The sequence below is a fragment of the Homo sapiens genome, chromosome X, assembly GCF_000001405.40.
Source record: "Homo sapiens chromosome X, GRCh38.p14 Primary Assembly".
Classification (NCBI taxonomy): Eukaryota; Metazoa; Chordata; class Mammalia; order Primates; family Hominidae; genus Homo; species Homo sapiens.
The window spans coordinates 27,971,727-28,115,905 of NC_000023.11; the positions used below are offsets into that span (position 1 = coordinate 27,971,727).

Consider the following 144,179-nt stretch of genomic DNA (forward strand, 5'->3'; position numbering starts at 1 on the left):
GCTGAGAAGTTTGATTTTGTAGCTTTAACTTTAATTTGAAAAAGCAAAAACTGTCATAAATGAAGAGGATTGAGAAGCAAGACTTGTCAAAAAGAATTATACATGGATACAAAAGTTAGAGAGAATCCTAACTTAAAACTGGATATGGCTACCAACATACCTCCTTTCATATTTTTTCCAAGTAGTATCTGTTGAGCCAAAGATAAAACAAAGCAAAACAAGCAAAAAAAAAACTTCACTATACCTCAGGTTAAATTAACTAAAACTAATTGAAGAACCTAGAAAGAATCTCACTAGTTGCAAAAGGTAACAGAACATAATTGAGAAATATAATTTTCAGCCTGAGCCTAAATCCTTTAATAGAGAGCATCAATACTAAGAAAAATTAAGTGATTCTTTAAAAATAATGAGCTATCATGCAAGGTTAATATATAGTATATTACTAAGTAAAAATAACATTTAAAAATCATTTAGTAATATGTATAGAATGATCTCATTTTTGTGAACACCTTGATGAAGGGAAGCAACTATGTATTTATGAATACTTTTGAATATATCCATAGAGGCACAAAAAAGATGCAAAAGGACACTGAACAAACTGATTAACATTGGTAATCTGTGGAGAGAGAAGTTATCACATTTATTCGTAAACTTTGTATTACTTCAGTTGTTAAAACAAGCATGCATTATTTTTAATATCTAAAATATGTAAATTGGAAAAGCATAAGGCCAATATAACCGTGGGCAATTCAGAAAATAGTGAGAATATTACTGATTAAAATATAAGAAATGTGATCAAAGCACTATTCATTGAAAGAAGGTTCATAGGTTTGAATATGTTCCTTATAAAAAATATTTAATTAGATAGCAATTGTAGAAAGAAAAAACAAGAAAATCATCAAAAAATCAGAAAATTTGAAACAAATTCATAAATTATGGATAGTCAATTATAATACAATAAATAGAATACTAGTTTTAAAAGTATTTCATACATGAAATTTTGGCAAATTAAGTGCAGAATACTTGTTTTTTGAAAGTGTTTTATGCGTGAAATTTCAGCAAATTAAATAATGATAGAAAACATTGATAAATATAATTTGAAGCATAAAAGAGAAAAACTTCAGTGCTGTTTAGAAATATAGAGACATAATACGTCCATTCCATCAATTTGAAAAAAATTAATATATATGGAAAATAAAAATTATCTAGAATGACATAAGTATACAAAATCTGAACCAATTAACTAACATGGAAAAAAGTGAAAAATGTATCAAGATTCTCAAAAAAGTTCTAAGTAAAGATGTTGTGTTGTTTTTCTGATATAATCAGTTCCGTGCTAAATAAACTATTTAATCTTATATAAAATAATGGAAAGCCAAGCAATATGCTTTTGAATGGAGCACAATTAGGCTATCAGTAATTGACAAAGGTAATAGACAGAGAGGAGCGCATGTGCACACACACATACACATACCTCCATGCAACCATGTTTCATAATAGTCCAATCTCAAGTATATTTAAATGAGAATACCTGATTTCATGAAAAAAAGCCTCAGTCATTCATTAAGTGACTTATCTGCTGAGAAAAAAAAATAGAGCTATTTCAGGAATGAAAAGACTGCTTACTATTAGAAATTTTGTTAATATAATATGAATATAAGGACACCTCTATATCATGAAAAGTAGTGAGTTGAACTAACAGTAATTAACATTTTAAAGTGGGAGCAAGCAATAAGTAAAAATGTCCAGGTATGATCCTGGGAACTCATTTCAGTTTGCTAAGCAATTAGTTGGCTGAGACCTAGAGCACCCCCTACTCCCAGGGAGAGGAGGTGTACTTTTACTCAGCTTCTCCAGGGATGGATGACTTCCTACTATTGAGAGCAGGGCTACACACTTATCATGAACTTCAGTGTTTCCAAAGGCAGGGCAGCTAGCTTTCCCAGAGAACCTTGATATCCTAGTACCACAACATTTTGTTCCCACAGTGATGAGTTTGTTCTCACAATTGACCTCTAACAAGGAAAAGTAGGAAACAGGAAGTGTCCCTCCATATGACTGACCATGGCATGGCTCCTTGTGGAAAGATGGAAAAATCAGAATATACAGGCCTTCTCTTGCTACTCTTGCCATGTAAATTTCTCCAATGAAACCTGTTCCTTAATCTCTTCCTTATGATACTGTGCATTTTACTCTGATCAACCACATGGTTCATGGCAAATATCTAGAATCTTGGTCATTAAAATCTAAAACAAGAAAGTAAAGAACATAGCATTCTTTTTCTAATGTAAAGAGAATAGAAACAAACCCCAAATGATGTATATGTTAGCTCCTGTCTTTTGAGAAGCAGATGCCAAGATGGGATTAAACATGCAAGAAATTTATTGGAGAAAATGCCTGTGAAGGAAAAACGGGGAGGAATCCTGAGGGAGCTGGAAGACTCATCACACTGTGGTGCAAGTCCAACCACTGTGCAGGAGAGAAAAGGAGATAAATTTGGGCAGGAAATGTATTAGACTGTGGCACAGTTATAAGAAGATTTCAACAGTCCTTGAGCCAAAATGGGCTGTCGGAAGAGCCCTGTGTTTTCCAGAATGGGTTTGTCTTAGCATCTCTGCCACACTGTCATTAGCTGGGAACAGCTCATGAGAAGCATGGCATTTGTGCCAATGTCACAATGGAAGGCAATAGCTGAGGACCTCTGTCAATTATTATCCCCGCAGTTAGACCTCTGAAAGCCTCATTCTCATGATTGCCATAGTGTAGGTTTTAAATAAGAGAAAACCACAAGAATCGGTAGATAACATAACAATATGCTTGGAAAAGCCAAGAAGATGAACACCAAAACATTTATTTTTTAAAAGATGGTTTAAAATTCATCTGTGGGGATGGTGATGTTCTGGAATTAAATTGCTTTGCAGGTAAGAACACTATGTGGTATGAGGTGTGGTATAGCAAGGACTGTATTTATTCACGATTGCATAATTCAGGAATAATAATAAACCAACGACCATATATAAGCCTCAATATCTCATGACACTATATCCAGTTTTTATATGCTGTGCTGATAACTAGAAAAACAGAATAAATGTATCTTAATAGATTATATTATCACAGTTTTATAATAGGAGAATATTAAAATTGACTGTCTTAAAAAGAAAAATGTAAAAAAAGTCTGCATATATGCAATGAAGTAGTATTTAGTTATTTAATAAATCAGTCATTTCAAAGAATTTGTGCTGAAATGGTAAGATTTTCGAAATAAGTGAAATTTATCAGTATATAGCTCTGTTTCTGGTGTGGTCCTGATTACACACACATACACACACACACACACACACACACACAGAAAAAGCAGATGCAAGGAAACAAACATAAACACTCATGCATAACTTCTGAAGGTTGAATTAGGAATAATTTGGTGTTTATCCTTTATGCTTTTTTCAAAATTTTTATTATGCATAAAATGCAGTCAGAAAATGATTTTGTAAAATAATTTTAAAATATACAAACCATCATAGTAGAAACGTGGTCATCATTGATGCTGTTTTTCAAATATTTCTGGTACCCTGCTTCCAAGCGCATGGTAGGAATGCTCTTCCTGGTGGCTTCATAGTTAAGGGGGGGCCATGTGACTAGACTGAAACAATGAGTTTAGAGGAGAAGCATGATGTGTCACTTCAAGGCTGAAGCATTTAATTGCTGATGTAAGATACTCCAAAGTTCTTTTTCCTCTCTGCATTGATGACCAGAAATGTCGAAAGTGGTGGATGCTTCATCAGCTTGAATATCTGAGAAGCAACCAGGAGCAAAGCCCCTCTGCAAACTTGTGATTGACATTTAGCATTAGTAAAAAATAAACCTTTGTTTTTAAAGCACTGAGATATGCCAGTTGTAGTCTTTATAACATAATCTAGTCCTTTGTGACTGCCACAAAATTGGTTACTAGAAAATGGGTACTGCCATAAGAAAAACCTCAAATATGAGGCATTAGCTTCAGGACTCAGTGTCAGATGGGAAGAAAACAGTTACAGCAAAGTCCCCGCATGCGTATGCGCACGCGCGTGCACACACACACACACACACACACACACATACACACACATCTCAAAAATAACTGTAGACAGTACTTCTGTGGTATTCTTGCCAAAATGAATAACCTCAATGTGATCATAAGAAAACATCAGGAAAACTCAAAATAGGATGTATTTTACCAAATGCCTGATCAGTACACTACAAAACTGTCAAGGTCATGAAAGACAAGAAAAGAGTAAAAAAAAAGTCACACATGAGAGGAGGCTAAGGAGATCCAACAATTAACGTATATTATTGGATACTGGAAAAGAATAAAAACATTAATGGGAACATTGAAGAATTTTGAATTAGCTCTATAATATAGTTAATATTGTTAATTTCCTGGTCTTGATAATTATACTATTGTTAAGAAGATGTTAATGATACAGGAAGCCGGGTGAAAGGAATATGAGAACTCTCTGTACTGTTTTTGTAACTTTTTTGTAAATTTAACTTATTTAAAACTAAAATAAAAGATATGGTGGAAGGAGAACTGTGTAGCTTTGTCAAAATGTCATGCAAAGGCGAGTAAAAAATTCTTCATGCAAAAAACTAAAAGAATTGTGTGTGTGTGTGTGTGTGTGTGTGTGTGTATCAAGTTCAATTTCTCCCTTGAGGGACCTATAATTGCTCCAGATGGCAAACGTTCAAGTCTAAGTAACCAGGGGATTTATTCAGTCCAAAGCATGTGGGGGAGGTTGCATCAGTCAGGGTTCAATCAGAGAAACAAACGCTCAGAGTGATTCACATATAAGAAGGGACTTATAATAGGGTCTAGGCCTTATTGAATTGTGGAAACTGGTTAATCAGTCTCAGCGAGGCTTTTGTCTTTGCATCAGATGCTGAAACCTGAAGTCAGCAGGGAAGTCAGGAAGAGGAGATGATGCAAAGCAGAGGAAGCAAGGATAAATGGAATCCATGAGGACTATCTGGAGCTCTCAAGGACTGACTGGGACCCATGTTGATCTTCCACTGCCTCCAAACCTCCAATTTCAATGACATCAATGCCCTGAAAAAAAAAAGTGGGCGTTCTTTTTTATGGAGCTGGTGAAGAAGGAGGAAGATATGAGGGAGAACTGGAGCAATTGTGGGCCCAACTGCTGCCTCACACCAAGGTAAGCCAGGATATAAGCAAAAATATTCATGAGCTGCAGCAGCACCTTTCTGAGCATAAAACAAATGTGGCTACTACTTTACCTTTGCCTCCCAATTCTTTTACCAAATGCCTCTGGTAGCACAAGCAATCTCAGAACCATTCAGGGAACTCTGAGTAAAGTTTTAGTTTAGCTAAGTGAGCAGAATATAAATCCCCACAGAGGCAGACCTTCTAAACAGCAGGTGGAAAAAGAACTGCGTAATTTATCTGCTTTCACTTTTGCTCTCATTGACACCGAGTGTCACTTGAAATACCAAATGATGTTTTTAATGTTTTGTTAATATTATTGCTGGTATGCGTCCCATGAAGTTATACGGGATGCCCCAAACTTGGAATTCTAGTTTATAACTCTCTTCTTATGGCCCATAAATTCTCTTTTGGGACTCTTAAGATCCTTTCCTGACAGCAGACCTTGGTAGGGGCTTCTTGAGGCTCCCAGACCCCCGGGCAGTTGTCCATAACTTTGGATCTCAGTGAGCAGGAACTTCAGTCGTTACGTTCCTTTCTAAATTCTAATCTCATTTTGCAAATTACTCTACATTTTCCCCAAAACTCTTGAAATAATACTCATTTCAAGAAGTATTATCAAAGAAAAGCCATTGTTAGGACACAAGATGTTTCATTACATCTTTCTTTCCCAAGAAAATTCTGCAAAGAATGATGTGGTATAGGCTGGATGTGTTGGCTCATGCCTGTAATCCCAGTACTTTGGGAGGCTGTGGCGGGCGGATCACCTGAGGTCAGGAGTTCGAAACCAACCTGGCCAACATGATGAAACCCCGTCTCTACCAAAAATACAAAAATTAGCCGGGTGTGGTGGCACATACCTGTGGTCCCAGCTACTCAGGAGGCTGAGACAGGAGAATCACTTGAAACCAGGAGGCAGAGGTTGCTGCGAGCCAAGATTGTGCCACTGCACTCTAGCCTGGGTGGCAGAGTGAGACCCTATCCCCTCCCCAAAAAAATGGTGTGGTATAGTTCATCGGTGTTGGGGAAAAGGTGATCTTCTGAATTCATTTACACAAATAACACATATAAAATAAAAATGAATATTTTTATTGAACAGTAATTTAACATCTAGTAACTTAAATTTATATTAAGTAAAGCTTAAGACAATTTTTAAAACAATTTAAACTCGAGGACAGCTGAGAGAACTTTAAGCAATCCATGGATGTCAAATAGGATTTTTCTACCAACTACATCACTTGTAAGTATAAACAATTTTTACTGCAACAATTTTTAAAACAAACTCATAAAACAGCTAAATTTTAAGCAATGCATGGATGTCAAATAGGATTTTTCTACCAACTACATCACTTGTAAGTATAAACAATTTTTATTGCAACAATTTTCAAAACAAACTCATAAAACAGCTAAATTTTAAGCAATGCATGGATGTTAAATAGGATTTTTCTACCAACTGTATCAAATGGTTATGTGTAAGTATAAACAATTTTTATTGCAACTTATTCTTAAAAGTTAATTAAAATAAATGTTTTCAAATATGAGAGATTTTTATATTCCTATCTGGTATCTTATAGGAGATGCTTGCGCCAGGAGGACTTCCTGGAATGTAATCCTGTGGGAGTTCCCAACCATAAAACTTCAAGAACATTTAATGCATAGAGTAAACAATGTCATGTGATTAAATTTAATTTAGTTCTTACCAGCTTCAGTGTGCTCAAATTAATCAATATTATTAACATATTGATTCAGAAAATGTGGATAATCCCAAGTTATTTGCTCTGAGGAGATGAATTATCTGGTTAGGAATTCATCTACACACTACTTCTTGTTTTCCTTTTCTAAGGCTCTGTGTGTATGTGTGTGTGCATAGCTGGCCAGGAGCTCTGTGCCATCGTGGCTGTACACAATGCAGGTGATGTTTGTTGGAAAATCACAATTAACCAGATGATGAAGAGTGAATTTCTTGAGTACTCCATTGTTTTCTTTCTCATCAATTCTCCTCTGGTCATAAATCCTTAAAAACCGATCATGTCCACCCACTGCGAATTGGTAAATATTGGCAGGATTCATAGAGATTGTATACAGTCCCACTTTCTTATTCTTCTCTCTTGTTACTACAACTTTTGAAGCTGTGTGTGTGTGTGGCCAAGTGTTAGGAATTAATCTACACACTACTTCTCTTTTCCTTTTCTGAGACTGTGTGTATGTGTGTGTCAGTATTCAAAGAACTATGGTTTGCCTTATTTTACCTCTAAAGAATAAACACGTTTATGAAATTTTCAACTCAACTGAAGAACTTTATCTTCAAAATAAATTGGTAAAAAATGAAAAAACTAAAAAGTAATAGCTTTCAGAATGTCTGAAATGAGTAGATACATCTAATAAGGCCATTAATTTTTTCAACAAAATTATGCAATTTTAGAGGTCAATTATAAGGGAACAAAGGAAAAGAGGCATAAATAAGTTGTGTATGCACTCATATAAGGGGTAACAAAAACAGAAGACAAAAAGCAAATCTGTTAATCAATTGACAATTCTAAATTAGTCAAACTGAATTTTAAAGTCCAGTGTACTTAGGTGGCATCTAGCTGGACTGGATATGAGGCCTTCAGGATGGTATGCACTGCACTCGATCTTGGCCCTCCTCCTCGGATGTATCTGAGGTGCTGGAAGACTCATCCAACTCTTCTTCATCTGGGAACTCAGCTCCATGATCTCTCCAGCCGGGTTGATGAGCTCTCTGTAACAGGTGACGCACGAAGAACCGAAGCATGCGGTTGTCAAACGAGTCCGTATAGTTCAAGTTGTCTTCATCTCGCTCCTGCTTGTTCTTCTTAATCACATCTTTTAACCCAGTAAGCTCAGTGGCAGTTTTAGCTGTGGGTGTCCAGATCCTGACATGCTGATCTAGGCCACTGGTCGCCAACACAGGTAGGTAAGGGTGGGGTTCAAGACAGTTTACTATATCTCCTCTGTCCCCCTCCATGAACTGGATGATCTGGGAGGATGATTTCTCCCAGAAGAAGACGTGCCCACAATCACTACCGCTCACGACAAACTCACTCCGGGGGCCATAGAAATTAACACATTTGATTGTGTCATTATTTCTGTGCCCCTTATATCTCTTAACATATTGAGCACCATCACTGAGAGAGGAGTTGAAGAGGTAAATATCTTCATCATTGTAGCTGGCCAGGAGCTCTGTGCCATCGTGGCTGTACACAACGCAGGTGATGTTTGTTGGGAAATCACAATAAACCAGATGATGAGGAGTGAATTTCTTGAGTACTCCATTGTTTTCTTTCTTATCAATTCTCCTCTGGTCATAAATCCTTACAAACTGATCATGTCCACCCACTGCAAATTGGTAAATATTGGCAGGATTCATAGAGATTGTATACAGTCCGACTTTCTTATCATTTTCTCTTGTTACCACAACTTTTGAAGCTGGCCGGTCTTGCCTGAGGTCAATGGTGAACACAACGGCATCTTCACCTGAAGTGAGGAACTTATAAGGAGAGTCTGGCTCCAGAGCCAACTCGTGGGCAGGTCCCCTGTGCTTGGCCACACGCTTAGTATTCTCGCAATATGATGCATTAATTAGTTCTGCTACCCGTACCTGTCCATCATGGCCACACATGGCCAGAGTGGAATCACCACAGTTAGGAAAGAACTTAGCCTGGATGACATTAATATCGTGACCACTCTCAAAGTTCAGTACTGGCTTCTGCCGCACCCAGTCCCACACTATCACCCTTAAGTCATCACCGCTACTGGCCAGTCGGGTGCCACGCTGGTTAAAGTGTATGGTACTGACAGAACCGGCATGGCTTCCAAGAAGATACTGCAGGCGGAAACGCTGCACAAAGGTTCTTGCCCCACAGGCCTCATATACAAAGCGGGCACTTGAACCCAGCTGCCGCTGGCGAAGAGCAGTAAGGACTTGCCAGCGAGATCGGGGCAGGGCAGATGTCTCTGAGGAAATCCACTCCTCCAACGCCTGATCCTCGTCTAACAAACACTGATCATGGTTGGTGCCACCGCATCGTGGACACATCCGAGGCTGTTCTTCCTCCTCCCCTTCCTCCTCCATCTCTTCTTCTTCCTCCTCCCTTTCTGTCTCCTCTCCCACTAACGGGTAACCAAATAAACCTTCACCCATGCTTTCAAGTTCGACGTCTTCACTTGAACTTTCTGAGTCTGTGTTTTGATTTTCTGTGCTGGCATCGTTCAGGAAACCACCATCCCTGGTATCACCACCATCTCCGGTCGATGGCTCTGTGGCTGCCATTTCAATGTCTGAGGAGGCCGCCGTCACCGCTGCTACTCCAGACTGCTCCTCTGGGCTGCTGAACAGGCTTTCAGTCACTAAGTCTGGTAAGCCACCTGTGCTGCCCTCTTGGTGGGACATCTCGAACGATGTTTGCTGTAGCTGATCTGGAACTGGAAAAGCCAACCCCTAAAAGCTCAGGGAAGAGAGCACGCCTGCCCCGAGGACGGACGGTCGGAGAAGGCAGTAGGTAAGCAGCAAAGAGACACCAATCCGATTGGCTGAAGGGGGCGACAAACTAATCCACCAATGCTGACGTCAGTATGGGAGCCAGTGAGGTTCAGAAGACTTCTTATCTGCTCGCCTCCTCTCAGTGTCGACTGCTCTAATTTTTCCAGGCCCAGAGCCACACCCCCACGGGCATCTTACACTGTGAGTAGCTGTGGTTTTTTTCAAGATCGAAAGTTGCCACACTTTGGAAAATGCTTTTATTTGAAAGGTCACGAAGTGAATGCAAAGAACTCTGATAGTCTTGCCACCAGACGGCAACATTTTGGCATGACAGTGAGGTCTCTACTATAGGTGTATCTTAAGTTAGACATAGGCTCTGAGATGAGGATGTATCTTTGATTAATTTAAGAAAATGATCTAAGGGAAGACAGCGGACGCCAAGGAAGAGTGAAATCTCAGGTGAACACCCCTCAGAGGATAGCTTCAGCACGATCCTCCTGGGGAACTCTGGAGAGTAAGTTACGTCTGAGTTATCCTTACACCAGGCAAGGGAGTGAACTTTCATACTCCTACACTGTTCAGTCCTTGATTAAAGGCCACCCTGGGAGGGATGAGCATATCAACTCCCAGATGTCCCAGATGCTTTAAAATCTCTTCACCTGTGGGCAAAAGCTCCTTCAGCAGCTTGAAGACTAAAGAGCTGTGCATTAGTACTGATGCTTGGAAGGGAAAGGGAAGTAGATAGTACAAAAAGGGATTTGAAAGGATCTTGCAGGAGCATGAACATTAACAGCCACAAGGTAGCTAATACAGCGACTATTAGAAAGGGCTTTGTTACTACTGTGTATGCTGATGAAAGTACAACTTAAATAAAACTTTAAGAAGTGTATAGAAGCCTAATTTGGAAGGTGAAACTAAAACTAAAGTCATGGTGAGCAAATGCTATTCACTTCCTATATCTTGTTAAATGATGGTTCAAATCCCACAGTCGCCATACCCCTCTTCATGCCAGTTGAATGAATAATCTGGGGCACAATGGTGAAGTGCAGAGACTGACAGTCTTAAATAATAAGACTCGAAAGTCTAAAAGAGTCCTTGACCCAAGGTCTACCGATGAATGATGTGTTAGCAGATGTGAAAACATTAATCTCCTTGTGCATCATCAGAGCTCTTGGGTGACCAGGACCAATGTTAATGATCAGTAACATTTTGAAAGGAATCTCCTTTTCTGAACAGTAGAACTCAACAGGGGATTAAAAATATTCAGCAAACTATGCTGTAAACAGATGTTCTGTCACCCAGGCTTTTTTTTTTTTTTTTTTGAGATGGAGTTTCCCTCTTGTTGCCCAGGCTGGAGTGCAGTGGCATGATCTCGGCTCACTGCCACCTCTGCCTCCTGGGTTCAAGCGATTCTCCTGCCTCAGCCTCCTGAGTAACTGGGACTACAGGCATGTGCCACCACACCCAGCTAATTTTGTATTTTTAGTAGAGACAGGGTTTCTCCATGTTGGTCAGGCTGGTCTCGAACTCCCAAACTCAGGTAATGATCACGCCCACCTTGGCCTCCCAAAGTGCTGGGATTACAGTGTGAGCCACCGCGCCCGGCCTGTTGTTCCTTTTTTAGAGCACATAGTAGTTTTAGCATGGTTCTTACAGGCCCTAAGATTTTCCAGATGGTAAATGAGCATTGGCTTCAAGTTAAAGTTACTAGCTATATTAACCCCCATCAAGAGAGCCAGGCTGGCCTTTGAAGCTGTGAAGCCAGGCATTAATTTCTCATCTCCAGTTATGGAAGTCCTGCATGGCATCTACCTCCAATAGAAGGCTGTTTGTTCTACAGTGAAAATCAGTTGTTTAGTGTAGCCACCTTCATCAATTAGATATGCTTTGTATGAGAGAACTGAGGTGATCCAAATATTCAGTGATCATTAAGTGGGACGATTTGTCAAGTACTACTGGTTCTTGTGCTATTTGACAAATATTTCTAGTTTTTCTCCCATCGATGTATATGGTAGGCCTGTACTTTCAGGTCTTTATATGGTTGGATGGGACCGTGTGACCAGATTTACCTGCTCCCTTGTGAGAGGAAGTGATGTTTATTATTACTGAGCCAGCTCGTTTAATTGCTAATGTGTGGCCATCCATACATCTCTTTCCCCAGTTTGCTCATGACCTGCAATGTTCCAGATGTCAGCTAATCTCCACGAATATCTACCATGAGCAGAGAACACTTCTCCTATTCCTCCCCAGTAACCCATAATGGATATGTAGCATAAGCAAAATATCAACTTCATCATCATCATCTTTGGAAAATTCGGGAATTTTTGTTATTGCAGAATAGCATAGTCTATCTGACTGAGACAAAACTATATTGTCGATTATTTATTTAAATTTTAGAACTTAGGTCAGAATATTAAGTTATGTTTTATATTTACAGGATGACAAAACATCCAAGTTATTAAAGATTGTAAGTTTCTGACTATCCATTTACAAGACAGTCATGTTTATTGCTCCTAAACAACAAAGTACTCAGCACAGGATAGGTAAGTAGTAAGTATTTTTCTGGTGAATTCGTGTATTAAAGTTGTATATTTATGAATGAATATATAGAAGAATGAAACAAAACCAAAAAAATTTCTATTGAACATTCCATGGAGGATGGATAATAGTGAATAGCCTAAGGGAGATATCCATTTTGAGTTTAATGTTAACGTAAACATCTAATATTGAACAATTTTACATCAGGGTGATGCAAACAACATTGCCTAAGACTCAGGCTGAAGAACATTCTCTGAAATTTTCATAAGAAACAGTAAATTTATGTTATCTTTGTAAAGTATCCGCTAAGGGGAGGCAGATTCAAAACCATGTTTAAAATGTTAAATTAAGGCTGGGCACAGTGGCTTATGCCTGTAATCTCAGCACTTTGGGAGGCTGAGGCAGGCAGATTACTTGAGGTCAGCAGTTCGAGACCAGTCTGGCCAACATGATGAAACACCATCTCTACTAAAAATTAGCCTAACGTGGTGGCAGGCGCCTGTATTCCCAGCTACTCAGGAGACTGAGGCAGGAGAATCGCTTGAACCCGGGAGGCAGAGGTTGCAGTGAGCCAAGATCATGCCACTGCACTCCATCCTGGGTGGCAGAGTAAGACTCCATTTCAAAATAATAATAATAAAATAAAATGTTAAGATGTAAAAACGAAAAGAAAATGTATGTTTATATGTTCATACTAGGCTTTCTTTTCTGTCATATATTGGGGTTAAATTTGAGACTCAACATAAAATTGCTTATAGGAAAGTATATTTACCCATAATGTATGAGAAATCTAAGTAAGATTAATTGCTAAATATCATACATCATTTCAACTGCATTACTTCCTCTCATAATAACTAGATTACTTTTCACTTTTGTGAGTTAGTGTACAATACTGGTAGAATTGAGAAAAGTAGGTCATTGACCACGTCCAGATGGGCAAAGATATTTAGCTTGTGGAGAAGTAGGCCAATCGCACCACAATGAAGACATCTGCCTGCTTAATTACTGCTGCATTAAACGATAACCTTCACATTTTCTTCTAGCTCTACTGTCACTGAAAAGTTTCAGTGTGACACAGTCTGTCAACCCAGAGGGTTAAAATTTTAACATGTATTTCTTGATAATTGTAATATTTGTACATTTTACATGTTTTGTGAGAATCTCATGTTAAAATTAAATCATCATAATATTATTGTCTCTTCACTAACCACTGCATTTCAATGTAAGATGTAAAGTATAATTGATTCCATTTAATTCAGCCAGCTGTTTTATTTTAAGAACAATTTGCTTTTCTCAGCTTATCTTTCCCATTTTTCCTTCCCATGTTTCTGAGAGGAAGAGTTATTTGGTCAGCAGGAAACATTCTTGAACATCAAATATTTAAAACTATGCAGCCACAAATTTTAAATAGTATCCATGTTAGGCCTCTGCTAAGAACAGAGATTTTGAATCAGGAGGTAATTTTTTTTGTGGTTTGCTAAAAGGTTCATTAACAACAATAAAATTGTGAGCAGTTCAGTAAGCTTTGACATTTGTGAGGTGTGCACTAAAAGTATTACCACATATGTTTGCCTTTTCTTTTTATAATCAAATTTTTTATGAAAAATTGTCTGAAGATATTATTTTCAAAATAGTAAGAAAGAAAAATGGCAAAGAACAATAAAAGGTCTTGTATGTCATTCTACTCTTTAATTAAAAAACTCAACAAACTAATAAATAAGACATGGTGGAACCTGCAGCATATTCCATAGCAAAACAATATTAATAGTACAGAGTTAAATTTTAAGTATTAATAAAATTTTCCCACTGACATTTATGGTATTGCCTTGACATTTTGTTTACTTCTTTTTAAAAAGCACATCTCTCAGGGAGCAGTGGCTCATGCCTGTAATTCAAGCATTTGGGGAGGCTGAGGCAGGTAGATAGCTTGAGCCCAGGAGTTCGAGACCAACCTGGGCAAGAGATCCCATTTCTACAAAAATACAAAAATTAGTTGGGTGCGGGGACTTGTGCCCAGCTCCTCAGTAAGTTGAGGCGGGAGGATCACTTGAGCTCAGGAGGTCAAGGCTGCAGTGGGCTGAGATTGCACCATTGCACTCCAACCTGGGCAAAAGAGTGAGATCCTGGCAAAAAAAAAAAAAAAATTAAAAACCATCACCTAATTCAGTACTTTCTATATAGTAGACGTGCAGTAAACATTTGTTGAATTGATTTGTTAATTTTTATTTAAAATTTTAGTAAACACATACCTGTATAAACTTTCCCTTTCGTCAACATTTGCCCTAACTCATTAAGTTACATCTTGGAATGTTCTATTAATAAAATATATTTCTGTGGTCAGGTGCAGTGGCTCACACCTGTAATCCCAGCACTTTGGGAGGCCAAGGCAGGTGGATCACGAGGTCAGGAGATCGAGACCATCCTGGCTAGCACGGTGAAACCCTGTCTCTACTAAAAATACAAAAAATTAGCCGGGCGTGGTGGCAGGCACCTGTAGTCCCAGCTACTTGGAAGGCTGAGACAGGAGAATAGTGTGAACCCGGGAGGCGGAGGTTGCAGTGAGCTGAGATGGCGCCACTGCACTCCAGCCTGGGCGACAGAGTGAGACTCCATCTCAAAAAAAATAAAAATAAAAGTAAAAATAAATACAGAAAGAAAATATATTTCTGTAGGAAAAAACATACCTTAAGGAACCATTTAGACTTTATCAGAGGTTAAATGCAAGTGCTTTCTAATTGTACAAGGAGAATCCTCAAAAAATATGTAATCTGTCTTCCCTTACCACTTAGCTCCACATACACATGATGTATCCAGTGTTCATAGTATTTTGTATGTCTAATTTAGCTTCTGACAGAAATTTCTGTTAATGCACAGATACAATTTTATGAAGTACATGTCAGTAGTTATTTGCCATGTGGGGTTTTGAGCTTTTAATTTTAGCTCTATTTGGGTAGCAGTAGCTTGAAATTTGAACCTGAGCCTTGAGTGTCCTTTCAATACAAAATAAGTGAGGAGCAAAAATCCCATTGATCTTCCCCATCTCACAGTGGAATCAGTATACTGCAGTGGCATGTTTTGATTGATCGACACAGATTTACTCCATCTTTTATGTGGGAGACACTACTAGGTGGTGAGGAAGGATAATAGAAAAGGGATGTTTGTTGCTCTTGAGAAACTTCTGATATCTAGTTGAGGAGCTGGGAAATATACGGAAATATATGGGACTTATATGGAATATTGTTCCCATATAAGTCAAAGAATTTTTATGACAACCATTGTGATCTTATCAACTTTAGAGTCTCAAGATGCTTTTATCCTCATTTTGTTACACAATGTATTTAATTACCTTACTATTTTTACCTACATCATGGTAGATCCTTCTTATTAGATTGCAAACTTCTTGAAGAAGCATATTGTGAGACAGTTGTTTTCATGATTTATGTGGTTGGTACTATTAGAAAGCTTTTCAAAATATAGTGAGTAATCAAGAGATATGGTGAGACATCCATGAAATTCTCTGTTGCATCATGAAACTGTCCTTCTAGTTCACCTCTTCTATCCTTTGTCTTTTTCTTGATTCCTGAAGGGGTGTGGTATCCTTAGGAAAAAATCACAAAGAGGCAGAGAAAGAAAAATAAAATAATGCGTTTCAGTTATGTTATGAATAGCTGACAATATTAGAAAAAGAAAGGTGGCTTTGTCCTCTCTGAAAAATTTAAAGGATCTAAAATCCCTCCAGTAACAAAGAGTAAGAATCTGTTTTCTTTCTAGAAATAGCCAGTGGTGTAACCTAGTACCTAGGGAGCCTTGTTACCCATCTGAAGGACCTAGATCCTGATGGTTAAGTAAAGACAAGGCTGAGAGGACCATAGAGAGCAAAAGGAGAGTGATGCCTAGTGCCAGTCTGTCCCACAAACCCTAGCCAACCAACGGATGAAATGAGTACTCAGACACAGTATGCAGTGTAAAAGCAGCTAGGGGACTGCCTGGCTCTAGTGGCCAAAGTTCAGCCCTGAGAAGCTGGAGCTGCTTGCTTTTATTCAGTGCAGGCACAATGCTGAAAGCCTGGAGCATACACAACCTGCAGGTAATTAACATTTATTGTTCCCCTTTCAGGGAATGTCACACAGGTGGATGTTCAAAGGTCAGTTCCTAGACAACTTCAAACAAACAAGCCTGATCAAGATAACTTCCCCTTTACTTCCTTGCACATACTCCTCGCCCTCTGCCTCAGGGTTAGAAAACAGCTGCCTTCAGCTATTCTCCCCTAAAGCTTTGGAGAGCCTTCTGACCTTTCAGAAGGCCTACTCCATTCCCTATAGTTTCCCCCACCACTCTGATTGATCTCCTACAGCCTAGAAGAGATATGAAATGAAATATAACAAAGAAAAACTGAAGTATAAACTTTCTTTTAGATTCCATTTTCATGACCCTCTGATGTTCTGCAATAGATCCTCAAATTTATTTTCTTCTGTCACACCTTTATGGACTTTGTAAGCACAAGCAAAGGATAACAAGGAGCACCATAGAATGTTAGACCTGGAAAAGACTTAGAATTGAAACTTAGGAGGAACCCTCTAATTAATATGTGAGATTAGTAACTGATACCAAGAAAAGTTAAATTCCCTACAGATTAGAAAGAATTTATGCTTATGAAAGACTAGCAAAAAGGGGCCAATAACCATACTTACCTAATGTTGATAATTTTTTCCATGGGGGTACCCTATTATTATAGCTTTATTTTCTTTTCCAAAACATGCATGGAAATAACAGGTGCTTCTTCATGTATTCATTTTCTCATGAAATTAAGTATAATGTTTAGTGAGCGGGGGGCCAGGACAAACAAAAGGTGAGACATCACTTCCTCCTTTTTCTACAAATGTTATTTCTTTGTGTCATTTGTTCATTAGTGATTAATGGTTAAAAATAGTTCTGTTTGATTCATTTTATAATTGACATTCTCTATAACTTTTTTGTTTTTATTGATGAAGATTTAATTTATGTTTTGGGAGATATTTTTAATCAAGGATCTACCACTTTGTACTCAATAAATTAATTTTATCACAGTAATTGGGCTGAAACTGCATGTATGTATATATTTGTTGAAGTGCTTCCTTGTTAGTATGTAATTACATATTATCTATATCCTTAAATAAGTTTTTTCACAGTAAAAACCATCTCCTTTTCCTTTTGAATAATTAAGTACTGTATCTCTGCAAAACAATGTGATATAAAGTGGTGAATATATTAAATGCACATTGTCATCCCTAGGAAGTACATGTATTAATATTTACTAAATATCCTCTATTCTCTATACTCATGACTAGCCTGAAAGGGTGTCTCCCTTACCTTTTGGTTTTTACAGTGATGACTTGCTTTGATGTCCATGCTAATAGGGAACAAGATCATGTCCCCTGCATTTATTTTAGTTACTACAATGAATCTTTTCCTCTATTCATTGTTAACTTTTCCTCTTAAATTTGCCATTACTCAAACCAAAATGAACAGAAAAAATATTCCCACCAACTTCTAAACATAATCAGACTAAGTTCTTGCTATTAAATTATTTTACACATTCCCTCATGCAAAGTCTAGATATAATCCAACTGTGGTAATTGCTATAAATGTTATTAAAGTGTAAACAGCTAGAATTAAATATAAGGTTAAGACAAAGCAGTATTATTTAACCCTCTATTTAATGAAAAATATTCTGTGTTCATCCCATGTTTGTTAAGTATGCTTATGATATTTCATTTCTAGCTGGTGGCAAGAGAAGAAAAGTAGTAAGTGAAGGGAGAGTATACCATGACAATCTACTGGGTTAAAATTTATTTTAGAAAAAATAATAAAATCCTTTGCAGGCAAATAATTGTCCTCAGATTCATTAATAGGAGCACAGTGTTTTATGGCATTGTCATAAATAGAAATTATTCCTATATTCATCACATTTTTAATGAGTGAAAAATTATACATATGTATGTATTAGGATATAAAAACTTCAGAAAAATAATCTCTAAAGTTTATTCAGAATTGCTATTTATCAGTAGAAGTTTTGATTTTCCATAAATTTACTTCTTCAGAAAAGAAATTGCCAAAAGATATATGTATGTTGTATATCTATTGTGTGTGTATATATATATACACATATATATATAGTATATCTCTGTAGATACACAAAAGGTATATCTATATTCTATAACAGTTTCTTTGTTTCAAAAAGTCCTTTTTCACTGCCCAAATCCATATGTGTAATTGTTAGTTATATTACTATTTTTGTATATCTTTATCTATTTTCTTACTATGTTTACCTGTATTTATCCTTGCACCTAGGATATTTAGCATAATTTTAAGTTATTTTATTGGGGAAAAAACATGATAAAAAGGTCCTAAACACACACAGTTGCGTATACAAACTTACAGCCCTCTTTCCTTACAGGAGCCATCATAAATTTCTTGTGAACCTTCTGGAAATATCCCTAGCATATATCCATATTTAAAAAAAAAAATTTACTTAAATGAGTAATATACACACTTTTTACATTTGTATTTGCAGTTTGTTTATGTTTTGTTAGAATATCGTTTATGTGCTTCAATATCAGTGTGTAAGGACAGGATCTATATTTGTTTTAATAGCTAATATTGCAATTGTAGCTATCATAATTTTTTTAAAATAAAATATGACTAAAACAACCCTTAGGTGCATTTCAGGATTTAGCTATTAATTAGTAATGCTGAAATGGCAAAGATTTTACATATTTTAGTGTGTTTTTATCATGTTTATAAATGTATGTGTAGGATAAGTAAAATACTGCCAAATTGCACTTCAAATGATTCTTTTCTTTCATTTTTTTCTCACCAAATACCTCAATGAATTACAAACTTTCAGATCTCTGTTACTATAATAAAAATCTGTACCGCAACTTTTTATTCTTTTATTCTTCTATTTAGAATTTGAACCTTCTAACATGTCTGCTCATACGTTGCACATTATTTTCTTTATAAAGTGTACATTATTACATCTGCCCATTTTTTATTGTTTTGTAGATTTTTATTATTAGTATAAAATAACTTATCATATGTCAATGAAATAACCCCTTCTCCATGTAGCTGGCTAATATTTTTGCATGTTTTATTTGTATTTTGATAACTGTGTATGTTCTACTTTGCCATAAAGAAAATGTAATTCCTCCACTATTTACTAGCTGACTTCTCTGTGCCAGATCCCTATCTGTAAAACCTCTGTCTGAGGTAGGGCTAGTATTTTGTCTTTGGAAGGATTTAAGCAGCTAATCCATTTAAATTTTTAGAATAACAACTAGCACATATTAAGCAATCTGCAACTATCGGCAGCAGCAGAAGCATCATTGACACAGCTATTTTGGTTGTTTAAACAGATTTGTCAATTATTTTAGAGCTTCTAGTTTTTTGGCTTCTTTCTTGCTCAGTGTAAAATTATTAAATAGATTTTTTTAATGACTTCTGTTTTCACTCCAGTTGTCCTCAAACATTGTTTTTGATTAATTACTTGATCTGAAATGCCACATTTAATACATGCTAAATTTTCATATTTTGGAAATCTCATTCTGAACTCACTGTTTTGTTTATTCTGCCTGTGCTTTATTTTACAAATGAAAATATAGTTTAATAACTGTAATTTGTTCAGTTTTCTTATTTCACATGAAATTTAAACGTATGACAAATAATTACATTGTTTATTTTATAGGGGTCATATTAAATTTCTACATTAACTTGTGGAGAAAAGATATATTTATATATTTAGTCTTCAAGGCTAACAGCAATCTTAGGCTTCTAATAGTCTTACTTCAATTGAACTTTCAAATCTTTTCATACAAATCTTATACATTTCTAAAATTTAATTTATTTTCTCTCCTTATTATAAGTGAGATTGTTTTATTTCATTACATTTTTTAACTGGGTGCTGTTCAAATCAAAGATCTTATACCTATTCAAGGATCGGCAACCTAAGGCTATCAGGTCATATCCAGTCCACTTTATATGCTTGCGACTAAAGCTTTATTGGAAAACCTCTATGCCCATTTGATTGTGTATTATCTATGGCTACTTTCAATGCTATAAAAACAAAATTAATGTTGAAATAAGGACTGTATGGCCCAGTAAGCCAAAAATTTTTACCATCTGGTCCTTTACAGAAAAAGCCTGCTGACCCCTGCCTTCATTAATTTTATAACCATTGTATAATTCTAGTTATTCTAATAATTTTAAGCTGATTTTCTTGGGTCTCCAGGCATGTGAATCTATTACCAAATAATAAAACTTTTGCTATTTCATGTTAGTTTATGTATCTCTTATTCTATTCTCTTGCTTAATTCCATTGGTTAGTACTACAATAACAATGCAAAATAATGGTCATGACAGTAAAAATACTTTTATAATCCTAAATTAGATAAAATTTCATCTAGCATTTCACAATTAATCATACACTTGGCTTTTAATATTTATATTAAAGTATTCCCATGTTGCTAGTGTATAAAAGTATCCTACCCTTCCGCAAATTAGAACTGGGTTTTGAATTTGATGAAATCCATTTGGACACCTACAGAGAGAATCATATATATTTTTTCTCTTGATGAAATATATTAATACATATCTTAATGATTTTACTTTGTTCTATTAGTACTAGCCAATGGAATTAGACAAGAGTAAGGAATAATAAGTATATAAATTATGCTGGTTTGATGAAAAGAATTTGGAACTGTCCCTATTCTTTATACACTCTACGGTTTAAATATCATTGCATTTATACTCCCTGAAGGTTTCCTAGCAATTTTATGTTAAACTACCAAGATTTGGTACCTTTTTGAGACACATTCTTTAAAAGTATTCTCAATTTCCTTGATGGAATTGTAATGTTTAGATTGTTTACTTCTGGAATAAACTTACTATAATTAATATATTCTAAAATACACAATTAAGTAACTTTGTGGTCCTTGCAATTATTTGAGGAAGATCTTATCTTTTTTTCTTAACTGTTATTCTTTCATTTTTATTTCAAGATGTATTTGTACTTTCTTTTTAAAAATTAAATTAGCTAGTTGATTATGTTATTATTTGCTCCATTCCCCCTCAAATAACCAGCTTTCAGTTTGTTTATTATATGTATTTCTTTTAGGGTCTACTAAACATTCATCTAGGTTGCTCCCATTTTCTGTTTCCTCCATTTTCTTTCCTTATATGTATTTTATTGCTCTCTTGCTAAATTTTAAATTGAGTATTTATTTATTTATTTTATTTTATTATTATTATTATTATTTTGAGATGGAGTTTCGCTCTTGTTGCCCAGGCTGGAGTGCAATGGCGCGATCTCGGCTCACTGCAACCTCTGCCTCCCAGGTTCAAGTGATTCTCCTGCCTCAGCCTCCCTAGTAGCTGGGATTACAGTCATGCGCCACCATGCCTGGCTAATTTTGTATTTTTAGTAGACACGGGGTTTCTCCATGTTGGTCAGGCTGGTCTCGAACTCCCGACTTCAGGTGATCCCCCCGCCTCGGCCTCCCAAAGTGCTGGAATTACAGGCGTGAGCCACTACGCCCAGCCAAATTCATTTATCTTCATTTTTGCTTGTAGTATCACTTCCTGCTGAAAGAGTACATAACCGTAAGTGTAGTTTAAACAATAAGGGCATTTATTATCTCACATAGCAAATCTGGAGGCAGGGTGATTCCACAGCTGATTCAGCAGTTCCTTCATGTTTTCAAGGATCATCTTCTATTCTCTATCTTTCTAGTCTGTCATTCTTGCCATATCAGAGTTATCACCACTCATGTTTTCTAGGTAGCTACAGCAGTTCTCAGCTCCACATGCAAATTTAACTCTATCCAACAAAGCATTTGCTATTTTAAGCCCAAATTGTGGAAAGAAATTTCTGCCAGCAAGTGATTAGGAAATAGGGAGATGTTGGTTAGGAAACTAACAATGTCTGCCACAGTTTTTAAGATTTAAAATGTTAAGTTATTAGAACATTGAACACTGCTTTAGCCATATTCTATTGGTACTGATATATAATGCTTGCTTATGAGTATTTGTTGGCTATATATGACTTCTAATTTTTGTTTTCTTACAGAATTAAAAGTGTTTAAAACTTATGTATATCGTGCGTAAGACATAGTGGTTTTTCTTATTATTAATAAATTGCTTTATTACATTAAAAGAGAATGCGGTATATTTTAATATTTAGAAAATTAATAATTTTCTTATTCTTATTAATGTATGTGACCAAACATACAGTCAATTTTGTAAAATTTTGTCATGTAGGCATTTCAGATGAAGATATGGTCACTGATATTAGGGTGCAGATTTTGGTATACATGTTAGAGGGCCATTCAAATTTGTATTTACTTGATTGGACAGGAATTAATAGAAGTAAGTTAAATACACTCAATGACGTTTCATTCTTTTGTTTATTTCCATTCTTAATATATTGATCCAAATTTGATCCTCTTTCAATGAATTTTCTTTCTTTTTGCACTCCGCAACTTAATATTTCTCTTTTATTCTCATTTTTCTTCTTTGAAGTCTTATATAGCATCTCAACCTTTGTTTCAGAGAAGCCCCTTTTTTTCTAATATCCTTGATTTAATGTAGATTTCTTTAAAATGCGTAGTTATTCAGTGTGTAACTGTTTTCTAAAATTGTTTTTGTCTTTTTTTTTTTTTTTTTTTTTTTTTTTAGAGAGAGACTTTTGCTCTTATTGCCCAGGCTGGAGTGCAATGGCATGATCTCAGCTCACTGCAACCTCTGCCTCCCAGGTTCAAGTGATTCTCTCGCCTCAGCCTCCCGAGTAGCTGGGATTACAGGCTTGTGTCACCACGCCCAGCTAATTTTGTATTTTTAGTAGAGACAGGGTTTCTCCATGTTGGTCAAGCTGGTCTCGAACTCCCAACCTCAGGTGATCTGCCCGCCTTGGTCTCCCAGAGTGTAGGGATTACAGGTGTGAGCTACTGTACCCGGCCTTGTCTTTTATTTTTAATGTTTTGAACTTTTTATTTATTTGCAGTACTTTTGCAGTACTTTTAAACAATAAGGGCATTTATGAACTATATTAGTTATAACTATATTATAATTATATAAAATTAATGTTGAAATAAGGACTGTATGGCCCAGTAAGCCAAAAATATTTACCATCTGGTCCTTTACAGAAAAAGCCTGCTGACCCCTGTCTTCAGTAATTTTATAACCATTGTATAATTCTAGTTATTCTAATAATTATATTATATATATTATATTATATATTAACTTTAATAATATAGTTATTAATAACTATATTATATATTATCTAATATAATTATATAATTATAACTATATTATAAAATATATAAATATATAATTATAACTATATTATAAAATATATAATTATATAATTATAACTATATTATAATTATAACTATACTAGTTATAATTCATCTTTGAATAAGTAAATGCCTTTGGGTCAACAGTCCAAGCAGATTTCAGTTATATGGAACAGAAATGCCTCCAATTAATTTAAGAAGAACAAATTTAAAGCAAATTAGAAGAGCTAAAGGAATGGTCTGACAGGCATTATTCCATGATAAGCAACACAGAACTGATCTTCCAGTGGAGTTACTAGCTCTTCTTTTACGTTGACTTCAAGTACATATCATTGTAGCTTTAATCCATTGGTCATTAAGTGGCTTCAGTTCCTGACCCTATAGCCATGCTATCCTATGCAGATGCACACCAGCACAAAATAGATGTCCCATATTCTGCCTCTTGACACCCTGAATGCTAGGAACTAACACTGAATGTTGCGGGGGAGTGTGAGGGAACATGACCTAGCTTGACAGCAGAAAAAATAGAAACAACACTTCCTCATTCCAAAATTCATATGAATGCATCTAATTGGCAGAACGTACATAAGTTTCACGTCCCTAGCTACAAGGGAGCTAGAAAATAGGGCTTTTAGCTTTCTAAACTCTGAAGCACAGAAGAACAAACTAAAATGATATTGAAATGAGTATTAAGTCCCAATCAAACATATCTACTACAACCAAGCTTTAATTAAATACAATGAGGGAGAAGTACCCAGGAGATGAGTTGAGAAAGTAAGCATCTTAGGTTTAGAGCAACAGAATTAAAATTCTTTGTCTCTGACACTCAATGCTGAGAGTATTTCCACTTACCAGTTGTGAGGAGGCCTGACTCTCAGTGAATCCAGCCCTTCAGTGAGTCTCTATATGGTGATTTTTCTCCCACCACTCTTCAGCTAACCAAGATCAGCAACTATAGAGCTAAATCCTCAGCCATGATGAAAATCTGCTTTCTCTCATGATGACATGTCTGTCTAATTTGATTATTACCTTTCCCTGACATTTCTTGGCATCATGTGAGTTCTGCCTCACGTCTATAACTTGTCTAAAGTCCATGTAGTTATGGTTCAGTGGATAGATCGCCAGTTTAGAAGATCACCAACTTCTGAACGGCTCTGCAAGTTAGATGCCTGATGACTGAAAAGGCAAATAACCTCTTTGAGGATTTTATCTGGTTTGGTCCAAATTTTACTCTAATTCATTGAGGACTTGATGATTTCTTTTGTTTATTTGTTTCATCATTTGATTTTTTACTTCTTTATTTTTCCATGATTTTTGTTGTCAATTGTTTTCAAGGAAAGAAGTGATACAATTTTATGTATCTATTTCCAATCTCATTAACTAATCAAGTAAGCATGTTATAGATAATTTGGCCCGTGGAGAAAATAAGAAAAGAAATAAAAGGTATCAATTGTTTTCAACTATCTGATGAAAAAATATGGGATCCTAGAAAGATAAAATCATAGATTATAACTCAAAAAAAGCCCTAAAAGCCAGTTAATTCCCAACTTCTTTATTTCATAAGATTGGGAAACTAATAGAAACACATTTGTTCATGCTATGCTTTTTCAATTCACATTGCAGGACAGGAGAAAACAAACTTAAAACATGTACAAACAGTACTCTCAAGTTAGAAGCCAAAGAATTTCTAGTATACGTGCTAAGTAGGACATTGGAAGCAGATTTAGTTAATTCTGTAGATTCAGAAGCAAAATAGTTCCAACAACTAGTTGTATTATGTTTCAGCAAAGCTGGTTCAATCCTGAACTATTCTGATGGCTAGAGTCTCATAAATGCAAGCTGCTCATTTATAAAGTGGTCCTGTGTAGAGCGACCACAGATGAAAAACAGCTACTGTGTCCTTCAGGCTTTTCAATTTCTTTAAACAAATCTGTCTGTGTCAGTGTGTTATTCATAGCAATTTCAATTTCTCTGAATATATTTTGGGCCAGAAATGGAAAAGGAATTAATAACAAAGGGACATGGGAAAAGACTGAGGCAGATATTGTGGGCATAGGACTTCTAAAAAGATAATCTTTCAACCATGTGTTTTCTTAATACCTGTAATAGTCACAAAAGAGTGATTAAAGAAACCATATCTGATCTTAAAAGCATAACATATCCATGTTTATTTTTGATTATGTGAGCAAGGGTATCCCACAAAGAAATTAGAAAGAAACATATAAAAGCAAGTTGATAAGATGGACAGTTAATAGGAATGCTCTAGATAGAGATTTTAGCTCAGTTCAGAAGATGTGCAAAAACTGATTTCCCTCAACACTAAAAGTAAGCGTTAAAAATCTCCCATGCTAGTCAATTACAGTGTTCATTCTCCAACAGTTTTCAGCCTGTGGGCAGTGAAGTTGGAATTAAAGAGCAATCACCTTATAAAAAGAGCTTAATGTAGTTTACAACCCTTATTTATATCATCTTCTTAAATGCTGGAATGCTTCATTCAATATAGTATAGCATAGACTATTTTTATAAGTCTTGCTTATAAAACTGCAATCACTGTGCAATTAAAATACCACTGCAATTAAAGTGTGTGTAATGGAACATTCAGAAATGCACACATGACTTTCCTTTATAACCACCAAGGGAAACATTTTATATTCAAGTCTTCCGACTTATAAGATTCATTCGGCTAACAAGGGAACTTCTTTATTCACACAATATCTTTACACACACACACACACACACACACACACACACACATCTACTGTGGGGTGTTATATGTTTACAAACATCCAAATGAAAATTTCAGAAGTTTATGTTTTCAAAGTTTGAATTGCTATGTGAAGATAAAATTCATTTGGTGGTATTTTTAGATTGTTCTTTTATTTCTTTATTTTTTTCAAATGAGAAGAGAAAGTGAGCAACATCACTGCACCAGATATTACACTAATTGCTTTATGTAAGTTATTTTAATTGAATCCCAAAAAAGGTTGGCAAGGTAGTTCTTTTCTTTCAGTTTCAAAGGGGAGGAGATTTAGGTTTGAAGAGGCAAAGTTACTTGCAGCTAATAAGTTTTGGGGCTGGAATGCAAACTTAGGTCTCTCTAGTAGCAAAACTCTTGTTCAAATATAAACTCCATTCGCTTAGCATTATTTCTACTGTAAATATATATAGTTAATGTATTTGGAAATTTTTTTAGTTATTAGACAGACTCTGTGTGAAAAATTCCCCATGCATTTTGAATGTGTTTTACCTAAATATAGACACAACCTTACAGATGATCCAGCTTCACATCCTTATTTTTAAAGGAAAGGTTATGGGAATCTGGGAATTTGAGGTGATTATCTCAAGTTCTCAACAAGTGAAAAAGGAGAGTCAAGTTCAGAATCCTAGAAAACCTAACAACCAGCTTGTTTTTTATTGATTTCAAGTTGCCAAGAACCTTTAGTTTAATGACTATGTAAGTATTGTAGATTCCAAATGTTGATTATGAATATTTCAGCATATTAGCTCAACAAATCTGGATTGAACAACCACTTACATACCACATTAAGCACCAAGGGCACAGATATTACTAGGCATTCCTGAGTTGATCTTCCAGATTACTAGGCATTCCTATGTTGATTTTCCAGATGATCTCATTTTTTCTCTGCATAATAAGATAAACTACTGCAGAGGATTGCTGTGAAGATTAAGTGAGAAAATTTATGTGAAATACTTAAAACAATCCATAACATATAGTTAATAGTTAAGTATTATTATCGCTAATATCATCAAACTAGCCCTCCTACTCTCCATCCATTGCATGCGTGCACTGCCTATCTCCCCTGTGGAGATACAGTTCTATTTCCTAAAGCTGCTTACAAAACAAAAAGAACTGTAATAGATAAGTTAAGTAAAGGGTACGCTGCATTTGATTTGAGAATAGAGCGAATTTAGATTGTTAAAAAAAACTTTTCTCTTTGATTTCTTCTAAGGACTGTGGTGCACAGCCCCTAAGGTGACCCTCATGATTCCCAGTCTCTGATATTTCATGCCCTTTATAATCCCCTCCCTTAGAGTGTGGATAGGACCTGTGACTTGCTCTAGCCATAAAATATGGCAAAGGTGAAGGGACTTTGTGGATGTAATTAAGATCCCAAATCAGTATATACTGAAATAATCATAAGGGAGAGTACCCAAGATGTGTCTGACCTAATCAGATGAATCCCTTTAAAATGAGTCTAGGATGGTCCTCCCTGAGGTGACTTGTAAAAGTATGTGGCCGTGTTGACAAAGCCTATGTGGCAGGAACTAGAACAGGTGTGTCCAATTTTTTGGCTTCCCTGGGCCACATTGGAAGAAGAATTGTCTTGGGCCACACACAAAATACACTAACACTAATGATAGCTGATGAGCTTTTAAAAAATTGCAAAAAAAAAAAAAAAAAAAAAAAAACTCATAATGTTTTCAGAAAGTTTACAAATTTGTGTTGGGCCCCATTCAAAGCCGTCCCGGGCTCACGCTACCTGTGGGCCGCGGGTTGGACAAACTTGCTCTAGAACCTAAAGGCAGCCTCTGGTTGACAGATAGCAAAACCTCAGGACCCTCAGTCATACGGGTGCAAGGAAATTAATTCTTCCAACAAACTGAAATGGTTTAGAAGCAGATTTTTTCCTGTCAGGCCTCCAGACAAGAATATAGCCCAGTCAACACCTTGATTGACGTCTTGTGAGAATCTGAGAAGAAACCTGTATTTCTGACCCATGAAAACTGTGAGATAATAAATATGTGTGGTATTAAGCTGCTAAATTGGTGATAATTTGTTACAGAGCGTAGAAACTAATATGGGGTTATGCTTTATTTCATTTGTCCTTCTCCAAAGCATTAATGGTGTTGCAGACTAGAAGCAAAGAATAAGACACTTCCATATGGACGGGAAGGAAAGAATAGCTTTTTAGTTTACATATTAGGGAATAAAACAATAGAGAAAACAATTCTTCAGTTTGGACAGTAATTTTCTTGTAATTAACTTTAAACCACCAAGCAAGTTACCTCTGACCAGAGATTTCTTCATGTTTAGCCCATTTCTTTCCCTGAAATGCCCACTCCTACCTGTTCCTGTGCTTCAACACAATGAAGGAAATTTTTTAAATGCTGCTGTCCTAATGATAACACAGAATTGTCCAAATGTCTTCATATAAATGGTCTAATTTGAGTTCCATAACAATTTTGTGAGGCAAGAACAAAACAAATGTGAGATTCTCAAATTCAGGTGGCATAGTTGTAAACTCAGTGGTCATCCATGGTTCTGAAAGCATCAGAGGCCCTCAGAAAGTGCTTAAATGAAACAGAATTATTTTGTCAGTTGCAAAATATTATGGTTCTAAGAGAATAAATGACTTGCCCCGCAAAGCCTGTACCCAAAAGTACAAGAATTAAAACTCAGGCCATCCACAACAGAGGCCATTTTTTTTTGTGATAGTATTTTACCTCTAAAAAGGAAACACATTTAGCTATTAACAGCCATTAACCTTTCTGCTTAAATTTGCATCTCCCCTTAGCAGAGAACCCTGAAGGAAGAGGTGCCAGGAGAGATGAAAGGAAATATCATGGGAATGGAGTGCTGTTCAGCCTGCGGAATGTCTGGAATATCTGAGAAGCAGCAGGACAACAGTCGATGCCTCTAGGTAGATGTGCCTTCTGACAAAGCGAAGATGGGTTGGTAAACAAAATGTTAACATTTTAAGGAAAATTACCTGTTTATTACTTTTTCTAGCATGGCCTTTGAAAATGCAAAGCAATAATTGTCCTTTTGAAAATGGATTTCCAAAAGCATTGAAAAATAATTTTGCTTACCAACACTTTATCTTATTCTGATGTAACCTCAAGCAATGCTTCATCATTTAAGTCCCTGTCTCAATGAGAGTACTGGATTGCTTTGGAAACTATATTATTCGATGCTGAAGAAAATAACAATCGAAGCTGAATATCAGTAGCATCATCATGCTGTCCTGAATATGAGGCTATGTGTGTTCTGTCACCCCAAGCCTCCTTGTTCTTATTCAGTATAAATATATGCTTTTTTAGGTTTTTCCATGCACAAAGGCAGTGGTCATTGAGGAGAAATCAAGATTTCTTAAGTCAGGAGTGTAATAGTCTTGATGCTTTTTAGCCAAAGACCATAAGGAAACACACCTGGAGTTATTACTTGCTGTAACAGGGAAAACTGCCCAACAAGGTGGCATGTCTACAAAAGGCTAGTAGGAGGAGCTTATCATAAGATTAGGGCCTGAGGTGCTTTTGGTAAATTTTCAAAGAAGCAGACATTTTACCTGGATTGGGTGCTGTCAGAAATCTGAGGCAATTTGGTGACAGGTACCTTAATAATTTTTATCCAAGAGGCGTGAAAGATGAACTGGGACTGTAATGGGTAAAAAAGCAGCAGCCATTCTTATAAGCTGGGAGAGGGATAAGTTTGGACAATTTTTAAAAACTTTTCTTTTAGGTTCAGGTGTACATGTGCATATACATTCAGGTGTACATATATAGGTAAGTTGCATATTGTAGGGGTTTGGTGTACAGATTATTTTGCCACCCAGATGATAAGCATAGTATCTGATAAGGTAGTTTTTCGATCCTCACCCTCCTCCCTCCCTCCACCCTCAAGTAAGTCCCCATGTCCGCTGTTAGCTTCTTTGTGTCCATATGTGCTCAATGTTTAGCTCCCACTTATAGTGAGAACATGCAGTATTTGGTTTTCTGTTCCTATGTTAGTCCACTTAGAATAATTGCTTCCAGCTCCATCCATGTTGCTGCAAAGGACATAATATTGTTCTTTTTCATGGCAATGCGGTATTCCAGAAAGAAAAAAGAAGTATTCCATAAGGAAAATATGTACCATATTTTCTTTATCCAGTCTACCGTTGATGCGCATTTAAGTTGATTCTATGTCTTTACTACTGTGAATAGCGCTGCAATGAACATACCCGTGCATATTTTTTTGTTTGTTTGCAGAGTTCTTGTTTCTATCTGAGCTCCGGCATGATTACAGAGTGGTCATGTTTTTGTCTCACTCCATTGTGGATACAAACTGAACTCAATTGATGTTAGTCTTCTGTGAGTTCATGTTCATCAAGAGAAGACCATAGCCAGCTACCATATGACACCTGTTAGGGATGCTTTTTTCTTTCTCAGCAGGCATCTAGGTTGTTAATAGAATGTAACCTCTTGCCCATTCTGAGATTTTGATTCAGGTAGGGCTGACTCTGTCTCCCTCCCTGTGGATGGCCACTTGGCTTAGGTCTGATTGATGAGATTTCTGTATCTCTCAGTTTACAGGTATTGGTTAAGGGAAGAGTACTTGACCCAAGGTGGGCCAATGACAGCCTACATCCACAGAACTTTTGATGAAGCTACCTGGAAAAAGGTGTACTGATTTGATTAATGAGGCCATTTAGGCCTAGAGGTTATAAAGGGTTAACATTTTGTTCTACCTCTTCACTAACAGTTGCAAGCTCCTAGCCTAAAGCAATAGGTCTTCCTGCTAAACACAAAACTAGACTTTCTTAAACTGTCCATTTTCTTCGCTAAATTTGAACAGGAGTATGTACTTTCTCAGAATTGCTTATCTGTAGAACATCTACCTCGGAAAATTAACAACTGTCCATTTGTTTTGCCCCATATATCACATAGTTTTTTATTCCCTTTCTCCTAAACACCTGAGTGCTTATAACACATAAACACTCAGCTAACTGCTAGAAGGCACAGCAATCTCATTTAAGACTGGCTCTCCTACCACCAGGCAATAAAAGCTTTCTTGTTGCTCCACTTTGGAAGTCTTTATTTGAGACTCCTTCAGGAAGGTGCTGGTGGTCATTTTTATCTCTGTATGGGAAGAGCTTTCTGCAGAAATAAAGAGGAAAGCCAAGCCAAAACATGGAGAAAGAAAATATCATGATAAGGGAATTTGATCTTGTGAATATTTCCTCTACTCAAAGCCAAAAGCACCTCTGAAACTCTTAGTTCCAAGCACTGATAAATTAACCTTTTTGATTAAAGTATTTTGCATTGGGTTTCTGTTACCTCCAACATGAACATACGTTTCCATTCTCCCCACACAAACACTTTCAGGTGCATCAAGTATCTCCAATAAAACCAGACTTAGATAAGAGAGACTTTATTTAGAAGGAAATACTATTGCAAAAGGGAGAACACTGTAATCTAGGAAATCTGTGTCTCAGAATCAAACCGAAGGTTTTTCTTCTATAGTATAAAGGAGGGGCAAGCAGTGATAAGCACAATCTTTTAAAGGGAAGCTGGACAAACAAGGGGAAATGATCAATGTGGCTTGCCTGGAAAAGTACCTTGCTATGGTCAGCTGATTCCCAGGATAAGCTGACAACGGGGGCACACTTCATTTTTTAGTGTTTGCTAAGGCTTTAGGGCAATCAGAGTTCAGGGTCCTGTAGGAAAGAGAGAAGCCTAACTAAAATTTGGTCAAGACAAAGTGGAGGGTAAGAAATGGGCAACTGTGGGCACTTACTTGGTCAAGTACAATATGACCATTTTGGGTTATGAGGATCCACCAGTGTCTCGGTGAAAAATATAATAGTAACTTTTTTTTCTTTTTAAAGGTTTATTACATTAGGCTGCCAAATAAGAGATTTAATGTTTAATCTCCAATTTCTTAAATTTAACAGATGTACCTGCTCCTATGAAATAACACCTTGTTTTAGGTGTTATCCTTTCATTTAAGATAGTATAAAATAACTTAAATCCTGACTCTATGAACAATGAGAAACAGAGTCATCAGCAAAAATCTATGAGGATTTCCAGGGAGGGAGAAGGAAAGGAGTTTATTGTCCCTGATGCAGTTTACACTGTAGCCTTCTCCTCCACAACTATTTGACTCCCATTGGTAATTTGAGCTCCAGAGATTCATTCCTGCCATTAAGGGGAAGATAAAATGCCTCTCAACTTTCTCCATGAAATTCTTTCTCTATTACCCCTGTTTCTGCAACCTTAACCCGTGTATATATGCTGAAGTCGGTGAGCAAGTAGCATTTTAAAACTTGTGTTTCACACTCTTCTTTACAAGCCCTACATAGATGGTTTTCTCATGCTTCAGAATAGGAGGTTATTTGTTCTTATTTTCTTGTAGCTTCAGACACAAATGAGACTAAAATAGCTCTGTTTAACATTCTGAATGGATTATTCATACAGAAGTCAAAATAGGTAAATATAAACTGGAAAAATTATAATTAAATTATCATATATGATATTTTTAAAATTCCAGTTATTGAATATGCACAGACTACTGTGATAACGGGAGAGTAATTGACAAGGTTACAAAGAAAAAAGATTAGTTGGCATTTCATTTTTCATGTGTCAGTCATTTATTAATTTTTTTTGTTTTTCCTGAGACGGAGTCTTGCTCTGTCGCCGCGGCTGGAGTGCAGTGGCATGATCTCGGCTCACTTCAACCTCTGCCCCCGAGGTTTAAGCAATTTTCCTGCTTCACCCTCCAGAGTAGCTGGAATTACAGGCGACCGCCACCACGCCCAGCTAATTTTTGTATTTTTAGTAGAGATGGAGTTTCCCCATGTTGACCAGGCTGGTCTTGAAATCCTGACCTTGTGATCTGCCTGCCTGGGCATCCCAAAGTGCTAGAATTACAGGTGTGAGCCACTGCACCTAGCCAATATGTCAATCATGGACTTTTAAACACACTTTTTATATTCTTAATTCTCAGATCCACAGCATTCATACTAAGGATGATTTTGTTGAACTGCACATCATAGAGAGTTACTATTGTTGATAACAATGTAGTTTTTTTTTCCAGATCTACACCCACTGTGAGAATGTTATTAGGGTGTGTTACTGTTCTCACCCACCAATCCAAAGCTATCTTAATAGGTAAATTAATTTTTGAGAAGATATTTTGTATTTCACTCATAAATGCTAATCAGAATTTCTGAATTGCAACAGAGTAAGAAAACACTTAGTTTCTCCATAATAAATAAAAAGAAATCTGGCTTAATTTAACTGAAAGATAAGTGTGAATTTTTAAAAAATTTGAAACACCAATTTTTTGTTGTTGTCGATGGCTGAATTCTTTTTAAATTTTTTTTAAATTTTGTATTTCCATAGGTTTTGGGGGGATAGCTGGTATTTGGTTACATGAGTAAGTTTTTTAGTAGTGATTTTTGAGATTTTGATGAAACACTATTATTTAATATCAAATGGTACTAAATAAAAATCAGCAGAAATACATTTAACAAATGTTCAAAATACCCATAGAAGGAGAAATTGTAGTATTAGATATTAAGAGGCACTACAATGTTTTTGTTTCAATAGGGTATTCCTTAACCATTTTCATGTAGACCAAGGAATATGTTACTATTGTCCAAATGACAGAATTAAAGGCTCATACTGCCTTTTCACAATTCAGGCTAAAAATTAAGGCAGGTCTTTGCTAATGGATAAATTGTTTATTTTACAGTTTTCCACTAGGAAGAAGAGAAATTGAGCTTAATTAGTAGACCCTAAACCAAACTTTCCATATTTATCTTATGCATTTCATAACTACTTCATATTTATTTTAATATGTTTCAATTAATTAAAACTATAGAGTTATGTATTCACATAAAATTAAGACATGGAGGTAAAATTGTTCTTGTATTTTTGTAGCTATCTTTATTTGTTCTTGTCTTTATGTGGCTGATGATGCAGCGAAAATGCCTGCCTCAGTGCATCACCAAGAATTCATTCTGAAGTTTTCATCTCAGTTCAATAATATTATACTTCAACAGACTCAGATGTGAAGCACTGTACTAAGTTCTATAGGGAGACATGCTTGCCCTCAAGAATCCAATGATCATTTAAAGCATAGAGTAGATATAGTGAACAGGTATAATCCACGTGTATTAGCAAGCTTATCAAAATAAACCATAGATGAACTGATATTATTGAGGATTTTATACATGGCCTTTGGACCATAACGATAAAGTCAAGTAAAGATTACACTTTTGTATCTCTGTTTCTGGCTAAAGGTAGCACACCATAGAAATAATCATGCAAACCAAACAGAAACAAACAAATCTCACCAGCCGTAAGTAGACAAATCTGGAATAAAAATCTGTCAGTGGGTGGACAAGGATACTTTTTTATTATCTCTGAGTAGCAATTTCCTCCTTTGAAAAATGAAGTTATCCATTGTCTAAAACAGAATTATGCAGAGATCTGTGCATGACACATATTGTAAGCATTTTATAAATATAGTTCTTATTACAATGCATATAGTAACATATGATGGCAAATATATAAGTGGTGCTGTCCATGAAGGTAAAAAAACTTTTTCTTGAAAACTAACTGAAGGGAATAAAAAGAAGTTAAAATAAGAGAGTATGTAATCAGCTCTAAACTAAAGAAGGAAGTCAAAATTTAAATTCCAAGCTTAGACAATATCTTTTAACAATTTTGATTGTATTGACAAAGAAATTCTGGGCTCCACTTCTAAATAGAATGATATAGAATAAATAAGCATACAAGAAAGAAAAACATTTACTAATATATCCAAATATAAAAAGTCTATTTTAGGTATGGGGATACCCCCTCATAGAAACTAGGCAGAATGTCTCCTCATAGAACCTAGTGCAGTGAAAAGATATAATGTGTGAAATGACTTAAAGAAATAGTCTAAGCTTGCATTAGAAGTTCAACCAATCCATAACATTTTTTATCCATCTATTTTCAGCTCTTCAGCTCATATCAAAGAAGAAAATTCATAGTGTCCAAGTAGCTAGTGAAGAAAGCCAAACTGAATTTGATTATATCATTTTGGTGCAAGGAGAAAGTCCAGAGAGATTTCTCCCATCTAGCATTTAAAAATATCTGTATACATGCTGTATTAGTCCATTTTCACACTGCTATAAAGAATAACTGAGACTGGGTCATTTATAAAGACAAGAGGTTTAATTGACTCACAGTTCTAAATGGCTGGGGAGTCCTCAGGAAATTTACAATCATGGTTGATGGTGAAGGGGAAGCAAGCACCTTCTTCACAAGGTAGAAGGAGAGAGAGAGACAACAGGGGAAACTGCCACTTTTAAATCATCAGATCTCCTGATAACTCCTTTACTGTCATGAGAACAGCATGGGGAAATCCACCCACATGATCCAATCATCTCCCACTAGGTCCCTCTCTCGACATGCGGGGATTTAATTCAAGATAAGATTTTGAGTGGGGACAGAGAGCCAAACCATATCGTTCGGCCCTTGGCCCCTCCCAAATCTCATGTCAGTTTCACTTTTCAAAACAAATCATGCCTTTCCAACAGTCCCCCAAAGTCTTAACTCATTCAAGCATTAACTCTAAAGTCCAGGTTACAAGTCTCATCTGAGATAAGGCAAGTCCCTTCTGATTATGAGCCTGTAAAATAAAAGACAAGTTAGTTACTTCCAGGATACAATAGGGTGCAGGCATTGGGTAAATGTTCCCATTCCAAAATGGAGAAATTGGCCAAAACAAAATGGCTACAGGCCCCATGCAAGTCCAAAACTCGGCAGGGCACTCATTAAATCTTAAAGTTTCAAAATAATCTCCTTTTGACTCCATGTCATCCAGGGCCGTGGTGATGCAAGGGATGGGCTCCCATGGCCTTGGGCAGCTCTGCTCCTGTGGCTCTGTAGGGTACAGCCCCTGCAGCTGCTTTCAATGGGCTGCCATTGAGTGCCTGCAGCTTTTCCAGGCACATAGTGCAAGCTGTTGGTGGATCTGCCTTTCTGGGGTCTGGAAGACAGAGGCCCTCTTCTCACAACTCCACTAGGCAGTGCCCCAGTGGGGACTCTGCGTGGGGACTCCAACCCCACATTTCCTCTTTGTGATGCCCTAGCAGAGGTTCTCCATGAGGTTTCTGCTCATGCTGCAGACTTCTGCCTGGATGTCCAGGTGTTTCCATACATCCTCTGAAATCTAGGTGGAGGTTCCCAAACCTCAAATCTTGTCTTCTGCACACCTGCAGGCCCAAAACCACATGGAAGCTGCCAAGGCTAGGGGCTTGCACCTTCTAAAGCAATAGCCTAAGCTGTACCTTGGCCCCTTTTAGCCAGTGCTGGAGATGGGGGAGCTGGGATGCAGGGTGCCATGTCCTGGGGCTGCAGAGAGCAGCATGGCCCTGGGCCCAGCCCACAAAACCATGTTTTCCTCCTAGGCCTCCAGACCTGTGATGGGAGGGACTGCTGCAAAGATCTCTGACATGCCCTAGAGGCATTTCCCCCATTGTCTTGGTTATTAACATTTGGCTCCTCATTACTTATCTAAATTTCTGCAGCTGGCTTGAATTTCTCCCCAGAAAATGGGTTTTTCTTTTCTACCCCATGGTCAGGCCACAAATTTTCCAAACCTTTATGCTCTGCTTCCCTTTTAAACATAAGTTCCAATTTCAAAACTCCTCTTTGTGAATACATATAAATGAATGCTTTCAGAATAAGCCAGGTCACCTCTTGAATGCTTTGCTGCTTAGAAATTTCTTCTGCCATATACCCTAAATCACCTCTCTCAAGTTCAAAGTTCCACAGATCTCTAGAGTGGGGCAACATGCTGCCAGTCTCTTTGCTAAAGCATAGCAAGAGTGACCTTAACTCCAGTTCTTAATGAGTTCCTCATCTCCATCTGAGACCACCTCAGCCTAGACTTCATTGTCCATATCACTGTCAGCATTTTGGTCAAAACCAATCAACAAGTCTCTAGGAAGTTCTAAACTTTCCCACATCTTCCTGTCTTCTTCTGAACCCTCCAAACTTTTCCAACCTCTGTCTGTTATTCAGTTCCAAAGTTGTTTCCACATTTTCAGGTTATTTTTATAGCAGTGCCCCACTCCCAGCACCAGTTATCTGTGTTAGTCCATTTTCACACTGCTATAAAGAACTCCTGAGACTGGGTAATTTATAAAGAAAAGAGGCTTAATTAACTCACAGTTCCACATGGCTGAGTAGGCTTCAGGAAACTTACAATCATGATAGAAGCCAAAGGGGAAGCAAGGCACGTCTTACATGGAGGCAGGAGAGAGAGAGAGTGCACAGGGGAAACTGCCACTTTTAAACCATTAGATCTCTGAGAACTTCCTCACTATCACGAGAACAGCATGGGAGAAACTGCCCCCAAGATCCAATCACCTCCCACTAGGTCCCTCCCTCAACACATGGGGATTACAACTTGAAATGAGATTTGGGTGGGAACACAGAGCCAAACCATATCACATGCAATTTTTTTTTAAATGTTATTCACACACTGATTCAGCAATAATAGAAGAAACAGAACAAACTGAGAATTATGTAAAATTATAAAAGGAGGAGAAGAGAGGAGGACAAAGTGGAGGAAGAGAGAGAGGAAGAATAGAGAAGGAAGGAAGGAAGGGAGTCTGGCAAAAGAGAGAGAAGTGGAGCATACCTTAGAAGTATTCTTCTTAAAAAAAAGGTAACAAAAACAATTTAGACAACCCTTCATAGTTTCAAGCAAATTAAAAAGAAAGCTTCATCTAGGAGAACAAGGTTATGAATTACAAGATGGTATAAAAACAGGATGAAATAAAAAGAAAACTTCTAGAGTTAAGGAATTAAACAGAAGATAAAACACACAAAAATCTAAAATGCACACAAACTAGAGAAGTGCAAAAACAATGTTGCAAAGATGTGAATCAGTGGCTTAGAAGTGAGTACTGGTAAAGTTATGGAGAGAGTAAAGAGCAAGTATAGTGGCTGGTCTGTTAAAAAAAATACCTGGAACAGAAAATAAGTGTTTAAAAAATGTAAGTTTTTCTATAATGAAAGAAGACCCAATATTGAATCTGAAAGAGCTTACTGTGTACTGAGACAATTCATAAAGAATATCAGTGCTAACATATATCCTAGTGAAATGACCAAAAGTCCTATAAGCAGTCAGAGAAAAACTGGGCCATTAAGTTGGGGGTAAATGCTAAGACAAACTACTATTTCTCTTCAAGAACAGCAGATGTGAGAAGTAAAAAAGAACTATACCTACTGAATTTTTAACAAATAGTATTTATTTTTCCGGCTTTTTAAAGTTAATATGTGTACTGTAGAAAACTGAAAATACAAGAAGCAAAGAACACAAATGTATCCATAATCAAAGCAGTTTACAGTTTAAAGTAAACTTCTAGTTCTCTGTGTGTTTGTGTGTATATATACACAGATAACATACATTTAGGTGGTTTACCAATTAAAAACCCCAAGGCCACGACTATTTTAACAACCAAAAATAGAATACACCAACTTAGTGAGGAGAAAAATACAATCCTCCCTTTCTCAAGCTCAAAAATTGTTTAAACAACAAAGATGACAAGCCTCTGGATTAAAAAATGTTGGCAGAATTATAATTAAAATACAGTTTGAGTGTTCCTAAGCACAAAATCCAAAATCTGAAATGCTCTCAAATCCAAAACTTTTTGAGTGCCAACATGACACCACAAGTGGAAAATTCCATACTGGACCTCATGTGAGTGTTATAAGCAAAATGCATACGCACGATATACACTTTCTTTAGCATCTCTAATGGAAAAACATAATTCCTCAGCCCCCCTCGGTTGCAATATATCTTTTCTGGGTATATCCAGAGTTCCCTCCTCAAGCACGCCCAAGAAGTTTAATGAAATGGCATGTATGCAGGCCAGACTCAACAACAGCAGTTTCTCCATGATGCCAGGCACAGGGCTAAAACCTACGTGCACTCTTCACTGTGCATTCTCTGTACTGTGGTGTAAATATATTATTGAAAGTGTCAAAAAGGCCTGCAGACACCCCTGTGGGTAACAGTGATAAGAAAAAGAGGAAGCATTTATGTTTATATATGTCACAGAAAGTCAAGCTGTTGGAGAAACTGGACAGCAGTGTGTGAAATGACTTACAGAAGAATATGGTGTTGAAATGACCACCTTATATAACCTGAAAAACAGAAAAATAAAATATTGAAGTTCTGTGCTGAGAGTGATGAACAGAAGTTAATTAAAAATAGAAAAACACTGCATAAAGCTAATAATGAAGATCCTGATCATGTACTGAAAGAGTGCATCTGTCAGTGTTGCAGTGAACATGAGCCACTTTAACAGTATGCCAATTATGAAACAAGCAAAGATCTACAATGAACTGAAAATTGAAGGGAACAGTGAATATTCAACAGGCTTGTTGCAGACATTTAAGATATACACAGCATTATATTTTTTAAATGTGGGATGATAAGGCATCTGCCGATCACAAAGCAGCAGAGAAATTCATTGATGAGTTTGCTAAGGTTATAGCTGAAGAAAATACAACACCAGAACAAGTCTATAATGCTGATGAAACATTATCGTTGGGGCATTACTGCCCTAGAAAGACACTGGCTACAGCTGATGAGACAGACAGCATAGGAATTAAGGATGCCAAGGATAGAGTAACTGTGCTGAGATGTGCTGATGCAGCAGGCACACCTACGTGTAAGCGTGCTGTCGTTGGCAAAAGCTTGCATCCTCGCTGTTTTCAAGAAATTAATTTCTTACCTATCCATTATCATACTAACAAACAGGCATAGATTACCAGGGAAATATTTTCTGATTGGTTTCATAAACATTTTCTACCAGCATCTCATGCTCCCTGCCGCAAAGCTGGACTGCGTGTCAATTGCAAGATGTTGTTATTCCTTGACAATTATTCTGCTTATCTTCCAGCTGAAATTCTTATGAAAAATTATGTCATGTACTTTCCCACAAATGTGACTTTATTAACTCAGCCATGTGATCAGGGTATCTTTAGATCAATGAAGGGTAAATATAAAAACACTTTCTTGAACAGCATGCTAGCAGCACTGAACAGAAGTGAGGGTGTGAAAGATTTTTCAAAAGGAATTTAGCATGAAGAATGCCTTATATGCTGTTGCTAATGCTTTTAATACAGTGACTAAAAACACAGTTGTTTTTATTCTAGCCTGCGACTATGTTCAGTAATGGTGATGAACAAGGTGGTGACTTCAAAGGATTCCAAATATCAAATTTTAAAAAGTGATGTCTGACTTCCTTACATATGCAAAAAGTATACCTTCAGAGTCCACAGTCCACCATTAAGGTGGAAGAAGTGGCTATTGAAGAAGTTTTTAACATCAATAATGTGGCTTCAGTTGTACATTTATTGAATCAAGGTGATCATGATCATGGAAATGATGAAGATGACATTGTCAAAAATTGCAGAAAAAGTGCCTATAGACAATATGGTGAAATGTCTGATTGTTTTATTGAAGGAATAGAGCAGTGTACATTCATAACAGACCAAGAAATCATGTCATTTTATAAAATCAAAGAGAAACCTCTGAGACAAAAAACATTCTTAAAGAGGCAGATGACTCTGGAGGGAATATTTTTAAAAGCCATCCAGCAGAATGCCTCCTCATCACTAGAGAACCCACTTCCTGGTCCCTCAACTGCTTCTGATGTTTCTTTGCACCTAAAAAATAAAATACAGCGTACAATATCCTTTTACTCAAAACACAGCATCACAGGTGGAGACTGAAAGCCTGCTGTTGTTGCTGTTGAACAGTTGATACAGGTATTCTGGTGTCGCTACTGTGCTGTTTAGTTACCCTGAACAAATTATTTTCCACTGTACCAATGGTATATGATATTTTTTTACTAAGTACTTATGCATGAATAAGTGTAAGCAAATAATTTCTTATCAGGAGCACATAAATACAGTCAAAAATAATTGTGATGCCAAACAACGCGATTTTCTACATGAGTGGTTGAGATAGCAACACCTTTACTTTCTGATTGTTCAATGTACACTAACTTTGTTCTATGCACAAAATTACCTAAAGTATTGTATAAAATTACTTCAGGCTATATGTATAATATGTATAGAAAACAGAAACAAATTTCATGTTTAGACTTGGATTCCATCCAGAAGAAATCTTATTTATATGCAAATTTGCCAAAATCTGAACAAAATCCAAAATCTGAAATGCTTTTTGTCCCTAGCACTTCGGATAAGGGATGCTCAACCTGTACTGCATTGTCTTAATGTTGAATTTAAAATGAGACACAAAGCAATGGAGTACAAGGGGTATAATGCTTCTAAAATAATTCATTATTGGGTCTATAATATTAAAATAATAGGTAAAAGATGTTTCCCTTGAATTTTCTTACAATGTATTCATAAGTCCAAAACTATACTTATGGTCAAAAGAAATGCATACATATATCCGTGGTTATATGTTATATACTTTTAACATATGTTATACATTTCTAACATCTATAAATACTACATGTTTCAAATTAGGACTTAAGTTTGTTCACTATACACACAACAGCACTGACTAAATCATATAGATGTAATAAACCTATAATCTGAAATTGTCCTCTAAATAAGGACAATTTGGCCTAGAAAGTTTCTTTTTCTCACTCCTTTTCACTTCTGTCCACTGAATGGACAAGTATAAGCATTTGTAATGCTAAGATGTGGTTTTAACAATTGTATTTCCCTAAGTTATTTTCAGAAGATGTTCTTGAATATGAAATTTAACAAGAATGAAGAAAAGCTTACTAACTCTACTTTTGTCATAACTGGCAGCCTCTTTAAATTCTAGAAAGACTAGGTGTAAAATCAAAACTGGTTAGTCCATTATAAACACCATAGACTAACAAAGTAAGACGACATATGCAGTACATAGAGGACAAGTGTTTGTCTAAAATGGTGCAATTATGAACACATTGTCACAAAGCCCTGAGTGCTGTCTTCTCCTCCCTCTTGCCAGACCAAGTGCATAAGCACAAAGAGTATTGCTCCAAGAGAAGGTTTAGCCATTTCCTTCCTCAAAGATAACATTTCACCTAAATTTCATATGAAAGTCTTATTTTACTACCACTAGTATAAATACATTGAACATTTCTGAACATTTAGAAAGTCTGCATATCTGAAATAAGAACTTATTTGTCCACTTATGCAGAGTGCCATTAAGCAAAACTCCACACACAAAATGATGCTTATGGTTTGAGGTGTCTCCTAATTGTTCCCATCCTGGTCTTCAACCATGTCCTCCTCACTTCACCCTCTTCACCATCAATTCAGTGGACAAGTATAGACAAGTGTATTGCTCCGAGGTGGTTGAAGAAATTTAAATTTATTTCCAAAAGTGTTTTACAGAAGACATGCTTTCCTGCGAGTTCCAATACAAAGTGTACAATGTTTTAGTTTTATTCATACAATTAAATAACTCATAGAATTCTTTATTTGAATGTGAATATGAATTTTATTGGTATTCTTTAATCTTTATTTGAATAAGAATAAAGAATTCAAAGAATTCTATGAATTCTTTAACATCTAGATAATAGAGTTTGCAAAATTGGGACTTATTTGTCCATTATGTACTTATAAATATGGTAAAACAAAATACTGCTCACAAAGGAAGTTTAGCTATTTCATTTCCAAAAGATATGATTTCATCTGAATTGTAACAAATATAATTAACGAAATGTGTTATTTTATTTCACTGTTTTTGACATGCTTTGTGCATCTAAGAACATGTAGGAAGACTAGATATTTCAAAGAAAAGTAATATTATTAACTGTATAACAAAAGGGGAACCAATGCACAAAGAAATGATAAATGTTTTAAGTGATGGATTTACTAATTACTCAGATTTGATTATGACACATTGTACACATGTATCAAAATATCACACTGTACCCCCATAAATATGTACAAGTATGTCAATGAAAAATAATAACAAAATAATTAAAATAACAAAAAGTAAGGGAAATGTTTTGAGGAGGGTGTGGGGGTTGGGGGAGAAAAAATGCATACACAGAATGAATTTGTTATAACGTGAAATATCCTCTAAATATGAACTCCTTTCTTTCTTTCTTCTCAAGGCCTTTTGCTCCACCTCCTCTAACCCATCAAACAAATGTGGTCATGTGTTGCTCCTGATATCCCTTTTAGTGGTTATATTTCCAGAAGTCATTTCCAGAAGATATTTATTTTTAAGTGTTTTTTAAAACAAAAGGTCACGTACAAGACCTGTGATTTTCTAACTCTACATTTTTACCATATATCAGCAACCTCTTTATTTCTAGAAGCCTAGATGTGGCAAAATGAGAATTTAAAGTTGTCTTTTAAAAGGTTGACAAAAATTGAGAGAAGTCTTTTTATAGTTATATGCGTTAAGCTTTTTATAAATGACCTGAGCATCTTTCAAAACGTTGTTGGGCACTCCCTGCTGACCAAATGAAGTACGTTGTTCTAGTTTTTTTCTCACCCACTCTCCAGGCCTGGCAGTAGGCCAACTGCCCACTTGCTGGCCACTGACCTCCCCCTGGCCTTGTCCATGCTCAGCTCATCTGCTTGGACCCAGCAAGGCCTGTTCTGTCATGGTCACAGCAAAGCAGGATCTATTTCACTTGGTGCAGGGAGGCTGCACCAGGTGCCTGGATCTGCATGTCTCCATGAAGCCAAGGTGGCTGAGCTCACATCCCTGTAAGCTTCTTCTCACACCTCTGATGCCCCTATTGTCCTCCACAGTATTCTGACATCTGACAGTTTCTTGGCACCACTGCAGTAACCAAATGGCTGGACAGAGTCAGGATTCTGGGTGGCCAGGATCAGTGAGGCCACCACCATGACAATCAGGTCATCAGCACATATAGCTGCCTTCAGGCCTGGCATGGTCTCCAGCGCCTGGGCAGACTAGTGCAAGCATCTCAGGTTCCAAGCGCAAGGGCAGGTTGGTGGCCCGAAGGTCCCCAAAACCCTAGTGTACTGGCATGCTGGTGGTCAGAAAAGCCCCTTGGGGCATCAGCATGAAGGAAGGAAGTGGCTGGAAGGGCCCCCTGGGGCTACAGTATGAGGTCCAGACAGAGGCTGGAAAGGACTTTGTTTCCACAGCACGTGAGCAGGTAGATGGCCAGAAGGGCCCGGGTTCCCCAGCGGATGGGCATGGTGGTGGCTAGAAACCCCAACAGGTTATACAATGATTGAAAGGGCCACTGGGTCCAGAGCTAAGCGGTGGGTCAGTGACTGGAAAAGACCCAGGGTCATCAGTATGTGGCATGCATGATTGCTAATAGGGCCTGAAGTTCTACAGACCACAGACAGGCTGCTGACCAGAAAGGACCCTGGGGTACTAGCGCCCAGGAAAAATGTTGGTTGGAAGGGCAACAAGGTCTGAACATATGGCTTCCCTGGTGGCTGGAAGGGACTCCGAGGCTCCAGCCGGCTGGACAGTTGGTTGCTGATAAGGCTGTAGGTTCCATACCACACAGGCAGGTTGGTGACTAGAAGGAAGGCCTGGTTGCCAGAACAGGAGAAGGATGGCCGCCAAAGCCCTTGGTTCTCTAACTTGTGGGCAGCTCAGTGGTAGAAAACTGAAACAGCCCAGTTACTTCAGTGTGGGATGGAAGGTGACTGGAAGGACCCAAGTTTACTCAACACATAGGCAGAGTGGTGACTGGAAAGTCATGTCCAGGGCAAGAAAAAGCATGTCTGGAAATTAATACAGAAAGACTTTAACCAGGACTATTGGAATGGGAAAAGGAGGACAGTTGCACTAGGGATATGCTCAAAGCCTAATGTAGAAACATCTCAGGGAAGGAGTAGGCAAGCAAAGCTTTTATATGCAGATACCATGGGATAGGTGGCTGTGGAAGGAGGAAGTGAGTGCTACAACTGCTAGCCAGAGGGCTTGAAATTACACAACTGTATAAAATATTGCAATAAGGAGCATGTTGAGGCAAGAAGTGTTTGTGTTTAAGCACAAGGCAAAGGTTTGGGACTGAGATGAGCAAAGCAGTTATAGTGCAGGATGTTCCCATAAAAATTAGCATCGAGCTGTCCTAGTCAAGTCAGTCTAGTTAAGTCAAGCACAAAGTTTCACCAATCTTGTCAGTACCTGCTCTTTTTCAAGACAGACTCAGCCAGAGACTGTTCTTGAACAACTCAAGGATAAGGGGAACCAGAAACAGGGAATAGCTAAGTGAAATAATCCTCAGGGTAAATGTTTTCTTGGTGGGGTTGTCCCTGTAGGACCAGTTGAACCATCTGTTGGGCCAGCTGGCAGAGCTCAGTTGTTTTAGGGTCTTGCAGTTGAGGCATCTTAAAAGAGTGATACCCAAAATGAAAATGATACGTGCTATTATAAAAGGTTATATGAAAGTAAACAGCCAGGAGTTGAGCACTAAGGGTATCCAGTTAAGCAAATTCCAAGAGGCTGATGGATGAAAATCTTTTGATTATGCAGCATTGCTCTTTGAGCTTCTGGTACTCTTGGTAATGTTGTTCACAGTATTTGTAACCTCACTTATAAGGACATGCATTGCATGATCATTCTACCAGACTTTCTTAGTGTCTCAGACACTTGTCCAGTGAGAAATCCTACCCATGCATAGTCTGCCAGTAATGAATCCTTTAAGGTATATATCAAGTTGTTTGGGCTTTAAGTAACAGTGCTCCTTCAGATCCTGGGGAAAAGGACAGCGATGGGTTTACTTGAAGTCCCTATAAGGATCTGGGTAGTCATGTTTTAGTTCTTGGTGATGCCAAGGTAAGAAGGAGGGAAAAAAATTGAAAATGTTACTTTGAAGTAATGTAACCAGATATTGAAAGAAACTGGAAGAATGGAAAATTTGGTATGGGTTGACAATTTAGAATCTAATCCAATTTATAGATAGGTAACAAAACTGTTTTCTCCCACAGTGGGAATAAAAGTCAATTGAATATCTACCAGACAAGATAGAATTTGCATATCCATCAGTTACAAAGAGGGAAGAAGTAGCTCAAAGACAATGAAAAGGACCAAAATCTGATAATCCATAAAGGTAGGCTGTAGTTTTTTTATTGTATATTTTTAAAGTGTGCAACATGATGTTTTGATATAGATGTACATAGTGAAGTAATTACTATAGTCAAATAAATTAACATCTGTATCTCACATAGTTCCCTTTCTTTTTTGTGTGGTAATAAGTACCTAAACTTTACTCTCTTAGCAAATTTCCAATATACCATACAATATATTAACTAAAGTCCTCATATTGTACATTAGCTCTCTAGGCTTATTCATCTCACATAAATGCAACTTTGTACCCTTTGACCTATGTCTCCCCATTTCCCCTACTCCCCCATTCCTGGTAACCATTTTTCTACTCCCTGTTTCTATATATTCAATTTGTTTGTTTTAGATTCCTCATTAATGAGAGATTGTGCGGTATTTTTCTTTCTCTGTCCTGCTTATTTCACTTAGCATAGTATCCTCTAGGTTCATCCATGTTGTCACAAATGGCAGAATATCCTTTTCTAGGGCTGAACAACCATATGAATATTATTCAGACTTAAAAAAGGATACTCTGCCATTTGTTCATAATCTTACGGAATTATGTATATATACACACCACTACTTTTTTATCCATTATATATCAACAGAAATTTAGGTTATTTGCATATCTTCATTATTGTGAATAATGCTGCAGTGAACAAAGAAGTGCAGATACATTTATAAAGTTGTGATTTGATCTCCTTTGAGTATATACTCAGAGGAGTGACTGTTGATTCATATGGCAATTCTCTTTCTAGATTTTTGAGAAACTTACATATTACATTCCAAAATGGATATAATAATTTACATTTCCACCAACAGTGTACTAGAGTTGACTTTTATTCCACACTCTTGCCAACACTTGCTGGCTCTTTTTTTTTTTTATAATAGTCATCTGTATTAGTCAGTTCTAGCATTGCTATAATTTATTTTTTTTAAAGAGGTTTAATTGGCTTACTGTTCTGCAGACTGTACAGGAAACGTGATGCTGGTATCTGCTTGGCTTCTGAGGAGGTCTCAGGAAACTTACAAACAGGGTGGAACGCAAAGCAGGAGCAAGCACCTCACATGGCTGGAGCAGGAGGAAGAGAAAGAGGGTGGAGGTGATACACATTTTTAAACAACCAGATCTCACAAGCACTCACTCACTATCATGAGAGTAGCATCAAGGGGCAAATCCACCCCCAGGATCCAATCACCTCTCACCAGGCCTAACCTCCAACATTAGGGATTACAATTGAACATGAGATTTGGGTGAGGTCACAGAGACAAGCAATATCACCATCTTAACAGGTTTAAGGTGATATCTCATTATGGTTTGATTTGCATCACTCTGATAATTAGCGATGTTGAGCACCTTCTCCCATACCTGTTGGTCATTTATGTTTCTTTTGGAGAAATAGCTATTCAGGTCTTTTTCCTATTTTTAAGTTGGGTTATGGGTTTTCTTTCTATTGGTTAGTATGAGTTCCTTTTATATTTTTAATATTAACCCCTTATCAGATACACAGTTTGCAAATGTTTTCTTTATTTTGTTGTTTTGTGGCGTGAAAATTCCAGTAATGTCAATCAAAAAAGTTTTATACAAAATATCTATAACATGATTAGCCTTCTTTTCAAAGAAGAGTGAATATCTCATTCATTAAAATGAATAAGCACAATCATTAAACAGAAAAAAATCTTCAGATGTGTAAGAATCCTGAGACATAACACACCATAAGTATATCAGGTATTTGGTTAGAATATACCAAGAGTGTATCAAGGATATCAAGTAAAGAGATTCAGTCAGTCTGGAGTAGGTCCTAAACAACAGTAAATGAAAACTCCACAGGTTAGTGATGTGAATCCCCAGTTGACAACCACTGGTCTAGAACATACTAGATTCAATATTAAGAGGTAAAATTGTGACCAAGTTAATGTTTTTAAAAATAATTAAACTTATCACTAATAACACTATACTGTTGTCTAATATTAGGTGAAATAACACCAGGACTCTGATAAATAGAAACATCATGGACAGCAAGGATGTGGAAAATTCTCTAGGAACTTCATATAATTTCTGAAATATTTATGTTAATAACATTTTACCCAATAAAGATTTAACCTGGGAAAGGCTAAATGTCTCTTCTGATTTTACAACCCTTCCTATGCAACTCACAACATTTCAAATAAACCTAATTATTTCTAGTATTTCCCTTTGAACAAGGTGAAAGAACAACTCCTTTGTGATTTTCCAGGGACCTTCTGGGATGCAAAGGAAGTTTTAGGTGCTAAAGATAACATTTAAGATCTAGTTTCAGGAAGATAAAATGCCAAAATTTGTCAGGAGGTTTGAACACTATATTAAATAAAATCATGGGTGAGTGGAAAACAATACTTGGTTACTTATTTAATCCAAATGACAATGAAAAATTTAAAAGTAAATATAGGAGGTAACATGATTGTAAAAAACCTTCATGCTTTCAAATGTGATATGAGGCTGGGCACAGTGGCTCATTGCTATAATCCCAACACTTTGGGAGGCAGAGGTGGGAGGATTGCTTGAGCCCAGGAGTTCTAGACCAGCCCGAGCAGAATAGCAAGACCCCATCTCTAATAAAAAATAAAATATAAAAAAAGAATAAAAGGAAAGAATGTGAGATGAATTTTTTCCTTAAATAATCAGGGACATGATAAAGTCAACACAAAGCATCAGAAATTACTCTGATAAGACACAGACTATTTAGCATCAAAGTAGAATACTCAGAAAGCAAAGAAAAACCTTTTACAACCTCTTAAGAGAAGACCAGTAGTTCAAGAAAATATTGTCATTTTAAGAAAGAAAAGCGAATTCCAGTTTTGTATCAGTACATTTGACACTAAAGTGCTTTCTAAATATTATAAATAAATGTATCAACCTTTGTTTTGACCACAGCAAAATTCCCTTTCTATGACTTTTTATAACTTTTTGTATCTATTCAGGTTTTATCCTATGCTTTTTTCTTTCCCATTCTGGAACAGTTTTTTGACTTAGGACAAAACTATTCTCTTTTTCTTAATACAAATATGTTCTGCCTACCTTGCATATGTACAGTATGTTGATTATAACTTTTACCATTGGTAATTCTGTTTTACAAATAAACTTGGAGGTGGATAACTGTGAACTGTCTGACATACATTGGCATTTTATAGCAAACTAGCAAAACTTCAAGATATACATGTAACAACTTTTTGTTGTTGTTGTTACACAAAAGATATAGTACTACATCCTTAAAGTACAATTTCTTAGTTTGGCAAAAATGAAAACATACATTAACAAATCCATATATATGTGCTTACAATTATTTATAATACTAGTTCAGTATTTTGTCTCATTTTTAATGATCTAGGTATGTAATAAATATTTATTAAATAATTTAGATAAGTCTAGGGTTTTCAGTTACCTAAACAGCTTGAAACTATCTTTTTTTTTATTTGTATAAATTTGAAGGTACAAATTTTGTTACATGGATGCATTGCATAGTGTAGTGGAGATGTCTGGGCTTTTAGTATGACCATCACCCTAATAATGTACACTGTACCCATTAAGTAATTTCTCATCCCACTTTCCTCTCCCTCCTCATCTTACAACAGTCAGAATGGCTACTATTAAAAAGCCACAAAATAATAGATGTCGGTGATAATTCAGAGAAAAGGAAACACTTATACATTGTTGGTGGTAATGTGAATTAGTACAACCTCTCTGGAAAACAGTATAGCGATTTTGCAAAGAATGAAAAATTTTTGAACACCTGAATAGAGATAGAATCCATATATTGTACAATTCAGCCCCCTAAGGGTATAATTCAACAGTTTTTATTAATATATTACTAATTAAAAAAATCATAAAATTTCCCTTTTAGCCATTTTTCAGTGTACAATTCACTATCATTAAGTGCATTCACAATGTTGTACAGCCATCATCATCCATTTGCAGAACTTTTTCATCATCCCAAATAAAAACTCTGTATCTAGTAAACAATAACTCTTCTTTCTATCCTCCCCATCCCCTGGGAACCTCAATTACACTTTCTTGGTCTATGAATTTGCCTATTGGAGGCACCTCATATAAATGGAATCACACAATATGTGTCCTTTTTTTTTTTTTTGGTCTTGCTTATTTCACTTAACACAATATTTTCTAGGTTCCTCCACGTTGCAGCATGTATCAGAAATTCATTCCTATTAATGGCTGAATAACATGTATGCATATACCATATTTTAACTGTTCATCTAGATGGACACTTAGATTTTTTCCTCATTTTTTTCTTTTGTGAATCATACGGCAAAGAACATCTAACAAGTATTGAACAGAACAAGTATCTGAGTATCTGCTATAATTTCTTGGGTTATACACCTAGGAATGGAATTGCTGGCTCATTAGTAATTCTATGTGCAGCTTTTTGAGGAATTGCCAAACCATTTTCCCTAGCAGTTGCATCATTTTACCTTCTCACCAGCAATATATGAGGGTTCCAACGTTTCCACATTCTTGCCAACACTCATTAGTTTCCATTTGTAATTTTTAAATATAGCTGTCTTAGAAGGTGTGAGATGGTATACCATTGTGGTTTTGATTTTCATTTCCCTAATGACTAATGTTGCACATATTTTCATGAGCCTATTAGCCATTTGTTTTTTTTTGAATAAATGTCTATGCAAATTTTTTACTGTGTTGTTTGTTTGTTTTAGAGTTGTAGATGTTCTTTATATATTGTGGATATTAAACCTTATCAGATCTATAGTTTCCAAATATGTTCTCCCATTATGTAGGTTGTTTTTCACACTCTTGATAGTGTACTTTGGTGCACCAAAGTTTTTAATTTGATGGAGTTCATTATCTGTTTTTCTCTTTTGTTACTCATGGTTTTGGTGTCATATCTAAGGATCCATTGCCAAATCCAAGGTCATAAAATTTATTTCTATATTCTCTTTTAAGAGCTTTATGGTATTAGCACTTATATTCAAGTTGTTGCTTTATTTTGAGTTAACATTTGTATATGGTGTGATGTAGAGGGGTCCAGCTTCATTCTTTAGAATGTGGAAATCCAGTTGTCCTAGCATCATCTGTTGAAAAGACGATTCTTCCCTTGTTGAATGAGTGTGTCACTCCTGTCAAAAGCAACTGGTATAGATGCATAGGTCAGTTTTTGAAATATGAATTCTGCCACATTGTCCTATATGTCTACCCTTATGGCAGTACCACCCTGTTTTGATCATTGTAGATTTGCAGTAAGTTTTGAAATTAGAAACAATGAGTCCTCCAACACTGTTTTTCAAAAATTTTTTGACTATGTGTATCTCTTGAAATTTTATATGAAGTCGAGGATTGGCATTTTGACTTCTGCAGAACCAAAGCTGTTTTTATAGGGATCTTTTATAGAGACTGTATGGAATCTGTAGATCGCTCTGAGTAGTACTGACATCTCAACAATATTCAGTCTCTCTATTCATGAATCCGGATGTCTTTCCATTTATTTAGGACATTTTTTGAGCAATGTTCTGTATTTTTCAGTGTACAGTTTTTACACCCCATTGATTAAATTTATTCCCATGTGTTTTATTATTTTAGATACTATTATAAATGAATTGATTTTAGTTTCCTTTTCAGATTTTTCATTGCTGGTGTGTGAAAATGCAAGTGAATCTTATGTTTTGATCTTGTACCCTGCAACTTTGCTGAATTTATTTATTAGGTGTAATAGTTTTCTTGTGGATTTGTGTTAGTCCGTTTTCAGACTGCTGTAAACACATACCTGAGACCGGGTAATTTATAAAGAAAAGAGTTTTAATTGACTCACAGTTCCGCATTGCTGGGGAGACCTCAGGAAACTAACAATCATGGCAGAAGGCAAAGGGGAAGCAAAGACTTTCTTCACATGCTGGCAGGAAAGAGAGATTGAGTGTGTGAGCACAGGAAAAACTACCATTTATAAAACCATCAGATCTCATGAGAATTCACTCACTATCATGAGAACAGCATTGGGGGTAACCGCCTCCATAATCCAATCACTTCCCACCAGGTATCTTCCTCAACACCCGGGGATTACAATTCAAGATGAGATTTGGGTGGGAACACAAAGCCTAACCATATCAGGATTCTTTAGGATTGTCTACATAAAGGATTATGTCATAAGCGAATACAGATAGTTTTGATTCTTCCTTTTCAATTTGGATGCCTTTTATTTCTGTTTCTTGTCTAAATTCTTTGGCTAGAAATTCCAGTAAAATGTTAAATAGCAATGGTGAAAGCAGATATCCTTGTCTTGTTTTTGAGCTTAGGGGAAAGCTTTCAGTCTTTAACCATTGAGTATGAAGCTAGCTGGTTTTTTTTTTTAAATAAACATACTTTATTATGTTGAAGAAATTCTCTTCTCTTCCTAGTTTTTTGCGAATTCTTATCATGAAGAATTGGTGAATTCTTTTCATGTCGATGGAGATGATTATGCATTTTCCCCTTTGTTCTATTAATCAGATGTATTAGATTAATTGATGTTCTTATGTTGAACCACTCTTGCATTTCTGGGTTAAATTCCACTTGGTCATGGTTTATAATCCTTTAAATGTGCTGTAAGAGACAACCTAGAATGGGAATGATATGGTTTGGCTGTGTCCCCACCCAAATCTTACCTTGCATTGTAATAATCTCCACGTGTCAAGGGTGGGGCCAGGTGGAGATAATTGAATCATGGGGGCAGTTTCCCCCATACTGTTCTTGTAGTAGTGAGTAAGTCTCATGAGATCTGATGGTTTTGTAAGTGGGAGTTGCCCTGCACTAGCCGTCTTGCCTGCCACCATGTAAGACGTGACTTTGTTCCTCATTTGCCTTCTGCCATGATTGTGAGGCCTCCCCAGCCACGTGGAACTGTGAGTCAATTAAACCTCTTCCCTTTATAAATTACCCAATCTCAGGTATGTCTGTATTACCAGCATGACAACAGACTAATAGAGGGAGAACAATTTTGAAAACTGTGCATCTGATAAAAGTCTAATATCCAGCATCTATAATATAAGGTATGTAAACAAATTTACAAGAAAAAACTAAACAACCCAATTAAATATTGGGCAAAGGACATGAACAGACACTTCTCAAAAAAAGACATTTATGTGGCCAACAAGCACATGAAAAAAAGCTTAACATCATTGATCATTAGAGAAATGCAAATCATAACCATAATGAGATACCATGTCATACCAGTCAGAATTGCTCTTATGAAAAAGTCAAAAAATAACAAATGCTGACGAGGTTATGGAGGAAATGGAATGCTTATACACTGTTGGTAGGACTGTAGATTAGTTCAAACATTTTGGAAGATAGTGTGGTGATTTCTCAAAAACCTAAAGACAGAAATATTATTTGACCCAGTACTCCCATTACTGAGTATATACCCAAATAAATATGAATTATTCTAGTATAAAGACATATGCACACGTATTTTCATTGCACCACTGTTCACAGTAACAAATACATGGAATCAACAAAAATGTCCATCAATGATAGACTGGATAAATAAAATGTGGTACATATATGCCATGGAAACCTATGCAGCCATAAAAAAGAATGAGATTATGTCCTTTGCAGGGTCATGGATGGAGCTAGAGGCCATTATCCTTAGCAAACTAACGCAGGAACAGAAAACTAAATATTGCATTATCTCACTTGTAAGTCGGAGCTAAATGATGAGAACACATGGACACATAGGGGGAACAACACCCACTGGGGCCCATTGGAGGGTGGAGGGTGGGAGGAGAATCAGGAAAAATAACTGATGGATACTAGGCTTAATACTTGGGTGATGAAATAATCGGTACAACAAACCCCCATGACGTTTACCTATGTAAGAAACCTACACATCCTGCACATGTAACTTTTATTTGAAAAGTTAAAAAAGTAAAAAAAATAAAAAGTGTGATGTCGAATTTGACTTGCTAGCATTTTGTTGAGACTTTTGCAGCTATATTCATAAGGGATGCTGGTCTGTAGTTTTCTTTTTTTGGTGATAACATTATCTCGTTTTGGTATCAAGGTAATGTCAGCCTCCTAGAGTGAATTAGAAAGTGCTCTCGCCGGGCGCTGTGGCTCATGCCTGTAATCCCAGCACTTTGGCAGGCCAAAGCCAGCAGATCATGAGGTCAGGAGCTCGAGACCAACCTGGCCAATATGGTGAAACCCCATCTCTACTAACAATACAAAAATTAGCCCGGCATGGTGGCGCGCGCCTGTAGTCCCAGCTACTCGGGAGGCTGAGGCAGAAGGATCTCTTGAACCCAGGAGATGGAGGTTGTAGTGAGCTGAGATTGCACCACTGCACTCCAGCCTGGGTGACAGAGTGAGACTCCGTCTCAAAAAAACAAAAAAAAAAGAAAAAAGAAAAAGTGTTCTGTCCTATTTTTGGAAGCTTTTTTTTCTTTAAGAGTGATGCAGCAACTTATTTTAACATAGCAATATTTACAATATGCCAAAATTTTGTCCTATTTGACTCTATTTAAACTTATGATGAAAAACGTAAAATGTCCATTTAAAATTGTCCCAAACAGTATACATGTACTCAAAATTACTTTAGGCAGAACAAATACATTTGAAGACTAGATTAGCTTTAATCTAATTCAAACTTTCAGAAACTGTAAGAACAGAAATCCAAAGTTCATACATTCATTCAAATGTTTACTGAGCACCTGATATGTGCCAGGCACTATTCAATATGCTAATGTTACAGCAGGAGACAAAGTAAAAATTCTACCTTATGGATTTATATTCTGATGAGGAGAGGCAAATAATAAGCAAGTATTCACGTAAATGTATAATATGTCATGTAATGAGTGCTACAGAGAAAAATAAAGCAAAAAAATATGCTGAAGGGTAATGGGGAGGATTGCAATTATATGTAGAGTGAAGAAGGAAATTTCAACCGCTAAGGTGACTTTTGAGCAGAGACATGAATGATGTCTGCAAGGGAGCCATGTGATTATCCTCTGTCCAGTTTGGGGGAGGAGAAGGGCATTTTACTCTGATTGAAAACAAAAGCCACTAAAGGATGGAGGCAGAAGAGTGTTCTTTTAACAAGATCCCTATAGACTAAGGGATGAGGGTACAAAAATGGGTTTAGTTAAATAATTTTTGTTTAAACTAGCAACTTTAAAGGGCAAAAGGTTTTCAATTTAGGTTTATAGAAAATGAAAATTTACTTATTGTCCATTAAATATAAGGCAGTGAGTTACTTCTAATCCAATTTATTATACAGCTAAATATTTACAAGTTTTAGATTTTTATTTTCAAGGATGAAAACTTTGGTTAGCTCCTATTATTAATATTTCTGCCTTCAATTGCTTAGCCCTGAGTATAGCCAATGAAATGTAAGCAATGCACACATGAGGAGTACCAGGCTATAGCAGTTACTATTATATAATTCCAGGAACAATGCCTAGGATGTTTCAAAAATCAAATTTAAATCTTAAAAGAAGGCAGAATAAACCAGTAAAGTGGTTTTAAACTTGTTTTTTAATAGCAGAATCCTTCAAGTAAATCTAAAATGGAACTCCACAGCTACAAGAGGTATTTTACTAATATGCATTTATTGCATAGAATCAGATTCATAATTTTTACTAATATAAAGTAGATAAATAAGAATAATCTGTTCTGATGAAACATAAACACTTTCAATTAGTTGTCAGTGTTATGTCAACCTCAGCATCCAACGTATTTCTGTATTTTGTCTTACATATACAGTATTGAGAAAATTCAAATTCAAGGAGATCAGAAACTATCTTATTATATCTTATTAAGCTACCTTATTATATACATTTTAAGTTAAGGCTACTCATTGCTTAAATGATTCCAGTTGCTTGAAAGAAAAGTTAAAAAATGGTTTTTCAAAAGTTTATTGTTACAGTATTTAACTGCATATATTATTTAAGGGGTGATTATTCAATCTAAGAAAATAGATTTTGGAAGCTTTTGAGAAAGATTGGTGTTAATTCTTCTTTAAATCTTTGGCTGAATTCACCAGTGAAGCCATCTGGTCCTGGATTTTCCTTTGTTGGTAGATTTTCAATTACTGATTAGATCTCTTTACTTGGTATAGATCGGTCAAGATGTCTGTTTCTTCTTCAGTCAATTTAGGTAACTTGTGGATTTCTAAGAGTTTGTCCACTTCATCTAGGTTATCTAATTTATTGGGATGCAATTGTTCATAATAGTACTCTCTTATAATCCCTTTTTTCTCAGTGGTCATTAGTAATGCTCCCACTTTCCTTTCTGATTTTAGTTATTTCCATCTTCTCTCTTTTTTCTTTGTCAGTCTGGTTAAAGGATTGTCAATTTTGTAGATCTTTTCAAAGAATCGACTATTATTTTCATTTATTCTTTATATTGTTTTTCTATCATGTTTAATTTATTTCTGCTCTAATCTTTATTATTTCCTTCATTGTCCTAGCTTTGGTTTTAGTTTTCTTTTTCTAGTTTCTCAAGGTGTAAAGTCAGGTTATTGATTTGATATTTTTCTTCTTTTTTATTAGTAGACTTAATTTCTAGACCACATTTAAGTTTATAGATAAATGGAGAAGAAACTACAGAGTTCCTACTGCTTCCCCATCCCATACACACAGTTTTCTCTATTATCAATATCTTCTATTATTGTTGCACATTTGTTTCCATTGATGAGTCAATATGGATACATTATTATTAACTATAGTCCACTGTCTGCATTAGGGCTCCCTCTTGGTGTTATGCATTCTATGGGATTTCACATATGTATAATGACATGTATCCACCATTACAGTTGTTTAAATGTCATATATACATATATAGAAAGGGTCTCACTATGTTTTTCAGACTGGTCTTGAACTTTTGGCCTCAGGTGATCCTCCCACCTCAGCCTCCCAAAGCACTGGGATTACAGGTATGAACCACCACACACAGCCACCAATACAGAATAGTTTCACTGTCCTAAAAATCCCTTATTCTCCACCTCTTCATCCCTACTTCCCTTTCTCTGAGCCCTTGGCAACCACTAATCTGTTCATTGTCTGCATAGTTTTGCCTTTTCCCAAATGTCAAATCTCTGCTATTATACAGCATGTAGCCTTATTTCACTTACCAATATGCATTTAAGGCTTCTCTGTGCCTTTTCAGGACTTGATAGCTCATATTATTTGTATTGCTGAATAATATTCCATTGTATGGATGTACCATGGTTTGTTTATTCATACACCTATTGAAGGGCATTTTGGTTGCTTCCAAGTTTTGTCAATTGTGAATTAAGCTGCTAGAAACATTTGTGTGCAGGTTATTGCGTGGATATAAGTTTTCAGTTCATTTGGGTAGATACCAATAAGGAAAATTCCTGGATTGTATTATAAAAGTATGTTTAGTTTTCTAAGAAACTGTCAAACTGTCATCCAAAGTGGCTGTACCATTTTGCATACCCACCAGCAATGAATTAAAGTTATTGCTTCATATCCTTTCCAGCAACTGATGTCAGCGCTTTGGATTTTAGCCATTCTAATAAGTGTGCAGTGGTAACTTGTTTAAATTTGCAGTTCCGTAATGACATATGATGATGAGCATCTTTTAATATGTTAATTATTTAACACTTCCTTGGCGAGGTGTCTGTTCATATCATTTGCCTATTTTTTAAACTTGGATGTTTGCTTTCTTAATGTTGGGTTTTAAGAGTTCTTTGTGTGATTTGGATACTGGTCTTTTATCAAAAATGTTTTTTTGCAAAAATTTTCTCCTAGTCTGTGGCTTGTCTTTTCATTCTCTTAACAGTGTCTTTTACAGAGCACTTTTAAATTTTAATGAAATCCAACTTATCCATTTTTTCTTCCATGACTCATGCTTTTGCTGTTGTATCTTAAAAGTCATTGCCAAAACCAAGGTTACCTAGATTCTGTACTATGCTATCTTCTAGGAGTTTTTATATGTTTTGTGTTTTACATTTATCTCTTTGATCTATGATCAAATGTGCTCCAGTTGACACAGCAGGCAATAGGCTGATGGCACAAAAAAAAAAAAAAAGAAAAAAACACTCCTTGGATTAGCAGCATGCCAGCAGTGTATAGCAGGAAGAAGGCCAGAACCCTCCTAATGGAAAGTCTGGTGCCTGAAATGTTCCCTGGAGCACTAATTTGTTGAACAGTAGCCAAATGTCTCTTGATTTATTCACTTGTAAGGCAGACTGAGGTCCAAAAGACCCTATGGTACCCCTAGGAGAGGCCAGTACTGTGACCTAAAATGCTGTCATTTCTACTACCCATGGATAGTCTGGTGGCCAAAGAACCCTAGGTTCTCCAGACAGAGGATGGGCTGGGGACAGGCAGAGATACCCCAACCCTACATTTTGAGGAAAAACTGGTGGCCTGAAGTTTTCCCGACACACAAGCACTCTGGAGGTAGAGTGGCCGAAAGGGTTTCCAAGGCACCACTGTGCTGGGATTTCCAACAGGTCCCTAATTCCATAGTAATGGATCTAGTGCCCATAAGGTCTCACTGGAATCTAATGTGTGGGCAGTCTGGTCTCCGAAAAGGTCCATGGGGGCATAAATACAAGGGGAGAATGTGTCTGGAAGTTCTCCAGGGTACCAGCGCACTGTCCAACACATGTCTAGAAGAGCCCCAGAGTCCTAGAGGTAGGGGTGTACTCAGTGCCCAACAGATTCTAGGCTTCACAACCTATAGAGAAGGTTGTGGTCCAAAAGCTATCGCAGTTGCCCAGCGTGCAGACAGGGTGGGGACCATGAAGACCCAGAGGCCCTTAAAGACCAAGCCATCTGGTGTTCAGAAAGTTCCCGGGGACAGAATTTATGGGAAAGTCAGTGACCAAAGAGTTCCAGTTGCCATTACAGATGGGCTAGCTGAGGGCTAAGAGGGTCATTGGTTCCCTGGAGCCATGCCTGTGGGGAAGAGAAGGGTTTTCCTTTCCACATCATATGTGCAGGCTAATTGCTGAAGAACCTTTGGTTTCCAGGCACACAGGATGATTCTGGGCCAGAAGGAACTCCAGAACCCTAGCAAGCGGGCATGCTGATGGTCAGGTATTTTCACAGGTCCTCTCGATAGGAGAAGGGTGGACACTTGGTGGAAAAAAGGGCCCAGAGTACTCCTGCAGTGACCTGTACTGTGACCCAACATGACCCAGTTTCAACAACAGGCTTGCAAAATGATGACTGGTGAAAACTCAGGCCCTTGGCATGCTTGTGTATTGTGTGCCAGAAGGAAATCCAGAAATGTCTAGAGCTGAAAGGGCCTTCATGACACTACTGTGTTAGGAGTACAGGGCCAAAATGGGCACCAGTATGCTGGAAGTATGGTTCTCAAAAAGGCTGTACATTCCACCACACAGGGTCTGACTACTGTTAACCACCCACAGAACTCCAGTGCATGGGCAGTCTGGTCACCAAAAGGGCTTACTGGGCAGCAGTGCCAGGGCAGATGGTGTCCAAAAGTATGATCTTAGGCACCAGTGAGGTGACAGGCTCATGTCGGGAAGAGTCCTGGACCTTGAAAGGGTACATTAGACCCAGGCGGAAAGACCTGGTCCTGCTGACAGTCTAGTAGGAGGAACGCAGGTTCCATCACATAAAAGAGCTAGAGATGAATGGAGAAAGAAAATGTAATGTGGTACTTATAGACAATGGAGTACTATTCAGCCATAAAAAGAATGAGTTTCTTTTGCAAGTCATTTGCAACAACATGAATGGAACTGGAGATCATTATGTTGAGTGAAATAAGCCAGGCACAGAAAGACAAACATCTGATGTTCTCAGTTATTTGCAGAATCTAAAAATCAAAGTAATTGAACTCATGGACATAGAGAGCAGATTGATGGTTACCAGAGGCTGGGGGTGGTAGTTGTGGGCTGGGGTGAGGTGGGGTTGGCTAACGGTTACAGAAAAAAAGAGAAAGAATAAATAAGACCTTCTATTTGATAGCACAATAGAGTGACTATAGTCAACAATAATTTAATTGTACATCTTAAAATAACTTAAAGAGTGTAATTGGATTGTTTGTAACTCAAAGGATAAATGTGTGAGGGGATGGATATCCCATTCCCCATGTTGTGCATGTTTGTATCAAAACATCTCATGTACTACATAAATATATACCCCTACTGTGTAATGAAAAAAATTAAAAAATAAATAAATGATTTTGTTTTAACAAAAGAAGGATCCCTGGACACCCCTGTGAGGGACAGACGGTGGCCAAGAGGCCTCAAAACTCCCAGGCTTGTGGACTTCCTGAACGCATGAAGGGCTAAGGGTTCCTGTGGCAGATGTCAGTGCCCTGACCATAATCACTCTCCTTCCATTGCAGGCAGGCCGGCAGGTAGCTAAAGAACCCGAGGTTCCCCAGCACACAGTCAGATGTGCTAGAAGGAATTCCAGAACTCAGGGAGTTGGTGAGCCTTGTGACCAGAAACTTCCCCAAGTCACCACCGTGATGAAGGTGTATCAGTCAAAGATGCCCTAAATCACGAGCTTTCTGGATGGATTGTTGACAATAAGGCTCTAAATTTCACAGTGCAGAAGACAGCTGGTGTATAAGCATCCCTTGTAACCTAGTGTGAGGCTTTCTGGTAACTAAAAGGTCATCCAAGGCACAATGCAAGGGGACACTGTGTCGAAGGGCCTTTGGGGCACCAATTTGTTTCCAGGCACATGTCTGTAAAAGCCATGGGGCCACAGAAGCTAAGATGGGCCAAGGCTGAAAGTGCTTTCAGTTCTACATCTCGCAGGATGTTTGATACTCCACAAAATCTTGTTTCCCTAGCACAAAGTCAGGCTGGAAGCAGAAGGACCCTGGGGACCCTCATGAGAAGGACTTCTGCTGGCCAAAACTTTCCCCAGGACACCAGTTTGGTGGCCAGACAGTGAACAAAATGGCTCTTGATTCCTCTGCTTATGTGCTGTCTAAGGGCTGATAGGATTCATGGTTTCCCTATGGTTGGTCTATGCTATGGCCAAAAGTGCTCTCATTTCCACAGCAGACAGCAGCTGATTACAGAAACTCCTTGATTCCCCAGTACATGAACAAGGTTTGGCCAATAGAAAACCTGAAACCCTAGGTGGCTGAAAATTCAGTGGTTGTTAAGGTTCCCCAGAACACCAGTGAAAGGGAGTGGAGATATGGTGACAGAAATGGCTCCCTCACACCAGCACTCTAGACTGATTGTTGCCAATAGGGCCTTATATTCCAATTTTTGTGCCTCCATAGCACAGGAGGAGGCTGGTGTTCATAAGTGCCCCTAGAAACCTATTGTGAGGGTTATCTGGTCACCAAAAGGGCCCCAAAAGGACCTTGCAGCAGTGCATGGGCAGAAGTTTCCGGAAGAGCCCTGGGGAGGCAGAGGGTGGGATGATACAAAACTGGAAGAGTTCCATATCAGACAGGATGGCTAATAGCCAATGATCCCTGTTTCCAAACACACAGGATTTAGTAGAGGGCAGAAGGCCCCCTTGGACACTAACACATGAGAAGTACCTTGGCCAAAAGGGTACTAATGTCCACAGCACACAGGCTGGCTTATGGCCAACAAGGTCTTGTGTTCCATGGCACAAGAGCACGCTAGTGTGCCCATAAGTGCCCCCAGGAACCCAGTGTGTGGGATGCCTGGTTGCTAAACAGGTGAGTAGGACATCGGTGTAAGGGCAGGAGTCTCTAAAAGTGCCCCTGAGGCACAAGTGTGCTGGTAGGCTTGTGTCCAGAGGAATCCCAGGGACAAAGAAGGTGGAATGACCAATGTCCAAAGGGCCCTGGGTTCCACAGCCTATAGAGACACTGATGGTCAAAACAGTACGTAGTTCCCTAGCACACAGGCAGGCTATAAGGACCTGTGGAACCGCAGTGGGAGGGCTGGCTGGTGGTTGGTATGTTGCTAGAGATACCAATGCATGGGAAGGACAGTGGAAAAGGGTTCTAGATTCCACAACACAGAGATTGACTGAAGGCCAGAAGGGCCCTTGGTTCCCCAGTGAGAGACCTGTGCTGTGAACTGAAAAGGTTCTAGTTTCTGCATCACATGGGCAGGCTAGTTGCTGAAGAACCCTCAGTTCCCTGAAAAGAGGACAGAATGGGGGCCACAAGGAAACCACAAACCCTAAATAGTGGAAGGTCACCAGAGCAATGGAGGTACAGTGTCCAAAAAGGCCTCAGAGCACTAGCATTCTGAATGGGCTTACTAATAGAGCCAATGTTGTATGGCAGGGGAGTTGGCTAGTGACTATACAAACCTCCAGGATACCAGGGAGGAGCAGTCAGGTCACTGATAGAGTATCTAGGGCACCAGCTCATGGGGCAAACCATGATTGGAAGTACCCTCAGGGTACCAGCACCAAGTCAGGCATGTGTCCCTAAGCGTCCCTGTGCATAACGGGGATCAAAGTTAAAAGGGATCTAGGTTCCATGACAGTTCAGACTGCTGGTAGCCCTGAATCTTTATACCCTCAATACAAAGGCAGGCTGTGGAGGTTGGTGAGGTGAAAGGACTCTGGAAACCCTAATGGGCAGGCTGACTGGTGGTCAGAAGGTTCCCCAGTTCTGTGGACAGACCGCAGGTGAAAAGGTTTGCTTCCTCAGCTTGTGGGCTAGCAGAGGATCTGCAGGGCCCACAGTTCTGCAAGAGGCCAATACTGTGACTGAAAGTGCTCTCTTTTCCACAGCAGGCACCAGGCTGATCCCCAAAGAAACCTCAATCCCCCGGCAAACAGACAAGCTGGGTGACAGAAGGAAGCTAGGCACCCTTGGTGACAGGATGGTTGGTGGCTGGAAGGTTCCCCAGGGCACAAGTATGCTGGAGGTTTAGTAACAGAACAGGGCCCCATGGGCTGGGCACGGTGACTCAAGCCTGTAATTCCAGCACTTTGGGAGCCCGAAGCCAGTGGATCTCCTGAGGTCAGGAGTTTGAGACCAGCCTGGCCAACATGGCGAAACCCTGTCTCCACTTAAAATACAAAAATTAGCCAGGCATGTTGGTGCATGCCTGTAATCCCAGCTACTCCAGAGGCTGAGGCAGGAGAATCGCTTGAACCTGGGAGGCGGAGGTTGCAGTGAGCTGAGATCGCAGCACTGCACTCCAGCCTGGGTGACAGAGCAAGACTCTTTCAAAAAAAGAAGAAGAAGAAGAAGAGGGTCTTGTGTTAGTTTGCTAGGGTTGCCATAATAAAATACCACAGACATCATGGCTTAAACAACAAAAATTTATTTTCTCACAGCTCTGGAGGCTGGAAGCCTAAGATCGGAGTGTTGGCAGGTTTGGTTTCTTCTGTGGGCTCTCTCCCTGGCTTGCAGATTTCTGGGCTTGCAGATTCCTTGACTTGCAGCCTTCTCAATGCATGCCCTCACTTGATCTTTCCTCTGTGTGTACAGGTTTGTGTTCAAATTTTCTCTTCTTATAAGAATATTATCATCTTATATGACATTAAATCATATAGGATTAGGGCCCAGCCATATGACCTCATTTTATTTTAGTTACTTTAAAGACCCTGTCTCCAAATACAATCATATTCTGAGATACTGGGGGTTTGGACCTAAACATGAATTTTGGAGGGCACAACTCAGCTCATAACATACCCCCTTGTACAAACAATCTGGATAAATGGTTGTCAATGGGGTCCTACATTTTACAGCACAGGAACAGGCTAGTGCCCATAAGGGTCCCTAAGACCCCTGTGAATGGGCAGTCTTGTCACCAAAAAGGCATCCGGGGCACCAATGCGGGGACAAACTTAGACTGGAAGTGCTCTGCCAACACCCTGCAAGCCACGTGTCAGTTAAGAGTCTCAAATCTGAAGAAGGTAGAATAGACTGAGGAAGAAAGGACTCTCAGTTCAACAGCAGGCAGGGTGCTAGTCAGAAGAGTACTTGGTTTGTTACAATCCAAACTCCCAGCAGAAACTAAGTACAAACAGACTTGTACCTAAAAGGACCCATAGATGCTATGGAGCAGGCTGGCTGGTATTTGATAGTTCCACAAGGATGTTAATGAAGGGATGTCAGTGGCTAAAAGGGTACTAATTTTCATTGCACACTGGCTAGTTAAGGATGGAAAAGGCCATCGAAAGGAAAGGCACAAGGCCTATTCAATGACCAAAAGGATTCTGGTTTCATCCCACTGGAAGACTAATGGCCGAATAACCTTTGGTTCTGCAGTGTATAGACTCAACCGGAGCTGAAATGACCCCTGGATAGCATGCCGATGGGAAGTGGCTGCCTGAAAGTTTCCCCTGAGCAGGAGTATTAGGAGTATGGTGGCCAAAAGGGGCATCAGTGTGCTCAACAGCTGGCTGCCAATTGGAAAAATATTTCACAGCACAGAAGCAGGCTAGTGCCTATAAAGGCCCCCATACTACCAGAATGTGGGTAGTCCTCTTGCTGAAGGGGCATCAGGACACCAGTAGATGGGCAAACTGTATTTAGATGTTCTGCCCCTTACTAAATCCTGTGTGTTTGGAAACAGGGATCATTGGCTATTAGCCATCCCGTCTGATATGGAACTCTTCCAGTTTTGCATCATCCCACCCTCTGCCTCCCCAGGGCTCTTCCGGAAACTTCTGCCCATGCACTGCTGCAAGGTCCTTTTGGGGCCCTTTTGGTGACCAGATAGCCCTCACAATAGGTTTCTAGGTGCACTTATGAACACCAGCCTCCTCCTGTGCTATGGAGGCACAAAAAATTTGGTCACCAGCATTGTGCCAAGCAAGTGTCCAGAATGGCACCAAGGTAGCACAGGATGAGATGGAGTGATGCCCAAAAGGTTGTGGATTCCACAGCAGATTGGACAGCCTATGAACCCTCATATCACCAACACAAAGACAGCCAGGGAAAAATAATTGGAATCCTAGGGGGCAGGCTGACTGTTGGTCAGAAGTTTCTCTAGGGCACCAGCTCCATGGATGGATGGTGAACAAAATGGCTTTTGCATTCTCAGCTTGATAGCTAACTGAGAGCATGTAGAAGTCATAGTTTCCTATCTGGAGGCCAGTAATATAACTAAATGTGCTCTTGTTTCCACAGCATGCAGAGGAAAAATTGGCAAAGAGCTTTCAGTACCCTAGCATGCAGGCAACCTGTGAGCCACAAGGAAAGCCAGAACTCTAAGGAGCAGGAAATATGGTGACTAGGAAGTTTCTGCAGGGCACATCCCAGATGGAGATGCACTGGTAAAAAGAGGCCTGTGCATCTGCGTTCTGAATGGATGTTTGTCAATAGGGCCCCGTATTCCACCACATGGGAGCAGGTTATTAGGGCTACCCTGGCACCCAATGTGGAGGCAGTCTGGTCACAGGGTACAGAGGGCAGCAGCGCCAAGGCAGAATGTTTCTGGAAGTGATTCTGGGGTGCCAGCGCCCTAGCTGGTACAGGTACGAAGAAACACCCAGGGTCCTAGAGTTCAGGATGACTGGATGCCAAATGGCACAGATCCACAGCATGTGAGGGAAAGTGATGGTCAGAAGGGTACACAAGAGAGGTAGGGATGGTCCAAAGGGGTCTGTGTTCCCAGACCTATAGAAAGGGTGATTGATGATCAGAGGGTATGTGGTTCCCCAATTCTTCAGGCAGTCTAGAAGCCATTAGGACATGTGGAATTCCAGGGGCCAGGACAGCTGGTGTTCTAAAGTTCCCCAGGCACACTAACGTGGGGAGGGAAGCGACTGAAAGAGTTCTAGGATTCATTGCACATGGGGTAGTTGAAAGCAGAAAGAATCAATGGCTTGCCAGTGCGAGGCCTGCCAGAGGCCAGAAATATTTTGGATTCTGACTTGTGCAGGCAGGCTGGTGGCTAAAGAACCTTCCCAAGCACGCTCAATGACTTGTGACAGGAAGGAGTCCCGAAATCCTAATGAGGGAAGATTCACCAGGTTATTCACACCAAAAGATTAACTGTGTGGGGCCCTGAACAATCACCAGAACTTTAGCAGGAGGTCAGACTGTTGATAGGAGGATTCCCCAGGGCACACTCGTGAGGGACAGATGGTGGTCAAGAGGGATCATGATTCCTGAACTTTTGGTCTGCCTGAAGGCGCAAAGAGTTCATGGTTCCCTTGCAAGATGGTAAGGCTGTGACCAAATAGTCTCTTTTCCACCTAGGATGGGCAGGCTGGTCCCTAAAGAACCCTTGGTTACCGAGGGCATACACAGCTAAGGGCTGACAGGAAACCTGGGACCATAGTTGGCAAGAAATATGATGGAGGTTCCCCAGGGCACTCCAAAGATGGAGATGTGATTGCAAAAAGAGGCCCCTGTGTCCCAGGGTTCAGGATGGATGGTTGCAAATAAGGCCCTGTGTTCTACTGTACAAGTGAAGGCTAGTGCCCGTAAGGGCTCTCCTGAACCTAGTGTGCAGGCAATCTGGTCCCAGAAAGGACCTGGAGTGCCAGTTCCCTAAACAGCACATGTACAGAAGAAGAGCCCATGGGTTCATATAGGTCGGAATGGGGATGGATATGATGCCTAAGGGGACTGAATTTCCCAGTTCGCAGTGTTGGGGTGAGCACAGGGGACATAAGGACACACAGAACCATAGTGGCAGGCCCAGATGGCTATAAAAAGGTCCCCAGGGACACTAATGAGTGGGAAAGAACTATACCAAAAGAAACCTTGGTTCCATCACAAGCAGTGTAAGGTAGGACAGGAAAGACCATTAGGATCTTGATGCTAGGCCTGCCCAGTAAGTGGAAAGAATTCTGGATTCTACATTATGCAGACAGGCTGGTGGCTGAAGAAACTTTGATTCCAAGGAAACTCTGATGACTCTGGGTCAGAAGGTGCTACAGAACCCCAGCAGGGCCCACATAGGGGATCAGACATTTCCCCAGGGTACCCACACGGTTAGCTTAGTAGGGGAAAAGGACAGTGGCCGAAATGACTTATCCGTGAAAGCAGAGTACCAAGGCTTCCCCACTATGAGGTGTATAGGGTGACTAAACTTGCTCCAGTTCCAACAGCAGGCAGGAAAACTCATGACCAAAAACCTCTCAGAACCCAAGCATGGCCAGGCAGGGAAGAACCCAGAAACGTTATGGCCAGAAAGGCCCTGAAGTCACTAACACCATGAAGTAAAGGTGCCAAAAGGGGTCCCCGATCTCTAGAGTCTTGTTACCATGATTTTCAATTAGGGCCACATATTCCATAGTATGTGATCTTGCTGTGGCCCATAGGACCCCAGTTCACAGTCAGTCTAGACGCAAAAAGATTTCCCAAAGTAGCAGCGCTGGGGCAGATGGTGTCCCGAAGTCCTCTGTCCCTGCCCCTGGCACCACAAAAGGAGCTGGCATATGTCCAAAAGGATCCTGCGGTGTAAGAGGTTGAGATGGACCCAGGTTGAAAGGCCTAGTCCTGCTGATGGCCCTAGTAGGAGAAGCCCCCGTTTCCACCCTAAAAGGATTGTATGAGGACATGAAGGATCCCTGGAACGCTGGCGAGAGCAGAGATTGGTGGCTGGAAGCTTCCCTGGGGACACCCACAAGAGGGACAGACAGTAGCTGAAAAAATCGTGATTCCTGAGATTGTGAATTCACTCAGTGCCTAAAGGACTCGTGGTTCTCCCGCAAAATGCCAGTGGCCCGATGGTAAATGCTCTTCTTCCACCAAAGGAAGGCAGACTTGTCACAAAAGAAACTTAGTCTTCCCAAGGACATTAACATGTGGGTAGTCCAGTGACTGAAATGATTTCAGCCTCAATTCCATACATGGACTAGCTGAGGAGCAGAAGAAACATAAGTTCCCCTGGCCTGTCCAGTGATCAAAAGGATTCTGGAGTCTGAATCATTCAGGTGGGTTGATGGCCAAAGAACCTCTGTTTCTGAGGTACATGAGATAATGGGGCCAGAAAGAGCACTGGAACCCTAAATGAAGGGGCACATCTGTGGTCAGATTCACCAGGATATACGCACCGGGGGAAGGATGGTGGTAGGGACTAAAGGATCACCAGAACCCTGGTGAGCAGTCAGACTATGGATAGGAAGATTCTTAGGGGTATTTGCAAGGCACAGACAGTGGCCGAGAGTGGTCATAATTTCTGAACTTGAAGCTTGGCCAAAGGCAAGAAGAGCTTATGGTTCACTTGCCCGATGAAAGTGCTGTGACCAAAAATGTGCTTCTTTCCAGCTCATGCAGGTAGGTTGTTCACCCCTAGGGGCTGGAGGCCAACAAGAAACCTGGAACCCTAGCTGGCAGAAGTATGATAACCAGAAGGTTCCCCAGGGTACCACAAAGAGGGAGGTATGGTAGGGAAGTGGTTCTGAAAGGATGGTCACTAACAAGACCCTGTGTTCCACACAAGGGTGCAGGTAAGTGCCCATAAGTGCTCTCCTGGAACCCAGTGTGAAGGCAGCCTGGCTTCATAAAGATTCTACAGGGCAGCAGTGTCCTGGATGGCACGTGTTCAAAAGAATCCTAAATATCCTGAATGTCAGAACGGAGATGGACAAATGCCCAGGTGTCTAGATTCCACAGCCTAAAAAAAGTATGATGGTCGCAAGTATACATTGTTCCCCAGCTGATGGGCAACCAGTCTACAGACTGTAAGGACACAGGGAACCATAGACATTAGCCCAGAGGGTGATGGGAAGGTCCACAGGGATTCTTGGTACCACTGCAAATGGGGTCACAGGACTGGAAGGGCCATAGGTTTCCTTCCCCAAACCTCTCCCCAAAGGCCTGTCCTTTCCCTGGGGCAGCCACAAGAGGGGCAGATGGCTGCTAGTGCTCATAATTCCTGAAATTGCAGCTAGCTCAAGGCCTGAAGAACTCACTTCTTCCCTGTCCTAAGTCAGTACCCTAAATATAAATATAAATAATACAAATGCTCTCCTTTCACCACAGGAAGGCAGGTGGATCATATGATAACTCTCATTTCCCCAGAGACACAGGATACGCGACAGCAGGAATCTAAAAACCCTAGCTGGTGAGAAGTCTAGTGGCCAGATGGTTTTGAGGCAATGCCCTGGTAGAGGGGCAGTGGAGAAAAGGGGTCCCAGTACTAGAGTGCTGGATGGATGTCTTCTTGTATTAGGCCGTCCTGGCACCGCTATAAAGAAATACCTGAGACTGGGTAGTTTATAAGGAAAGAGGCTTAATTGACTCACAGTTCTGCAGGATGTACAGGAAGCATAGTGGCAACTGCTTCTGAGGAGGTTTCAAGAAGCTTCCAATTATGGCAGAAGACAAAGGGGGAGCAGGCACATCACATGGTGAAAGCAAGAGTAAAAGAGAAAGAGAGTGGAGGGAAGGTGTCACACACTTTTAAAGGACCAACTCTGTGAAATCGGGGCCACAGCTCACTTAACATCAAGGGGATGGCCCATTTATGAAGGATATGCCCCTTTGATCCAAATACCTCCCACCAGGCCCACCTCCAAATTGGGGAATACATTTCAACATGAGATTTGGGTGGGGACAAATATCCAAACTATACCACTGCCTTTAGGGAATTGTGATCCATGGCATGGATGTAGGCTAGTGCCCATAAGGGCTATCTTGGAACGCACTGGGCAGACAGCCTGGTCTCAGAAAGGGCCTACATGGCATCAGCACCAGTGCAGAATGTATCTGGAAGTGCTCCTGGGGTGCCAGTGTCCAGGCAGGGTAAGTCCAGAATAATGGACAGAGACCTAGAGGTGGGGATGGACACAACGTCCAGTGGGCTCTGGGTTCTGAAGCCTGTAGGGAGGTGAGGGGTGCAAGGGTACAAGATGCCCCAGCTCACAGTCACACTGGCACCATAAGGATGCACGGAACCTAGGGACTGGGCCAGTTGCTGTTCAGAAAGTCTCCAGGAACACCAGCACGTGGGCAGGTATGTGATCAAAAGAGTTACAGATTCAATTGCATACAGGCAATGAAGATTGGACATGGCATAGATTTTTTTTCTAGCATCAAGCCTGCCTGGTAACTGGAAGGGTTCTGGATTCTGCATCATAGAGGCAGGCCAGTGGCCTACGAACCTCTGTTTTCCAGGCAACCCAGATGCTTCCGGGCCAAAAGGGGCCCTGGAAGCCTAGCAAGGGACCATGTCAGTGGTCAGAAGGTTCCTCTGAGCGCCCACACTGGGGACAGGGGTTGGGGGTGGGGGCGTAAGGGAAAAGGAAGGAATGTACGAGTACAGAGTGTGGCCAAAATTGCTCCAATTTCTGATCGCAAAGTCCCCGCAATATCCCAGTGTGAGGTCTGTACTTTCACCGAACTTGCACAGGTTTCTACATTAGAAGAATTTACGAGCAGAAAAACACCAGGTACCAAGCATGTCTGCGGACTGTAGGCAGGAACGATCTCAGAAACTTTTAGGGCCGGAAGGGACCTCTTGACATCAGTGTCACGGAGTACGGCTGCCAAAAGGCGCCCCGTGGCAGCAACATGCTAGAAGTTTGGTTGCCAGTGGTGCCATATATTCCGCTGCACAAAAGCTGGTTAGGGTCCCTTGTTATCTCATGTCGTGGGCATTCTGGTCACAAAAAAAAAGGTTCCCAGGGCAGCAGTTCCTGGGTAGATATTATCCAACAGTGCCCTCCTCGCCGCCCCAATACGGTAGCAGGTATGTTATCTGGAAAAGTCCCAGGGTCTAAGAAAGCGAAATAGACTCAAACTGAAAGGACTCGTGCTACTTAAAGCCTAAAAGGAGCCCAGGGTTCCACCGCATGAGGACTGTCGGGGGGGGGTGTTAGGGATCCCCGGAACCCTGGGGAGATGGCTAACTGGTCACCGGAAGATTCCAGGGCACCTGTGTGAAAGAGAGACGGTGGCCTAGTGGGCTCAGTATTCCCTAGATTGCTGGATGACCCCGAAGGTTCTGAAAGGATCATATTTCCTCTGCAAGAAGCCACTATCGGTACTGGAAATGTTCTTTACATCGCTGGCGGGCCGGCGGGTTGCAGAACTTCTCAGTTCCCCAGTGCTCGCGCCGTCTTGTGGTAGGAGGCAACCCGGAACCCTAGCTGGTGGGAAGTTTGGAGGACAGAAGGTTCCCCAGGGTACTAGCCGGGTAGAATTAAGACCAAATGCGTTCCCTAAGCCCCCGCCTCCCCCTCCCCCCAACTCTGGAAGGATGATAGTAGATCCCTGTTACCCACGGAAAGGAGCAGGTTATAACCTGTAAGGCACCCCTGGAAACCAATGCGCGTGCAGTCTGGTTTCAGAAAGGGCTCTTAGGCCCCCAGCGCCAGGACAGAAAGTGTCCGGAAGTGCTCTCAGATACGACTGAAGTGGCAGGTACAAGTCTGAAAGAGTCCTGGATTCTGAGCGTGAGATGGACCCAGGCCAAACGGGCTAGTTCTGCTGATAGCTCTGGGTTCACGGAAAGGGTCCCCCAAGGCCCTTCGTACGGGTGAGATGATTGCTGCCAGGGCCCTGGGTTCTTTTAGGCTGTCTTAGGTAAACAGTCTGATGCTTCCAAGGCCTTCGCTACACCAGTTCTTGGTCATGCTGGTGCCCCTAAGGATCTGGGTCGGCATCTGGAGGGCTGTAAATTAGCCTGAAGGACCACTGGCCACCTGTGCCTCATCAGGCTTGTGTTGCAAGGACCATGTTTCCCCATAGGGGATTTTTGGTTGGCTTCTACTCTTCTGGGATCATTGCATGAGAGCTAGATAATGACTAGATAGTGCCCCTGAGCCCCAGCACGAACAGTGGCTGCTCCTCATGTACTCTTTGCTCCTGGAACTCCTATCTAGTACTTTTCCAGGGAGAAATATATCCCACTGCAATCCTAAATTTAACTAAACTGCCTTTTACAAACAAGATGACAAATTCTCAAAAACAAGAGACTTGGAAATTTACCATCCTTGCACTAGTCCAGAAAACTCTTCTTGTATAAACAAGAAAAGCAGGGAAGTATATGCAAAAGAAGTTGCAATGCAAATCTTATCCATGTAAATAAAGGGATGTTTAAGTAATTTTGATTAATGCTATTACAGAAGATAATATGCAGATTATAATTCCTGAAACAAAAGCTACATTATGTATGCATAATTATAATTTGATTCTAGTGGACTAGAACCAAAATCCCAGTAAATAAATTCACATAGTAAAAGAAACAGGAAACACAAATTGGCCTTATCCCTTCTCCTTTGGGCATGGGGTTCAGGTACAAATTGTTGTTAGTGCAAATGATTTTGTTATGTTTAAAATTTGTTAATTTTAAAATTATATAATTGCCCTTATTATGGAGAAATGTAAGACCAAATTGAGTTGAATCATTATATGTAATAAAGTACAAGCAGATGGAAAATTTATTCTGCCTGATTATGATATATGTATATATATGATTCATATACATAAATTATATACGTAGATGTAATATATATGTACACACACACACACACACACACACACACATATGCCAGAAGTTTCACCTGGCAGGGACTAGGAAAAATTTTTATGATTAGATGAATTAATGGCCTTTGTGAACAGTAATGTTAAGATATTTTCAGCTCTATGCTGGCTTATATTCCCCTATATTATTTCAAACTATTATGAACTCTTAGTTATACACATTAAACTTGTTTTTATAAGACAAGGAAAGTCCAACCTTGCAGGCACCAGATCTCTGGTGAGTTTGGCTTTCCAAACCCAAAGCAGAGCTGAGGACGGTAGAAATAGGAGATAAGAGAACATCTATTTGCAGAAAGGTATGACCCAGAAATTAGATGACAAATTTCTTTTTTAAAAAAATTGTGGGTACATAGTAGGTGTATATATTTATGGGGTACATGAGATGTTTTGATACAGACATGCAATGCGTAGTAATCACATCATGGAAAATGGGGTATCCATCCCCTGAAGCATTTATTCTTTGTGTTACAAACAATCCAATTACACCCTTTTAGTTATTTTTTAATGCACAATTAAATTACTATTGAATATAGCCCCTTTGTTCTGTTATAAAATACTAGGCCTTATTCTTTCTAACTACTTATTGTACTGATTAACCATCCTCACCTCCCCCCATACCCCCAATACCCTTCCCAGTCTCTGGTAACTATCTCTCTATTCTCTATCTTCATGAGTTCAGTTGTTTTGATTTTTAGATCCCATAAATAAGTGAGAACATGCTTATCCTTTTGTGCCTGGCTTATTTCACTTAGCATAATAACCTCCAGTCCCATCCATGTTGTTGCAAATGAGAGGATATCATTCTTTTTTGTGGTGGAATAGTACTCCATTGTGGATATGTACCACATTTTCCTTATCCATTCATCTGTTGATGGGCACTTAGGTTGCTTCCAGATTTTGGTTATTGTAAACAGTGCTGCAAAAAATATGGGAGTGCAGATATCTCTTCAATATACTGATTTCCTTTCTTTTAGTTATATACCCAGCAGTGCAATTGCTGCATCATATGGTAACTACATTCTTAGTTTTTTGAGTAACCTCCAGATTGTTCTCCATAGTGGTTGTACTGATTTACATCCCCACCAACAGCATGTAAGGCTTCCCTTCCCTCCACATCCTCGCCAGCATTTGTTATTGCCTGTCTTTTGGATATAAGCCATTTTAATGGGGGTGAGATGATATCTCATTGTAATTTTGATATATATTTCTCTGATGATCAATGATATTGAGTACCTTTTCCTATGCCTGTTGGCCATCTTTTCGTATGCTTGTATGTATTCTTTTGAGAAATGTCTATTCAGATCCTTTGCCCATTTTAGAAATTAGATTATTAGATTTTTTTTCCTGTAGGGTTGTTTGAGCTCCTTATATATTCTAGTTATTAATATATATTAATATTATTAATATTTCTACTAATTTCTTGTCAGATCGGTAGTTTGCAAATATTTTTCCCATTCTGTGGGTTGTCTCTTCACTTTGTTGATGGTTTCCTTTACTGTGCAGAAGTTTTTAACTTGATATCATCCCATTGGTCTATTTTTGTTTTGATTGCCTGTGCTTGTGGGGTTTTACTCAAGAAATTTTTGCCCAGACCAATGTTCTGGAGAGGTTCCCTGATGTTTTCTTGTAGTAGTTTCATAGTTTGAGGTCTTAGATTTAAATCTTTAATCCACTGCCAAATTTCTTTTACCCCAAATATCAGAGAAAGTTAATTGAAGAGGGATCAGCAAAAACCAGAGTTATGCTATCACAAATTGCGAGGAAGAAATTAATAGTCAGGGTTTCATTTTAGAAATTAACTGAGGAAAATAAGTTTGAGTAAGATATTTTCATTTATAAAGGTAGCAACGTCCAATGTCAAAGACAGTTTACTTTAGAAATCATTGGAAAGGAAAATAGGGTACACAGAGAAATATATGTTTGACAGCTTTTTTGATATGTGAACTTGACTAGGCTACTGTCCCCAGTTATTCAAACACTCATCCAGGTATTGCTGTGAAGGGATTTTGTAATGTAATTAAACTCTAATTAATTGACTTTCAATCAGGTTGAGCCTGACCTAATCAGTTAGAAGGTCTAAAAGCAGGGCTGAGGCTTTCCTGTGACAGAGAAGATATTCTTCCTGTGTACAGTAGTGTCCACCTGTGCCATGGACAACTTTTGTCTTTTTCATAATTGTCTCTTCCTGACTGCCTGTGGGCACAGTTTTGACCCATGTCCATGGGTTCCAACATGTTTTTTTTTTTTTTAGACGGTATTTCGCTTTGTCGCCCAGGCTGGAGTGCAATGGTGTGATCTTGGTTCACTGCAACCTCTGCCTCCTGGGTTCAAGCAATTCTCTGCCTCAGCCTCCTGAATAGCTGGGATTACAGGCACCTGCCACCACGCCCGGCTAATGTTTTTGTATTATTAGTAGAGACGGGGTTTCACCGTGTTAGCCAGGTTCGTCTTGAACTCCTGACCTCGTGATCCACCTGCCTTGGCCTCCCAAAGTGCTGGGATTACAGGCGAGAGCCACCGCAACCGGCCCCAACATGTTTATGATAATTCCTTCCTGACTTCCTGCCTTACAGATATTGGACTTCCTTAGCTAGCCAACACAATCATTTTCTTTGTATAAGATCAATCTCTCTCTCTAATATATCTATGTCTATATCTCTTATGTATACTTATCTTACATATGCCTATCTTATACATACCTACCCTACTGGTTCTGCTTCTCTGGTTGATACATGACAAAAATAAAGAAGTCTAGAAATATCTTAAATGAAATAAGCTGAAACTGATTTTTTTTAGGAAGTAATAAATGAAAAGAGAAGAGCAATTGACAGATAAATCTAAGAGGTAGTCTTTTGATAAATAGTTACGCAAAATTAGATATGAGAAAGTGGAAAATAACAAATTCACGCAAAAATGAAAGGATTATAGGAGATTATTTTCTGTAACTCTGCGCTAATAGCTTTTCCAGTGTTATATAAAATCCTGAATTTGACTCAAGTACAGTTAAAAAGCCACAATAAACCACTTAACTCTGGAAGAATTAGAGATTGTGGTCAAAGGAACTACTCTGTCAAAACCTATACTGCTGTTTTTCATATCATTTCATTCAAATTATTGGGAATAGATTTTATGGCATTAACTCTTCAAATCATAAAGAATGCAGAAAAAGGCCGGGCGTGGTGGCTCACACCTGTAATCCCAGCACTTTGGGAGGCCGAGGTGGGCGGATCACGAAGTCAGGAGTTTGAGACCACCCTGGCTAACACAGTGAAACCCCGTCTCTACTAAAAATAAAAAAAATTAGCCGGGCGTGGTGGCGTGCGCCTGTAGTCCCAGCTGCTCAGGAGGCTGAGGCAGGAGAATGGTGTGAACCCGGGAGGTGGAGCTTGCAGTGAACCGAGATCGTGCCACTGCACTCCAGCCTGGGTAACAGAGGGAGACTTGGTCTCAAAAAAAAAAAAAAAAAAGAATGCAGAAAAACATAAAAGATGTTTATATGAAGCTACAATACAGTTATATTATTCAAACCAAAACAACTGAATATTGCTTCTTTATGGTTACATATAAATTCCATATAAAATATTAGCCAATATAATCTAGAATTACATTAAAAGAATAAAGGTTTAAGACAAACTGGTATTTACACTACAATTACAAGAATGGTTAATATGAGAATTTCATTATGTCAAAATAATTAAAAGGTAATTTTGATAGAAGTTGATAATGCATTTGATAAACTTTAAATATTCATTCCTGATAATAAAATTTTTTACTAAAAGAGGAACATAAAGATATCTCCTTAATCCTCAACACATGTATGTTTTCTTCAACTTAATATACACATGCGTACACACACAGGTACATACACACACTAAATGATAAAAGACCAGAAGCGTTTCTATTAAATTTGGAGAAAGAGAGAGCTATCTAAAATATTATTATTTATGTACATTTTGGAAATGCTAGCAAAAACAAACAAGGAAAAATAAGAGTAATAAATACTGAAAAGGTTACAAATACATCTTCATTTGTACATGATATGGCTCTATACATGAAAAATTCCACAAAACAGACAAAAACCAAACATTTAAAGAATTATGGGAGTATTCAGAAAGTTGGGTAATTAAAATTTAAATGTTAAATTTATAGCTTATTTTGCTACCAAAATCTTTTGAACACTACAGCAGAACATTAAAAATAAACCTAGAGTGACTTATTTTATTACTGGATAGACCCACTATTAAAGATTCCAAATTTTAAACCATTTTATAAATATAGTGCGATGCTAATTAAAAATCTACACATGCTTATGTAGTTTGTATATATTATTCAATTTGTTTGGCAGAGAGGAGCAAGAATGTTATGTGATGACTTTAGACGTCTGGGTGAAATTTAGGTTGGAAGTGGGTACAGGTAGGACAAAACAGAACATAGGTAGTTTACTTCATTTCCATGCACTTTCAGTTACCACTGTTATCTTGAATCAATAGTACTGTCCACTTAGAGACAGTCAGAGTTTTAAAGTAAGTAGAGTATCTGAAAACTAATAGCAACAATGCTAACATGTAGTGGATACTCACTAAATGCCATCTCCCTTTCTTTTGTCCTTCTTAGTTGAGCTGGTTTTCCAGATGAAACAATGAGAGTTGTCTATGATTTGGGCCAATGTATTTTGAAACAAAATCAGAGTTCTTAATGTATTACTACATAGAATAGTTCAGAACTATCATATTTACCAATACATGCATCCTCATGTGACTGAAGGACTAACACAATCTTTGGGGTCATGTTTAATCTTTATGTAACTCCAGGGTTCAAACTTTAGGTATTGGGCCAGTTAGGGCAAGTTCCCAAAGCCTTAACTTGGTAGATCTCTAAATCAGTTTCTTTTGCCATTTAATCTTCTCTTCGGTTGGCTGGCAAAACCTGATGGATCAAGAGCTTAAATGAAGATCACTAAATCCTCCCTTTTCTGTTCAGAATCCAGTGAGATTTCATTACATCCCACACACACAGGATTTCATCTCCAGGTTTCAAGGAAAGGAAATGATCCCTATCGTGTAGACAAGTTAGAGAATCCTTTCTTAGTTCATATACTCTCAGTTTAGCTTATGATAAATATCAGGTTAACGTGTCATCAGAAGGCTGGGGATTATTTCAGGTATAAATAAAATGTTTTCTCCATTCTGCCGCTGTTTCCTGATAACCAAGATTTGGCTGGAGATTCAATTTCTTGATCATAAAACACAGTTTCCACTGCCAAGGTGCTGTGATCAGATCATTACCATGGTAGTCAAGCCCTTTACTTTGTTACACTTAGCTGCCTAGTATCTTCACGTAACCATCCCTGTTTTTCTTATGTATTTGTTTGCTGGTAGACTTTTTGTTAGCAGATATTTGGCATTTCAAGGTTGTCTGTGAACTTTTATTTTCATTAGTTTAATAAATGTCTCCCCCATGTCCGATCTAGCAAAATATCTTAAGGACGTAACTAATGAGTATGAAGTCCCCTTGGAGAAGAGAAAACAATAGATCACAATTCAATTATGGCAGTTTAAATGGAAGGAATCCATAACTTACATCGTAACAGCCTCTAAAAGGAAAAAAGTGACCATGTTTTTATAATATATATATATATAATAATGTTAAAACAGTTATTAATAGGGTATATCATGTAGCACACCTTAAATATATATAGGCGATGAAACATACTATCTTATATTTGTCCTAAGGCAGGAAATGATTATAGTTTGTTTTCTACTTTCTGAAAGTGTTTTGAGGGAGGTTACAATAAATACACGTACAAAAAAAATCATTCAAATAACTGAAAAAAAAACACACACATACAATAAGACAGACCGACAAATAAAAGAACTTTCAGATCAATGGGAATATTATATGAGAAAATGCAAGCTATAGCAACCAAGTTCTAAATTTCATGTGAAGCATTTTAGGATTTTTATTACCTAAAGGAAATGCACTAAGGCAAGAGGAGGGATTTTTTTCCTTGTTATAAGCACCAAGAGGAATTTGTCATAGAATTATTTATATTTAAATGAAAAATGCTTTATTATTTAGAAGTGGGGAAATGGACATTGACAACATTGGATTATTTACATTCAATATTTATCTCCATTATGCTAAAAAAAACCTCATTGTGCTACAGAATTTAGTTCTGGAATCTTGAAAAGATAAATAGTTTTAAAACAGGATTATTTATCTGAAATAATCCACGGCTCATGGTATGAAATTTTATATAATAATGTTTATTTTAATACAATATATGGCCAAAGTCCCTGAAAACATCTTTTTGTTCATAAGTATAACATAAGGTTGATCTGATCAATGTAGCAAAATGATTGAAGAACACATTGAGGTGTACATCACCCTAAAATTTCCAAAGTAAGCCGAAAATTCCTAACCTTTTGAATGTTTCAGAGTTGCTTTATTGACAGTGGGGGAAGAGAATGTGTTTAGAGGGGAGTCGGAGTGCCAATGAGAAAGAAACCTAAAGGAGATCTTTTGAGACTGGTTTCTTAAATATTTCTTTATAAACTCAAAAGTGAGACAAAGCAATGTAGATGTGTAAAAAATGATGAAATCCCATCTACCCAAAAGGATCACCCGGGGCCACTATTTTGGTTAATCTGTTGTTGTCTAGGCTCAGGTCTGCAGGTCTGGTAGCTCAGATAATTGATTTCAAGAGCACAACATGAACAGGTTTGTCACTCAAAATCAGATTTGTATTCATTAAGCTAAGAGATAACTGTGTGCAAAGTTATAATCAAAATTCGTAACATTAAAATAAAAATTATCAATTTGTTTTAATCTATAGACTAGAGTTCATATGCAGTAGTGTGTGTAAGTTGATATGACCAATATATTTTCTTTCCTTAGGTAGATCTATAGTGAGAAGCTGAACCATAACTGAAACACTGCTAAGGAAGCATGGGATGATGAGAGAAGACACATTCATCTTAGGATGTATTCGTTAACCATAAGGTAGCTTAAACACTCATCCTCATAATAGTACCACAATAATATTTATGATAAAGACTTACTGTTCCCTAGACAGTGCTTGGGTGAGTTCCACACACATTTCCTACTTCAACTCTTCTTCTTTATTTTCATTGGCAATGAACCCCAACCTAAACCACTTCTAATATAACTTAATACCTTCAGTTAAGCCCCATAAATAAATGTATTAATTTTTTTTTTTGAGACACAGTCTTGCTCTGTTGCCAGACTGGAGTGCAGTGGCACAATCTTGGCTCACTGCAACCTCCACCTCCCGGGTTCAAATGATTCTCCTGCCTTAGCCTCCTGAGTAGCTGGGACTACAGGCATGCGCCACCAAGCCCAGCTAACTTTTTTTGTATTTTTAGTAGAGACGGGGTTTCACCATGTTGGCCAGGAGGGTCTCGATCTCTTGACCTCATGATCTGCCTGCCCCAGCCTCCCAAAGAGCTGGGATTACAGGCGTGAGCCACCACGCCTGGCCACACATATGAAATATAAATATACATATGAAAAAAATATATATGTATGAAAGCCCATCTACCCAAAGGGATCATATTCCAAAGATGACAGCTGAAGTTCTTGAAAACATCTTTTTGATTATAAGTATAGCATAAGGATGATGTGATTTATTTATTAAATCTGATTATCTTATTTATTTATTAATAATAAATAAATATATGGAGCTTGACCTAAGGTATTAAGTTATATCAATATATTATATGTATATAAAATATGTTTAATCAAAACCAAGAGTTATACTAATATTTAAAGTAGTTTTATATATCCCTGCTGTGATTCTTTCTGGGCTGAATTTAGGGTAACACTTATCTCCCTTATTTCTGAGGTTTTTCCCATAATATGCAGCTTAGCATCGCAATTAAAGTGTATCTTGAATATGATTGCATGTAAGGCTTCATGACATGACTCATGTAGATTTGCTAACATACCTGGAGGTGAAGGGTTCTCTTCTCCCAATCTGCCCTGTTTTAAGAAAGTAGAATTGGGGCCTATATGTAAAGTAGGATTAGAATCGATATCCTTTTTTAAAAACTCTTATGTTAGATACAGGGGTACATGTGTAGGTTTGTTACATGAGCATATTGTGTGATGCTGAAATTTGAGGTATGATTAAAGCCATCACGGAGGTAGTGAGCATAGTACCCAAAAGGTAGTTTTTCAACCCTTGTTCCTCTCCCTCCCTCCCTCATATTGTAGTCCCCAGTGTCTGTTGTTCCCATCTTTGTGTCAAGGTGTACCCAGTGTTTAGCTCCCGCTTGAAAGTGAGAACATGCGATATTTGGTTTTCTGTGCCTGCATTAGTTCGCTTAGGATAATAGCCTCCAGTTGCATCCATGTTGCTGCAAAGGACATAATTTTCTTCTTTTTATGGGTGCATAGTGTTCCATGATGTATACCATTTTTTAAATCCAATCCACCTTTGATGGGCACTTAGGTTGATTCCATGTTTTGTTATTGTGAATAATGCTGCATTGAACATACAGGTGCATGTGTCTTTTTGGTGGAATGATTTCTTTTCCTTTGGGTGTATACCCAGTAATGGAATTGCTATGTTGACTGGTAGTTCAATTTTTAGTTCTTTGAGAAATCTCCAAACTGCTTTCCACAGTGGCTGAACTAATTTACATTCCCACCAACAGTATATAAGTGTTCCCTTTTCTCTGCAGCCCTGCCAATGTCTGTTATTTTTTTTCCTTTTTAGTAATAGCCAAGGAATCAATGTCTTTAATGTTCTAGCAACCCTGATTTAAAATGAGAATGCAAATGGATTTTTATTTTTATTAAAACCATGAATATATCCTCCATTTTAAACCTGAATATATCTTTGAGTGTTAAAATTATGATTTTTTCTCCATAAATAAATGATAGAGGAAGAAAAATATAAGGGGTTATTGAGTTCATATCTTAAAAAATAATTGCAATGAAGTTCTGATAATATTACAGAGGTTATACTTTTTTGCCTGTAAAGACAATCATATTTTAGTTGGTACTCATGGACATGAATTGAAAGAATGAATTGAAATGGATATAATACTTTCATCTATTATTCAGCAAGGTATCAAATGAGGTGTTATGACTTACAGTGAGCAACTTCAACCTATCATTTTTGCCAATCTAAATATCTGATTAAATGTCAAGCAAGTGCAATGTGAATGTGCTTTCCAGAAATGCTCTAAATAAGTAGAAATGGCTGTTTCTGTAGCTTTTCTGATATAAGCTGTGCTCTTTTTTTTTTTTTTGAGACATTGAGTTACTAGAACTGAGATGAACACTGGGTACCTCAAAGTGAAAAATGACTGAATTTCAACTCAGCAGCTTACCTCATGATCTAGTTCCTCTTTCTACTCACCCTCTTTTCATTATGCTTTAGTTGTATTGACCATCTTTAGATTTCTTCCACATTCCTTAAATGCTAAGACATGTTGCCTTTTTCAGCCTTCACATTCGTGTTTCCCAGACTGGATAGCTGCACTCACATCTTCGTATGACTGCAGTCTCTGAAAGATTAATAGGGCTAGAAGATCTGCTTCTAATGTGGCTCGCTCAGATGGCTGCCAATTTGGTGCTGACTGTTAGCAGGGGAACTTATTTTCTCTCCACAGAGCTGCTTGAATGTTCTCACAATATGGAAGCTGGCTTCTCCAAGAATGAGCTATCCAAGAGAAAGACAGCCAGACATATTTATACTTTATATAACCTAGCATTGGAAGTCACATAGTATCACTTCCACTACATGCTGTATTTTAGAAGTGATCACTGAAGAACTCTCCACATTAAGGAGGAGGGGAATTAGATTCCACCTTTAGAAGGGAAGAGTGTCAAAGAATTTATATTTTAAAACCACCACATTAAGACTCCTGATTTTCTTGAATCTAAACAGTTACTCCTCACTAAACAGATATTGTATTGCTCATAAAATTAGTACAATGACAATAGTAGTATCTAATATTTATTTGAATATTATCTTCTTTCCTTTCAACATGTGACTTTTTTATACTCCCTTGAAATTTCAAATTTAATTTTATTGTGTCTACTGCTTCAAGTCTTATCAAAGATGTTTTCCTCCAATTTTATAATGCAAATATATAGAAAACCATAATTCACTCACAAATTGATCTACAGCAAAAAATGTGGGACACATAGATCTGTTATATCCTATATAATAGTATCTATAAAATGTATGTGAATTTTAGATCCTTTTAAAAATTGATTAGCAAATGATGGTAGACTGTATTATGTACAAAGATTTGTGTGCCTACATTTCATTTTAGGCAATTAATTAAAGTAGAAATTATTTTATTCTAGGACCTACTTTAATTTCCAAAGAAGTGTATAAAACTGTAAAAAGAGAGAGAGATGCCATAGCATGTAAGAAGTGTGTATGTTCTTTCTGTATTTAAATAATGTAATATAATAAGGGTGATTCAAACTAAGGTTTTAAATGAATTGGTTGAATGTTACTGTACTTATTATAAATTCTTGATCTTTGAAATAACTAATTTGATAAGTTTTTTTTACAAAAATAGAAGGTAAAACTTACTCATAACTGGCATTTTATACATCTTATGTTGAAGTCATAAACAGAAGAGAGTTTACCAGTGTCCCTAAATACACTATAGTTAATCAAGTCTTAAATCAAAATAGCAGAGTGCATTTTTCAAGCTCACAAATGTACAAAACTCTAGAAATTAAAGGCCTTATCATCATCCCATCATCCACTATACTTAAAATATGCGTACTATGGACTGATATCTTTCCTGGAGATATATTCAGTTATAGGCAAGAAAGGAATGTTTAAAATTACTAAAACTATTTCTGTGCTTCAGCTAGAAAAATTCAGTTATATCACCAGCTGGAATCTAAACACAATGCATAGCATAGCATTGAGTGGAATTAGTGTGTTAAAAATTGTCTTTTGATAATAGTTGTTAATTATAACCATCTTATTAACCAAATCTGGTAGTGTTGTTTTAATTTTTTCTTCTTGCTGTGATTTTCTTTCATAATTGTGCAAGGTGATTATTTTCAAATTGGATTATTTTTAATACACCAAGTAAATCTGCTTTGTCTCTCTCTGGGCAGCAGCATGTTATTTTTGAAAAGACAGGTTTTAGAGTCAATTAGAACTATATTTGAATTCTAGGTCTGCCTTTCATTTGCTTGTGACCCTGGAAGTTACTGATCTTTTCTTGGTTTCAGTGCTCTCATATTTAAAACATGGGGTTAACACCCAATATGCAGTGCCAATTTAATAATTTAATTAGACAACATGTATGTTTGGCACATAACCGATGTTCAATAAATGTAAGTTACTCACCCTTACCCAAAATGCTCTGTTATCTTGGTGCCATTTTTGTTAAATAAAAATGAGAATATTTTGCAAATCTTTTTAAGAAAAAAATTATATGTGGCTATAACCTGTGGTCTGATTCTGAGAAAATGGTGAAAAAAACAGAAATGAACCTCTGTTTTCTTCTGAATCTACTTTAGGAAATCCTCTTCCTTTTTTGCCATCACCTGGTATAATCTAGCACTCACTAGCTGTGGACTTGAATAAATTACTTAACCTTCTTATGCCTCAGTTTACTTATCTATAAATTGGATATAATAATAGTGCCTGCATCATTAGATTGTTAGGAAAATCAGTTGCATTAGTTCAAATAAATGCTGTAAAATAATAAACAGTTAATTTATATTAGCTACCAATATTATTTGTAAAGTTTGTATAGTTGTTTCACCTAATGCTCAAGAACCACCTCCAACCCCCTACAACCTGACTTGAATCTAAATTTCAAATTTTCATATATTCCCATCACTACCAACATCCTATATAATTCTACTAAATTCCAGGCAGATGGTACACTATAATTTCAGGAGGTTCCCACAGCTCTTGAAGTCCATTCTTAGATCCCCTAACTTATTTACAAAAATTTCTAACTCGAGTGTTATGCAAAGGAATATATAATATTTTAAGTGCAGAAGTATAACACAGCTCCAAATACATAGCCTAACATTTGATGTTTCTATAAAATGATTTATATTTATTTAGACATCTTTAATATGTGCTTATTTCTACATCTCCCAAGCCTAGTCTCTTAAACTTCCATGGATTCCTTTTTCTGGCTTTTTCTTCCAAGTTCATAGCATATATTTTACTACAAAGGCATTCTAATGTATATGTCCTCATTTTGCTGTTTATAGCTCAGATGAAAATTTTCATTATGTCAAACATGGCCATTATTCCACTAGCTTTTTAAAAAAGCACTCATTTTCCTCCCTTCAAAGACATGCAAAACAGAAATCTTTCATAATTCTATTTACATAATGGGGTCCAATTGTGTGAGTCAGCATTAACAAGACGCATTTTTCAGTGAACCATTATTTCCTTCTTTAACTAAAGGTAGCAAGTCCTTTTTTTATTGATAGATCCAAATTTCATCTTCCTGGTTATTGATTAAGAATAAATCATCGGACACTTGTCACAATTCGAACAGACAAAGAACGTAAATAATGGGTCTGCAAAATAAACTCTGACGAGAAAGGAAGGAGAGTGGAAATAGCATCAGAGCAATAGATCTCTTAATTTTAAAATATCGGTTTACTTCAGAACTGTACATACTGTCTGGGATGATGAGTAAGCAAGAACATCAATAAATGGGAAAGTCAAGCCCTAATAATTTGTTTTATAAAATTTTTAAAAAATATATAATGTTAGTCTTCAATTTTATAAATTATGGTCTGGGAAATGCTTAAAACAGCATTTTTCATCTAGCAGTAGTAGAATCCCAAAAATGTACCATTTATATACATTTTGCCCTTTCTTCATTGCTATAGAAATGGAAAGGGAACTAGAACTTGATCTTTTCCTGAAAAATTAAGTGGATAGGTTCTGGTGAGGTGGAAAAATTATTCAAGTGCTTGTTTTCAGTTTTAGTTTTCTATGATTAAAAGATACACAAATGGCTAATAGGTATGTGAAAAGGTGCTCAACATCATTAAATATCAGAAAAATGCTAATGAAAACCGCAATGAGATATCACTTTACACCCATTAAGATGGCTATTATCAGAATGGCAAGAGAAAACAAATGTTGGCGCGGGTGTGGAGGAAAAGGAACTGCTGTTGGGAATGTAAATTGGTACAGCCATTATGGAAAACAGTATAGAAGTCCCTCATAAAATTAAAAATAGAAATATCTTTTATTCATACCCTTGACAACACTTACTATCCCTTGTGTTTTTGATAATTGCCACCTAACAAGTGTGAGGTGATATCTTATTGTAGTTTTGATTTGTGTTACCTTGATAATCAGTGATGTCGTGCACCTTTTCCCATACTTATTGGCCATTTCTATGTCTTCTTCTTTTATTATTTGAGTATTTTTAAGAATTAATAAAATGATTGGTATCATATTTCATTCTTAATGCCAGCTCTGACTTCAGTAGTGGTAGAAAACATATTTAATTAATGCAAGAGCAATAAATGAAATCTGTTGAATATTATGCTAAACTAGAAACTTTGTTAATATTATATTTTATTTGAATTTATATTTCTATATACGTATGGGTAGGTATGCATGAATGAATTTGAATTTATATTTATATATGAATATATTTGTAAATATATACATTTAGATATAAATATGTATGAACATATATGCATCTATATATTTATTTATATAACTGATGAGATAGAGAGTAGTTGATATATCATTTATCTTATTCTATTATTAGCTCATGGAAGATAGAGCTTCTGTCTTTTACTTCCTATGAAGAACTCTACATTTTCTAAAGTAATACTTTACATGGGTGGTAGCCCAATTTATGTAGATTGAACAAATTATAATGATCATAAGATTTTTAACTCAAAAATTTTTAATATCTACTTTGCAATTAGCAAGAAAATAAAGATGGAAGTGGTAATTTTTCCTACAGTTTTACATGTGTATACTTTATTGATTTAAAAGACTCACTACATGCTTCCCATTCCTAAAATTGTGTAACGTATCTTTTTTATTTTGCCTTAAATTATACTAATTTAAATGTGTTTGCTCATTGAGACTTTTGGCTTCCCTCTTTACCTTGTGTCTTTCTTTTTAGCTAATTTTTTATTATTTTAGTAAGTGTAAAATTGCTTTAACCCTCTCGCAGAACTTGTAATATGTTCAGGAAGAAAGTACAATCACCATTTTTTATACAGGGTAACAGACAATTGGTAATGAAGTTCAGTATTTGGTGATAAAGCAAAACAAACGCAATCAATACACACACAAACTTTCTATACTCTTTCCCCTCAGTTTCACAGTCAATTGTTACTATTCTGATTGGGAAAAACTTTTGGCTTTAATGAAATATAAATATATGTTCAATATGTCATTTATATATATGCAATTTTTCAGTGTTTTGGGTGGTTAAAAGCAAATAATACATAAGTGTTTTGACTATGGTTTTAAGCTTAGGAACAGAGGTGATTGCTTTAAGGCCTAAGATGGCTGCTAGCCTGTGCCAGGAAGGAGGGTAATGTGCATGGCTGGCATTCTGCAGGACAACAGATTTCATGCAACAGCATATATAAGTTTCTCTGTTACTATAATCAGGGCTGCTGTCAGTTGTCATGGCAGACTGCCAACTGGTGGAGTCAGTGGTTGTATTTTATCATCCTAAGGAAAACTCATTCAGCAAGCTATAGAACATAACTACTGGCCTATGACTTGTTTATTTTTTTAAATAAACACGTAGTCCACGGAGGGAATCACCATTCTATGCCTATTTACTTTTGAGTCAAAGAGAAATAATCTTTAAGTTGCTGTGTATTTGAAAAGATAATATTGGGGAGGCATAAAAGCAGTTGTATCTAGCTTACCTAATATTTATGGCTTTGCTTCTTTAGGAAGCGACCAAGTTCTGTATTTTTGCGAGTTTCAAATTTTGAACATAAAAAAGTGGAGAAATTTTGGTACTGAATTTTAAGGAGATATTGTGGTTAAATGAAGCAAAATACATAAAGGACCTTTAAGCATTCTACTTCCTGGTCTTCAGTGTCATCAGTTAGCTGTAGAGTTATGTTTCCTGAGTATACATAATGTATTGGATAGTTAAAACTATTTGACATCTCTGGAAAATGTTAAAGCCATAAAATTATTGTGTTGGCTTTGATTCAAGTGGTGCCTAATACATATGCTGTACTTTGAAGGATGTTAAATATACTTTATTCTAACTCTTAACCAGATTAAACTTGAGCATATAAACTGAAGATTTGCCAAATTAAAAGTGAATATATAAAAGAAGCACAGCATGTGAATTGATTCCTCTCTGGAAGAAAAAAAGTGATTTGAGTAGGATTCCCTTCTTAAATCACAACCTTGAGAACAGAGGTTTAATCTTTTTGGCTTGGTGGCCAAATTTTAAGAGGTAATAAGCTGTCCTCAGAATCACCATGAATCTCTGTGGCAGTTTCATGATACTACACTGCAGTAGCTGAATCTGGTCCATTATTCAAATGAAGAATTCCAAATGAATTTAATGTTCTTTCTTTTACTTATGCTTCTTTCATTGATTCTGGATTACAGTTAGGGACAGAAGATTTAAGTTAGCAAATGTGCCAAAATACTGCATCATGTTGGCATGCAAGAAAGGACACAAGGAAAACAGAAATAGCCTGTGACATTTAGCCAGTAAATGTTGAAGGCACGAAACAAACAGACTCAGGGGACAATAACCCAACAGTTCTCAATGGGTTAAATCGAAGTTTCTATGAAATACCAAACTGACACTTCTAACCTTTCACCAAAATGACATCTATTAATATGTTCTTTAGACATTTATTGAATGCCAAATATGTGCCAGGTGTAACTGGTTCATTGTCTCATACAATATGTACTTTGAAAAAATTTCCAAGAGAGATAACAGATTTACCTAACTCAGCTGTGCTCTCTTGCTGGCCTATCTTATAACCGAAGCCATGTATTTTGAAATAGGTAATCAGGGTAGAGGCCATGGAATGCAGTAAAAGTTGACAGCAAATTATTTACAGAATCTAATTTAGATTCACCAGTACTGCTTTAATGCTGTGACCTTCCATTTTCTCAGCAACCTTATGTTTAACTATTATCTTCTTTATATAGTCTTACAATTTCTTCTGGATCCTTCCTATTAGCTAGTGAAATGGTTTTGTTTTACTTTCGTGTGCCTGCTGACATGATTTCCTTATCTATCATTCATATTTCAACAATTGTCTTGTCCCAACAATTTCAATGAAATTACTCTGATTAATGTCAATTAAAATCCCCATTTGGATCAGTACAATTGTAACGTTTCAGTTCTCATCTTAAATTTCACACCTCTATTTTTTTCACTGTTTCCTGTTCCCCTCTCCACTGTAGTATCCTCTCAGGGTCCCATCATTACATATTTATGGGGTACATGTGAGTGTTCATTACATGCATAGAACGTGTAATAATCACATCAGGATATTTGAGGTATGCATCACCTTGAGTATTTATTATTTCTATGAGTTGGTATTATTTCAAGTCCTCTCTTCTCATTACTTTGAGATACACAAAATATTGTTACTAAGTATAGCCACCGTAGTCTGCTACAAAACATTAGAACTTATTTCTAACTAACTGTATGTTTGTATACATTATCCAACCTCTCTTCATCCCCCTTCCCACCCTCACACCCTTCCCAGCCTCTGATATCTATCATTTTATTCTCTATGTCCATGAGATTAAGATTTTTTAGTTCCTACGTGTGAGTGAGAACATGTGGTATTTGTCTGGCTTATTTCACTTAACAGATTGACCTCCTGTTTCATCCATGTTTCTACAAATTACATGATTTTATTCTCTTTTATGGCCCAGTAGTGTTCTGTTGTGTATATATACCACAATTGTTAAGTTCATTCCTCTGTTGATGGCCATATAGGTTGATTCCCTATCTTTGCTATTGTGAATAGTGCTGTGATAAACATGCATGTGCTGGTATCTCTTTGATATACTGATTTCTTTTACTTGGGATATATACCCAGTAGTGGGATTGCTGGATCATTTGGTAGTTCTATTATTAGTTTTTTTGAGAAAACTCCATACTGTCTTCCATAATCGTTGTACTAATTTACATTCCCACCAACAATGTGTAAGAGTTCCCTTTTCTCTGCGTCTTCACCAACGTCTGTTATTTTTTGTCTTTTTAATAATAGCCATTTCAGTTGGGGTGAGATGATATCTCATTGTGGTTTTAATTTGCATTTTCTGATGACGAGTGATGTTCAGCATTTTCTGTATACCTGTTGGCCATTTGTATGTCTTTTTTTGAGAAAGGTCTATTCAGGTCTTTTGACCATTTTTTACTTGGGTCATCTGTTTTCTTTCTATTGAGTTATTTTTTATATATTTTGGATATTAAACCCTTATCATATATACAGTTTGAAAATATTTTCTCCTGTTCTGTAGGTTGTCCCTTCACTCTGTTGATAGCTTCCTTTGCTGTGCAGAAACTTTTTAATTTGATGTAATTCCATTTGTCTATTTCCATTTTTTTTGCCCATGCTTCTGGGGTTACATTAAAAAAAAAATCATTGCCCAGAACAATGTCATGGAGTTTGTTTTCTTGTTTTCTTCTATTGGTTTCATAGATTTTGGTCTTAAATTTAAATCTTTAATAACTTTTGACTTGATTTTTGTATATGGAGAGAGATAAGGGTCTAATTTCATTCTTCTCCATGTGGATATCCAGTGTCCCAGCATCATTTATTACAGAGATTATCCTTTCCTATTGCGTTTTCTTGGCACCTTTTTTTGAAAATCCACGTGTAAATGCATGGAATTATTTCTTGGCTCTCTATTCTGTGCCACTGGTATGTGTGTCTGTTTTTATGCCACTGCCATACTGTTTTGTTTACTATAGCTTTATAGTATAATTTGAAATCCTGTAGTATGATGCCTCTAGCTTTGTTCTTTTTCCCCAGGATTCCTTTGGCTATCCAAGGTTTTTTGTGATTCCATACTAATTTTAAGATTTTTTTTTCTATGACTGTTTTTTTTTTTTTTTTGAGACAGCATCTCACTCTGTCACCCAGGCTGGAGTGCAGTGGCATAATTTCAGCTCACAGAAACCTCTGCTTCCCGGGTTCAAGGGACTCTGCTGCCTCAGCCTCCCGAGTATCTGGGATTACAGGCATGTGCCACCACATCTGGCTAAATTTTATATTTTTGGTAGAGATGGGGTTTCACCATGTTGGACCAAGCTGGTCTCAAACTCCTGACCTCAAGTGATCCACCCACCTCGGCCTCACAAAGTGCTGGGATTACAGGCATGAACCACCATACCTGGCTTTTTTTTTTTTCTCTATTTCTGTGAAAAATGTCATTGGTATTTTGGTAGAGATTGCATTGAATCTGTATGTTCCTTTGGATAGTATGGACATTTCACGTCTGTGTTGGCAAGGGTTTAACATCTATGTTATGTGATACAATCATTGTAAAGTCTTCTGAACTTTCTCCATCAAAATGAAAGATCCCGTTTCTCTCTTTAGAATGAACTTTCATAATTCAAAAGGATGTTTCTAGTATCAAGAGAAAATGGATTTATTTTCTTATATTTTATCAATTGTTTCAACTAATGGAATATTATAGTTTGTTTTATAATTGAGGTATTAATTTTATAGAAAATTTCCCCCAGAGTTCCCATTGGTTTATATTTGTATCATCTGCCTTTCAAGTTTTTATTAAATATTAAGCATATATCAAATAATATTTATAAAAATTAAATATTTAATGTAAATTAAACTTCATATTTCATTAAATGTGTATTTTCTTGTGCCTTTAATATAAAATATGAGATACTTTGGAAATGTTAATATATATATTATAATTAAAACTATATATTGATAGTTACTAATTTATAATATTAAAACTAATGTTAAATATAAATAGTTTATAAACAATATCTGTAAATTTGTTAACATATACTATTGTTATATATTAAGTAGTTCAATATATATTAAACACAATTTATAAGTTTTCAAGATTAGTGATAATGTGAACATCCATTTATTCATTCATATTTGAAAAAAATAAAACATTACACTTAAATTTGTAATCTAATTTACAAATTAAATTAGATTTGTAGGGAAGTCCCTCCTACCATTTCCTTCTGTTTAGCTTCATAGGCAAACACTAACATGAATTTAATATTTGTCATATCTCGCCTTTTCATAGAGGTTTAACATACATATTGAATTCCCAATACATATTGTTTAAGTTTGCATGTTTGGAGTCTCTATATAAATTGAATCACAATTCTCTATGAATCCATAACATTTATTTTTTCTTCCTGTCATTTCCTTCAGCAAAATCATTTATGTTTTCATAATCTTTACATTCACATAATTTGTCTCTGATAACCTTAAGCCAAAGGATTAAAAATAATATTTAAATATAATTGCATTCATAGTATACAAAATTTTATTTACTTGCTGTAAAATTAATTACATTTTTTAAATACAAAAATAAAATTGTCTTCACATGTTTTTAAGTAAGTATTTTATTATAGAAGTCAAAATTGTGTATCAAATTTAAAAAACATAATACAATTACTAATGGGTGTCAAAGTATTAAACTCAAAATTATTTAAAAAGTGATGAATTTTTAAATTTTTTTCAAAACTTAAATTATAACAAATACTTTATACAAATAAAACTATTCACAGTTACAGAGTTTAGTGGTTTAATGTTCATGTGTTTGCCAAAAGAAAGGATTGGGTGATGATTCATGCATGTTACATCTATACTAGTGGTTCTAAATTTGGGGTTGGGGGGCAGGGGTTGCTGCCCAGGAGATGTTTGGCAATGTCTGGAGATATTATTTTTTGTTTTTACAACTTGCGGGTGATGCTACTGGCACCTAATGAGTTCAAGCCAGGGATGCTGCTAAACATCCTACAATCCACAGGATAGCCCCTCTAAGCAAATCTTTGACCTAAAATGTCAGTAGAGTCAAGGTTGAGAAATCCTGACCGAGACCTAGATATATTCCTGGCACATAGCTGTCATCCAGGGATCTTTTCTCACCATCATCTTCAATAGTCCCGCTGCCTGTTTTGTGTTTTGGATCTCCAGTTTACTTTGTCCTCAAGTTTTCCGTTTTTTTATTTGTTTGTTTTTTTCTTGATTACTCATTATTTTTAATGGAGCACATGCTCCACTGGGATGCCAAGAAAGAAGGGATGTTTTGTAAAAACTCTTCCAACTGAGTACCCAAGACACTGTTTCCTATCTGTTTTTTATGGCTCTCACCTGCTCATCCTGTACATCTTAGCTTAAGTGCATACTTTTTCTCTGCGGATTTAGTAAGCTTACACTTGCTATGTCCTTTTATAGTGCTCAGTACCTTTCCTGGATAGCATTACATTATATATTTATCTATTTAATTGTTTTTTCAATATTTTTCTTCCCTGATAGACCATAAACTTCATAATAGCAAGGCTCATCTCAGCTTTATTATCCGCAATGTCTATCACAGGGGCTGGCACATTGTATTCAGTAGTTATTGCTCCACTGAATTAATGAGTAAATAATTTGGTGTAATAGTAATGGTACTAGAAGGCTTCCAAATAAAAAGTTGCAAGTTTTTAATATCCAGTATTCTAATAGTACTTGATATTTATATCAATGTGTTATTATTCTCTCGTAAAACTATAAATATGTCTTCATCTGGCATTCCTTAGATACTTGCCATTATTAACACAGTTTATGAATATTTTATATAATAATACAATTCCTCAAATTGACATTAGGCTTATAAAGGACATCCATATAAATATAAATTGATCAGTTTGTTTGTTACAGGCTTACACACTGCTGGCTGGATTCTCCTGAAACAGACCAAGTCGGAGTTTGAGGGGCAAGATGCTTATTAGAAATTAATACCTGTGAAAGGAAAGGGGAGAGATGGGCGCAGTGGCTCATGCTTGTAATCCTAGCACTTTGAGACTGAGTGGGTGGATTACTTGATGTCAGGAGTTCGAGACCAGCCTGGTCAACATGGTGAAACTTCGTCTCTACTACAAATACAAAAATTAGCCAGGCATGGTGGCGCATGCCTGTAATCCCAGCTACTTGGGTGGCTGAGGCCAGAGAATCGCTTGAACCCAGGAGATGGAGGCTGCAGTGAGCCAAGATCGTGCCACTGCACTCCAGCTTGGGGAACAGAGTGAGACTGTCTCAAAAAAAAAAAAAAGAAAAAAAGAAAGAAAAGGGAAAAGGGAGAAGGCAGGGCTGGACAGAAAGAAGCTATCTGCAAACGCTGGGCTGATAAAAGCGTTGGCCAAACCAGCCAGGGCTTCTGGAACGAGATGCCCATCAGAATGTCCCACTCTGTCTGAAATGGCAGGGCCTTTACACCCATGCCTGATTCAGTCACCAGATACAGGCTGCTCTGAGAAGAGAATGGTCCTCTGACAAGGCAGCTCCCAGCAGCTAAGGCTGACCCTGAAGGAGCCGCCAGATGGAGGCAGCCTGCTGACCACACGCCCCACAGCTGGAGAGCAAGACCTTCCTATGCTTACCATGTAAGTTCAGCATTCTGAGTACTTGTGAGTTTTGACTCATTTTGTCCACAAAGCAACCGTATTCAACTATTCAACAAGAACCACTAGTAAGTGGCAGAGTTGAGATTCACACCGAGTAAGTTTGGCCTCAGAGTTCACACTCTTCATCACTCTGCTATTCTGTCTCCCTCCATTGTTCAGTAGAGAACTTCATGCACAATATGAACAAATTGACTACCTTTCTCTCTCTCTCTCTGTCTCTCTGTCTCTCTCTCTCTCACTAATGCATATATACATGAGAGAATGTGCAGTTTGAGCTTGTATGGTAAACTAAAATTATGTTAATCCTCAAAAGTATCATTTTTGTCTTTGCCTAGATCCATTTTCTTTGATTGACCATGCAATCAACTTGTTCTCTTACTCAAGTGGTCTCCTCTATTCCAAGCCAGTCTATTCTAACCTGGTTACTTCCTGGCTTTTGAGCCAATCTGTTAAAGCAGAAATTTCCTCCACTTATAAATCCTCAATGCCCCAGAGTTTCTTGGAGTCTCAAGGAAGTTTCTCACATCTTCTCATAAAAATGTGTGTTGTTCTACTATATAGTGCCCACGATGTATTTCTGTTCTCTTTTGTCCTTCTGTCCTCTACCGTGTATCAGTGTATCCATGAGGAATGGCCATGTCTGTCACGTATCTTAGCCTCCAAAAATGCACTACTGCTGTGTTTTCAGCTTCAAATGAAGAGATGGGAGAGTGGATAATACTTGGAATTGCCCCTCTCCCCTGACAACTATGAAGTTGTTACGGATCAAGTGACTTGTCTGGTTCTCACCTCCCTCAGGCTGAGTTCTCTTTTAGAGTCCAGTCCCAGATCCTAATCCACATAGCTATCTGTTGTTCCATGCATACCAGTATCCTAACATTGGTGGCTATAATAATGTTCAAACTATATGTTTTAGGCTACATTTCCTGGAAATTAATTCTGAGATGGAGTTTTGCTGGCAGGATATTGACTGGTGACTGCCCTCAGGGTCGAAATCTGTGATAGAGTGAGCATAGCCTCAAGGAGTAGAGGGATATGTTAAACTGCAGTAAAGAGAAGCCTGGTTACCCTTGGAGGGCTGGGGAGCTGGAATGGCTCTTCAGTGTTTAGTGTATTCAGCTAAAAGATGCAAGTGGGCTGGGTCTTTTACTCCTGGATACATCAGTCATTGGATGCTCTGTCTATAACCTTAGGTGAGGCATTTCCCCTTTGTCTGAGGATGATTCTTTGGGGGAGTCTCTGCTATAAGCTGTCATCAGGTAATAGTCCCAACAGCAGGGGGAATGATTGCCTTAGTCCTGACTCAGTCTTGCAGGGAACATCTGAGTGGCACCTCACAACATGGCCTTAAAATACTCCCTATTGTATTTCTTTGGTTCTGGATATTTTTTCTCTGTGCTCCTACACACACACACACACACACACACACACACACACACACACACACACACACACACGATGCTTTTGCTATTAGGACGCTAATGCCCTTACACACACACACACACACACACACACACACACACACACACGATGCTTTTGCTATTAGGACGCTAATGCCCTTAACCCTTTTACTCTGCCTGTCCTGAGTATGGTGTTTTTCATTTACAAAGTTTACAAAACATTCCGGCTTCAGGCAAATAAAAATATTATCTTCTGAGATGAGTGTTATCTGGAAGACATGTGTAACTCACATGTGCTCTTCCTGCATGATGGATTCCTTTCTTTCAATAGAGCTGGGACAGGATGCTTAATAGCCAAAGGCTGCCTCACCGAAGCCACTGAATGTGAGAAACACAACTCCCAACAGAAAGAATTCTAAATAAGCTTTTTTTGGTGAGTATTTCTGAGAATAATCATCTACTCCCCATTGTCCTATTTCTGCCCCTTGTCTCTCATTCTGTTCCTCAGTGCTGTAGATCTCTGACAAGTGTTAGGGCAATGAAGAAATCAAACACATAGACTTTAAGAAGGTAACAGCTTATGCACCTCTTCTAAATATTTGCATATGAAAACATGAAACCCTTCGGTGAATTTTGGGGCTGTGAGGCAACAATGAATGAAGGCTTTCTATACATTAGATTGTAAGAAGGAGGATGCCATTCCCAATGCCCCTTAAAAGACACAATGTAGGTAAATTCTGATTCCCATACACGATTGACCTGCTAACTTTGTAAATTTTTTTTATTTTTAACTTTTGTGGGTACATATCACGTCTATATACTTATGGGGTACATGAGATATTTTGGTATGGGCATGCAATGCATAATAATCACATCCTAGAAAATGCAATATCCGTTCCCTCCAGCATTCGTCCTTTGAGTCACAAAAAATCCAATTATACTCTTTTAATTATTTTTAAATATGCAATTAAATTATTATTGACTATAGTTCCCCTGTTGTGCTGTCAAATACTAGGTCTTACTCATTCTTTCTATTTTTTTTGTACCCAGTAACCATCCCACCTTCCCCGCCCTGTACCCCCACTGCCATTCCCAGCCTATTGTAACCATCCTTCTACTTTCTATTTCCCTGAGTTCAATTGTTTTGATTTTTAGATCCCATAAACAAGTGAGAATGTGTGATGTTTGTCTTTCTGTGCTGGCCTTATTTTACTTAACATCAGGACCTCCAATTCCATCCATGTTGCTGCAAATGAAAAGATATCATTATTTGTTATGGCTGAATAGTACTCCATTGTTTATAAATACCACATTTTATTTATCCATTTATCTGTTGGTGGACACTTAGGTTAATTCCAAATCTTGGCTATTGTGAACAGTGCTGCAACAAACATAGAGTGCAGACCTCATTTTGATATACTGATTTCCTTTTTTTGGGTATATATCCAGCAGTGGGATGGCTTGGTCATATACTAGCTCTATTTTCGTTTTTCTGAGGGTCCTCCTAACTGTTCTCCATAGTGGTCGTATTGATTTACATTCCCACAGTGTACAAGTGTTCTCTTTTCTCCACATCCTCACCAGAATTCTTTATTTCCTGTCTTTTGGATAAAAGCCATTTTAACTGGGGTGAGGTGATTCCTCATTATAGCTTTGATTTGCGTTTCTCTGATGATCAATGATGCTGAGCACCTTTTCATACGCCTGTTTGCCATTTGTGTGTCTTCTTTTGAGGAATGTCTATTCAAATTGTTTGCTTATTTTTGATTGGATTAATAGAATTTTTTCTATAAAGTTGTTTGAGCTCTGTATATATTCTCATTATTAACCCTTTGTCAGATGGATAGTTTGCAAATATTTTCTTACATTCTGTGAGTTATCTCTTCACTTTGTTGATTGTTTCCTTGGCTGTGTGAAGCTTTTTAACTTGATGTGATCCCATTTGTCCATTTTGCTTTGGTTGCCTGTGCTCTTGTGATATTACTCAAGAAATTTTTGCACAGACCAAAGTCCTGGAGAGCTTCCCTGATGTTTTCTTGTAGTAGTTTCATAATTTCAGGTTATATATTTAAGTATTTAATCTATTTTTATTTGAATTTTGTATATGGTGAGAGATAGGGGTCTAGTTTCATTCTTCTGCATCTGGATATCTAGTTTTCCCAGCAACATTTATTGAAGAGACTATCTTTTCCCCAGTGTATGTTCTTGGTACCTTTGTCAAAAATGAGTTCACTGTAGGCGTGTGGATTTGTTTATACATTCTCTATTCTGTTCCACTGGTCTGTGTCTGTTTTTAAGCGTGTACCATGCTGTTTTGCTGTAGTATAAGTTGAACTCAGGTAATGTGATTCCTCCAGTTTTGTTTTTTTTTTCCTCAGGATAGCTTTGGCTATTCTGGGCCTTTTGTAACTCCATAGAAATCTTAGGATTGTTTTTTCTATTTCTGTGAAGAATGTCATTGGTATTTTGATAAGGATTGCATTGAATCTGTAGATTTCTTTGGATAGTATGGACATTTTAACAATATTGATCTTCTAATTTATGAATGTTGAATATATTTCCTTGTTTTGATTCCTCTTCAATTGCTTTCATCAGTATTTTATAGTTTTCATTGCAGGGATGTTTCACTTCTTTGGTTACATTAATTCCTAGGTATTTAAATTTATTTGTGGTTATTGTAAATGGGATAACTTTTTTATTTTTTTCGCATTGTTCACTGTTAGCATATATCAACCCTACTAATTTTTGTATGTTGATTTTGCATCCTGCAACTTTACTGAATTTGTTTATTAATTCTAATAGTTTTCTTGTGGAATATTTAGGTTTCTCCAAATGTAAGAGCATATCATCTGCAAACAGGGATAGTTTTACTTCTTCCTTTCTAATTTGGATGCCCTTTATATCTTTCTCTTGTCAGATTGCTCTAGCTAAGACTTCTCATACCAGGTTAAATAACAGTGGTGAAAGTGGGCATCCTTCTCATGCTCCAGATCTTAGAGTAAAGGATTTAAGTTTTCCCCCACTCAGTATGATATTAGCTTTTAATCTGTCATATATGCCTTTTATTATGTTGAGATATGTTCCTTATATACCTAGGTTTTTGAGGGGTTTTATCATGAAGGGATGTTGAATTTTATTAAATGCTTTTGCAGCATCAATTGAAATGATCATATGGTTTTTGTGCTTCATTCTGTTGATACAATGTATCACATTGATTGATTTGTATATTTTGAACCATTCTTGCATCCCAGAGATAAATCCCACTTGGACATGATCAATTGTCTTTTAATGGATTGTTGAATTCGATTTGCTACTATTTTGTTGACCATTTTTGCATCAATATTTATTAGAAATATTAGCCTGTAGTTTTCTCTTTTTTTGATGTGTCTTTGTCTGGTTTTAATATCCAGGTAATACTAGGCTCATAGAATGAATTTGGAAGTATTCCCTTCTCCTCTGTTATTAAGAACAATTTGAGTAGGATTGGTATTAGTTCTTAAATTCAGCAGTGAAGATATCAGGTCCCGGGCTTTTCTTTACTGGGAGACTTTTATTACAGCTTCAGTCTCTTTACTTGTTAGTGGTCTGTTAATGTCTTGGATTTCTTCATGGTTCAGTCTTGGTAGGTTATATGTATCTAGGAATTTATCCATTTCTTCTAGATATTCCAATTTATTGGCATATAGTTGCTCATAATTTCCACTAATGATCCTTTGAATTTCTGTAATATCAGTTGTAATATCTTACTTTTCATCTCTGACGAAAAAAATTGAAGTCAATGCAAAAAAGGAAAGATATTCTATGTTCATGTATTGAAAGAATCAATATTGTAAAAATGTCTATACTATCCAAAGCAACCAACAGAATCAATGCAATTCCTATCAATATACCAATGATATTCTTCACAGAAATAGAAAAAATATATAAAATTTATTTGGAACCACAAAAGGCCCAGAATAGACAAAGCTGTCCTGAGCAAAAAGAACAAAATTGGAAGCATTGCATTACCTGACTTTAAATTATACTACAAAGCTCTAGTAAACAAAACAGCATGCTATTGACATAAAAACAGACATATGGACCAGTGGGACCGAATAGAGAACCCAGAAGTAACCCACGCATTTAGTCAACTCATCTTTGACAAATGCACCCAGAACATACATTGGAGAAAGGACAGTCTCTTCAATAAATGGTATTGGGAAAACTGGATATCCATATACAGAAGAATAAAACTAGACCTGTATCTCTCACCATATACAAAAATCAAATAAAACCGGATTAAAAACTTAAATCTAAAACCTGAAACTATGAAACTGCTAGAAGAAAACTTTGGGAAAACACTCCAGGACATTAGTGTGGTAATGATTTCTTGAGTAAGATCTCAAAAGCACAGGCAACAAAAGCAAAAATGGACAAATGGGGTCACATCAGCCTACAAAGTTTCTGCACACCAAGGGAAGCAATTAATAGAGTGAAGAGACAATCTACAAAATAGAAGAAAAAGTTGCAAAGTATCAAACTGACAAGAGATTAATAACCAGAATATATAAGGAACTGAAACAACTTAGTAGCAAAAAATCAAATAATCCAATTAAAAATGGGCAGAAACTCTGAATACACATTACTCAAAAGAAGACATACAAATGGGCATTAAGTGTATGAAAAAAGGCTCAACGTCACTAATAATCAGGGAAATGCAAGTCAAAACTACAATGAGATAGCATCTTACTCCAGTTAGAAAGGCTTTTTTCTGAAAGACAGGCAATAACAGATGCTGGCGATGATGTGGAGAGATGGGAACCCTTGTACACTGTTGGTGGGAATGTAAATTAGTATAGCCACTATGGAAAACAGTAAGGAGATTCCTCTAAAAACTAAAAATAGAACTACCATATGATCCAAGAATCCCATTGGGTATATACCCAAAGGAAAATAAAGTCAGTGTATCTAAGAGATATCTGCACTCCCATGTTCGTTGCAGCATTATTCACAATAGCCAAGATATGGAATCAACCTAAATGTCCTTCAATGAATGATTAGATAAAGAAGATGTGGTAAAGAAGACATATACACAATGGAATAATATTCAGTTATATAAAAGAAGGAAATACTGTCATTTGCAACAATACAGATAGAACCGGAGGACAAAATGTTAAGTGAAATAAGCCAAGCACAGAAAGATAATGTTGCATGTTCTCACTCATATGTGGAAGCTAAAACAACTGAACTCCTGGAGATGGAAAGTAGAATGATGGCTACTAGAAGCTAGAAAGAGGGGAGAGTGGTGTGTGGGAATAAAGAGTGAGTGGTATATTGGTACAAAAATATACCTAGATAGAAGGAATAAGATCTAGTGTTTGGTAGCACAATGGAGTGACGATATTTAACAATAATTTGTTGTGTATTTTAAAATAACTGCAGAAGTAGATACGAAATGTTCCCCAAACAAAGTAATGATAAATTTTTGAGGTGATGGATATCCTAACAAACCAGATTTGGTCGTCACACACTATATTCTTATATTAAAATATCACACATATCCCATAAATATGTGTAACTATTATGTATCCATAAAAATTAAAAGAAAAAAATAAAAATTTAAAAAAGAACCTACTCTCATCTAGTTGTTTATTTTAGTTCTAGGAAAATCGTGAGGAAGAGGACCAAATAAATGTCTTTTGGACAATACAACAATAGGAAGAGGTAAATTAACCCTGTTTGGTTTATTAGTTATGGAACTGCTCATCACTGTACAAGTGATTTTTCATGTAAGTTTAAAATTATTTAGTAAGCAGATGATTTTCTTTAGCTTCAATATATATGTTAAAAGTGTTTGCAGACAACCTGAGATTCCTCTTTATTTATAACTATTTGCAAATTGCAGCCAACTGCAAGTTAAAGATTAATATATCGAAGTCACACTTCTTTGTTTATCTAGGAACTATAGGTTATGGCATGCAACTTAACCCTGTGATGTTCAAGTTTTTTAAAAAAATATTTTTTAATTATTATGGATATGAAATAGGTGTATATATTTACTGGATATATGTGATATTTTGATATAGGTGTACAATGTGCAATAACCAAATCAGAGTAATTGGGATATCCATCACCTTAAGCATTTGACATTTATTTGTTTTAGGAACATTCTAATTCCACTGTTTTGGTTATTTTAAAATACACAAGTTGTTGTTGACTATAGTCACCCCGCTGTGCTATGAAATACTAGATCTTATTCATTCTTTCTAACTATATTTTTGTACAAATTAACCATCCCCACTTCCTCCCCACCCTTCCCAGTCTCTGGTAACCATCATTCTACTCTCTGTCTCCATGAATTCAGTTGTTTTAATTTTTAGTTCCCACAAATGAGTGAAACCATGTGAAGTGTGTCTAGCTTATTTCACTCAACATAATGTCCTCCAGTTCCATTCATGTTGTTGCAAATGACAAGATTCCCTTCTTTTATGGCTGAATAACATTCCATTTTGTATATGTACCATATTTTCTTATCCAGTCCAATGTTGGTGGATACTTAGTTTGACTTCCAATCTTGGCTATTATGAGTAGTGCTGCAATAAATATGGGAGTGCAGATATCTCTTTGATATACTGATTTTCTTCCTTTGGATATATACCTAGCAGAGGTATTGCTGGATCATTTGGTAGTTCTATTTTTAGTTTTTTGAGAAACCTCCACACTGCTTTCCACAGTGGCTCTACGAATTTATATTCCTACCAACAGTGTATCAGGGTAACCCTTCCTCCACATCCCCGCCAGCATCCGTTATTGCCTGTGTTTTGAATGAAAGTCATTTTAACTGGGGTAATATGATAGCTCATTGTAGTTTTGATTTTCATTTTTTGATGATTAATAATATTGAACATTTTTTCATATACATACTTGGCCATTTGTATGTCTTCTTTTCAGAAATGTCTGTTCAGATCTTTTTGCCCATTTTTAAATTAGATTATTTGTTTTCTTCCTATTGAGTTGTTTGAGCTCCTTATATATTCTGGTTATTGATCTTGTCAGATGGCGAGTTTGCAAATCTTTTCTTTCATTCTACATGTTGTCTGATCACTTTTTTTATGGCTTCCCTTGCTGTGCAAAAGCTTTTTAACTTAATGTGGTCCTGTTTGTCCATTTTTGCTTCTGTTGCCTGTACTTTTGAGGTCTTACTCAAGAAATTATGTGCCCAGACAGCGCTTCCTCAATGTTTTCTTTCACACTTTCATAGTTTAAAGTTTTGGATATACATCTTTAGCCTATCTTGGTTTAATTTTTGTATATGGTGAGAGAGAGGGGTCTAGTTTCATTCTTCTGTGTGTGGATGTCCAGTTTTCCCAGCACCATTTATTGAAGAGATTGTCCTTTCCCCAATGTATGTTCTTGGCACCTTTGTGAGTTCACTGTAGATGTGTAGATTTATTAGTATTTTGTACAGAATAATTTTTCCCATGATTAAACCAGTGAGGAGCACTAAAGTCATCACAATAATTGACAGTGACTCAATGCAGGGAAGGCTTTCATTGTGAATCTAGGTCAAAGTGAAATAGTGGCACTTACTTTCAAAATTATCTGGCATGATTGCTATAACATTTTTAGAACTTTTTTCCATAAGCGTTTTAGCTCTTCGACTGGAAATTATGCAGGTAAAATGACTATTTTATATACATATGCATACATATATATTTATGTATATAGACCCTTCATAAATACATATATAAATACATATATATACATAAATATATATGTATACGTACATATAGTTATGAGGGGTCTTCTAAAAATTTATGGAAAATGCATGTTATGAAAAAATATGTGTGGATTTCAAATCTTTTGGCACCAAAATAAATGTACTAAATTTTTATAACACGTCTGAACAAGATCTAGTTTAAGGCACTAAGAAGGATACATTCTATCAGAACAACATGAATTCTGCTAGAATTGAAGCAAAAACAAACATCAAATTCATGGTGAATCTTGGGTATAAGAATAGTGAAATCATTCACCATGAAAAGTTTATAGTGAAAGTGTCCCCAAAGAAATCAGCAGTTTACAAATGAATAACTTGTTTTAAGAAGGGACAGGACAATGTTGAATTTGAAGCCTGTAGCAGCACACCATCAGCTTGGCAGACGTCAATTTATGAGGAAAAATTAATCCTGTTTGTACCTTAACTGAAGAGTACCAACGATTAACAGCAGAAACAATCACTGACACCATAGACATCTCAGTTGGTTCAGATTACACCATTCTGACTGAAAAATTAAAGTTGAGTAAACTTTTCATGCGCTGGTTGCCAAAACTGTTGCACCCAGATCAGCTGCAGTCAAGGGCAGAGCTTTCAATGGAAATTTTTAAACAAATTGAATCAAGATCCTGAAGTATTTCTACATAGAATTGTAACAGGAGATGAAACATGGCTTTATCACTATGATCCTAAAGACAAAGCACAATCATAGCAATGGCTACTGGTGCAACAACAGCTAACACCAATGGCTAACAGGTGGAAGTGGTCCAGTGAAAGCAAAAGGAGACAGGTCAAGAGCAAAGGTCATAGCTACAATTTTGGGGGGATGCTTAAGCCATTTTGATTGTTAACTTTCTGAAAGGCCAAAGAATGATAATGTCTGCTTATTATGAGAGTTTTGAGAAAATTAGCCAAAGTACTAGCAGAAAAACTCCCCAGGAAAGCTTCACCAGAGAGTCTTTCTCCACTATTACAATGCTCCTGCTTATTCCTCTCAAAAAACAAGGGCAATTTTGCAAGAATTTCAATGGGAAATCATTAGGCATCCAACTTATAGTTCTGATTTTGCTCCTTCTGATTTCGTTTTGCTTCCTAATTTTAAAAAATCTTTAAAGGGTACCCACTTTTCTTCAGTTCATAATGTAAAAAAGACTGTATTAATATGGTTAAATTTCCAGGACTCTCAGTTCTGTAGGGTTGGACTAAATACTGTTGTTTGTAAAGGTGTCTGGAACTTGATGGAGCTTGTGTTGAAAAATAAAGTTTTTTTGATTTTTATCTTTTCATTCCAATTTTTCATGAAATGTTTGAAGTCCCTTCATATACGATACACAATATTGACTTAATATTATGACATGTCAAAGGTTAAGACAGTGGCTCTGAAGGTCTGAACTTTGGGAAATAAGTTTTATATATATATATATATATTCTTTTTCATTTTGTGTGTGTATACATTTATATTTAACATGTGTATACATATGTCCATATGTTTATGTACATACCTTTGTTTTATTTAGGTTATATCTGTATAACCTAAATAATATAGGTTATATCTGTATAACCTAAATAATATAGGTTATATCTGTATAACCTAAATAATATAGGTTATATCTGTATAACCTAAATAATATAGGTTATATCTGTATAACCTAAATAATATAGGTTATATCTGTATAACCTAAATAATATAGGTTATATCTGTATAACCTAAATAATATAGGTTATATCTGTATAACCTAAATAATATAGGTTATATCTGTATAACCTAAATAATATAGGTTATATATAATAAAACCTAAAAATAGTATATTTATTCAGTTTTTTAGGTTATTTTATTTGATTATATCTTAATGTAAGAAGTATATTAATTGCATTTGGTAATGTTGAGATATATTTCTTATGGCACATCTTTTAGTGCTTTGATAAATGATATTATACACTTTCAACCACTTTTAATTATCCCTAATAACCCCAAAAGGTTTAAAAGTATTTTCAACCCTATTCAAAGTGGCTTGCTGGCTATTAAAGGCTGACTGTCTCTGGCTGAGAGGCATCTTGGCTGCTAATATGGGTAATTATAGACATTCCTAAGGCTATTAAATTCGTAAGGCTATTAAAACATCTAATGTTTCTTAGCTTTGATTATAAGACATCTGAAATTGCCTGGCTGGATTAGGAGAGTCTTGTATTAAGCATTTAGGTCATGAGATCACTAGACCAAGTCTTATCTATGTTATATGATGTAAAGCTATATTTCAGCTATTCCATAAACATTAGCTAATATCTACTTTTTGAAGACTTAACATGTTTTTCCATTTTATTTTTGAGCTCCTTATTTACACAGCATTTCTATAAACAATGAAAAATAAATCTCATACTTGGATTATACTACTTGTGGAATACTGTACTGTGGGTGAAATTGTACACACAGGCACACACACACACACAAGGCATTTCTATATGTATTATTAGTCTGATGTATGAAAATATAAATATATAAAGCAATAGGTAATTTTTAAACTATAAGGGACTTTACAGATAATCTAGACCAATCCTCTAGTTTTTAGTTGATAAAGCTGAGGCAGAGAGAGTTTATATGATTTACACTATCACATAGCAGGTTATTGGCATATTGAAGCTATACGGAACTGCATTTGGCAATTCCTAATAGAGAAAAATAGCCCATTATGGCAATATAATACATTTTTTGTACAATAACAAGCTCTCCCATTTATATTTTCTCCTAAGTAAATTTATTCAGTTTCTCGTGTGAATAAACCTGATGGTTGTTTTTCAGATGGCGTAGAAATAAAAATAATAATAATTAGTTTCTGACAGTTCCATCCTGTCAAATTGCCTGAATCTATTTTAGAATACATGTACTTTTGAAAGCATTTGCATCATCTCTCTCTAAAATAATCTATACATGGAGTTTTTTGGGAAGAAAATAATTTGCTATAAAATATGGATGTATCGTCCATTACTTTCATTCAGTAAAGGCCTGAAAATAACTGGGTCCCTAACCTAAATTTCAATGACAGATGTAATTGACAGGAAATCAATCAAATGTTATGTACTTGAAAATTCTAAAATCAGACAGCTTTTTATAAACCCTGGCTCTGTCCATTTTATCATTTTGGAATAGCTATTATCTCACTAAACCTTAGTTTCTTCACATGTCAAATGGGGATAATGCTGCATTAAGGTTATCTATTTTATGAGGATTAAATGAAATAATGATTGTAAAATATGTGTCATACAGGAAATGGGTGTTTTGGTATTTATTTATACTAGGGCTCCATAAGTAGTTCTCAGATCTTGTAAGAAATGGTTATGACTTTTAGAAATCCAGAGTAAAATGGACTCTAAACACCACAGGAGACCAGGGAATAGGCAGATCAGGCAAATGTTTCTGAAAAAAAAAAGTAATTTAATTAAAATTAGCTTCACATTTTTGGCCGTTTAGGAGATACAATACAGTGAAACGATATATTATAATAAGCACATGATCCAATTACTGAATCAGTAATTTAGAAGACATTGAATAAGGAAAATTTAAAACCAGACTACTGTCCATATGAGAGAGATTGAGTAGCTGGGCTTTACTCTAGAGAGGATATGATTCAAACCAATGTCTCCAATTGCTCAAGTCCTCATCTTGTGTAACTGCATAATATTTGATTATTTCATACAAACTCTAGTTTAGAAGGAAGTGGCTACATTTCCTACTTGATATTTGTTACCTCTTGCTCAAAAAATCTTTCCATCAACTTTGATTTTGACATTAATGACTTTTCGTGCTTCTCTAGGGCTTCCTAGCTTGCTTTTTCCCTTAATCATGGCTTATCCTTTCTTGCATTTTTCACGACATTTGCAACATGTTGACACTCAATTTTTTGTTGTTAACAAAGCTATATTGAAGATTGATGCAGGGGAATAAGGAAGGTCATGAAGACCATAATTTTGAAAAAAAACTTAAAAATTAAATATCAGGACTTCCTCTTCCAGGTATAATGGGGCAAGATAGACAAAACACACACACACACACACACACACACACACACACACACACACATATACACACACAATAATATAAGACATCAGAGAACAATAATGGTGGCCAATAGTTGAAGGACAGTTATCTTGACGAGAAAGAAAATATGTTTAGGGGAGTCCTACATTCCCCATTCCTTTCCCTTTGGGGAAGATAAGTACTCTTACTGTAGACATTGAGACTAAAAAGAAGCAGCAACTTAGAGTTTGTGGTAGTCTTACTACCCTGGGAAGAAAATAATTAGAACTCAGGACTACCAAAAAGTCAAACATTAGTGTACAAGATGCAGGAAAGGAGGAAACTGCTGAAAAGTGAACTCTGTATTCTGTGTTCACTTTCCTCTTTTGAAGCATTTGCTAAACTCCAAGCTGCGCAAATGCCCAGGTAAGACACAGAGAATAGGATGTTACATACGATGTTAATGGATTATTTATGACATGCTATTGCTAATATATTACGGTTCTCTCCCAAATTGACCTATAAATTCAATGCAATCCCAATTGCAGCTAGATTTTGTTTGTGGAAATTGACAAGCTGGTTTTTAAATGTACATTAAAATATATGGAGCCAAAAAGAGTCAAGGCAAGCTTGAAGAAGAACAAGGTTGAGGATTTTACACTACTAGATATTAAAAAAAAAAAATCAGTAGTGAAAAGTATAATGTTAGCTCAGGGATAACAAACAGATCAATTGAACGGAATAAAGGATTCAGGAACAGGCCCACACTTACATGATTACCTTATTTAAGATGAAGGTGACACTGCAGTGCAGTGGAGAAAAGATGTTCTTTTCAATAGTATTGGATTAATTCTGTGTGAGATGGGGTAAAAATGAAATCTCACTCCTAACTCTCTTCATACACAAAATAAATTACAGGTGTGTCGTAATCCTAAAAGTCAAAGTTAAAACAATAGTGCTCCTAGAAGATATTATAAAAGAATATTATCATAGTTTTGAGTAGGCAATGGTTTCATTAAAAAACTTTATAAAAGCTAATCAAAAAGAAAAGAATGATTGATGAATTCTTTCATTAAAATTAAGAATTTCTATTTATAAAAAGACACTTTTAGAAAGTGAAAAGGCAAGACACAAAATGGGAGAAGATATTTGCAGCACGTCAATCCAATATAGGACTCATATCCAGACATATAAAGAATTTCTACAAATCAACAAGGAAAGGATTGACAACCAGAATTGAAAATTAGATTAAATATGTCAGCAGGGACTTCACAAAAGAGGATGTTATAATCTGAATGTTTGTGTCTTCCCCAAATTCATATGTTAAGGCCCTCAACCCCAATGTGATTATATTTGGAGATAGAGTCTCTAAGGAGGTAATTAAGGTTAAATGAGGTCAAAAGGGTGACTGCGATCCACAAGAAGAGACATTAGAGAGCACCCCTCTCCACTCTCCCTGCCATGTGAGGACACAGCAAGAGGGTGGCCATTTGTAAACCAGTAGGAAAACCCTCACCAGAACCTGATCTACTTACACCCCTGATCTCATATTAGTAGCCTTCAGAATTGTGGAAAAACAAATTTATGTTGTTTATGACCACCCAGTTAGTGGCATTTTGTTATGACAGCCCAGGCAGACTAATACAGAGAATATCCAAATGGCCAATAAGCATGTAGCAAGGTGCTAGATATCATTAGTCATGAGTGAAATGCAAATTTAAAATATAATGAGGCAGGGTATAGTAGCTCATATCTGTAATCTCAGTACTTTGGGAGGCTGAGGCGGGTGGATCATATGAGGTCAGTAGTTCAAGACCAGCCTGGCCAACATGGTGAAACCCTGTTTCTACTAAAAATACAAAAATTAGCCAGGCATTGTGGCACACGCCTGTAGTCCCGGCTACTTGGGAGGCTGAGGCATGAGAATCGCTTGAACCTGGGAGGCGGAGGTTACAGTGAGCCGAGATTGCACCACTGTACTCCAGCCCAGGCAACACAGTGAGACTCTGGCTCAAAAAAAAAAAAAAAAAAAAAAAAAAAAAAAAAAATATATATATATATATATATATATATATATATATATATATATATATAAAATGAGATACCATTGCACAGTGATCATAATGTGAGGAAAATGACAATACAAAATGATGGTAAGAAGACTCCACCAAAAATCTATTAGAACGGATCCTCAAATTCAGTATAATTGTGGGATCCAAAAATCAACATACAAAAATCAGTCACATGTTTATATGCCAGCAGCAAACATCTGAGACATAAACCAAGAAATCAAATGGAATTACCCTCATTTACAATAGCTACAAATAAAAATAAAACACCTAGAAATAAACTTAACCAAAAAACGGAAAGCTCTCTAAAATATAAAACAATGCTGAAAGAAAGAAATTGGAGAGGACACAAAAAATGAAGACGTTCCATGTTCATGACTTGGAAGAATCAAGAGTGTTAAAATATTCTTACTACTCAAAGCAATCTACAGATTCAATGCAATCCCTATCAAAATGGCAATGACATTCTTCACAGAAATAGAAAAAGTAATCCTAAAACTTATATGGAACTACAAAAGTCCCAGAATAGCTAAAACCATCCTGAGCAAAAAGAACAAAGGCAGAGGCACTTGTTACCTGACTTCGCATTATACTAAAAATATACAGTAAACAAAACAGCATGGCACTGACATAAAAACAGACATAGACCAATGGAACAGAACCAGAGAACCCAGAAATAAATCCATGCATTTACTGTCAACTAATCTTTGAAAAAGATGCCATGTACATATGTTAGGGAAAGGACAGTCTCTTCAATAAATTGTGCTGGGAAAACTGGATGACTATATACTAAAGAATGAAACTAGACCTTTATCTCTCATCATAGACAAAAATCAAATAAAAATATACTAAAAACTTAAATTTAAGACCTCAAACTATGAAACTACTGGAAGAAAACATTGGGTAAACACTCCAGGACATTGTTGTGGGCAATGAAACTTTGAGTAAAACCTCAAAAGCAGGATGACTATAGTTAACAATAATGTATTATATAGCTTCAAATAGCTAAAAGGAAGATATTGAACGTTCCCAACACAAAGAAATGATAAATATTTGAGATGATAGATATGTTAATTACCCTGATCTGATCACTACACATTATATGTATATATATAGAAACATCACTATGCACCCCATTAATATGTACAGTTATTATTTTCCAATTAAAAACATTAAAAGTAATAAATAACAGACCTCAAAAACAGGCAAACAAAGCAGAATGGATAAACAGGATCATATCAAGCTAAAAATTTCTGCACAGCAAAGGAAACAATCAATAAAATGAGCAGACTATATACAGAACGGGAGAAAATATTTGCAAACTGCTTTTCTGAGAAGGGATTAATAATCACAATATATAAGGAACTCAAACAACTCAAGAGAAAAAAACCAAATAATTCTATTAAAAATGGGCATAAGATCTGAATAGACATTTCTAAAAGAAGACATAAAATTGGGCAATATGTAAAAAAAATGCTCAACATCACTTATTATCAGAGACATGCAAATAAAAACTACAATGAAATATCATCTTACCCCATGAAGTTAAAATGGCGTTCATAAAAAAAGAGAGGCAATAATGGATGCTGGCAAATATGTGGAAAAGGGGGACTCTGGTACACTGTTAGGAATGTAAATTAACACAACCACTATGGAGAATAGTATGAAGATTCCTCCAAAAACTAAAAATAGAACTATCATATGATCCAGCAATCGTCCCTCTGGGGATATATCCAAAAGAAGGGAAATCAGTATATCGAAGAGATATCTGCACTTTCATGTTTATTGTAGCACTATTTATAATAGCCAAGATATAGAATCAACCTAAATGTCTATCAACAAATGAATGAATAAAGAAAATGTGGTACATATACACATTGGAATAGCATACAGTCATAAAAAAGAAATGCTGTCATTTGCAAGAACGTGGATGGAACTGGAGAACGTTATGTTAAGTGAAATAAGCCAGACACAGAAAGAGAAATATCGAATGTTCTCATTTACGTTGGGAGCTAAAAGAATTGAACTCATGGAGATAGAGAGTAGAATGATAGTTAACTAGAGGCTAGTAATCGTAGTGAGGGTGGGGGTATAAAGAGGGGAAGTAGGGATGGTTATTGGGTACAAAAATAAAGTTAGATAGAAGGAATAAGATCTAGTACTTGGTAGCACCATGGGGCAACTATAGTTAACAATAATGTATTATATATTTCAAAATAACTACAAGAGTGGAAATGGAACTTTCCTAACACAAAGACATGATAAATGCTTGAGGTAATGGATATCTCTGTTACTATGATCATCGCACGTTATGATCACAATGTGATCATCACACATTGTATGCTTTTATAAAATTATCACTTTTACCCCCCATGAACATTTGCAGCTATTATGTATTCATAGTAACTAAATTTTTAAAAAACAACTTAAATGATGGCAAGGATGTAAAGCAACTGCAATATTTGACCACTGGTGGTGGGATTGTAAATTGATTCAACCATTTTATGAAAGTGTTTTCTAGTGTCTATTAAAGCTGAAAAGTACGTCCTCAAATTAAATGAGTAAATAATGTTCACCATGATATATGAAGCCTGAATGCAACATATTTGAAGAAAAAGGAAATGGTTTAATGTACTTTTATGAAGGTAGTATATCCTGTAAGAGATAATTATAATTCAATTGTTAGTTCCCTGTTTTTTCCTTAATTTAATGCCCTAGTATTATTATTACTGACATTCAACAATTATCAGATGTCTAGATTTTCAAGCTGTTGATCCTGATTTGTGCAACTTACAGAATCAACTCAAAATTGAATGGATTTTAGAAACATGTACACGAACACATGGGCCTGGAATAGTTAAATAATAAAAACCAGTAAAGTAAAAAGTAGATGAAGCTGCAGGTGAATTGTCACTGATACAAGATTTTCTATGAGAAGACACATAAGGTGACTCAGACAGGTTTATGTCATCTGGTGAAAGAATTCAAGCAATATTATAACAGACTTCATCTTCTTAGTAGCTCAATCATCATTCAGATGCCAGCTGTGGTTAAGAAATTTATGTTTTTTAGCACACTGAGAGAAGCTCCATCATCTTTGGGGACACATTCATACTTACAAAGGTTATAAAACTGATATATAAAAATAGAATTATATTAACTTAAAATGAATTATTATCATAGAAACTAAAATGTTCAAACATGACAAGGGAAGCCAAATTATTATAAAAATAGAACTATAATATATTAGCTTAAAATGAATTATTATCATAGAAACTGAAATTTTCAAACATGACAAGAGAACCTAAATTATTATAAAATGGTAGATTGATTGAAACCAAATGAAGGAATTTCATATATCTAATGTTTACTTGCTCATGCTAAGACACTCAGATTCATACAGCTTAAAGTTGTATAGATCTTGTCAATGGAATAGAATATTTATTTATTTCCCCTCTGTGGTGCTTAAATTTGTACTACCAATAAGTCCTTCAATAATATCTCTCTCTTTCTCTCTTTGTCTTTCATTTTATACTTTCAAATCAAACTAAATCCCCTTCGGATTGACTGTAACTACATTAATGCATTCAAGCATGTTAAAGTGAAGTTTTGCAAGCAGGATGTGAATGTGTCTTTGAGGTGACTGGTCTGACCAATTATATATTAAATTTGAAAATCCTATTTGTCTATTTCTTAAAAATTTAAATAAAGCCCCCTCATATACTAACTGCATAATGTAAAGACACAAAGACTTTCAAGGACCGGTAAAATTCAAAGTGTCTTTTTCCCCCCTGAAAAACAGGAAGGCTTGTAAAATTCTTTCTACAAAATGAGAGGAAAGTAAATGGTGTTTTGAAGTAGGCAGGCATTTATTGCGGAGTTAAAATTAATATATTAATTAATGCATTCAATACTTCATCAATAAATACTCTTATGAGAGTAATAAGCAGTAGGCAGTAGGAATGCAGAGTTGCAGAGTCTAGGGCATATTCTCTCTGAGTGCTCGCAATCTTTAGGGGAAACAGAAAAGTAATCACATGGCTCAGTTCCCGATTTATTGACTGTGAAGAAAGACAATTCAATTTCATTTAAGAAGTATTATGATAGAAAAATTAAGAGATATATAAGGGTGTATAAGGAAGTTAGGTTCCTTAATCTAGCCCAAAGTGGAGGATGAGAATAGTGTTGAAACCAATAAAGATGGAAAACTCAAAGATACAGGAGAGAGAAAAAGGAATATTTGATACAGCAACTTCTCTAAGGAGATGAAGCTGAAAGTTTGTTTAGAAACTGATTGAGGTGGCTGTTGGGATATAGATAATAGTGAGTGTCTACACAGAATTTGTAGGTTGGGTTAAAGAGGGAGGATTTTTCTGCCTAATAGCTTCTATTGTTTTTAAATAGGAGAGATAACTCACTGAAAGTGAAAGGAAGCTGTAATTGGGGGATAGAGCAGAGCCTGGGTGAATCTGAGGACCAGAAATTTATGGGAGAATCAATATAAAGAATTAAATGTACTTCTCTAGCAAACATCATAAGCCTATGTAGAGAGAGGTGAAAGATTAAATTATCCAGGGTTGGAAATGTATGTCACAGATGATGGAATAACAAGGGGGAAAGAAGGTTATGGCAAAGATCGATCACACTATTGAGGATAGATGGGAAAGAAGAAAGAAATTAGAAGAGAACTAATAGATGAGGGGAATTAGAGGCGTGTGTGTGTGTATGTGTTTGTGTGTGTTTGTGTGTGTGTGTGTGTAGGGGTAGTGAGATGAAGAGACTGGAGGGCACCGAGCTGGAAGAACAGCGCCTGCATTTAAATACATCTCACCTGTTAGAAATAAATCAGTAGAAACATACTAACAACATTCTGCAATTAATAGATAACTTTGTAAAATTGCAGACATAAAGACTGAAGACCTTAAGAGTAGATCAGTTCTGATACAATGAAGTCAGGGGTCTAACATGACCTAATAATAATCAGCACGGGAATCAAAGCAGGTCAGTGGATAATGCCTAATTGGGAAGATTTAAAGTAATCTCAAGAATTTCAACAATAGCTTTGAAAGGAGAGTTATGAATTATAGAGGGGTACTACAGATGAGTCCCCTCTGGGATTCAGAGTCAAGTTGTTTGTAAAACTAGTGTGCTAATGATTTTTCTCAGGTTTCTGTCTCTTTTCTTTTTCTTTTCTTTCTCTCTCTTTTTTTTTACACAGGGTCTCACTCTGTTGCCCAGGCCAGAGTGCAGTGGCGTGATCACGGCTCACTTCAGGCTCAACCTCCTTAGACTCAGGTGATCTTCCTACCTCAGCCTCTCAAGTAGCTGGAACTACAGGCGTGCACCACCATGCCCAGCTAATTTTTGTATTTTTTGTGGAGACAAGGTTTTGTCATGCTGCCTAGGCTGGTCTTGAACTCCTGAGCTCAAGCGATCCACCCACCTCGATCTCCCAAAGTGCTGGGATTACAGGCGTGAGCCACAGTACCCAGCTCAGGTTTCTATTTGCAATAGTTCTCTCCATGAGGATTTTGTTTTCTGGAAAAAAGGGAAAAAAAGATGGGCAGTCTTCACACTTCTGGAAGACTATAAAATATCTAATTTTACTCCAGTGACCTTATTTATACGTTGACGATTTTGTAGTTATTAGAAAGGAGACAACCCAGGGAGAGAGATGGACTGAGTAGAACCCTAGCTAGAAACACAGGTAATGTTACCAGGTCTAGAGTGGAAATATCTGTATCAATTGCCCCTGATTTAATTTTAGGAGATGTGTGGCATCCTCTGGAGGGGAATAAAATTCTTGTAGGAGTGTGGACTTTTAAAAGGACTAATGTTTTGCTTATACAAATTTGGGGGCTCACCTTCTAGTGTACTTTAGTAGTAGTATATATTGACTTGGACCCACATAAAATAAAGCAGAGCTGTACTACATTTATATCTATGTAATCTGCATTTTACTATACATCTGAATTTATGGTTCAGCTAATCGTGTAGGGCATATAGATGTTTAATTTCTTAAATCTATTTATTTAATATCACTTTAAATCTCTTATTATAAAGTTCTGAATAAGGACTTATATTTTATATATTATCTTTATATGAGAAGCCTCAGCTGACCTCATCACCGTTACAACCAAGACCCTCAGGCCTACTGTGAGAAGGCTAGTAGGCAGATATGTCTTAACAGGCATACAGAATGCTGTCAAAAAGTGTCTTCTTCTATTTTCAGACATGTTAGTTTCTTCTTACTGCTGTAACAAATTATCACAAATTTACTGGCTTAACATTATTATATTACTTCTACAGGTGAGAAGTCCTAAAATTAAGATATTGGCATGGCTGAATTCCTTCTAGAGCCTCTGGGGAAGAATCCATTTCCTCTTTTCCAGTTTCTATAAATGATGTGCATTCCTTCATTCATGGCCCCTTCTTTCATCTTCAAAGCCAGCAGCATCCATCTGCACTTCTCCTCCTCTGATTATTTTTTCTCTTTTATAGGATCCTTGTGGTTACCTTAGGGTCCTTCCTCTCTCTTACAGGACTCTTGTGGTTACATTAGGCCTACCTGGATAATATAAGGTATTCTTCCCATCTCAAGATCCTTAACTTAATGACACCTGCAGAGTCCCTTTTGTCATGTAAAGTAACATATTTACAGGTTCAGGGGATTCGGATGTGAACATCTTTGGGAGGAGAGGCATTATTCTGCCTACCACAGGGAGCATATGCCAGTACACTTATCACTTGTGGAAAACTATTTTTCTTTTATTTATTTTTTCTTTTGCACATATTTCCTGAGTACTTACTGTGTGCATGGCCCATAGTGGAAGGCACTAAGTAAATAGTAAAGTCGCTGTCCCTGCAGTCAAGAAGCTAAACATCTATTGTTAAAAATAAACTTTAGACTTCCGAAAAATTTTTATTGTTTGTTGTGCAGTGAGGTTGTTTATATTTCAGTTTCTATTTCTTGGTAATAATAATATTTGATATCACATTTGTTTGTATTCATTACATAAATAGCAATGTCCTCCAGCGGAAGACCACCAGGAACATAACTGTAGTGGAATGAATTGGGTTTATTAGTTGTTGCAGTGAGGGATATTATACAATATGAGGAATGTGCAGCATCTCAGTAATTGTGTTGAAAAGGACTTATTGGATTTGGGTTTTGTGAGGAAATCTTGAAGAACATCTAAGGAAATGGAGACTCACTCTGGATCATTTGTTGTCGGTAAGCAAGGGGAATCCTATCATTGGGTATCTCAAAACATCTAAAGGAAGGGCAAACTGGAGTGGGGATAAAGCTGTAATAGGCAAAAAAGCAACAGTCACTCGTATTAGCCAACAGAAAGGGATGTTTGGTGTTTTGTGGGTGGCACAAAATCTTTTTATATCTTGCTGTAGCATGGTCTCAGAGTGGCCTTGTCTGATATTGGTGCTCTGTGAGACTGCTTATGACCAACAAGAGAAAAATGTGGCCTAACAGTGAGCATCAGGCCAGCTCACATGGAGACCTAGGTTACTCTAGTTCCTAGATGCTATGCTTGTGGCATTTCCCATCCCTGTCCCATCTGTGGCACTTGCTAAAAATGCAGAATTCCAAATCTACCCTACGATTACTGCATCAGAATCTCTGAGAATTGATTTAACCAGGTGATTCTTGTATATATTAAAGGTTAAAATTGCTCTATTTAAACAATTTAAAAATCGTTTATCAGGGTTAAATATTTGCTTGTTCATGATTACTGTCCTCAGTAATAATTTTCTGACGTTTTTATTTTTTCATTTATAATTCACAAACTATAGCCTTTTATTTATCCATGCCTTTTTGTTAGATATTTCTTGGAAATGGCTAAGCTGTGGGACTCTCTTATGAAAAACCAAAGGAGAGATATATTTCCAAAGAATTTAAAACTAGGCCCTAATGATATTTGTATGGATTTAACATCTGCAGTTTAGTCTTTCATTTTCACAGTTTACTTATATGTTGACTGAATGTCACCTGAAATGAATACTGCAAGCCACAGCAAGACTAAGCAACAATTCCTGTTCAGGTTCTGAATGCATGCTGCACCATCTTCTCTCTGCATCATCTTGCTGTTGACAAGCTTTCCCTTGTGCTTTAAACCTGAAACCACATAAGCCTTACAGCCTCACTCTGATGTGCATGCCCTTTAAAACCTCAGCTAAATGTGTTTTCCTTGTCCCCACATGAAAATGTGAGGGAAAGCAAGCCTATAGGAGGAAGCCTGTGCCTTCAAAATAACATTGATGATACTCACACCTTAATTTCTTTTCTTTCTTCCTTTTTTTGGCACAAGATAAAAATGCACAATAGGAAGACAAAGTTAAAGGCAAGATGTATTCTCTTTAGTATGATCTGACATAATTATTAATATTAACACTCTAAAATATGGCTTCAAGTCCTCAAAATAAATTTTTCTGAAATAATAATTTCAATATTCTACTTTAAGTAAGTAAATAGGTAACTTTAGAAAAATAAACGTTCATGAAGAACATGCTGAAGCTGAATGTCAATTAAGAAAGAGAAGACAGTATTTAGCCATAGTTTGTGCAACTTGTATTTCCATAAGAAAATCAGAATTTAATAAGAGTTCTGGAAGAGTGAGAGTGAAAGATTTTCACATTCTAGATGGCAACAAAGTGTCCTATGCAAGTGCTTTTCATACTATCCCCAGCAATAGATCAGTATCTTTTATCTCTTTGTTCATTCCCTTTCTAAATATCATTACTCAGATTCATCACAGATGGATAATTTTTAATAGAATAACATTCAATCTATTTAAAAACATAGAAAAGAAATGTGCAAACTACAGGGCCATCCTTAAATCACTGTTAGATTTGACAAGCATAAAATTACTCTTTCAAATTGCTATAAAAATTTATAAAGGTTTAGTCTCAATTTCTGTACTTCATTGTGGACCAGTAAAAAAACTTCCACAGATCTCCACATGTTGAGTGGTAGTGTCTGATACTATGTTTAAGAACTGGGGTTTTAATATTTATAACATCATAATTTGTTAGGGCTATAAAGGACATCAGAAATTTAACCACAGATTTAAAAGAAATAAGACCACTGAAATAGGTGAAAATGAAGGCAAAACATTCTTGCTCAGAAACTTGTCAGATCCCAAAGCAAACATAGCCATTTAATGAATGGAGTAGGAGAGGCTAATGGACAGGAACGAATGAATACTATTTGATTTACAATGTATTTTTAGAAAAAATAAAGATAGAAGAGTGGTGCTATTTATATTTTTGTCTTTTTATTTCTTTTTATTTTTTATTATACTTAAGTTCTGGGATACATGTGCAGAATGCGCAGGTTTGTTATGTAGGTATACATGTGCCATGGTGGTTTGCTGCACCCATCAACCTGTCATCTACATTAGGTATTTCTCCTAATGCTCTCCCTCCCCTTGCCCCCAACCCCCCGACATGCCCCAGTGTGTGATGTTCCCCTCCTTGTGCCCATATGTTCTCATTGTTCAACTCCCACTTATGTGTGAGAACACGCGGTGTTTGGTTTTCTATTCCTGTGTTAGTTTGCTGAAAACGATGGTTTCCAGCTTCATCCATGTCCCTGCAAAGGACATTAAAAAGGATAGTAAGAATGATTGAATTGTAGAAATTGAGCTTTTTTATATATACCACATATAGAGGTTAGCAGCAAAGCTAAATAGAACTGCGATCCATTTTTACTTCATGCCAGAAAACTATTCTTGCTACTGTGAGTGAGCTCATCTTTCATTTGCCTTTTTGCCTCCTCTCCCACTTTCAATGTGTCATCAAGTCCCACTGAGATGGCTGCCTAATGATGCCTCAAATCTGTAATAGTCTCTGCTTTATCACTGGGACCTCCAATAGTGCCTGGCACATAGTAAGTGTTGAGTAAATATTTGTCGAATGATCGAAAGAATATATGTTCTCCAACGCATGGCGTAATGCCATGTTTTTCCTTGTCTTTATGATTTTGAACATGAGTTTCTCTTTTTATATAATGTTGCTACTTCTTAACATTTTTGAAGACAGGCTCAATCTACATGGCACAACTTTTCTGAACTCTCCCCCAAAACCCCCAGAAAAAGCCTCCTTAACTCTGCTCTGAGTCTATATGTATTATCTCATTACAATTATTTGCTTATATATGTCTTCCACAATAGACTAAATGGTCTTGAGGACAGAAATTATGTCATTATTTTAATCATCTTCCCAGTGCCTAGCACGGTGCCTGAAAATCCTAGGAAATCAATATAATTTATTCTATGGATGAAGAAGTGAATTAGTCAATGAGATCAAGAGAAAATTATAAATGATTTTAGCTCCATCTATCACACATAGAATTTTTGTGTTTTGCTTCTCCACATCTTGTAAAGCTCCTTGCCCATAAAGTCTAATAGTCATAATTTTTAATTTGATTGATAACAAATATATTAGCATCCTGTACTTCAATTTTTGTTGCATTGTCATTTATTTGATTTCTTAGTTATTGTTCAGAAACAGGGAAGAACTTAACAAAATACAAGACAGCTCTGATTAAGATTCTAAAATATATAATTCTCTCTCCTGGAAATAATTATGGAAGCTACACTATCTCCTTTGACGTTTCCGTGTTCTGGTATGCTCTTCTAAATACCAAAGATTTCTTGCCTTAGTGGTGACCCCAATTTTATCAGAAGAAGTTTATAATTGGGGGCACACTCAACTGATTCCTAATCTATGTCAAGGTTATTCCCCTTAGCTTAATTGCCCAGTACTTAACTCTTGCGTGTGACCCTAATACAAGAGCATATTCAAAAGGGTTTCGACTTTACTGAAAGTAACAGATTGCATCATTTCATAATTCTCTACTAGATAGTAAAGTAGTTTGCAACAAAATCTAATCTCTTCCCAATTTTATCTTATTGTTTGCAACATCAGTAGATAAAGCTTCTTTGAATCTCACTTGTAAAACATCACACATTTTCTGGCACTTTCACTAATTTGTAGTCCTAACTCCTATGCTCCCATTTATCTTCTGCTGAATAAATAGTAGATTAACTGATTCACAGGCTTCTGATTTACTCCACATATTTGACTATAAAACTTAAGGAGAAAATTCTCTTTATTTTATAATACAATTCAAGTCACACCTTTGGAGCTGTCAGTTTAATTTTTTCTTAGAGCACCTTCCCAAATTAATGTTGAAATAACTCAATCTATTTTGATATATGGTCAACCTACTAGAAAATGCAAAAATATCAGTTAACAATAGTTCTTACACTCATTTATTACACTAATACTATTTGGAAAATACTTTTTGAGAGCTTGCTATTAAACAGGCTCTGGTTTTTGTTTGGGGATTCAGTGTGGAAAAAGATAAACAAGTTACCTTCGACCTTATATTCTGGTAGAAAAAGATAAATCATAAAAAGTAAAAAGCTGCATAAACAAGATAATTTCTTATCATTATGTATGTGCAGTATATACAGGCAGATGTGATAGTGACTGGACATTTTTATATATAGGGTTCTAGGGAATGCATCTCTGATGAGGTAGCCTTTAATCTGAGGACTGAGGGATGAAAGAAGCCAGCTACAAAAAAGGAAAATATTTCCAAGTAATGGCAACCAACCAATCCAAAAGCTCTAAAGAGGGGATACCCTTAACCTATTGAAGAAACATCGAAAAGGCCAGTGTGGCTGTGATGTAGTAAGCAGGGGGTGCAGTGAAAGGAGTGTGTGAATTGGTGTCTAGAGTTTGACAAGAACCAGATGACATAGGGACGTAGAGTGTGAAGGGAAGCCATGGAATGGTTTTAAGCAAGGGGATGACACAATTATATTTATGTTTTGAAAAATTTCTCATAGTGCTATAAGAACAATGGACTTTAAGGAGTGGAAGCAGAAATCCCAGAGATAGGAGATTATGGCAAGAGTCCAGGAGTAAGATGATGGTCACCTAGACTAGGAGAGAATTGGACTGATTTAAGATAAATGCTGAAAGTAGAATAGACAGCATTTGCAAATTGATTAATTTACTGGGTGAATAAAACAAGCATGAAAAAGGCTGCTACATTTTTTACTTGAGTAATTAGTTAAAGATTCATGCCTCTTACTAACACATGTAGTTTGGGGGAGTGTAGAAGATATCTGTTATTTTTTTGTGTTCAGCTTCCATTGCCATCTAAATATAGCACACTGATTTTTCATTGGGGATTCACCCTCCTCCTACTCCATCAGATTGGTTTTTCTTTTTTTGAGACTACTTCCAATTTCCAGTTCCAGATATGTGTATGAGAGGCATGCCTGGGTAATCAGCATTTTCAAATTTTTTACCAAAGTAATTGACTTAGTGACAATACTTGGCCCAGTCGGATGCAACCCTGAGACTTTGGGTTAAACTGTAGGGGGTTAAAGATGTTAAGTTTGTGATTGATAAGTTAGTAGGATTTCAGTTTGGCGTATCTAGAGATTACCATGTTGAGAGAGCATGACAGAGAATGAGGCCAATGCAGAGGCAAACCAGGCAGAGTGGTAGAGTGAGAAACTAAGTCTTAATGATGTTTTTAAGTCCCTGAATTCCCATGCCTGAAGCCACATTTACTCCAGTGCCTTTCAGTTATCTCTCCCCCAAATTAGCTTCCACGTGCTTGAGCACATTTGAGTTGAATTTCTCTCCCATGTAACCAAGAGTTCTTTTTTCAAATTTATTTATTTTAAAAAATGGAAATATAAAACTATATGCATTTGACCTGTACACCATAATGTTTCGAAGTATGTGTACCTTGTGGAATGGTTAAATATGTGTACATTGTGGAAAGGTTAAATCTAGCTAATTAACGTGTACATTACCAAACATGGTTATCATATTTGTGTGGTGAGAACACTTAACATCCACTTTCTTAGCATTTTTCTTTTTTTTTTTTTTTTGTTTGGGGATAGATAGATAAAAGTTTATTCCATTTGGCCAAAGTGAGAACAGGGCAAGATCCCTCAGATATGTCTTTTTTTTAAATTTTATTTTTTTTATTATTTTTTTATTTTATTCTGATTATACTTTAAGTTTTAGGGTACATGTGCACAATGTGCAGGTTAGTTACATATGTATACATGTGCCATGCTGGTGTGCTACACCCATTAACTCGTCATTTAGCATTAGATATTATCTCCTAATGCTATCCCTCCCTCCTCCCCCCACCCCACAACAGTCCCCAGAGTGTGATGTTCCCCTTCCTGTGTCCATGTGTTCTCATTGTTCAATTCCCACCTATATGAGTGAGAACATGCAGTGTTTGGTTTTTTGTCCTTGCGATAGTTTACTGAGAATGATGATTTCCAATTTCATCCATGTCCCTACAAAGGACATGAACTCATCATTTTTTATGGCTGCATAGTATTCCATGGTGTATATGTGCCACATTTTCTTAATCCAGTCTATCATTGTTGGACATTGGGGTTGGTTCCAAGTCTTTGCTATTGTGAATAGTGCCGCAGTAAACATACGTGTGCATGTGTCTTTATAGCAGCATGATTTATAGTCCTTTGGGTATATACCCAGTAATGGGATGGCTGGGTCAAATGGTATTTCTAGTTCTAGATCCCTGAGGAATCGCCACACCGACTTCCACAATGGTTGAACTAGTTTACAGTCCCACCAACAGTGTAGAAGTGTTCCTATTTCTCCACATCCTCTCCAGCACCTGTTGTTTCCTGACTTTGTAATGATTGCCATTCTAACTGGTGTAAGATGATATCTCATTGTGGTTTTGATTTGCATTTCTCTGATGGCCAGTGATGGTGAGCATTTTTTCATGTGTTTTTTGGCTGCGTAAATGTCTTCTTTTGAGAAGTGTCTGTTCATGTCCTTCGCCCACTTTTGGATGGGGTTGTTTGTTTTTTTCTTGTAAATTTGTTTGAGTTCATTGTAGATTCTGGATATTAGCCCTTTGTCAGATGAGTAGGTTGTGAAAATTTTCTCCCATTTTGTAGGTTGCCCGTTCACTCTGATGGTAGTTTCTTTTGCTGTGCAGAAGCTCTTTAGTTTAATTAGATCCCATTTGTCAATTTTGTCTTTTGTTGCCATTGCTTTTGGTGTTTTAGACATGAAGTCCTTGCCCATGCCTATGTCCTGAATGGTAATGCCTAGGTTTTCTTCTAGGGTTTTTATGGTTTTAGGTCTAACGTTTAAGTCTTTAATCCATCTTGAATTAATTTTTGTATAAGGTGTAAGGAAGGGATCCAGTTTCAGCTTTCTACATATGGCTAGCCAGTGTTCCCAGCACCATTTATTAAATAGGGAATCCTTTCCCCATTGCTTGTTTTTCTCAGGTTTGTCAAAGATCAGATAGTTGTAGATATGCGGTGTAATTTCTGAGGGCTCTGTTCTGTTCCATTGATCTATATCTCTGTTTTGGTACCAGTACCATGCTGTTTTGGTTACTGTAACCTTGTAGTATAGTTTGAAGTCAGGTAGCGTGATGCCTCCAGCTTTGTTCTTTTGGCTTAGGATTGACTTGGTGATGCGGGCTCTTTTTTGGTTCCATATGAACTTTAAAGTAGTTTTTTCCAATTCTGTGAAGAAAGTCATTGGTAGCTTGATGGGGATGGCATTGAATCTATAAATTACCTTGGGCAGTATGGTCATTTTCACGATATTGATTCTTCCTAGCCATGAGCATGGAATGTTCTTCCATTTGTTTGTATCCTCTTTTATTTCATTGAGCAGTGGTTTGTAGTTCTCCTTGAAGAGGTCCTTCACATCCCTTGTAAGTTGGATTCCTAGGTATTTTATTCTCCTTGAAGCAATTGTGAATGGGAGTTCACTCATGATTTGACTCTCTGTTTGTCTGTTATTGGTGTATAAGAATGCTTGTGATTTTTGTACATTGATTTTGTATCCTGAGACTTTGCTGAAGTTGCTTATCAGCTTAAGGAGATTTTGGGCTGAGACAGTGGGGTTTTCTAGATATACAATCATGTCATCTGCAAACAGGGACAATTTGACTTCCTCTTTTCCTAATTGAATACCCTTTATTTCTTTCTGCTGCCTAATTGCCCTGGCCAGAACTTCCAACACTATGTTGAATAGGAGTGGTGAGAGACGGCATCCCTGTCTTGTGCCAGTTTTCAAAGGGAATGCTTCCAGTTTTTGCCCATTCAGTATAATATTGGCTGTGGGTTTGTCATCAATAGCTCTTATTATTTTGAGATACGGCCCATCAATACCTAATTTATTGAGAGTTTTTAGCATGAAGAGTTGTTGAATTTTGTCAAAGGCCTTTTCTGCATCTATTGAGATAATCATGTGGTTTTTGTCTTTGGTTCTGTTTATATGCTGGATTACATTCATTGATTTGCATATATTGAACCAGCCTTGCATCCCAGGGATGAAGCCCACTTGATCATGGTGGATAAGCTTTTTGATGTGCTGCTGGATTCGTTTCACCTGTATTTTTTTGAGGATTTTTGCATCAATGTTCATCAAGGATATTGGTCTAAAATTCTCTTTTTTGGTTGTGTCTCTGCCAGGCTTTGGTATCAGGATGATGCTGGCCTCATAAAATGAGTTAGGGAGGATTCCCTCTTTTTCTATTGATTGGAATAGTTTCAGAAGGAATGGTACCAGTTCCTCCTTGTACCTCTGGTAGAATTTGGCTGTGAACCCATCTGGTCCTGGACTCTTTTTGGTTGGTAAGCTATTGATTATTGCCACAATTTCAGATCCTGTTATTGGTCTATTCAGAGATTCAACTTCTTCCTGGTTTAGTCTTGGGAGAGTGTATGTGTCGAGGGATTTATCCATTTCTTCTAGATTCTCTAGTTTATTTGCATAGAGGTGTTTGTAGTATTCTCTGATGGTAGTGTGTATTTCTGTGGGATCGGTGGTGATATCCCCTTTATCATTTTTTATTGCGTCTATTTGATTCTTCTCTCTTTTCTTCTTTATTAGTCTTGCTAGCGGTCTATCAATTTTGTTGATCCTTTCAAAAAACCAGCTCCTAGATTCATTAATTTTTTGAAGGGTTTTTTGTGTCTCTATTTCCTTCAGTTCTGCTCTGATTTTAGTTATTTCTTGCCTAGCATTTTTCAAGAATACAATATATTGTCATCAACTGCAGTCGTCATGCTGCACAGTAGATCTCTTCCTACAGTTGAGAAATGTATTTTACATGTATTAAGTTGGAAATGCCTATTTAGGTTTTCCAGATTAAAATACAAGATGCCCAGTTAAATTTGAATTTCTGATAATTGATGAAATTTTTTTATTATATATCCCCAATACTGCTAAATCTGGTGAGCCTATGCCTATTAGATATCCAAGTGGAGATGTTAAGTGGGAAGTTGTATATACAGACATGGCTCTCTAGAGAGAGGTCAGAGATTTTTATATATATCTGCAAGTTGTCGCAATAGCAATAGCATTCAAAGCTGTGGGACTAAAAGATTACAGTTTGGGAAAAAAGGAGATAGAGTTGAGTGAGTGTCCAGAGCTAAACCTGACGGCAACCTGCTTTGTGATGTCGAAGTCTAGCAGACCAGAGAGAATATGTGAAGTATTGAGAAGGAAGAGCCAGTGAAGGTGGCAATATAGTTTCAGGGAAAGCACGAAAAAAAGATAAGTTTTAAGACAGGATTCATCAGCATCTCCAACAAAGATCAGCAAACCTCCTTCTCGAAATCATGGGTACACGCTTTCCTCATAATCACTTACCTACTGAATCTTTTCAACATCCCATCACTTCCTGAATATATTCAGATGCCTAGCCCCTTTGGCTATTGTTGGAGACATCTAGAAACTCATCCCTTGTCTGTGGGCATTGAGATGTTCCCTCTCTGCTGCGTTTGATATTGGGGACTTAAAAATCCCTTTTCTGTTTCTATCAAACAGCTTGAGACTTTAAAGGTTTAAAGAGTTAGAACAGATATATGCAGTGACTAATTAATAATTCAGAGTTATCTGTTCAGGGGTGAGAACATGGAAACAAACAGCTCTAGTGAACAGCTGCTCATGACTAGAGTGTTACCAACATTGCAGAACCTACTGACCTCTTCATTTTTCCTCTCACCTTACTGTCTGACTTCTCTTCCATTTTCACTTTCTTTCTCCAAGGAGCCCACCAGTCACCCTCTTTATCTCTCCCTAGCACCTTCATTTCTTCCTTTCACTCATCCCTTAATTAATGGTGGAATCAAAGCATATTGTGGAAGGAGTTCTTCTGTTTGTTTTGTAATTTTCTTTTTATTGTTAACCAAAATATTTATTAGTATAATGTAATAAAAACTTACAGACAAAAAGAAAAGAATTAAGGCAATTGAGAAAGGACAAAAAAGTGGGAATTAAAAGCCCACTTTCTTCTTTCCTGCCCCCAGTCCCATGTCCTTTGGGATAATGTTAATATTATACATATATATCTATATATATTTTATGTCAAATGGGAAGTTTTATGTACCGACACGTACCCACACACATATATAATATTAACATGTATTGAGTGGCTACTATGTTCCAGAAACTATTATAAATGCTCCAAACACACGAATTTATTTAATCCTCACAAAAGGCCTTTGGCAGATAAGGAAACTGAATCACAGAGCATAAAAGTAACTTGCCCCAAATCACAAAGCTAGTAAATGTATAATATACATGAGCATTAAAGGCATGGTATAAAATATGCTTTGACTAAAGTAAAATGAGCAGATATTTTCGGTGAAATCGAAATCTATCTAGAAAACATGGTGTTGTTTGAGGCATACTGTTAATTGATACAAATACTAATGCAACTTCCAGGTCTGCAGAATTTCTTCTGTGTCATTGGACTTCCAAATATGTTGTTGTTGTTGTCTGTGAGCTCAATTTCTGCTGAAGTTATCCTTCTACAGAAATTTTCACCCTTGTGTAATTTGAGTGAGAATCTTATCTTTGGGAGTAGTTTGAGACATGTAGAAATATTTTTATTAGCATTCAGGCCTAGGGTTAGCACATGAAATGGATAGCACTTGTTGGGTTTTACCCACAGGCTTGGCACAAGCTCAGAATTCCCGTATTCCAAAGATAATTTTGTCCACGTATGATATGGGGCAGGCAGTTTGTGATTGGCAAATCAGCCACTCAGTTAGCTAACAGAGATTTATGGGTTTCTTCTCAGGAACAAAAAAAGCAGCGTGGGCTTCCAGCTTTCTACAGGGAGTTATGTTCTGGCTTCCAGCAGCAATGGAGCTTGTGGCCTCTATTTCTATCATGAAGCAGGCATTAACACCACAGCTTCCAATTTCTGTTATGTGTTATCTTGTTATTTCTAGCACTCTGAAAATTTTCATCCTTTCTTGTTCATCTATCTATATATTTTTATTTAATATTGTCTGAATACTTTATACAGCATTTTTAATGTATTTGGAATGGGAGAGAGAAATTAATTGATGTGCTCAATTGTCTACTCAAAAGTTTTAGTTTCATTTTTATCTTGGAAATACATAAATCTTTAAAGTGTGTAATCCACTCAATTTTTTTGAATTACTCTAATTTTTAGCATTTGATAGGTTTCAAAACTCGTTTCACAAATCCATTCCCCTTTTGCTCTTCTCCTACATTTATAACCTCCAAACTCAATGTTTTAACTGAGGCCAAATAGGGATAGACTTAACTAAAAGGGTTGATTTTTTTATATTGTCTTGTTATAAGTTTAGTTATGGTTTTGCTTATGCAAAAATATCTATCTATAGTAAAACTGCATATATTTCCTCATTTTATTCACTAGGAAAATTACTAAAACTGAAGAAACTTCATTTGCTTTGATATAATGTAGGAAGTAGCACATATTTCGAAACAAAATGGCACAGAGAAAGATTTTCTGTGGCTCAGAAAATTTTGCAGTGCTTTTGACATTAAATAAAATTCGAATACAATGTAAATATTATTGTCCATGAATAATGGGAACTTTAAAAGTTGACTTGTGTTGAGCAGCAAAAGAGAGAAGCATAGAACTCGAAAGACAGGCTTGGGAAGCTTTCAGTAGGCAGAAATTTGATTTTAAGTTTGGCAAGCTGATTGCATAACATTCTAGTTAGGTGGCATCAATGTATCTGTTTTAAAAGTAGCTTCCCCATCAATTTACTCTTCAATTAATTCTCTCAAAACTTAACTTGTTTGAAACACTGTGAGGGCAAGGTCAGACTTTGCATCACTATCTGATACCTAGTGTTTTCCTATCATGATGAAGAGAAAATATATATGGGGGCCTAATGCCTTCAAAGGTCAAAAATATTAGTTAAAGCCTACGTGACATGTGGGACACCATAAAACAATCAAATATTCAAATTTTCGGTGTCCCAGAAAGTGAAAACCAAAAGGATGGAAAATATATTTAACAAAGTAATAGCTAAAAACTGTACAAGTCTAGCAAGAGATTTAGACATCCATATACAGAAACCTCAGAGATAACCAAATGGGTACAATTCAAAAGCATTTGGTGAGTACCTACTACAGAAAAAGCACAATACTAATTAATTAAAATTAATTTCTTACTAGGTTTTTGCATTCTAAATTTTTCTTTTATCCAGGACTTTTTGCTTCTTAAAGATTGTGACTTCCAGCAAGTGACTGCTGAGCCATTTACTAGGTTTTGGCAAATGATTCTATCAACAACAGTATTTCATAAATACAGATTAGGTCTCTATTTCCTGTGATATTAGAAAACAGTGAAAGGGAGAAAAGTCAGTAGCCTGAAAATGAACTAGAGAGAAGCAATAAGAAGGATTACACTAATTCGCAATTATTAAGGATGTTAAATAACATTGCTGACAAATTCCCTACAAGTAGACTCTTTAGAAGAATTTAGTTTTTCAGGAAAAAAAGATGCTGCAGGTGTTTTGGGACCAAAAAGTTTTGGCATTTATCATGAGAGACATCAAAAAACTTCCACATGAAGGCATAGGGGTTGTCCAAAAGTCTCTTCTTGTTCTTATTGTCATGATACATATTTTGATTTATTTCAAAAAATTAAGCACATTTCTATGCTAGAGAAAATATTGAAGAACTCTTGTCTGTTTCTGTTTTTCCATTTTAGTGTAGTAAGTCAATAGCATTTTTAACTTTTGTGCCTAGAATTCCAATGTTTACACAGTTTTTATTGCATCCTAGGATTTTTGAATGATTATTAGATGGTATTTTTATAATAATGTTTTCCAGAGATTTTGACTGATTCCTCAGTTAGCAATCAAATATCTATTTTTGTTTGCATTGGTGAATACTATAGTATGATTTGGTCTGAAATAATGGGTAAGTTTCTCCTATATTTTGTAGCTTTTCTATGCTTTTCTTATTATTGTAAAGCCTAGAAAATGATTCCTTACTTACGTTTTCCTGCATTCTAACATAACACCACTTAAATATGTATACATATATACACACTACATTCCAAAGTCAAAGTGTCAGTTTCCAGGATGACACGATGATCCCTGTTTCTAAACATTTGAATTCATTTCAAAGCTCAGGAAAATTGTCACGAATAATGGCTGTAATTATTACAGTACGTTTGTTCTCTAAATCGACTTTAGGGAGAAAATGTTATACTGTTATTTTTAGCAATGATATAAACTAGGCTGTTGAATTGAGGGATTGCTTCCAAACTGACCTGGAAAGGAGACACAGCTACCGCTGCTTCAATTACATTAATATGGAATACCTGGCTATTTTAAGGCCTATGTAGCCTTCAGATTTTGGCTAGGAATCACAATGTTGCTACCTCCTCTACAATTTAAATCCCCAAATTGAGAAGGAACTGTGATTTCTCTATCTTATATTTTATTATTATTAATATTATTTTAACATAATCCATTTTTAGTTGTATATTTTTGTTGAAATTTTATTTGAACTTTTGCAGATGTAAAGCTAAGTGAATTCAGAATTAAAGTCATGAAATTAAGGCATGATTCTTATATACATTATTTTAAATGGACAAAATCATAACTCTTCTAAATCCACTAAAATTGAAGAAATTTTTCAGTTAAGTTCCTAACTGATAGGTTTGTTTTCTGTGTCAAACCTGGAAGAGTCAGCCCAATAAAAACAGTGAAAATAATTGGATTTTTAAATTGAATTTGAGTGTTTTTCTTGATTACAATTTTTTTAAGTTTGTGGATATTTATTTATTTATTATAATTTCGGCTTTTATTTTAGATTCAGGAGTACACGTGCAGGTTTGTTACATGGGTATATTGTGTGATGCTGAAGTTTGGAGTACAAATGGTCTTGTCACCCAGGGCGTAAGCATAGTACCCAACAGGTAGTTTTTCAGCCCTTGTCCTTCTCCCCCTCTCCCCGCCTCCCACACTAGTGTCTGTTATTTCCATCTTTATGTTCATGTGTACCCAGTGTTTAGCTCCCACTTATAAATGAGAACATGTGGTATTTGGTTTTCTGTTCCTGGATTAATTCACTTAGGATGATGGCCTCCAGCTCCATCCATGTTGTTACAGAGGATATGATTTCATTTGTTATGGCTGTATTGTATTCCATGGTTATATGTACCACATGGCGTATATATACCACATTTTCTTTATCCAATTCACTGTTTATGGGCACCCTGTCTTTGCTATTGTGAATAGTGCTGCAGTGAATATACCTACACACATGTGTCTTTTTGGTAGAATGATTTATTTTTCCTGTGGACATGTACCTAGTAATTGGGATTGCTGTCTTGAATGATAGTTGTTTTAATTTCTTTGAGAAATCTCCAAACTGCTTTCCATAGTGGCTGCACTAATTTACATTTCCACCAACAGTGTATAAGCATTCCCTTTTCTCTGAAGCCTCACCAGCCTCTGTGATTTTTGACTTTTTAATAATAGCCATTCTGACGGGTGTGTGATGGTATCTTGTTGTGGTTTTGATTTGCATTTCCCTAATGATTAATGATGTTGAGCATTTTTTCATGTGTTTTTTGGCCACTTGCATGTCTTCTTTAAGAAGTGTCCATTCTGTTCATGTCCTTTGCCTACTTTTTAATGGGGTTATTTGTTTTTTGTTTAAGTTCCTTATAAATTCTGAATATTAGACTTTTGTTGGATGCATAGTTTGGAAATACTTTCTCCCGTTCTGTGGGTTGTCTGTTTACTCTGTTGATAGTTTCTTTTTCTGTGCAGAAGCCCTGTAGTTTAATTAGGCCCCACTTACCAATTTTTGTTTTGGTTGCAAATGCTTTTAAGGACTTAGTAGTAATTATTTCCCAAGGCCAATGTCCAGAATAGCATTTCCTAGGTTTTCTCCTGGTATTTTTATAGTTTTAGGTCTTTCATTTATGTCATTTATCCATCTTGAGTTAATTTTTATATTTGGTCTAAGGTAGGGGTCCCGTTGTATTCTTCTGCATATGGCTAGCTAGTTATCCGAGAACTATTTACTGAATAAGTCCTCTGCCCATTGCTTATTTTTGTCAACTTTGTCGAAGATTAGATGGTTGTAGTTCCTATTTCCTGGTGCATTAGTGTTTCTGAGGTAAAACAAAACATAATATGAATGTCGTTTGCATATAAACCACCCTTAAAGACTTCTTTCAATTTTGTTTTGACATACTTTTATCACACAATATTATTTTTGTTTGGAGTATTTTTTTTGTTTTTGTTTGACTGTTTCTCCAAATTATTTGTATGAAACTGAATTATGTAGCTTAGTGTCTGCAAATAATTTCAATTTTTGAAGTAGAGAATATTTTCAGAAACATAATAGTCTAAGTAAAAGAATACATGGCAAAAGGAGAGTAACATCAAAAGGGAAAATAAATAGTGTTCTATACACGATTGAATTGCAACAACAGTAATAACAATGACAATAGTAGCTGCCATTAATATAGCATTTATCATGAGCACTACACTGTTTTAAGTGCTTTATGTACATTAATTCATGTAATCTTCACAACAGTGGAGAAAACAAAGGCAAAAAGAGATTGAATAATTTGCTAAAGGTCACAGTGGAAAAGTCACAAAGGAAAAATGAAAAGTCCAGATAAAGCCAGAAGAGTTTAAAAATAAATGTTCAGAATATTGTTAAGTGCAGCTACTGAGAAATGCAAAAATTAAGAATAGAAAAATATTAAGAGATATCAGAAAAAAACTTGTTTAATTTTCAAGGACCTGAATTAAAAAAAAGACTGATGATATCATTAGTTGCTAAAAGTAAATCAAATCAGTGTGTAAATAGATCTATTTGAAGAAAACAATTTTGAGGTTTAGTTGTGATTCCAGGTTATCTAGATTCATTGGGCAAGTCATGTTAAGTCTAGGCGCAGATCTCTTTCACCGTAACAAAAGGGATTTGGTGAATTTCTAAAGCCCCTTTCCCCCAGATCAAATTGATTACATTTACTTAATACTATTTAATGGCCATTGATTTTTTGGCTGAATGCAATTAAAACCAGTGGGGTCACCTGAGCATAATGCATTGGAAATATTAAATATTTGTATTTTATATTAAAATATTGAAGATTTATTACGGATTTCCCTTGAAGGGAAAGGCAAGGAACCATGTGTGGTCCAGAGTTGAATCTGGTAGTTTTTGAAGACCTTGGTAATAGCTGTGTGGCCTTCTCACCACCCTTCACCACTAGAGCCAATAAATCCTAATTATTTATTAAAACCTTGGTTCACACAGAGACAGCCCAGTTGGCCAAGGTTTTGTCATGTGTCTAGATAATTGGCAACATTAAAACAATGAGAGGAAAAACATGGCAGAAGGAGTTTTATATAGAAGGAAAGCAGGTTCAGCCAATGGAAGATAAGCAGTTCTCTTGTGTCTACTATTGTATTAGTCCATTCTGCATTGCTATGAATCAGTGCCTGAGACTGGGTAATTCATAAAGAAAAGAAGATTATTCAGCTCACGGTTCCGCAGGCTGTGTAAGAAGCATAGTGCCAGCATCTGCTTCTGGTGAGGGCCTCAGGAAGCTTCCAATCATGGCAGAAGGTGAAGGGTAGCCAGTGTGTCACATGGCGAGAGTGGGAGCAAGAAAGGAGGAAGTTCCAGGCTCCTTTAAACAATCAGATCTCTTGTGAAGTCAAAGAGCAAGAATTCAGTCATTATGGTGAGGATTGTATCAAGCCATTCATGAGGGATCCACCCTTATGACCCAAACACCTCCCATCAAGCCCCACCTCCAACACTGGGGATTACATTTCAACATGAGATTTGGAGAGAACACCCAAACCATATCAACTATGGCTTAATAACCATAGGAATTTTGGAAACCTTTTTTTTTAAATGTGAGGCTTTAATATATGATTATGTTTTCCCTTGAGATGATTAATATCTCAACGGAGACAAATATATGAAGAATGAAAAATAAGATGTTAAAAATATTCTACATTACGTACTGCTAAAGATTTATATTGAAAGATTGTAAAACAGGTAAGAATTGACTCTTAGAGTACTTCCCCCTTCAATTTTTAAGTCTAAGTGTATAATTATTGTTGCAAATGTATAAGATTTTTTTAATCTTGTAACTGACAAGCTGAACATAATTACTAATTTCTCCTCAGAATTTCCATCTTTGATAGAGTTATGAGTTTTTCCCCAATAGATGCCCACTTGAAAAAAATCACACAAAAATACTTTTTAAAATGTGAACATAATATCTGAGTGAAAAACGTCATCTTAATTGAGAATTTTTATATTATTAAAAATTAAGTGAATGATTAAAAATGCCAGGGGAACAGAAGATTGTTTCATATGGCTCTCTGTTCAATGTGGATTGCCAATGTGGGAGAAAATCCTTGTAAATCTTAGCATTGCTCCCACACAGCCACCTACACAGATGATCGCTTGACTTTCACGCTAACAATAGATGTGTTAGTAGAACTCTCACCATCTGCAAAGTGAAGTGCACTTAAAAAGAAGTCACTGCAGCAGACAGTAGTAATTGCTTATATATTGTGATTAGCATTTTATATTTACAATTAAAAGGTAAGATTTTAAGCTATGATAGCTTCCAGTTTAAATAAAAGCAGTCCCTATGGTAGCTCCCAGATTAAATAAGGTCAGTCCTAGATACCAGATAAACTTATTTTAGAAAACTTGATTTTGAATTTCTTTCTACTTAAAATTTATCTGTATCCAAGAATGCAGATATGAATTCTGCTATTCTCACTTCTCCTTCAGTGATAACACTCAGAATCATGTGCATTAGGATAAAGTCTGCTACAGAGTCTAATTGTTACAAGTGTCCTAATTTTGTAAATAGAATTCTTTCAAGGGCACATTTATTTGGGTTCCTCTGCTCTTAAATCTAGTTTTATCATCATTGAAGAATGAGTATTGTAGAAAATAAACTTTATATCATTGGAAAATATGGTCTTTGGTCTCCTTTCCCGTATTGATTTTTTTGTCAAAGATGGAAAGGCCCATTATTCCATTACTTGGACTTAGTGGAAAATTCTAAGGCAAAGTGTTAGAAAATGATTTATCTAGATTATTCATAGGGAAAAGAGTGGCGTAAGGGCTCATGGGTAGAACCTGCTCATAGTTGGAATACTGTGTGTGACAGAGAGGAAAGCAGGCATGTGGCTGATGGAAGGTAGGGTGAGACCCATTTTTCTCAACCCAGTACAAACAGGTACATTACCACTCTATACTGGCAAAGATCCCATGTGTTTCCAACCTGCATATTTCTAACATTTGGCCTGAATAATCTTGTTCTTTCACATAGATGAGTGAGGCTGTCTGTATGAGCTATGAAAGCTACTGTAACCCTAAAATATTATCTAAAATAACATTGCCTAAAATTATATGATGAATTGCTCATTTTTATATTAGAAACATGTCCTTTCCTCGCCTATTTTACTGCAGAATATTATAGAAAAGGTAGTACATTAAGACAATAATAACTCGGTATGATTTAGCTTTATTTTCTTTCCAAATAAATTATAATTCTAGAAATTTAATATTAGAAGGAAATTTAGGATTAGAAGGAAAATAAAATATCATCTAGTCCACCCAATACATTTTACAGATGATAAAATTGAGGCTCAATAAACACTCACACACAAGCACAAATCCAGAATGAATCCCTAAGACTCCTGACTTCAGTCTAGTGCTTTTTCCATTATACCATAATAAAACATTAAGACAACAGTTGTCCCTTGGGGTGAGGGTGAGGGGATGCTGGAAAGGAATCGAAAGCCTGAGGAAAATAGAGGAAAGAAAGTAAGCTGACCTCCAATTATTTTTCTAAAATTGATCCACAAAATAGAATTATTAGCAGGATTGAATTTATTTAAACCAGCAAGTTTAGATGTGTGTATACATCTAAACTCCAGTTGGAGTTTTGGTACTAAAAATATACTCAAGGAGACATAATTGCCAATGTGGAAATCTGATATCATGTCTACTCCAGAAAGGAAGGTTACCATTTTACTAGAGAATTTAACCTTAAAAAGTAGTAGATTATCTTTGTGACAATTGTTTAGACATATAGACAAATATTTTCTTAAGGTTTCAAGGCAGTGTGGCTTGTTGAAGATTACCAAGTTATGTTTTAGCAGCCCGTACTTGAACCAAGAAGATCAAATTCAAACTGCTCCCTAACTATATAACCTTAACTGAGACAAATAAACCATTTAATCCTCATTTTCTTCTCCAGTAAAATGGGAGTACTAAGATTTCAATTGGATAATTCATGTGAGGGTGCCAGATGAAGAGACTGAGTTCAAACTCTTAATTTTTACTCTAAAACCTCTGCTCTTAACCACTGTAATATAATGATTGAAGAAGTGTTTGTCAATAACTATTTTATGTTACCAATAATAATACTTTGCGTAGATGATAAGTTTGTAATTTTAAAAGCACTCAAACAACTTTCTAGTATTCTCCACCACCACAGAACCTTTTAGCCTCTTGATCCCTCACAGTTCTACAAGGCTGCCACCACACTATTGGTTTTATGTGATTTGCTATTCAAACTGGGTCTTGTATCTATCCCCTTAAAACAAGTTTAACCAACATTCTCAATTGTACTTCTTTATTTCTTCTTTGTATATGTCTCTCAAAACCTCACTGTTACAGCTATCATAACTAAATATTTACTTTCTTTGCTCTTACTCCAGGGCTGCCAAGATTTGCTAAGAAAAAGAAAAGAGAAGTGTATTCAGTTTATAATCTGGCTTGCCAACTCTGCCACTTTATTAGCTTCATTGTAGTTGTGAAGATTAAATTATTTTTTAAAAAATAAGCTTGTATACATGATTTATTGCTGTGCCTGATATTGTAGACACTAAATAAATTATTACTGTTATTATTCTGTAGTCATAGAATATCTCTTTGGAATAAGGGATGAAGTAACAGTTTTGCTCAAACAATTTTTCTCTGGCAATCATTCTAGACCCTATGAGGGACTTTGTACTGGATGGTGAACGGAAACTCATACAGGAATCAATGTTGGTGAGTCACCAACAATTAAATTCAGAATCATGGTGGGAAAGGAAGTCCAAGGAATATGTAATACAATTATTCAGCTTTACAAATGAAACTCTGACTGACAAAACACAGTAGTTAGACAAAATTTGGAATATAAAATGTAAAAATCAATAGCCCACTGGAAACCAGTGTGCTGTTTAAAATCATCTTATTGAAAAGTTTAGATAAATATGTTTTAAAAAGCAAAACAACCAGCCATTCAGGATAGCTTCCTGGATCTTTCACCTCCTCCCATTCCTATGTTTGATACCCTAGTTCAGGCTCTTATTACTCGTCTCACATGAACTGTGGCAATAACAAAATAGTTCTTATTGTAATCAGATATTCGCTTCTGCAATCTAGCTGCCACACTGCTACATCCATCTTCCTGCCCATCCATCCAAATATTTATCCATCCACTAGGCACTGTGTTCAACACTGGGAATCTATTATAAAATAGATCTATTAAAAGTAAACAATCAAATACCTCTAGAATTCTCTATTCTTAAGAAATACTCAGCCCTGTGAAGAGGGTATATAATCATAAAATTACAATATGATAAAATAATCGCTTCCAGGTATTGACGAAATAAATTATGGTAACATCTGTATATTGAATTACTATGCAGCCACTTGCTTTAGTAAGTGAAAGGGGAAGCAACAAAACATGCTCATGCTGTATTATATTGATATTAATACATCTAATATATACATGCATATGAATTATACAAATATATTTTAGATAACTATTTTCATATGTATAAAAGTACATGAAAACATCCAGAATGATATTCATTCTAGTGCTAACAGTACTCTACAGAACTGTTGAAATTGAGAGAATTTTCATCTACTTCCTCCCTCTTTGCACATTGATTTTTTTTACAATAAGCATGTATTTTATGAGTAATCAGATTTGTATTTTAAAAGCTGTACAGGCAGACAGTATCAAGTTGTGCTTGACTAGGGGGTTTAAGTGAATCTCAGATCTACCGCTTCCTAGATATGTTATTTTGACCTGTCTTTGCCTCACTTCCTCATCTGAGTAATAGAGGAAATTATGGTGCCTTCTTCATAGAGTTGTCAGTATGAGATAAGATAATCCAGCTAACGTCATGTTAGCTGGATTATGCCAGGTACCTGGCAAAGAGTAAATGTTAAAAAAAAGTTTGGTGATGAAGAAGGAGATGATGATGAATTAATCCATTTAAAGTCCCGTCTTCCATAGACCTATCTCACTAAAATGTCTCACAGTCAAAGGGAAATACAGTTCAATATTTACTGTAGTCTCTTGAGATAGTCTCAACATTTGTACTGCCCCAAACTTTGTCTAATTTTATTTAGCCTCTCTTTATGGCTATAATTTCCATAATATCATCCTCAGAAGGCTGCTATCTGATGCTGAATTAAAATTATCTTTCTCACTTCCTTCTTTTTTCTTCTACCCTTTCCAGTAAATTTGCCTCTTCATATTTCTGTCCCTGCTCTCTTGCTCATCTCTGTTTTAACTTTGTATTCTATTTTATTTCATCAGCCATTTGGGCCCTTTTTCCTTTTAAATCTTACAAGCCTCTCCATTTCTCTAGGGCCAACACTACAACTGCCTGATTAGCACAGTTTTGTTAATTCCAAAGACATGAAAAAAGTTAATGGATATGTCAAACAGGAAATGCCAAAGGACAGTGTCCTAGGAAGAACACTTACTTAAAGAAGGTTGCATGTGAACGGGATTTTGGTGATGAATCCAAGCAAATGAAAGGGATGGGACTGAAAGAGTTAATATGGCATGTTGGGGGAGCTACAAGTAGTTCAGTATACCTGGAGGGTAGGCTGGGATATAAATCAGAGGTTAATATGAGAATAGACTGAGACAAGCAATAAATGGCCTTGCTAAGAAGTTTGGATTTTTATATGAAATTAATAGAGAATTATTTAAAAGTTTAGGCAGAGAGTGGTGTGATCAGACTTGCATTCTATAAAGATCACTTTTGTAGCAGTGTGAAAAAAACACATTTAAAGAGGGAAAGCTGTGAAGTCAAAAACACCTGTTACTAGCTATAGTAAAAGGTGGAGTCAGAGTGTGGTTCCTTGCGTCACAGCTACGTTTTAAACAACTAAGGGGGAACAATAATAGCTAATACAATAAATAATTATTATTTATGAGATATGTTCTATATGCCTTGCATTGTACTAAGTGCTGTATATTCAGTATCTCAGGTACCCCAGCTAGTCTGACTTCTGAGCCCATACTTTCAACTACTAAATTACAAAACAATCATCAGAGACAGCGTCCAAAATTAGCAATGGTGTGGTGGTAAAAATGTTTAACAGCTAGCTCTCTGGGGAAATAAAGCACTGTTTTGGAGTGTTTGCTCATTTCAAGCAGTAAATTTTTCAACCATGGTTGATTTCAAGCTACCAGCATGTTCTAATGGGCTGGTGAGATCTATCTTCAGTACAACACTGGTGTCAGATTTCAAAGCTGCTGTGAAGTCAATAGTTCAATAGTCTGGAGCTAGGATATCAATTTAGGTAGGAAAACAAAGTCATTCCTAGTGGCTTCGGGCTTTCTATTCTCATAGCAAATTGCCTGCTGAAATTCCAGATGTCATATCCTCTCAACTTCTTCCCCCTCCCTTAGCTGCCGTCCCCATCACCTTGCCATATATATTTCTTCTTTAGAAGAAAAGTGATTACTTTTTCTTCTTGTATTTTATTGGCTCTGAATGGGATATGTGTCTTTGCTTAAGCCAGTCTCAGAGGTCAGCATGTTGATTGGCCTAAACTAATCAGGGCTCATAACTGGTGCAAGTTCCAAAACCCAGGATGTGGTTCACAGAAAGAGAAGGAATAGACACTAGGCCACAAGCAACTCTCCACTACAAACTTCCTGAGTTGGGCCTTAGGTGTTGACTTTAATCTTGGGGGTTGACAATCCTGTAGCAATTTTAAAAGTCTGCTACCAGTTGATATTCCTTGTGTATGCCCTTAGTGCTCCTGAGGGTGTTCAAGTGTTTTCTTTCAGCAGATAAAAGCAGATGCCAGTATATCTGAGGTATCAGGACAGTGGAGAAATAGCAATAATGGGAGTAAAGTTGTGGCGAAAAGGATGCTATGAAATTAAGTGTAAAGCAACACATTGTAGTTAGTTTCTGATATGAAGTGTCAGGGGAAACAGTAATGCTATTGAAGGCAAAATAACACTACTATGTATACTACTATGTATACTTCCTAATCAAATTGATATAGTTTTCTCATCTTTGTGGACGACGTTGAACCATCAGCTTTTAATTCAGAATACAGTCTTGCCGAGCATGGCAAGAAGGCAGCAGAACTGTTGGATCCGAGGCAGCACATGGTGTCAGGATATGAGCATCTCCAAGGTAAGCTTATAAAGAGAAGAAGCTGATTACGTATGCCTGTTGCTGTGTAAGACCTCAAGACTATAAAACATCACTTTTGGAGGGAGGAGAATAATAATGACTAGGACTGAATATCCCTCTCAACAGTGATAAGATGGAGACTTAACTAAGAGTTACATTTTTATGCATTAGATATTAAGGAATTTGCTCTCTTTTATGCTCCTGAGATTGTGGGTTGAGATGATTGCACATTACATATGGAGTCCTCATTAAGGTTTACTAAGAATTCTTATACTGCACTTACATGCACCGTGGACCAATTTCAATCTCTAGAATTGGAGCTAATTCACTTCAAGATAACAATCATGATCATTTTTTAAAAAGGTACATAGATATAACTATGAACTTTCAGAAATTCATTAAGATGTATGGAAAAAAGTTAACTCTGATAAGAATAAGCTCGAAAGAGTACTAAAGATTTCTTTAGGACCTCTGATAATATATAATTTAGTCGTCAGAAGGAATAGAGAGAAGGGAAATGAAGCTTTGTTTGCATTTTTTGAAGAGATTCATTTCTCCATGATTCCCAGAGGAAACCTAGAAATGGAGACACATGGATGGTGAAACTTAAGATGCCTAGTTTAAACTAATAAAAATAGAACCAAACAAAAAACACAGGACCTCTTTCTAGAGCTGCCAAGACATCGGCTAAAATGATAAAACAGAATATAGGTAAATCTATTTTGGCAGTGATGGAAATGACAATCCATCAAAATTTAAAAGTATTATCTACTGATGATAAACCTCTTTCTTCAGAAAAACAGACATTTAAATTTTGTTAAAAACACAATGTAATTGATGCCAAGTGACAGGTACCTGTGACCTCCAAATATTTGTAGATAATAGACATTAGTCATCTCAAAACAACGTTATAAGAACTATTAATTTTAGAACATAAACAATACAACAGGCTAGCAGACATTCAAATCAGAAAGCATACTTAGTAAATTTGATTAAATACATTCCAGAAGGCAAGTGAATACAAGAGTGCAATCATACAAAGTTTGAAGACTTTGGCTCAGAAGACACTGGCTTTTGGAAGTGTCTTTTCAGAAATCGTAGATCTGGCCCTTTTAGAACATGTCTCAGCAAGCACAGAAACCTGAAAACTTTTCCCAAATGATGATGCTATGCCAGAACAGGAGAAGGCTAAGGGAGTTGCACTCCCATAGATCCAGGAAAGCTAAGCATGAAGGGTAGATTTCAATGATACTAGCCCAGACCCTGACAGCTGGGGTGAGTCAACAACTAAAAAAGCAGATAAAAGCCCAGACTGGCAGTATTCTAGAAAGCCGAATATTATCACCCTTTCATAGGCTGCCAATAACTAGCTCTCATTTAGGCACATCAACGTGGTAATCTAGATCCCTTGTGCAAATCAGTGATTTGAAGGATGAACCAAACCTTATAAAGACTAAAGAAAGTACTATCCAACCTCAGAATACATGTTGCTAATTCTGCTTCTTGGGATTAAGATAAGTACTCCTTTTTTGATTCATTTATTTTAAAAATGTACATTTCATGGCAAACTGAGCCATAAAGAGAAGTGCAGTTAGTAATATAGAATCTAAGGTCCACTTCAGTGTACTTAGAAAGGTCGGATAAAAAACCTGATTGTATTTGAATCTGCATTCAACTAGTACTCATTGCCCAGAAGGGAGTTGAGAAAGAGGAAAGAATGTGTCTACCTGGTCCTAGGCCTCTGGCAAAGGGAAGGCTTTGCATACTCATAGCAGCCCTTGGCACTCTCAGATGGGAGACTGAATCACTCTATCTCAATCCACAGGACTCAGATATGGTGGAGGGTGATGGATTTGATGACAATGAAGACACAATTAGAATTTCAGAATGGAAGGGCTGCCCACATTACCTATTTTAGTCACTGTTCTATCTAAGGCTGAAACATCCTCTGCGTAGGAACCTGTAGGGGTTGGAAAAGGTAGACTCTTCAGCAATAATCACTCAGTTTTAGAGAAAAGAGATTCTCCAGTACACTGGCTCACCTATTTGGCCATTTAGAAGATAACCAGCTTTACCAGTCTGTGACAAACAGAATAATCACCCCCAGTCCAAGGTGTGGATGTCCTAATCCCCAGAACATATGAATGTGTTCTTTCACATGGGAAGAGAGACTCTGCAGATATGATTAAATTAAGAAGTTTGAGATGGGGAGATTATCCTGGATTATTCCAGTAGGCCTAATCTGATTACAAGAGGAGACAGGGAAGCAGGAAGGTCAGAGTCAGGAACGAAATTTGAAAATGGAAGCAGATATTGGAATGTTGTGGCCACCAGTCAAGGACTGCAGGTGGCCTCTAGAAGCTGGAAGTGGTTCTTCCCTCCAGTCTCCAGAAGGAATACGGCTATGCCACCATCTTTACATTAGCTTTGTAAGACCCATTTTGGACTTGTGACCTCCAGAACTATAAGTTAATAAATATGTGTTGTTTGAAGCCACTAAGTTTGTGGCAATTTGTTACAGCAGCAACAGGAAACTAACATGCTGTCCAAGAGAACAGAGATAAAGGGCTCACTCTTCCAATGGGGACAGGGGAAGTAAGACATTTCCTCTGGAGAACATAAAGATTTAAAAGGGGGAAATGAGACAGAGTAATTTGTTGAGAAAGAAATGTATTTCCTGTTTGCATTTTCCATTCTCCTTTCCAAGCAAGTAAGCAGCCGTTTTTGAGCACACTTGCCTCAAGGAGAAGCAGAGAAAGCATCTCAGGAGCGTACAGCCTGTGCAATTGCACAGGGCACTGAGAAAGGCTCCACACTTGGTTTAATGCTCTGCTGTCACCATCTTGAAATTCTTAATAATTTTCTAACAGAAGCCTTGCATTTTTTTTTAGCCCTGAGCCCTGCAAATTATATAACCTGTGTTAAAGAGAGGTTTATATTTCAGGGCATAAAGAAAAGGTTTCCTATAAGCTATTTCTCCTCCTAGAACATAGCATAGAAACTGCACAGCTTCAAGACTAAAAGGACCATATTGACTGGAACAACAGACATCTCATTGGTAGTGTGGCCGGGCTTTTTTGCCCTGCTGACTTTGTGAACTGAGATCCAAATGCATTATACAACAAGGAAGAGGCTTGTGGTAGGAGTCCTATACTTAACACTACATCTGAACTGTACGAATTTGAACTAGCCAATTAAACATTTCATGAATTGGTTTAAAAGCAATATTTGATCTGCATGTCAGTAATTTAGTTGCTTTCATAGTCAAATAAAATGTTGTAAATATGTTTTATAAATTATAATGATATAAATATCAGGTAGTGATATTTGTTATTATTACTTGATTCTTGTTTTCACACCTGAAAGATAAAATTAAACTCATGAACTTTAAAGTGATAGAAGGGTAGTGGTTAAGAAGTTAAAACTATTTTAAATGAAACACTTTATTCTGGAATACACAGACTAAAAGAAGATACGTTGAAATCTATAACATTATAAAAATAATGGCATAAAATAACATGTCATTGTTTATCACATTCTTGAGTGACAGAGCAAGGAAGCATTCTTTGAAGCATGGCAGAGGTATTTTTGTACAATGGAAAGAAACCCTAATTCAAATAGTAGATGATAATTTATGGAGTTCACCAATCCTAGCAGATGTAAAAGCTTAAAAATGAAAAATATTCAGTCGCATTTGAGGTGAATTAGTGGAAACAAATTACTAACAACACAAATATTTGCATGTATATTTTTCAACTAT

General features: G+C 36.8%; 1 protein-coding gene and 2 long non-coding RNA genes across 3 annotated transcripts; 2 read left to right on the forward strand and 1 right to left on the reverse strand.

The window, feature by feature from the left end:
* Window positions 6,266-9,723, reverse strand: DCAF8L1 (DDB1 and CUL4 associated factor 8 like 1). Its single transcript, NM_001017930.2, has one exon. It carries the CDS (start codon window positions 9,606-9,608, stop codon window positions 7,806-7,808), a length of 1,803 nt encoding a protein of 600 aa, NP_001017930.1. The 5' UTR covers window positions 9,609-9,723; the 3' UTR covers window positions 6,266-7,805.
* Window positions 12,158-79,725, forward strand: LOC105373151 (uncharacterized). Its single transcript, XR_950539.2, has 4 exons — window positions 12,158-12,241; window positions 29,101-29,226; window positions 46,271-46,392; window positions 79,627-79,725. It is a non-coding gene; the product is annotated as an uncharacterized LOC105373151 (long non-coding RNA).
* A 14,413-nt stretch (window positions 79,726-94,138) lies between these two features.
* On the forward strand, window positions 94,139-101,461 carry LOC105373152 (uncharacterized). Its single transcript, XR_950540.2, has 3 exons — window positions 94,139-94,337; window positions 96,090-96,191; window positions 101,396-101,461. It is a non-coding gene; the product is annotated as an uncharacterized LOC105373152 (long non-coding RNA).
* The last annotated feature ends 42,718 nt before the right edge of the window (window positions 101,462-144,179 follow it).

Excerpts from the sequence above, each read along its gene's own strand:
- DCAF8L1 (NM_001017930.2), bottom strand. The coding sequence starts at position 9,608 with ATGTCCCACCAAGAGGGCAGCACAGGTGGCTTACCAGACTTAGTGACT.